At 39.5% G+C, this 144179-nt stretch overlaps 1 protein-coding gene and 1 long non-coding RNA gene across 6 annotated transcripts; one reads left to right on the top strand and one right to left on the bottom strand.

The window, feature by feature from the left end:
* Window positions 1-36244: 36244 nt before the first annotated feature.
* TNIP3 (TNFAIP3 interacting protein 3) lies at window positions 36245-95099 on the bottom strand. Of its 4 annotated transcripts, XM_027971373.3 has the most exons (12): window positions 94982-95099; window positions 75356-75442; window positions 72185-72262; window positions 70439-70504; window positions 68867-68998; window positions 64936-65064; window positions 60273-60392; window positions 57324-57449; window positions 48938-48988; window positions 47958-48056; window positions 44561-44621; window positions 36245-37094 (listed from the first exon to the last, which is right to left on the bottom strand). In XM_027971373.3, exons 1-12 carry the CDS (start codon window positions 95087-95089, stop codon window positions 36901-36903), a joined length of 1251 nt encoding a protein of 416 aa, XP_027827174.2. In that variant the 5' UTR covers window positions 95090-95099; the 3' UTR covers window positions 36245-36900. The 4 variants fall into 4 exon arrangements, with proteins under 4 accessions (XP_027827174.2, XP_042107041.1, XP_042107040.1 ...); XM_042251107.1 differs by lacking the exon at window positions 94982-95099 and having other exon boundaries at window positions 44568-44621; window positions 75356-75620; XM_042251105.1 differs by lacking the exons at window positions 36245-37094; window positions 94982-95099 and adding an exon at window positions 43414-43978 and having other exon boundaries at window positions 75356-75620.
* LOC121819797 (uncharacterized) lies at window positions 94869-119261 on the top strand. Of its 2 annotated transcripts, XR_009601123.1 has the most exons (5): window positions 94869-95138; window positions 102548-102727; window positions 103081-103257; window positions 105712-113351; window positions 113736-119261. It is a non-coding gene; the product is annotated as an uncharacterized LOC121819797 (long non-coding RNA). The 2 variants fall into 2 exon arrangements; XR_009601124.1 differs by having other exon boundaries at window positions 105712-119261.
* Window positions 119262-144179: the final 24918 nt, after the last annotated feature.

The raw sequence follows: 144179 nt of genomic DNA, 5'->3' as shown, positions 1-144179 counted from the left end.
CCCGAGAGCCATCCTTAGTAGGTTTCAACGTGATGCCCGTTTCAGAGAGGAGGCTGCTGAGACTGTCAGAGCTTGTCCTATTTCTTGCCAAGAAAAAATGAGAACCCAGGCAGTACTTTTGGTTATGACACCCCTTTTGGGATGGATTCAAGGTAGTTCCCTCACAAATGTGGAGAATGAACTGAAGAATTTAAGAATAAACCAAGTCCAGCCACATCAACACCCATTTTAACTATTTCTTGGCAACTAAAAAACAAAGTAGTGTGGCTTATTAAAAAACTTTCCTTTGAAAAAATAAAACTTCTCTTGAACAGAATAGCACTATGTCAAAATTCCGTTAGGTTTCTTGCTCTGCATTAACAGACTCAAACATATTAAATTCTTTACTGGATTAGACCACTTAACAAATGAAAATTTTGTCACATTTCTACTTTTAAATACCACATCTAGGAAACACATGTATCAATATTTACTGCATTGTGCCAAATCAGATTCTATCATAAAGCTAAATCAAGTATGAATCATTACCCCCAAAATTCAAAATCTGTATGTGCAAGGTAATGATAAACAGCATTGGTGCTCATGTCCTGAGCATAACTGCTCAGCTCTCATATGTTCAACTGAAGGAAAAATTGTGGTATTTTGAGTCACTTAAAAGGAGTAAAGCCATTTTTCTAGATAATAAATTGTAAATGAACCACTGAAATTACTTTGGGAAAACAACTTTTATTCTGATAGATTCTGATATGACGTTGAATACTCTAGGTGTTATAAAAGAAAAATTTTCACTAATGTAAATTTAGATTATCTAGTCTAAATCAACTTCATTTCTTCAGATTAATCCTTATATGACATATTCTCAGCATAAAATATTACCACTTTACAACCTTGAATTCTTCTCTTTTGCTTTCCAAGCACTTTATCAGTAACCATTTATATTTCCAAGCCCATACATTTCTATTAATATGATAGTCATACTGGTATCATATCACTTCCAATCCCCAAAACCTAAACTTCTCAGTCAAAATCTAAGGGAATTCTCAGAGGGAGGGAATGAAAACTTAGGGGTTGGACATTTTTCTGCAATTTGAAGAGACAAGCATCACGAAAGTTCAAACTGGTTGGAAACTCAGTGGTCATCTGAAACACTAAACTCCAAAGAATTCATTCGTACATCTGTCAAAACATAGAAAAATCATTCTGATTTTGAAAGAACTTTTTGAAGACCTTATCTATATGGGGAATTTCACACCCACCTATAAGGAATATGTAATTTGTGTTGAACACAAAGTCTCATTCAAGAACTAAAGATAATCTTACATCTGATCAATTCTAGACCTAATTTTTGTAATTTATTTTGAGTGAGAATGTTCTTAAGGGAATAGGTGATACAAATCAAGCAGGATCCAAGTGCAAAAAAAAAAAACAACTTTAGTTATGCTAAAAAGTCTGATTCTCTTCATCTTTATATATTTCCAAACTCCCCACTTTTTCTTCCTCTGTGTTTCAAGGCAAGTCTAGCGAAACACATGTCAGGGAAGGAAAAAAATGAGGAGTAAAGGCAATGGGAGATAGGGATAAACAGGAGAGAAAAGAGTGAAGAGAAGAAGAGATAGTAGTTAAGAAATTAAAGGTCGATGGGAAAATAAAGACAGGTAGTAAGATCATCAGGGTTAAGGATAGTCAGAAGTGGGCATGCAGACAGAGGATTTGAGACAAGAATGAGGCAGGAAATAGAGAGGAGCAAGAGTGTCAGTGGAGCTGAGAAGCCCAAAAGATACGGGATGGTGTATGATTAGCCCCCAGTGCAGAGGTAACATCACAAAGTCATATTCACGTAATGAGAAAATAACAAGGTATAACAACATTTACTGGGAGGCAGACTGGGAAACACCTTTCAAGAATTTCCATCTCACTACCAGTGAGAAAAGCTTCCAAGAGTTGCTTGATGTTCATGGACAATTTGAGTGAAAGGAAAGAGGACGGAAACCTGAAGTCAGGAAGACTTTGAAATTAAAGGGGTTGTCTTGGTAAAAGGAGAGAAAGTAAGTTGGATTGTGTATTTACACCAAGTGGAATTTGAGCCAATATGCCTTAAACCAGAATTTCCCAAAAGTTTGCCATATTTTAACACAGTCTTTACTATTACTTACTGGATTTGTTTAAACTGTAGTCCTTTGTGGTTTTTTTGGTTTTTGTTTTTATAAAATAGCTTATTTAAAAAGAACATTAACAACCTAAACAGTAATATCTGTTTCACATTCTAGTTATGTTTTTTTCCTCATACACATTAAAATAAATAAAATAATTGCTATGGAAGCACTTAAAATAATATCTCATGCCATTCCTGCTTTGCGTGCTTGAAAAGTGAGGTAGTCCAAGTCTAGGGGGAAAGCAGCAGTGGGAAGCTCCTGAAAGACCCTAATTCAGTTCAGTTCAGTGACTCAGTCATGTCCAACTCTTTGCAACCCCATGGACTGCAGCACGCCAGGCTTCCCTGTCCATCACCAACTCCCAGAGCTTGTTCAAACTCACATCCATCTAGTTGGTGACGCCATCCAACCATCTCATCCTCTGTTGTCGTCCCCTTCTCCTCCTCCCGCCTTCAATCTTTCCCCAGCATCAGGGTCTTTTCCAATGAGTCAGCTCTTCACATCAGGTGGCCAGAATAATGGAGCTTCAGCTTCAGCATCAGTCCTTCCAGTGAATATTCAGGACTGATTTCCTTTAGGATGGACTGGTTAGATCTCCTTAAGAGACCCTAACAAGGCAGGAAGCATAGGAGAGCAATGGGCAGTGAGCCCCCAAGGCCTGAAAGAAAGGGGGCAGAGAGGAGAGACTAGCCACTTGAGATCTGTCATGGAGGTCACACAGGGCTACTTCTGCCTCATTCTTTTGATCAAAGCCACTCACAAGCTAGCCCAGAGTCAAGAGGCAAATAAGTAGACTCCACTTCTTGATGGAAGAATCTGTAAAGAATTTGTGGCCATTTTTAATCTACCTCAACTCACATAATCACAGGCTTAAAAACTCAACAGAGAATCATCAACATTGGAATGTTATTTTTGTGTTCTTTTGAAGCTATACAATATTTGGGGCTAAGTTTTACCAAATTAGGTCAGGTAGGAGAATAACATAGCCACAGTTTTATTCAACTCTCACTTTTATTTTGGGATGCCAATTCTTGTAGATCGTACACAAACACAGAAACACACACACACCTCCAGGTCTATTATTGGTTTCTTACACTATCTTTGTTCAAGTGAACTAGAAAATCAGTTTAAAATATGAATGGGAAGAACGAAATTAAAGGCCAACTTAATTTATTTAAGCAAAAGTAAACACAAAATGACTTATTTTTGTATGGTATCCCCCAATGGGTGAAACACCTAATTTGGGTATCTCAAGAGACAGATATTCATTTAGGGTAGAGGAAGAGTCTGCTTCAGAGTGGAGATGGAGAGAGGATTTACATTCCACCTAATTAATACTTAACTAAGAGTAATATTATGGTGTTTTATCAGACCCGTTTAATAGATTTTTATCTCAAAAACATAGAAGAGAATAATTTATAAATTCTACTAACCAATGTTTGAGAAGCTGTAGAAAATCCGCAGCTCTTCCTAAAATGATGAGGGACTTTTCATTTGTCACCTCATTCCTAGGGTTTGGGGATGATTCTCTTTTCGGAATCTTAACTTGTATGAGGTTCCCCTTTGAATAGATAAAGGAACACGCCTGCCAATGCAGGAGACCTAAGAGCCGCAGGTCCAACCCCTGGGTCGGGAAGATCCTCTGGAGGAGAGCGTGGCAGCCCACTTCGGTACTCTTGCCTGGAGAATCTCATGGACGGAGGAGCCTAGTGGGGCTACAGTCCATGGGGTCACGAAGAGTCGGACACGACAAAGCAACTAAGCACAGCACAGCATGACTGATACTAAGCTCTTTTCACTCCGTTCCATTGCCCACCTTCTTCCTCTTCCCCACTTTGTGGTGTTGAGGTTGGGTCTGCTACCAGCTTCGGGCTTGGCTCTGCATGGATGACGGCGAGAGTGCAAGGCTGGAGGAGGGACAAGGAGCACCTCAGCACTTCCTGTTTCACTCCCGCAGCAGCTTCCGCTTCAGGAGCCGGTCTTCACCACTTGCCCATGGTGGTATTTTGCAGTAGCAGCAATTGATGCCCCTTCGCGGTTTCCCAGCCTATAGAATCAGCCTCAACACAGCCGGTCAGGGATACCGATACCGGCGTCCTGACCTCACAGGTCCAGGTCACAGGTCACAGGTCTAACACGCCAGCGCGAGTGTGCGTCTCGTGTGCAGGGGGCTGAGCTCCAACTGCACTGGGTCCTTTATGCTGCTGACCCCAGGCTCACAGGTTTTCACAGCGCCACCTCTGTGCTCAACAGGAACCTCTGCCTTCTCAGTTGCTGTCTCTGGGAGACCTCCAGGTTCCCTTTTTTGCTCCTAGCTTGCCCTTTCAGTTCTCTGATTCATGGTTATAGCAAGTCTTCTTGATTTAAAGAGTAGACAGAGTTTCTGTCTTCTGATTGGACCCTGACTAAATAAGTGACCGAAAAGTAACACAAGTGATCAGTTAAAACTTTAATCTTGATAATTTTAAGTGTGATCTTCAAATTTCAGGATGTACCTACCAGAAGACTTTAAACAACACAATGTTTAAGCTTCAGGGTTTACAACCCTCACTTGAAGTAGTTTAATATTAAAGAAGCCTTTGACTGTGTAGATCACAATAAACTGTGGAAAATTCTGAAAGAGATGGGAATACCAGACCACCTGACCTGCCTCTTGAGAAACCTATATACAGGTCAGGAAGCAACTGGACATGGAACAACAGACTGGTTCCAGGAAAAGGAGTACGTCAAGGCTGTATATTGTCACCCTGCTTCTTTAACTTCTATGCAGAGTACATCATGAGAAACGCTGGACTGGAAGAAGCACAAGCTGGAATCATGATTGCCGGGAGAAATATCAATAACCTCAGATATGCAGATGACACCACCCTTATGGCAGAAAGTGAAGAGGAACTAAAAAGCCTCTTGATGAAAGTGAAAGTGGAGAGTGAAAAAATTGGCTTAAAGCTCAATATTCAGAAAACGAAGATCATGGCATCTGGTCCCATCACTTCATGGGAAATAAATGGGGAAACAGTGAAAACAGTGTCAGGCTTTATTTTTCTGGGGCTTCAAAATCACTGCAGATGGTGACTGCAGCCATGAAATTAAAAGATGCTTACTCCTTGGAAGAAAAATTATGACCAACCTAAATAGCATATTCAAAGGCAGAGACATTACTTTGCCAACAAAGGTCCGTCTAGTCAAGGCTATAGCTTTTCCTGTGGTCATGTATGGATGTGAGAGTTGGACTGTGAAGAAGGCTGAGTGCCGAAGAATTGATGCTTTTGAACTGTGGTGTTGGAGAAGACTCTTGAGAGTCCCTTGGACTGCAAGGAGATCCAACCAGACCATTCTGAAGGAGATCAACCCTGGGATTTCTTTGGAAGGAATGATGCTAAAGCTGAAGCTCCAGTACTTTGGCCACCTCATGAGAAAAGTTGAGTCATTGGAAAAGACTCTGATGCTGGGAGAGATTGGGGGCAGGAGGAGAAGGGGACGACAGAGGATGAGATGGCTGGATGGCATCCCTGACTCGATGGACGTGAGTCTGAGTGAACTCCGGGAGATGGTGATGGACAGGGAGGCCTGGCGTGCTGCAATTCATGGGGTCGCAAAGAGTCGGACACGACTGAGTGACTGAACTGAACTGAACTGAATATTAAAGAAGTTGTCCAGTATTAAAGCCACGTACATAAGATAAGCAGTTTTTCACCTAAAAATGTGGAAGAGTTTGATAACAATGACACTTTTCCTTAATCTGCACAGTAATCTTGTGGATGGAAGTCAGTCAAAGATTAAGATTGTTTCAAGTATACAAACAACTACTTCAAGCAAATATAGAAGGAAATGCAAATAAGTCATTTCATATGTATCCAAGTTGAGCAAGGGCATGTAGGAGAAAAAAGGAAAGCAATTGATTCTCAGTAGCTTGGGGCTTCAGGCGGGATGTGTGAAAAGAGCGACCCTTTAGTTACTGTGGTTCTGAGCAGAAGATGGAGCAACTTTGGACTTCACTGCGCCCTCTGTTCCCTGCAGGGGACTGTGTGCTGACAACAATGGCTTTTTCAGGCTTAGACTCATTCTCTCGGTGACTAAGCACCTCTTAATAGTGAATACAGTCAGCAGTGCAAGTTGGTCAACCGTAAGTGTCAGCTCTGGGCGCTGCCAGCTTTAAAAGTGTAAAGTGGAACCTTAAGCTGGAAGAAGGTACGGGGGCTGTTAATAGAAAGTTCATGATATATTGCGTGTGACTACGCTGGAAAGATAAACAAAAATGATAACATCTGCGCTCCCACTGTGGCGAGCTGCATGGCTGGGGGACAGGAGGGGGAGAAAGACTTGCCTTTCACTGTCTACCCATTTGTATTTTTGAAATGGTATACAAAGTTTATATAATAACTATCCAAAAGTTTTCAGAAGGCAATTAAATGTTTAATTCATATTTGTATTTCCCTTGACAGTTTCCAAATAGCTCTCACTTCTGAAATTCTCTATACCTCTCACTGAAAGCCTGTGAGGCAAAATGGCAGGGTTCTTCTCATTGTATGCCTGAAAACCTGAGGGTATACATTTCTGATTTTCTCAGTATCATACAAACAGTTAAAGCTTAGGCTAAAAACAAGGTTTTCTTGCTCCAAGTAGTTTTCTCCATTAGGTTGCATTGCCTTTCACGTGGGCTTCCCTGGTGGCTCAGATGATAAAGACTTAGCCTGCAATGCCCAGATTTGATCCCTGAGTTGGGGTGATCTTGTGGAAAAGGGAATGGCTACCCACTCCAGTATTCTTGCCTATGTGTGCTCAGGACTACAAAACAGATTAGGTAGAAAGACAGTGGGCCTTAACAAGACAGAGTTTACAGGCCAAGTACTGGCCTAGGTATCAACACCTGTAAAGTTTGTAAACCTGGTGGAAAGATTTTCATTGAAGCCTCAGCAACCTGTGGACCAAAGCTCCATGCCATATGAGTTAATTTACATATTCCTCGACTAGTCCAGGGCTGAGGACCCATATTGTATTATATGCTGCTGTTGCTGCTAAGTCGCTTCAGTGGTCGACTCTGTGTGACCCCATAGATGGCAGCCCACCAGACTCCTCTGTCCACGGGATTCTCCAGGCAAGAATACTGGAGTGGGTTGCCATTTCCTTCTCTCTTAATAATATAAGTATTATATGCAGTCTTAACCAAAAGATTATAAATAGGTATTCTCCTCATTTTGCAGATGGGGAAATTGAGATTCATAGAAGTTACCTAACTAACACATTAATTTAAAAAATTATAAGGCAAGGAATTATTTTCAGTTTATCTTTCCCAAAGCCCTTTTAGTTTTTAAAGGCATTGGACTAGTTTGTCTGATGGACACATAGGTAAATGAGAAAGGTGGTGTCTCAGAAACAGAAGTGTGCATTGTGGGGTGTGGAGAGGAGTGGATGACGGGTCAGAGAGGAGACCAGGACTGTGAAAAGTCCAAAAGTGATGAATCTAAGAATCATAAAAGAGGCCTGAGCCCATGCCATAAGGATTTAAGGGAACAAGCAATCTTAATCTTCAGGTGAGTTACACATGTCTTCATTCACGAGAGAGCAAGGGTGAAATAAACATTGAGCAATTACTAGGAGCTGAACTATGGAGTAGGCTAGGAGTTATGAACGGGAAGAAAGCAAAACAAGGCAGATGGAATGTGCGAATGTTGTAAGGATTAGCTGGTGTTTGTAACATAAATTATATTAATAGAAAATCTGTCAGTTGGCTCCGCTAGGACAGGTTTGTAAGTTGCAGGATCTAACTGAGATGCTGGTGACCAAAGCCCCTCCAGGGAAAATAGCACCAAAAATAAATAAATAAACAATTTTTAAATTGTTGAATGCATGCATGTATGATGACAAGGCAAGAAAGCATGAGAACCTCTTACTCTCAATTTTTTATCATTTTGGATGAGCTCTGAATTACAATATTATCTTATTGTAGTAATTATTCAATGCTCGATTGTGGTTAAAAAAATAAACACTACTGAGACACACAGAATGCTGAAGTAATGCATTGAGATGTCAACCAACTCTCTCCAAGTCCAAGGAGAATGGCAGAACCCAGAACTCCTGCTGCAAATAGAAAAGTCTAGAAGGCTTTATGTAGGTAGTTTAGAAGAGAAGTTTAGAAGTTTAGAAGAGAAGTCTAGGCTGGAGATAAAAGAGAAATACAAAAGTCACTAGTCTAAAGACATCTGAAACTGTGGATTAGATGGCCATTCAGGGAAGTGTGTAGAGTTAGAATCTGAGAGGAAGGCCAAGGCCAGAGCACGGATCAAAGTCCACATATTAAGAGATGGTTGAAACTCAGGAAGAAATCCAGGTCACAGAAACTCAAGTGAAGAGGCACTCAGAAGAGTACTGAATGGTCCATAGTATTAGGTGATGTGGAGAACACTCCCCTCCCAGAAGTTCTGAGACGTACCTGTTGGATTTAGCAACCAGAAGGTCATCAGTGTGCCTCGTGATAACAGTCTCACTTGAGTGAAGGGGATGAAAGCCAGATCACATCAGGCTCAGAAATGAGTGGGAACTGTGGACACGGTGACCGCATGTGGAGAGTGTGCTTGGAAAAGTGTGACTGGTGAGCAAGAAGAGAAATAGGGTGCTAGTTGAAACTGAATTGGGTTGAACAGGTTTTGGAAGAGACTTAAGCGTGTTTATATGCAGATGGGAAGAATTCAGTAAAGAAGTTAAAGAGACTAATGAGTGGGTGGGAAGGAGGGGGTGAGGGATGAGATTCTGGTGGAAGCATTGGCCTTCACCAGGAAGAGGCAGGCCCTCTGAAGATCAGGGGCATGCAGTGGCGCTGGTCCAGCCCGTCTCAGGCTGGGTACCGAGAGGCAGTGTGATAGGAGCCTTCAAGATGCCGAGATGACCGTGCCAGGACCCCAGGCCTCCCCTGGTTTGAAAGAGGGAGATAAAACACATGCTAGTAATTCTGCTATTAAGTAGAAAGGGATAGATGACACGAGAGAGTTAGAAATAAAAGGCAAAAAAATGGTAGCTTACTGACTGGAAAGGCTGATGCTGACTTGGGATGGAGTGGACTCTCACAGAGGAGGTAAAATCTGAGATAAACCTGGAAGTTTGTGGGAACTCGGAGGCATAGGCCATTACATTGCAGGAGAGTAGTTTAAGCAAGGGAAGTGAAGGTGATGTTTAGGGAGTGGACACCACATAAGATCTGAGCGAAATGTCAAATAGGTGGAATGGTAGGTGATAAACCCCAAAAGGTGGAGCTGCATTGAGGAAAGCTACCATGTGAGACCAAGGAGTGTGGAGTTGAATTTGTTGTCTGTAGGCAGTGGGAAATTATAGAATTTTTTCTGTTTAAAAAGTAGAACATTTGGGAATCAAATTAGAAAGGCATGACAGTGTATAAAAATAAAGACTTGGGAAACATCAGGTGCTAAAAAGGTATATTAGGAATTTGATAAATATTGATTAATGAGTAGAAGGGTAATTGGATGGCTGAACAAATAAAGACCATGTAACCATTCAAACATTGGAGTCAAGGGCTCACACTGTCTTGAATTTTCCAGTGAAGTTCTGTGCAGGGGCTGACTTCGGTTTGATCTCTGCCATTTATGCCAAACATCAACAGTGTCGTCACTTATCAATATATAACACACTGGCCAGATTAATTTAGTTTAATTTAATTTAGATTAATTAATTTTAGCCTAGTTTTAGAACTGGAAAATGAGTTTCTATTTTATAAGTGAAATACATAGTGTGTGAACTGCTTTTGTATTTGTACATAGAAGATTAAATCAAAACCTAATGTATGATATCCCTGGACTATAAGGATGGTTCAATATATACAAATCAATATAGCACATTAATGGAATGGATGATAAGAATCATACAATAACCTCAATAGATGTAGAAAAAGCTTTTTGACAAAATTCAACACCATTCATGATATAAAGCTATAGTCATGAAAACAATATTATTGGAGTAAAAACAGACAAATATTTTAATGCAACAAAATCAAAAGCCCAGAAATAAATCCATACATAGAAAGGCAATAGTTGACAAGGAAGCCAAGAATATAATAAGTAGTGCTGGGATAATTGTATATTCACATGAAAAAGAATGAAACTAGACCCATACTTATACTCAAAAAAATTGACTCAAAATGTGTTGAGTTAAATCTAAGACTTGAAACCATAAAACTCTTGGAAGATAAAGACATAAAGTTCCTTAACATGGTTCTTGGTAATGGTTTTCTGGATATAACACCTAAAGCACAGGTAATAAAATGTAAAAAAAAAAAATAAACAAGTGGGATTAAATCAAACTAAAAAGCTTCTGCAGAGAAAAAGAAACCATCAGCAAAGTGAAAAGACAATATTAAGAATGAGAAGAAATATTTGCAAACCTTACTACTCAAAATATATAAAAAACTCAATAGCAAAAAGACAAATAATGCAATTGAAAAATGGGCAAAGGGCTGAATAGACATTTCTTCAAAGAATATATATGAAAGGCCAACAGAACCTGGAAAGATGCTCAATATCACTAATCCTTAGAGAAATGCAAATTAAAACCACAGTGAGATATTACCTATTAGAATGCCATTATCAAAAAGATAAGAGGTAGTAAATGCTGGTGTGGGTGTGGAGAAAAAGGAACCTGGGGCACTGTTGCTGGAAGTGCAGATGTTCCCTGAAAAAGTGAAAATAGAGCTGCCATACGACCCAGCAATTCCATTTCAGAGCAAATATGCAAAGGAGCAAAACACTGACTTGAAAAGATGTCTCCACTCCAGTGTTCACAGCCACGTGATTAACAAGAGCCAAGACATGGAAACGACCCACATCCCAAGTGTTCACTGATGGAAGAATGGATAAAGAAGCTATGTTGCATACATATATATGTATATATACACACACATAATGGAATATTTATATATATATAATGGAATATTATTCAGCTGTAAAATACAAAGAGATCCTACCATGTGTAACAACATGGATTGACTTTGCAGGCATTATGCTAACTGAAATAAATCAACAAACAAAGACAGATACTATATGACCTTACTTAGCTGTGGAATATATTTTTTAAAAATCAGAAAAAGAGATCTGACTTGTGGTTACCCAGAGGTGGGAGGGCAGCGTGAGGGGAGGAAGGAAATCAAAAGACACAAACCTCCAGTTATTAGAGATTTAAATACTAAGGATGCAATGTACTATAGGATAACCATGTGATAATCAGCTAATGCTGGTGTGTGATATATAGGAAAGCTGTTAAGAGAGTAAATCTTAAGAGTTTTCATCACAACGAGAATTTTTTTTTCATTTATTTTCTGTTTATCGTATCTATATGAGATAATGGACGTTAGCTGAGTATATAGTGGTCATCATTTCACAATATATGTAAATCAAGCCATCACGCTGTATGCCTTAAACTTATGCAGTGATCTGTGTCAATTATTTCTCTATAAACTGGAAAAACCCTAATATTTACAATCTTATCTTGACAAGTGATTAAGGAGAAGTCTATAAAACCACTTCCCAGGTTGACTCTGTGGTAGAGAACCCGCCTGCCAATGCAGGCATCACAGGAGATGTGGGTTCCATCCTTGTGTTGGGAAGATCCCCTGGAGAAGGAAATGGCAACTCGCTCCTGTGTCCTTGCCTAGAGAATTCCATGGACAGAGGAGGCTGGCACATTGCAGTCCATGGAGTTGCAAAGAGTCGGTGGCAACTGAGCACATGTGCTCCTTGCTATGTAACCGCTGCCAGTTTGTCCTCGATTTATTTGCTAGATTTTACAGTTAGGTAAGTTATATAAGAAAGAACATTTACTCTCAAAACTTTTAAAGTATTTTCTAGTTGTGAGAGATTTGAAGAAATAATAAAGTATTACTATTTCAATTTTAAAAAGTCCGCTTAGGATCGCCTGTATGGGGATGAATGGTAACTGGATATATGATGTTGAGTTGTGATGCTGTACACCTGAAACTTACATAATAATGATAAAAATTCCCCCTCAATTGTAATAGAGAAAAAAAAGGAATCATGGTAGTTTCAATGACATCATGGTGACTCAGATTTTCTTTATGAAATATGCACTTTGATGTCTCCAATCACTTCCTCAAAGAATTTGCCGAGGAGTTGATAGATTTCTCTTTATCAGTTGGTGAAAACTTATACTTGTGGGATAACATGAGAGGAAACTTATCATTATGTTGAAGGTTTGAACTAAAATGCTTTTAAATTACATCATAACTTCCCTTTCTTAGGACTGTACCTCCTGCAAGTAATAAGTTAATAGTTAATTTCAAAGCCATGTTTAATTATAAAACATAATATGCCATAAAACATTAAGAAAATACTTTTAAAATATTACTGATAAACATTACAGTAGGAAAGTGAATAAACTGCTTTATAAGCTTAATCTAACCTAAGGGTGAATCATGATAAACTTCAGTTTACAAAGAGAATTTTTATATTCATGTCAGCAAATGCAAAAAGGAACGGAAAGTAATCTACAATTTTACTATGCTATTTGCATTAGCAAATATTTTAAATACAATTGTGTAAATTAGTCAAGAGTGTGTGGATACACAGTCATATCTTTTTTTGGAAACTTGAGAAACATATAATAATCATTCACATTTAATCTTTCTGTCTGTGTTTACACACTTGAGGCTTTATTATCTTTTTGTTAAGCACTGTAATTTCACAATTTTTTTTACACCTTTATGAATTGTATTTTTAAATTTTTGACTCATTAAGCAAGTTCCCTCTATTTTTAAGGCATATTTACAGCTAAGACACTTCTATTTGTTGCACTAAACTTGGTGAAGTATATAGAAAAAAAAAGTTTTAAAAAGAGAACTCTGTATTGAGAAAGCTTAACTAAAGTCTTAGAGATGCAAAACTTCAAAATATGCCTTCAAGTGGCATGTGCTTTAAATGATAATGTCACTTATTTAAAAAAAGAGAAGAGTTAGTTAAGAAAAGAAAGAAAGAAATGGCATTGTCTACCATCTATCAGTCTTCAGGAGGTGAAGTTCAGTGGGAAAGCTCTAGAGGTGGAACCTTTGCAAGGAATCAGCCTCTTCTTTTGAAGCAATAGTTCCATCTAGTGGACATGAACTTAGAAACAAAGCCTTGATTCCAAAAATTAGGTTTTATTTTCTTGAATGAAATCAGCATTAAAGGAAAATAACAAGGATAATAGCAGAAATAATTTGTACAAAATACTGAATTCAAAAGTAACAACGTAGAAACCAAATAAGCTAGAAAACAAAAATATCTTCTTTTAAATAAAACACTTTTCCTATGCTTAACATACTAGAAATTTGGTTTTTAAAAAAAAGAGATAATTTAATCAGTGCAGAGAGCCAAACTAGGTAACACTGGAATGACTATGATAAGAAACAAACTACAAACTTGAATTTTTAAAAATCTGGTACATGTTTCCAAAAATGCAGAGTAATAGAAATCATTCATTTACTCATTTTCAAAGTGGCTTTCCAGGTGGCTAGTGGTAAAGAATCCGCCTTCCAGTGCAGGAGAGGTAAGAGATGCCGGTTCATTCCCTGGGTTGGGAAGATCCCCTGGAGGAGGGCATGGCATCCCACTCCAGTATTCTTGCCTGGAGAATCTCATGGACAGAGGAGCCTGGCGATGGCATCCCACAAAGTTGGACATGACTGAAGAGACTTGGCACGCACGCATTCATTTCAATAACAATATTTATTGGCCTTCAAGGTCGAATGTTTGTTGTTCAGTTCCTAGCATTTCTGATACTGACATTTGCTTTTGTCCTATAGCATAGGAGGGGCTTCCTATCAGTATCGGAGCCCATCTGAAGTGATCTATTGGCAATGTGCAAAGGTAACCTCTGACAATGGCTCTCATTTGCAATACAGTAGCAGATGGCCTGGAGAATCCCAGGGACGGGGGAGCCTGGTGGTCTGCCATCTCTGGGGTCGCACAGAGTCGGACAAGACTGAAGCGACTCAGCAGCAGCAGCAAGATAGCCAGTCTAATCAGATATTTCATTTAAGTATTAATCATCTGGGTGATTCTAAGACATTAATGTGGCTGGATTTTTTCTTTTCTTTTTTTTTTTTAACTGATTTGGCGGAATCTTACTTCTAATCACAGTATGTCTAAAAGCAAACTAGAGGCCTACAGAGTATACCGCTAACCACTTGGAATAAAGGAGGTCTGAAGTCACAGTTCTTGTTACTGTTAATCCTGTTCTCAAGAACTTGAAACCTAGCCTACAGATTGCTTGGTGTCAGTGGATTTCTTATTTCAAAAGACCAAAATGGTTGACTATTCAGTGTGTACAGTGTGGGGTGAGGAAAAATTCTGGAAATAGATAGTGATGGTAGTTATACAACACAATGAATGTATTTAATGGTACTGAGTTGAACACTTAAATGCTAGCTGGTACATCCGGAAAAGTCAGAGGACAGATCCTGAATGTTTCTGGGACACATTTGGGATTCAGGGGTTCAGCCCAGTCTGGGTACAGAGCATCAAGGGAACGAGGACAGACAAACAGCACATAACCTACCTGAGAAAGTGCATTTCTTTGCCCAAGATCCTGGTGAAAGATGGACTTGCTCCCAAATCGAGCCGGGAACATGAGACATGTTTTGCTTTCCCATATGTTAGAGGCTCAATTATATCCTCCCCCCAAATTATATATTAAGTCAGTAATGCCCAGTACCTTAGAATGTGTCTATATTTAAAGTTAAGACCTTTAAAGAGCTTATTAAGTTAAAATGAGGCCATTCTAGTGGGCTCTAATCCAATCTGAATGGTGTCTTTCTAAGAAGAGGAAATTTGGGCACACAAGAGACTCCAGGATGCTCACCTTTCGGGGAAAGACCACGTGAGGACAGCTTGCCATCTGCAAGCCCAGAAATCAAGTTTGCTGACACATTATCCTGGGCTTCCAGCCTCTGGAACTGTGAGAAAGCAGCTCTCTGATGTTTCAGCCCCCCAGTCTGTGGGGTTTTGCTATGGCAGCCTTAGCAAACCAAAACAAGTACAAAATATGTTTCTTGAGGAATCTTGTTCTATGGTAGAATAGTTTTATAGGCACTAATTTTTCACGCATATGTGCTAAGTTGCTTCAGTCCTGTCTGACCCTTTGTGACCCTCTGGACTGAAACCCACCAGTCTTCTCTGTCCATGGGATTCTCCGGGTAAGAATACTGGAGTGGGTTGCATTTCCTTCTCCAGGGCATCTTCCCAGCCCAGGGACTGAACCCTCCACCCAGGGATCGAACTTTCCGCCCAGGGATTGAACTTGCATCTCTTATGTGTCCTGTATTGGCAGGTGGGTTCTTTACCACTAGCGCCACGTGGGAAGCCTCTAACCCTTCACAGGCTGTGCTGAAGAAGACTAAAGGGGAAGTGAAGGGGGACAATCCTGAAAAGCAGTGCCTTTGGGGTGACTTGAGGAGCAGTTGTCTAGACAGGAAGTTGTGAGGAGCATCTCTACAGTTGTCACACATTGTCTCAGCTGGAGATCCACCCCTGGGAGCCCAGCTCCCCACCCCTGGGAGGCCAGCTCCCCGTGTCCCTGTGCTCCTGCGGCTGATGGGGTGAGCATCGTCAGGGCCCAGCCTTCTTCATTCTCTGACCCTGTTCCCAGGCAGACCTAGAAACAGAGGCAAATGCTGCCCCAGACACAGCGGCTTAAATACCTGACAAAACCAATTTTATTATTGAACTCAAAGTATGCAAAACAACTAAACAAGAAAAAACCGCATATTCGTTTTTCAAAGATTCAAAGACCTTTTTGAACGAGTTTTTAATTGATTGGAATTTTTTTAAAGCCTTTTTGATGAGGACCATTTTAAAAGTCTTTATTGAATTTGTTACAATATTGAATACTGTATCCTTTTGTCTTTTATGTTTTGGCTTTTTGGTCTAAGGCCTGTGGGATCTTGGCTCCCCGACCAGGGATCGAACCTGTACCCCCTGCATTGGAAGGGGATGTTTTAGCCCCTGGACCACCAGGGAAGTCATGACTGGAATTTCATAGAAAGAACGCTTCTAGCCCCTGGTCCTTTGGGGAGTTACCAGTTCCTAGCCTGGTGACTACCTTATTCTCTGCCTGCTGGTTTGTTTGGATCTTCCTCCTTTGCTTGGTTCTATGTGAAATGAGTCCCTACTGCAGACAAAGCTCTATATTGAGTTGCTGCAAAAATGGATTTCAGTAAACACAGTTCCTACCCAATCCTCCTTTTGAAGGAGTTAAGTCATGTGAAGAGCCTAGTGGTCCCGTGATTTCCTGCAGTGTGTTTAATCTCCCTGCAATGCAGGGATGCAGGCTCGGCTGAGAGCAGAGAACGGGTATAGCCAGAGGAGATGGAGGCTCAGCGAGGCTCAGGAGAAAGATGCTTGAGGGAGACATTGTTTCACTCATTCAGCCAACAAACACTTACCAAGTACCTGTTATGTGACTCATTGGAAAAGACTCTGATGCTGGGAGGGACTGGGGGCAGGAGGAAAAGGGGACGACAGAGGATGAGATGGCTGGGTGGCATCACTGACTCAATGGACATGAGTTTGAGTGAACTCTGGGAGTTGATGATGGACAGGGAGGCCTAGCGTGCTGCGATTCATGGGGTCGCAAAGAGTCGGACACGACTGAGCAGCTGAACTGAACTGTTATGTGTCAGGTATTTTTGTAGTGTTTCCAAACTTTAGTGTACATTAGAATCATCCGGAAGGCTTGTTTAAACGCAGATTGCTGCTTGCTAAGGCAGGAGGTCTGCAGCATACATTTCTAGGTGATGATGCTATTGATCCAAGAATTGTACTCTGAGAACCACTGATTAAGGCAGAGCAGTAAGAAATGGGGAAAAGATAAGCAGTGCCGCTTGTCGGGTTTTGCAATGTTAGCATGAAAGAAAGGCAGCAGCATGGGTAGTGGGGTGGCCGTGAGCTTGAAATCCAGCCCCAGTTGCACTTGTTAAGCCCCTAGGGCCATGTAGACAGAAGGGAAGGGCCACCCGTCTGTATTTTGTCCTCCCAGAAGAGCCCTTTGTCAAATGTCTGCCCTGTGGGTGTGTCTGCTCAGGGGGACCACTTTTTTTGTAACTTGCACAAAGGCATGGGTAAATCAAAGGCTGGAAGCAACATGCAAAGCAGGGCATGTGAGAGGGAAGTGGATGTGGCTCAGCGTGCCCAGAATGGAACAGTGAGATGAGGCCATGGTTCCTGACTTCCGTCTATGCTCTACTTCATGCAAAAGTCTCCATCCTTTTCCACACACAGATGGATTCTGGGTTCAGCTATTTCACCCACAAGGAGATTGTCTGCCTCTCAGCCTTTCTTGGGTTCATCCTGTCACTGTGGACAGCCCCTCAGCTTGCCTAGCCTACATTTAGGCCAGGTGATGCTATCAGATGCTAAATAGATGCCAGAGAAAGGCAGAGATGAGGGGCTCAAAGGACTGACCAAAGGAAACTAACAAAATAATGGTTTGGGCTGAAGAGGGTGAATGGATGGACAAGAAGCCTGACGATTACCGAGAACATCAGGGCTCAAGGTATGAACCTGGTGATTAATGAGAAAAGAGGAAGGAGATTACTCACATGTCAAGTCAAGAAACAGCAACAGAAAAGATGATCAGAGTGGCTGTGTTTGGAACTGACCTGAGAGGATTAACAAAATGCTGCCTGAGAAGAAAGCCTATTAAGACAAGGCTAGAGTCCTTGGACAAAACAACATCTTAAGAGATCTAGCTTAGTAAAGAAGAGAGAGAACAGCCACCGAGAAGCCCAAATAACCTACAATCGAGGACTCTTTAAATATTTAAAAGCAGCACAGCCTGCTGGTTACTGTGTGGAAACCATACCCACGTATCTAGAGTGATTCCAATGCCTGGAATTATTCACCTGCTTCTTTTCAACAGGACTTGGATTCAGGGTGAGAGCAAGAAAATATTGAAATGTCAACCTTTCTGTAGTAGAGGCAAAAGACTTCAGAAAGTTGTATTTAAGGTCCTCCACAGCCTGTTCAGACTTCCCTCAGCACGAGAGAGACTTTGCTCTGTGTTGTCTACTTACCATGAAGGTGGAATCTGCTGTCTGCCCAGGATCCCACACGTGAAAGCTCAGCAGGCATCAAGGCCCTGGGATGATTGTTCCAACACCCTCTGGAGCATCTGGTTCACCTTCCTGGATATGACCTGAAAGCTTGCATTCCTAACAAGGTCCCAGCTGATGCTGATGTAGCTAGTCTGGGGGCCACACTTTGAGAGCCACCGTTTGGAAACAGTAGTAATATCACTTCTTACAAGCAAGAAATCAATGTCTAAATGCCTGAAGTCCCAGCTGTTGGATGGTCCATAAAGCATCCTGATAAAACCATTGATTTAACAGCATCCTAGGGGACTTCCCTGGCAGTCCAGCAGTTGACTCTGATATCCAGTGCTGGGGGTGCAGGTTTCATCCCCAGTTGGGGAGCCAAGATCCCACATGCCTTACAGCCAAGAAAACCAGGACATAAAACAGAAACAATATTGTGCCATGTTAAGTCACTTCAGTCGTGTCTGACTCTGTGTGTTGCTATGGACTGTGGTGATGTCCACAAGAAGGTCTGGGAGCCTGGAAATCAAAAGAGCCACCACTGAGATGGGTTATAGCTCACCTGTGCCTTATTTAAGCATGCCTAGATTAAGTGCCTTGTTTGGCCCCAAAGGAATCACTGAAATAATTGGAAGCAGGAAGGGCTTTTGCACACTGTCCTCCTTGATTTGACTCAGGGCTCATCTCTTCGGTAAACAGATTCCACCCAACATAATGATAAATGGTTCAGAACTAGGATGGAATAAGCTCAAACTGGTGAACCAACAGCAATGTTGACTCCAAAATAAAACTCTGTGGGCACTGAATAACTATTGCAGGAAAACATGCCCAAGCCTTATTAGGAATGCTGCTGGAAGTAGCTGTGACGGGAGGGTGGGGTTCCGTTCCTTTAAGAGGAAGGTTGGGACTACTGAGTTCGCTCTCAGCTTCTCTCATTAAAGGAGACTTGAATGAAGACTCCTGACTGTGAAGGGGAGGCCAGCCACTGGGTGAAGGAGGAAGCTTCTGCTAACAAGCCTGGTGTGAGGCCTTACAGAGAAAATAATCTCAATTGGCTTCCTTTGTTGCGTCTACGTGGACTGATGTATAGGAGAGAAGGCCCTGATGGGTTTGTTAAGGACATCCCTTTGGAGGGAGCCCTGGAAAGGGAGCCAGATGGTGAAATAAAGACTGGCTGAGATCAGTGTGACAAAGCCTTCACAGCGCCTTTAGTTATGGCTCTGTTATTCCGGGAAAACATCCCCTCCTAGTTACATGCTTTGCTCGTGTGGTGTGAGTATCTTGAATGTGCCCCTGTAAATGCGAAATGTCAAGACCAATAAAGAGTGTTGTTTTAACTTGTGCACACAGAGGCTCCTCAATTAGACCTCTCCCCATGATTTGATATTATGATGGTTGCCATTCTCTACTCTGCCCGTGGGGTAGAGCTTGTTGTTCATTCGTGTCTAACTCTCTGTGACCCCATGGACAGCAGCATGCCAGGCTTCCCTGTCCTTCACTGTCTCCCAGAACTTGCTCAGACTCATGTCCACTGGGTCGATGATGCCATCCAACCATCTCATCCTCTGTTGCCTCCTACTTCTGCTGTTGCTGCTGCTGAGTCGCTTCAGTCGTGTCTGACTCTGTGCGACCCCATAGACGGCAGCCCACCAGGCTCCCCGTCCCTGGGATTCTCCAGGCAAGAACACTGGAGTGGCTTGCCATTGCCTTCTCCAATGCATGGCAGTGAAAAGTAAAAGTGAAGTCGCTCAGTCGCGTCCGACTCTTTGCGACCCCATGGACTGCAGCCCACTAGGCTCCCCCGCCCCTGGGATTCTCCAGGCAAGAGTACTGGAGTGAGGTGCCACTGCCTTCTCCGTCTCCTGCCACTAGGTAACCATAAATCCCAGATGGGCTGATCAGCAAAAATTCACTCTAACCCACTTCAGTCAAGCATCTCCTGTTCTTTAAAGCACTTATGATGCGCTTAGCAGGCTTCTGTCCTCCGTGCTTGTGAGTCTTTGGGCTTCCCCCATGTGGAGAATGAGCTGGTCCCAACAATATGTTCCTGCTGCGTGGCTTCCAGACAGTGTGCTTGTTATAAATGAGTTCAACTCAGAGGCCGGATTTCAGATCAGACTCAAGGTTAAATGGAATCTGATTTGGTAAGGAAATACATTTACTTCTTAAGTGTTAGCTCTGTCCTGTGTTTTGTTTGTTGTTTATTTGCTAAGTCATGTCCAACTGTCTTGCAACCCCGTGGACCGTATCCCACCAGGCTTCTCTGTCCGTGGGATTTCCCAGGCAAGAACATCGGTGGTTATAGCGCATTAGAACAAATGAAAGTTAACTCTAATATTACTACTATTAATACTAATGGTCAATATTACCACGTTTAATGCCATGGGCGTAATACAGTTTCTGAGGCTTTGCTGAAACATGACTGACTACTGCTAATAACTACTGCTTCGTTAATGCCTACTATATGCCAGGGGATTTACATACATTATTAATCATCTAAAAGCTCTATTAAATGTGTAAACCTTGGAATTAAGAAGTAGGGACTGGCAAAAAAAAAAAAAAAACACAAAAAACAGAAAACAAAAAAAGCCCAAGTTAATTCCTTCCAACTGTCCAAGTAGTAAGCAGAAGAGATGGGCTCAAACTGAGATCTGTCTGACTCCAAATTCCATGAGTTTCCACAACACTGTGTTATTATTTTGGAGTTTTTCTTTAAAATGAAGGAAAATTATTTTAATATATTTGAAAACAATTTTTTTATTTTAAAGATTTGCAAGTCAGAAAAGGAACATAATCTATCGTAAAAGTATGTTCGGTACCCCAAACTCTAGGAAAACAACGGTCGCCTTTCTGAAGGATGCCGCCGTTCTCCTCCATTGACTCTGCACAGCATTCAGCTATAGAATTTTTTTCCTGGACTTCCAGTGGAAAATATCCCGATTTTAAACACAGCTGCTTTCTGTATCTTCTACAGTAATGGCACTAATTTTAAAATGTACTAATTAGCTGATGGACAGTGAACGAAGGTATTTTCACCTTCTAGTAAATTGTGGGAAGTGGCGGCACCTACTGACGACATACGATATTGCAGTCTGGCCTCCGAAATTCTGAAGACTTTAGTACAGGAAGAAACTGTTTCGTCAGGTTCTTTAAATTACAGAATGCATCTTCCTGGAGAAATATAGTATGTCTGGAGTATAAGTAGTTACATAATATGCATGGGACAGCTTTCTGACATCTCAATTTTATATGAAAATAAATACATATTGTGACATAGGATGCACAATTAGCCTATTTAAAAAAAAATCTGTGATGGAAAATTTCTGAAAGTGTCTCTGTTTCAAACAACGTTCATTCTCACCTTGCCATTAGAGGTTCTTCAGTGGAAAACTTTTAGAAATATTGGATCTAGCTCATTCCCTTTGAATGATGAGAAAACCATGTTCCAGCTCTGGGTCTAGACAAGTTCATGAAAGAGAGAGTTCCGGAGTCTTTACTTTTCATTCTTTCCATCTGAACTTACCACAGGTTCCCCATTTGTATTGCATATACCCAATCAAAATAGCAAAAAAAATTCAATTTGGGGAATCACAAACTTGTGATTTTGGGTCAAAAGAATTTGGGAAATACAAGAGTTTCTATAACATTAGAATCACTGAAAATTGGTAGCAGTGTTAGAATAAAAATCTCTCATGGAAAAATTCTGCAAGTCCTTAAAAGGTTGTGAGTGACATCTAGTGATTCCAATAGCAAGCATGTCTTCTTTTTGCTGGAAGATTTAAACTTCAGTTCTTCCTGGAGGAATTTTTGGTTATGAATGTATCTTTAATTTTATTATGTAAGACAGTTAATAAATCACCAGCATGAACATTATAGCATAGTCTGCATTATGAAACACATCTAATCCATAAAATGAAGGACACTCAAATTTAGGTTAAATTTTTAAGTTCAAAAAATAGTTTTAAAATAAGACTACCAATGAATCTATATTACTTGATTTGCAAATCATGATGGTGCGATCACTAATCTAGAGCCAGACATCCTGGAATGTGAAGTCAAGTGGGCCTTAGAAAGCATCACTATGAACAAAGCTAGTGGAGGTGATAGAATTCTAGTGGAGCTATTTCAAATCTTGAAAGATGATGCTGTGAAAGTGCTGCTCTCAATATGCCAGCACATTTGGAAAACTCAGCAGTGGCCACAGGACTGGAAAAGGTCAGTTTTCATTCCAATCCCAAAGAAAGGCAATGCCAAAGAATGCTCAAACTACCACACGATTGCACTCATCTCACATGCTAGTAAAGTAATGCTCAAAATTCTCCAAGCCAGGCTTCAGCAATACGTGAACCGTGAACTTTCTGATGTACAAGCTGGTTTTAGAAAAAGCAGAGGAACCAGAGATCAAATGGCCAACATCTGCTGGATCATCAAAAAAGCAAGAGAGTTCCAGAAAAAACATCTATTTCTGCTTTATTGACTCACAATAAACTGTGGAAGATTCTGAAAGAGATGAGTATACCAGACCACCTGATCTTCTTCTTGAGAAACCTATATGCAGGTCAGGAAGCAACAGTTAGAACTGGACATGGAACAGCAGACTGGTTCCAAATAGGAAAAGGAGTACATCAAGGCTGTATATTGTCATCCTGCTTATTTAACTTACATGTGGAGTACATAATGAGAAATGCTGGGCTGGATGAATCACAAGCTGGAATCAAGATCGCCGGGAGAAATAACCTCAGATATGCAGAAGACACCACCCTTATGGCAGAAAGTGAAGAGGAGCTAAAAAGCCTCTTGATGAAAGAGAAAGAGGTGAGTGAAAAAGTTGGCTTAAAGCTCCACATTCAGAAAACTTAAGATCATGGCATCTGGTCCCATCACTTCATGGCAAATAGATGCGGAAACAGTGGAAACAGTGTCAGACTTTAATTTTTGAGCTCCAAAATCACTGTAGATGGTGACTGCAGCCATGAAATTAAAAGACGCTTACTCCTTGGAAGGAAAGTTATGACGAACCTAGATAGCATATTCAAAAGCAGAGACATTACTTTGCCGACTAAGGCTATGGTTTTTCCAGTGGTCATGTATGGATGTGAGAGTTGGACTGTGAAGAAAGCTGAGCACCAAAGAATTGATGCTTTTGAACTGTGGTGTTGGAGAAGACTCTTGAGAGTCCCTTGGACTGCAAGGAGATCCAATCAGTCCATCCTAAAGGAAATCAGTCCTGAATAGTCATTGGGACGACTGATGCTAAAGCTGAAACTCCAATACTTTGGCCACCTCATGCGAAGAGTTGACTCATTGGAAAAGACCCTGATGCTGGGAGGGATTGAGGGCAGGAGGAGAAGAGGGTGAGATGGCTGGATGGCATCACCAACTTGATGGAAGCAAGTTTGAGTAAACTGTGGGAGTTGGTGATGGACAGCGAGGCCTGTTGTGCTGAGACTCATGGGGTCACAAAGAGTCGGACACGACTGAGCAACTGAACTGACTGACTAATCCAGATTTTGGGGATCACAGATGTGTTCTACTTTGCTTTATCAGAAAGCAAAAGAACTTAGATATGGCCTAACAATAGATCACTTCAAAATTTCCAAATGATCCTTCGAAATGAAATCATAGACTGAGGTTGGCAGAAATAAGAACTGAAAATATGTAAGGATCATTACGATAGCAAATAGCCAAGCCAGGCTCAGAAATGTGCAAATTAGCTGCTACCATATTGCTGAAAAGGCACTGCTTTTCTTTACTTACATTATATTACAAAAAATTTAAAAGTTATTATTATATTTTCTTATCATGTTAAAGTTTTGTAAACCTTTTTGATAGTGACAAAACAGCTTACAAATGAAGAATTTATTAAATAAATATTAAGCATATGAGGCAATTGTTCACCATATTTGATGTGTATGTGTTTTCCTAGTTTAAATTTACATATTTATGTTATTTAAAAATATTTAAATATATTAGACGTATGTTGTGGTGTCTACGTGAGTATGATTGCATTTGTAGACCAAATCTATGGATGGTTTTAGTTGTTCTTTCCTTCTATTATGTTCAATATCACTTTTAAGGTTTTTACCTCTCAATTCATCTAGAATACATTCTTCAGCTGCAAAATGTAACTTGCAAAACATGTTTTAAAGATACGCTGTAGCTATATGGATATTATACAATGGCACCCTACTCCAGTACTCTTGCCTGGAAAATCCCATGGACGGAGGAGCCTGGTGGGCTGCAGTCCATGGGGTCGCTAAGCGTCGGACACGACTGAGCGACCTCACTTTCACTTTTCACTTTCCTGCAATGGAGAAGGAAATGGCAGCCCACCCCAGTGTTCTTGCCTGGAGAATCCCAGGGACGGGGGAGCCTGGTGGGCTGCCGTCTATGGGGTCGCATAGAGTCGGACACGACTGAAGCGACTCAGCAGCAGCAGCAGCAGCAGCAGATGCTGTAGCTGCACACACAGGAGCGTCCGCAGTGGTATAAGATTTCAGCAGGTACATCGGTTCTCACCGTTGTCTCTTCACAACGTGAGGATCCCTTTTGACCGCTGGGAACCAGTCTGGCTCAGAGAGCTGCTCTCAGCCAGGTGGAAGGTTTAGGATTAGAGGCCTGACCCTGTCAGGGAGGACCATGTGGTCCAACACTGCGGGTGCTGGGTCATTATGAGGCAGGTTCTTAGTCAAGAATTATCTTCAAAAAGCCGAAGACAGTAATTTCAAGTGGATGGAAAAGTGAAGAAAGAAGAGAAGCTTTTTCCTTAAGAAAGCGTGTAAAGAGTGGAAAAAGAAAGCCCAGTGATTTCAGGTGAAGAATCAGAGCAGAGGAAGCCCCTTTCTGTGTGGACTTTCAGAGCTAAGATAATGCCAGTAAGGAGCGCAGAGAAGCATCTGAGGCCGTCAAGTGCGCACCAAGGCAGAAACTTCAAAAAAGTACTTGATGAGCCTCATCCCATAAAGAGCCGCAACAGATGGCCTTTCTCAGAAAAGCCTTCCCTGCTGGCTTGGGTGATGCTTATGACGTAGGTATACATGGGCTGCTAATTTATTTATTGATTTTTTTTCTTTCTTTTTTTCTTTTGGGGGGGGGGGCTGCTAATTTAATAAAGAGGACCTGAATGCTTCAGACAGCGACACTTGAGAATAAGGAACTTCTGGTTGTAATGTTCCTGCAGTTCCCAGTGAAGGGAAGGTGGTTGCTTTTGCTCCTGGAGTGTCAGAGGACGGACGTTGTTTGAGGTCATCCTTTCTCCATTTCACTAATAAACCCTCTTTCTGCTAACTGCCTCCTTCCCCTTGTCAAAGTCTAGTAAAATCGGAAGATTGTGAAGAGGTCAATTTAGATAAGAATGGGAGAACAGTGTTTTAAAGCTTACATGTTTCATGTAAGAATTAAAGATATTAAAATTTAAAAATAAAAAATAAAAAATTAAAAAAAAAGAAATAAAGCTTACCACGCTCTGAGTTCTGCTTCTTATTCTAGCAATTCTCAACCCCAGGGTGTGTAAATGCCACACTGGCATGACTGCCGCTAACTTTTACAAGCTGCCATGTAACATCCTTACAATCATTGCTTATGAAGAATTTGCAGTTCGCTCAGGTGGCATGTTTATTGGTGCAAAAGAACATTCAGAAAGTTAGCAGGAGAAAGAAAAAAACACCAAATTCAGTGCTCTTTCTACAGAATTTGCTCACTCATTACATTCTTATTTGATAAAAGTGAATCTCTTACAAGACCTCAGATTAAAAGCTCTTAAACTATCTCAACTCTTCCTATTGGGAAGAAAACTTATGTTTTTTTTTTTTCTTTTCATTTTACTGGAAAGCAATCAGTGGAGGGTGAAGGAAATAGATGCTAAATTATTTGGTAACAAAGCAAGAATTAGTGTCCAAAGGTAAATGAAAAATTTGCTAAATATTGTTAATGATAATTTATTTGGAAAAACATGATAAACCTTGAAAAATTTAATTTATGAATATAAATAAAATTTATATCAGAAACATTGGCCTATCACTTCCTTATAGTTAAAAATTCATTTTAACTTTGTAAATTATCTTAGTGATTAATCCATATCCTGGGGTTAACTTTAAGTGTATCATAGAAAGATACACTTATGCCATACTGTCTGTTAGAGCCTTATTAAACTAAGAATACTGTAAAAATGAATTAAACCTAGTTATCCTTTTGGGGAAAACAGGTCTACATTTGCTAATTGTTGAAATAATACATTTTGATAAAAAAATCTTACAAAATTTTGCTAGCATATTTGAACATCATTATAGTTTTCTCAATTTAAATTGCCAAATTTTGACTGTCTCCTGTGATTTATGGAAGGAAGAGAATATTTATACCTTCTAGAGACATTGAAGGGCCAAGGAATAGGTTGGAAATTAAAAGGAGATTTAGTCTCCCCTGGCTTCCATGTATTCTCCCCACAGCTGCTAGAATATTTTTCCTTAGACCTCAGAAACAACAGGAACTGTCTCTGACTGATATCACCCTCCCATCATGCCACACACAGTACAGTTTTATGCAAACAAAATAAATTTTCAGTAAAATGACACTGATAAATAACAGCATCCAAAATAGATAATTATCAAGATGTGAGTTAGGATATGTATAGAACTGGCCAAATGTCCAAAAACGTATTGACAGAAAATATTGAAGCCATCGGGAATTTTACCTTACCTGCTCATTGAGGAACTGCACTGTTATTTGAATTAATGTTTTGCTACAGAATAACTCAAAGCTTACAATGCTAGAGTTTAACTTTGCTGGAATGTAGCACCATCATCTCACTGATTTTTACAGCAGAACCCATTTGGTATAGCACTTTCACAAAGGAATACTATTTCCTATAATTTATTTATTAACAACCTATTAAAATGTAAATTATCAGTTATATACAAGCAGGTACTTCATCAAAAGAAATAAGAAAATTAGACATGGGCTTTGGTGGTTTTCTTTCATTGGAACTTTTCCCAAAGTTGCTTCATTAAAATATTTTCTTAAGGGACTTTATCAGATTTTGGAGGAAATTCAAGTGAATAATTGTATTTTATTTGTATTACAGTGTTTTCCACTTTAAGATATATTAAAATGGTCCTAGGTAATATTTTGTCAGACTTGGAAGCATAACATTTGAATTAACTCATCTCATTATATTATTTTAAGGCTACCACCAACGCTACTTTTGATTTTCTAAAATATAATAAAGAAAAAGCATTTAAATTGGATATGTACATATATTCCTCACAAGACCATTGACTTAAACTCTGAGCTTCATCTTCCGCATCTGTGGTTAAGATTCTTTTGTTTCAAACTAGAGAAACTAACTCTGGCTGACTTAGAGAACTGATTGGAGAGATACGGGTTGCTGACATGAATAACAGGGAAATTGTAGAGCATGGTCAATCTAAAGGGGCCAATATAGCAGCTACTGCCTCCTCAAGGCACTCTGCTGGCTTCAAGATCAAATTCCAGCAAAGGAGAGTGCAACTGGCCTGGTTTGGATCGCAAGGTTGTTCCTTGCCTAGGAGAGGACAGGACACTTTAGATCAAACTGGGTCTAGTGGAGAAAAAAATAATTTTCCTAAATGATATTAACGTAGTATTCCAAAAACAAAACGGAATAAGTGTTTGGAAATCAAGGACAGAGACTGAATACTAAGTGGAAAAAGGCAGAAGAAAAAGTAAAATAAAAACAATAAGGCAAGAAGCTATAGTAGAGGGCAAGGCAGGGTACCTAAGTACTGGATGGGAACCTGTAGTGGGATGCTATGAACGCAACAAATGTTCAGGACAGACTGCGCAAACCATGAGAAACTCATGGCAGGGGTCAGATTACTCGTGGATCCTTCGAGAGGTTCTAAATTTCATATCCAGGCTTACATACAGAGTGAGGCTTGGAGGTCACCGTGAGCTGGTAAAACGGAGATGGCAAAATAGAGATAGCAAGTCATCGTAGAGGGTTATGAAGTTCATAGACGCTGAGTGTTTTGGTCAAACTCGGAGTCACTATGCTGTGCATCAGAGGTTTAAAAATAACTATGATACCTCTCTCTAGGAGCAAATAGACAAGCAAGGGAAACAGACATATAAATAATAGTTTATAGAAGACTGTTACTAGTCCAATGCATGAAGCAGGTGTGGGTGGGGTCATAGGAGAGGAAATGAGCAAGACCAGAGGCAGACTTCTCTAAGGGAGGCTCTGTGAGAGCGGGAAGGTGGCCACTGATTGTTGGCGGTGGGAGGATGCTCCAAGAAGAATTGTTTGGTTGTGAATTGTCTTGGAAGCCATAAGGGGATATCTGTGTTATACTACAGGCCATTCTTTTTTTTAAAGCATTTTAAAATCAGTTCAGTTCAGTCACTCAGTCATGTTCGCCTCTTTGCGACCCCATGGACTGCAGCACGCCAGGCCTCCCTGTCCATCACCAACTCCTGGAGATCACCCAAACCCATGTCCATTGAGTCAGTGATGCCATGCAGCCATCTCATCCTCTGTTGTCCCCTTCTTTTCCTGCCTTCAATCCTTCCCAGCATCAGGGTCTTTTCACATGAGTCAGCTCTTCGCATCAAGTGTCCAAAGTATTGGAGTTTCAGCTTCAGCATCAATCCTTCCAATGAACATTCAGGATTGATCTCCTTTAGGATGGACTGGTTGGATCTCCTTGTAGTCCAAGGGACTCTCAAAAGTCTCCAACACCACAGTTCAAAAGCATCAAGTCTTAGGCGCTCAGCTTTCTTTATAGTCAAACTCTCACATCCATACACGGCTCCTGGAAAAACCATAGCCTTGACCAGGTGGACCTTTGTCGGCAAAGAAATGTCTCTGCTTTTTAATATGCTGTCTCAGTTGGTCATAACTTTTCTTCCAAGGAGTAAGCGTCTTTTAATTTCATGGCTGCAGTCACCATCTGCAGGGATTTGGGAGCCCCTCAAAATAAAGTCAGCCACTGTTTCCCCATCTATTCGCCATAAAGTGATGGGACCAGATGCCATGATCTTAGTCTTTTGAATGTTGAGCTTTAAGCCAACTTTTTAACTCATCTCTTTCACTTTCATCAAGAGGGTCTTTACTTTCTCTTCACTTTCTGCCATAAGGCTGGTGTCATCTGCATATCTGAGATTACGGATATTTCTCCCCACAATCTTGATTCCAGCTTGTGCTTCTTCCAGCCCAGTGTTTCTCATGATGTACTCTACATATAAGTTACATAAGCAGGGTGACAATATACAGCCTTGATGTACTCCTTTTCCTATTTGGAAAACGTAGCTGTGGCCACAGGACTGGAAAAGATGTTTTTATTCCATGTTGTTCCATGTCCAGTTCTAACTGTTGCTTCCTGACCTGCACACAGATTTCTCAAGAGGCAGGTCAGGTGGTCTGTATTCCCATCTCTTTCAGAATTTTCCACAGTTTATTGAGATCCACACAGTCAAAGGCTTTGGCATAGTCAATGAAGCAGAAATAGATGTTTTTCTGGAACTCTCTTGCTTTTTCTATGATCCAGCAGATGTTGGCCATTTGATCTCTGGTTCCTCTGCCTTTTCTAAAACCAGCTTGAACATCTAGAAGTTCATGGTTCATGTATTGCCGAAGCCTGGCTTGGAGAATTTCGCCCATTACTTTACTAGAGTGTGAGATGAGTACAATTGTGTTGGAGAAGGAAATGGCAACCCACTCCAGTATTCTTGCCTGAAGAATCCCAGGGACAGAGGAGCCTGGTGGGCTGCTGTCCATGGGGTCACACAGAGTGGGACATGACTGAAGCGACTTCGCAGCAGCAGCAGCAGTGTGGTAGTTTGAGCATTCTTTGGCATGGCCTTTCTTTGGAACTGGAATGAAAACTGACCTTTTCCAGTCTTGCGGCCAAAGCGAAGTTTCCCAAATTTGCTGCCATATTCAGTGCAGCACTGTCACAGCAAATAGTGCACGCCTTTTGTCAAATAACAAAAAAATAGAGCTCTTAATTAAAAGATGTGTGTGTTAGGAGCTCAGTCATGTCCGATTCTTTGCGACCGCATGGACTGTAGCCTGCCAGGCTCCTCTGTCCATGGAATTCTCCAGGCAAGAATACTGGAGTGGGTTGCCATTTCCTTCCCCAGGGGATCTTCCTGACCCAGGGATTGAACCTGGGTCTCCTGCATTGCAGGCAGATGCTTTACCATCTCAGCTACTAGGGAAGCTCAATTAAAAGATACAGCAAGCATTAAAAGACACTTGCTCCTTGGAAGAACAGCTAAGAGAAACCTGGATAGAGTGTTAAAAAGTAGAGACATTACTTTGCCGACAAAGGTCCCTGTAGTCAAAGCTATGGTTTTTTCCAGTAGTCATGTATGGGTGTGAGAGTTGGAGTATAAAGAAGGCTGAGCACCAAAGAATTGATGCTTGTGAACTGTGGTGTTGGAGAAGACTCTTGAGAGTCCCTTGAACTGCAAGGAGATCAAACCAGTTAATCCTAAAGGAATTCAGTGCTGAATATTCATTGGAGGACTGATGCTGAAGCTGAAACTCCAATACTTTGGCCCCCTGATGTGAAGAACTGACTCATTTGAAAAGACCCTGATGCTAGGAAAGACTGAAGACAGGAGGAGAAGGGGATTACACGGGATGAGATTATTGGATTGCATCACTGACTCGATGGACATGAGTTTGAGCAAGCCCCAGGAGATGGTGAAGGACAGGGAAGCCGTGGTGTGTTGCAGTTCATGGGATCACAAAGAGTCAGACACAACTGAGCAACTGAACAGCAACAACAGAGCTCTTAAAGAAGGCTCTATTTCCATGTCTATCAGAAGGCTTTGGAAATTCTCTCTGGATCAGATAGAGGATCCCTGGCCCTGAGCACTAACTAGTCTTTCTGTCACTCCTAGTGGTGGCTCTTAGGATTATGCCAGGGGACTTCACGACCACAATTTCAAAATACCAGAGCCCTGCCGCTTTTACAGGGCTGCCAGTCTCAGGGACAGGGGAGCCTGGTGGGCTGCCGTCGCTGGGGTCGTACAGAGTCAGACATGACTGAAGCGATTTAGCAGCAGCAGTAGCAAAGAGTGAAATATAAGCTATCTGATTCATTATTTGAAATCTATTATTTCCATTTTTCCCCTCCCTTTCTGTTCTCTGTGAGTGTATGTGAGCTGTATACAGATTTATCTTTCACCAACAGGAATTATATTCCCTAAGCAATTGCAGAAAATGGTGACAAAAAATAATCTTTAGTACATAACAGGCTTCCCTGGTGGCGCTAGTGGTAAAGAACCCTCGTGCCAGTGTAGGCGATGTAAGAGATGCAGGTTCGATCCCTGGGTCTAGAAGATCCCCTTATCTACTAGTGTCTTCACTGACCTCCCCAAGTCTCTTATTGTGCACCTGTGTGCGTGTGAGGGATGTCAGAGAAAAGAAGTCAGGTGCCCTGGCTGGATGGGGAGGGTAGCTCAGTTTGGAGCAGATTGGGATGATCCACAAAACTGATCTACCTCATTTATCAGAAGCAGAAGCTCAGGGCCCAATGTTGCCAAAAAAAAAAAAAAAAAAAGTAAGCTGCTCCTGGAGAGGTTAGGAGCAATGCAGGGTTAGGTCTCCGGCTGACATTCGAACTGCAGGTGTAACGTAGGTGAGAGCCGATGCAAGAACAGATGTTGAGAGTGAAGGATCTGGAGAGGAGCAGAGAGATTCGAGTGACATGGGGGTGGTGAAACGGGCAGTTAGAGGAGGCAGAGGGGAGAGGCGCTGCTGTTTCAGAGGCCTCTGGGTTGTGGGACCAGATGAATGGCAGAGTGGGTTTAGAAGGGAAGATGTCATTCTTCACAGTTTGCGAAGTGTTAGGCTCTTAATTAGGAGCCAGGAGAGGGATCTGGATTGAGAAATAGGAGTCTAGAGACCCCCATGTAAGAGAGAACTTGAGATCACACTGTTGACATGCATGCTAGCATCCATCTTGCCTCTTTCAAACTTCAGTTAGTTAAAAGGAATGTGAAATGTGTATATAAAAAAAATAGAAGACACTGAAGGGAAAGATATGTTTTTGATTTAAGTCATTCAGAAGCAGTCAGGAAACAGGAAGACATTATGGCCTCCACCCAGGACACAGAGAAAAAACCTATGGTAGTTAAACCAAATCAAAGGAGGAGAGAAGGCATGTCTCATGCTTTACATGCTCGATTCTGTTTAATGCCGTATCCCCTCGCCGAGGCGGACCCTGAGACCTCACACACGTGTTCCCTCAGCCCCCCTTCCAGGGCAGGAGGATAATAAGGACTGAGCATGGCAAATGCACGTGAAGGGACCCACTGAGTAGGTTTCACCAGCAGGAAGCCCGCCCTCCTGCCTGCAGAGGGCTGTCTCAGCGGAGGGGGCCTCGTGCTTGCCAGCTGCCTGTGCGTCTGTGTTGGCCGATGTGGGCTGTCATCCAAGGGCTGCAGAGGGGCACGAAGGGAGCTGAGAGGCTTCCCTGCAGACGTGCAAACAGGCTCCCCAGGCTGCCCCAGCACACTCCCCCCAAGTCAAGGGCAGACTCCAGAAAGTCAGTTCACAGGAGGGATTCTCCCAGCAAATTAATTCTCAGTAATAAATTAAGGGCATTGGGAAGCCCTATGGGTTGGGTTTAGTTTACCCAAGTCATTACCTCATGAACCTCATAAATTGGGCTCTTCTTTTGGATATTGGAATGGAATAAAGTGGAAGAAGAGCAGAGAGAATTTATTTTAACTTCTGAGTGCAAGACACAAATTAGTGAGACTCACACCTTTCCACAAACATTAAATTCCCCTCATATAATTTGCAATTACTGGCAAGTTAATTGGTTTCAGATCTCAATGTTATCACTTCCTGTAGGAAGCATAAGATAGAGTTTGTCAATATTCCTGGCAATATATTATACACATGCAAGCATTTGAGGCAAAATGGAAATAAATAGCTTTATTATGGAAAATTTTCCATTTGAATATATCTACCCAACCACAGACAGAGAAACCGGAGGCCCACAGTGTTGCCTGGAAGGATGGGGAGGCAGAGGTAGGGTGTGTGTGTGTGTGTGTGTGTGTGTGCGCGTGCACACACGTGCCTGTAGAGTATGTGTGTGTGTGTATGGCACGTGTGTATTAGCAGAACTTTCCTTTGTTATGGAATCACAAAGGCTGGAGGTGTAACTGTTTCCTCATAATACCATTCACCCTTGGAGAGGAGACTGACAAAAATGAAGAGGTATATTTACAAAAAAAGAAAGTAGGCAAGGGAAATCATTTCTAAAATTATTGAAAAGTAAAAGTAAGGATTATAGCAAGTATTTTTCTTTTCTTTTGAGCTTGTACTTGAAGCTTAAGCCAGATCACAGTAGAGGTGCAGCAGCAATACACCTGATTTTATACCTTCCCAGGTCGTAATATCATGCAGGTGACCGGGAAGATCAGAAGACATGTGAGAGATGAGACAAGGCAAAGAGGTCCTACACTGGGGATAATAATGGCTGCTAAATGAGTCTGTCCTCTCCTCAGATATGGACTCAATCAAAATTAGTGCAGAGAGAAAGAAGCATGAGATATGTTGAGCTGCCTGGACATTGTTTAAAACAAGTGGGTATTTAAAGAATCATCGTTAAATTTAAAGGTGGAATTGGGAGATATATGTGTTTTAGATTCAATTCTACCAGTGACTGAGGTATGTGAAAAAGTGTCAGTGTGTGAAAGCAACCTACAAGGCCCATACTTGTACCTTTAATGCATTTTAACATTAAATGTTTATTTTTCTTTTTCTATGTAGAAGCTTAAATGAGATAATTCTCTTTACTCAGGGGGTAGCATACATTCTATACAATATATAGTATTTTTATAAAAATATTTTCTCCTAAGAAGTATGCTCTTGTACTGCAACTTGATGAAGACCAAAAGAACCGTAAAACAAGTGGAACTTGCTGGAATAATTCAGAAGCAAGATTATAGCATGCACAGAACCAGGCAGCCCTGGAGAAGATTTGAATCCTGGTCCTGTCATTTTCTTGCCACAACATTTTGATCAATCACCTGTAGCAAGAGGATCATTATGCCTCTTTTGCTTGGTGATGGAGCTCAGTAAATAAACTGAGGAAAACCATCTGGAAGCTAGCCCATGCTTACTAGTATTAGAAATTTAGTCTGAAATCGACTTTTCTGCAGATAAGGAAAGTGAAGTTAAAAAAATCTGTGCCCATGAGTGAGCATTAGAAGCTGGCCCCACTCCCAGACCCAACTAGGCTCCAAGGAAGGTCTTCTGACATCACCCCACAACCACGATAAAGTGAATATGCTTTTCTTTTAATGTGATACTTTCAAGTCAAAGATCAAATTCTCCATGATCATTGAAAATCTAAAATATGCCTGGTTTTACTTTTCCAAAGCAAAGGAGACAGACTGTGAGCTGTGGCTTCCTCCCCTTTCAAAGGGACAAGGCTATTCCTCACAGAGTTTCTAACATCGTGTGTGATAAAGAAGCAAGTGCACGGCCTAAGGGTATGACCCTTACAAGTAGCTGAGGCAGCGAAGTCCCCTAATGATTCGGGGAGACGGACAGGAGGGGCTGGCTGGCTTGCAGATGAGGGGTGTGGAAGTCGGTCTCAGATTTGCAGTAGGACTGAGCAAGGGTCCTCTTTGTACTTTTGCAGTCACCCACTAGACTTCAAAAGAAATTAGGTCTCACCTAAACTGGATTTTCTCCCAATACATTAGCATTTGTACAATCTTGCCAATGTTTGGCAACTTGCTAATTAGTAATAGGATGTCTTCACTAAATTAAATCATGTATTATTGCTGCTGAATTGACCTATAACAAGCCAATCAAGGAGTACTTCTTGTATATAGGTTCAATTTTTATTCTGGTGGGAACACCTCAGTTAGCAAACATAATCCAGTACTAGCAATTGGATTGCAATGACTTTTTTTACTAATTCAAGGAAATGGGAATTTACAAAAATATAGCAAAATGTTAGGAAGCAACTGTTGGTTTTCTGATTCACTTACACTCAAGTATTGGTCAGGAATGATTTGTCTCTTTAACAAGTAGTAGAAAAAACAAAGCTTTAGTAAGGAAAGGATAATTCTTTCTCAAGAATCATTAAGAATTAAGCAACCAAAGACTGAGGTTGAAAGTATTTTACTTCATAAGACCCTTTAAGCTTCCTATTATATGAAGCTTCAAGTATTTTCAGAAGTTGAAGTAGAAAACATTGAGCTGGAATTAAGCAGAATAACATCTGGAAGTTGGAGCTAGATACTCCCAGGTGTATCTCTGGATTATTTATTTGACTGTAGCTTCAACTGATGCTCCTGGTTTTCTTTAGATATTTAGAGAAATACAGATATTCATGAATCTCACACTTTTGCTTTATACCTCCTCACAAAGAGAATCTCCAGTTGGTCCTAACAGAATCATTATTAAATGGATGAACTTAGTATTTTTAAATCTGCTTAGTCTTTAGGCAGGCTTCCCTGGTGGTTCAGATGGTAAAGAATCCTCTTGCAATGCAGGAGACCTGATTTCAATTCCTAGGTTGGGAAGATCTCCTGGAGGAGGGCATGGCAGCCCACTCCAGTTTTCTTACTGGAGAATCTCCATGGACAGAGAAGCCTGGTGGGCTACAGTCCTTGGGGTCGCAAAGAGTCAGACATGACTGAGTCACTAAGCGCAGCACAGCACAGCACACCTGTAAATACTGTTGATCTGTGTTTGCTGAAAAGTTCTCAAAGGATTGAATTCGGGGCTTCCCAGGTGGCGTTAGAGGTAAAGAAACCGCCTGCCAATGCAAGGAGACGTAAGAGATGCGGGTTCAATCCCTGGGTTGGAAAGATCCCCTGGAGGAGGAAACAGCAACCCACTCCAGTATTCTTGCCTGGAGAATCCCATGGACAGAGGAGCCTGGAAGGCTACAGTCCATGGGGTCACAAAGAATCAGACACGACTGAAGCGACTTAGCACAATCTGTAGACATCTGTCACGCAACTGTATACTTTAACTGCAATAAAATTTGGATACATCCGTTTTCCATTTTAATTGGTTTGAGAAGGTAGAGTTATGCTTTTTGTTAGTAATTATGCAAATACACAGGAAGGAAAACAGATTTAACTGCAAATACATGCATTTCTGAACTACTTCTCTAAATACATATGTACACAGCAAAGCCATCACCATCACATTAGGATTTTATCTTTCATAATCTAGTCCACCTAAAAATGAAGTAGGCTCACAATTTCTCATCTTAAATGATTTGTTTATAGTTTCAAGTTTACTATTTTCTTTAGGTTGAATCCATTTAAGAAAGTATATAGGCCTTTTCAATTCTGTTTCTAGGTTCACTGAGGTGAACAATCATGAACACAGCATCTAGATAAGCTGGCTAAAGACCTAAGCCTCTATAAAAATAATGGGAGCAATGGTAAAATTTTATAACTGCAGAAACTTTTTCCCCAGAGAACACATTTAAATCAACACACAATATCTCTGCATCACAAATGGAGCTGCTGAAATCATGAAATCATTCCTGAAAGTCCAACAGCAATATACTGAAAAGAGTTTCGAGGCATCGCCCGTAATTCATCAGTCAAATCTCATTTCCAGGAAACTGGAAGTTGTGTTAGGCTGTAGATTCTGGCTCCTTGGACTCGACCAGGATCTCAGCTGTCTCAGCTTCGCCCTCCGTTCCTGCCGAGGGGAGTGGTTCCTGGGCGTCCGTAGTGAAGGCGGGGGTGTGCGGCGGCGGCAGTCACGAGCCCCGGCAAGCACTGGGCGGGGAGCCGTCCACCAAGCTGGCCCTGGCCCGTGTGCTCCTCCGCCCGTGTGTGCGTCTGCTGACTGGCTTTCTTTTCTGAGGGGAGACCTAGGAAAACCAACGGGAAAATGTTTCAGATTGAAAATTAAAGATTCATTTCTTTTCTTCTGGCTTAGGGCTAACATAAACGTTGAGGCGGCAAGAAAAGAAATCCTTTATTCATGAGCCCCCACAAGTTTACACTGCGAAAGCAAGAGGAGGCAAAGGGAGGGTTATTATTTTCAGCATTGACATATGCGTACTATTTCCTGAAATCACTTGTGGCCACTTCTGATGATGCCGGAGGAGGAATGCTCTGGACTACTCCTCATTCTTGCTGGCATTTTTGTGGCTCTGGCATTTGCTTATGAAAGTGAGTTATATTGTTACTGTTAGGTTCAGTACTCAACCCACAGAGAGATAACTGCCAAATATACTACTTTAAAAATATGAGACTGGGTGCATTATTGCCAAAGTCATAGAAAAGATCAGAGTTGGTAGGATATAAATGTGTATCATGAAAACCAATATAAAAAATTTGGAATTTTAGTAGGAGCAGGAAAAAAATGCCACAAACGAGTGCCATAGGGAAGATAAAATCAAAGAAATTTACTCATGGCAACAGAATTAAAAAATCATATGAATGCCAAAAAATGGAGTTTTCCTGATTAATGATAAGGATTTAGTATGCTAAATGTTTTAGATTGGCTGCCCTGCATTTGGCATTTCAAATATGTGCTAAACTAACATTTTAGTAACAGGAAGATAAGAAGTTACTTTTTCCACGTTTAACAAATATTTTTCTGAGAACTGTGGTCATTACATAAAAAAATATCCACTGGAAACCGCAAATCTTATAGAAGAAAACATAGGCAGAACTTCTTTGACATAAATCACAGCAATATTTATTTTTGATCTGTCTAAGGCAAAGGAACAAAAGCAAAAATAAACAAACGGGACTTAATTAAACTGAAAAGCATTTGTGCAGCAAAGGAAACCATCAACAAAATGAAAAGACAAGCTACTGAATGGGAGGAAAATACTTGCAAATGATTTGAATAACATGGGGTGAAAGCTAACACAGATAAATAGCTCATATAACTCAACATGAACAAAAAACAATTGAAAATGGACGCAAGATCTGAATAGACATTTTTCCAAAGAAGACAGACATTTGACCAATAGGCACATGAAAAGATGCTCATATCATAATCATCAAAGAAATGAAAATCAAAACCACAATGAGAAATCAGCTCACACCTGCCCAAATGACTGTCATCAAAAAGACCACAGACAACCAGTGTTGGCAAGGAAGTGGAGAAATGGTAAACCTTGGACGCTGTTGGTGGGAATGTTAGTTGGTATAGCCACTGTGGAAAACAGCACAGAAGTTCCTCAAAAAAATTAAAAATTGAACTACCATATGATCCAGCAACTCTAATCCTGGGTAGATAGCCAAAGAAAAGAAAAGCACTAGTTCAAAGCGATATAGGTACCCCAAAGTCCATTGCTTATAAAGATTAGTATTTGTCCAGGAATATATCTACTACTTGACTTTTCATATGTTCCTGTACATGTAAATGTACTTTTGCATTCTATTTAGTATTCTTGTAGCCAAATCACTTAGTTTACTGATAGGTTGACCTTTGGAGTATTAAAGGTGAGGTGGCGTTTCTCCTATAACTCTTTTCTAACACTAGAAATAGGCATAAAATTATCTGTCGCTAAATTTCAATTAATTCTTCTCTATTCACTGAGAGAGTAAAATATTTTATAAAAGAAAAATATTGTTTTGTCCATTGGTATTGAACAATGTACAATGCCTAGTCTCTAAGTTTCTGCTGTTTCTTCCATTTCTTGAGTAGTTTTTGCTATTTACACTGGTTCTGTTATCTCTTCATACAACTGGGAACTGTAAAAAGTCCAACTAATCCAAGCCACTTACCAATGTAAAATCATCTGTAATGTTTAAATATGAAAACAGTTATTAAAGACACAAACTGAGAAATATAGATTCTGACCTTCAGGACAGATCATTAGAATTTATTTAAATACAATAAATGCAAAGTATGATACTACTACATTTTACTTAATACGGCTTAGCGGTTACAATGTGGGCTTTGGAGCCCAACTCTGGGGTCGTGTCTGTGTCCCAGCCACGTGGGGTTCGACAGGTTACGTGATCTTTCTGCTCCTCAGTCTCCACATTTGCAAAACAGGACAACGGCGGACCTCATTTCACACAGTTGCTATAAGGTTTTGATGAGATAATGAACATAAAGCACCTGAAATAGTTTCTGGCATATAGTCAGTGTTATAGGGTGAACAGTGTTATAGGGTGTCTCTTTAAAAGACAGGTTTAAGTCCTTGCCCTGTAAACATGTCCTTATTTGGGAATAGGGGCTTTGCAGATTAACATAAGGCTAAAGGAAATGGCAACCCACTCCAGTGTTCTTGCCTGGAGAATCCCAGGGACGGGGGAGCCTGATGGGCTGCTGTTTCTGGGGCCGCACAGAGTCGGACGTGACTGAAGCGACTTAGCAGCAGCAGCAGCAGCATACTGGATTAGACTAATGCAATATGATTGGTGTCCTTATATATATAAGAAGGGGAAAATTGAGACACAGACACAAAGGGAAGATAGCCACATGAAGACAGACACAGATGCTGCCCCAACCAGGGAACATCTGGGATGACTAAAAGCTGAAAGAGGCAAGGAATGACCCTCCCCTCCCTGGAGGCTCTGAAGGGAGCTTGACCCTGTCAACACCTAGATTTTGGACTTCTATTTCTGAGACTAAATTATGTGAGAGCATAAATTTTTGATGTGATAAGACACCTAGTTTGTGGTATTTTGCTATGGTCACCCCAGGAAATGAATTCAGCTGTTATTCTATCAATTACTTAACATTGGTAAAGGCCAGTTAGAATGGTTGGGCTTTGATCTTCTGTATTGTAAAGAAATAATGATGTTTGCTTACAACACAATCTTGCATGCCCACGTTCATGCGGTTCCAAATATGTAAGAACTGAACTCCAGCTTATTAGACAAACTTTAACTCTATACCATATGAAAATTTTGGAAGGTATGGAAGTGATTGGCATACGATACAGTCAAAAACCATAGCCTTGCAACATTTCAGAAAGGAGGCAACAATGTGTTTTCAAGGTTATACTAACTCTACTGTGCCATAATTGTTCTGAAAACATGGAAATCATTTTGCATCCCATTCTGATAACAGATAAAATGAGATTGAAATATTCTTTGTAAAATCACACGTTTAAACAGAAACTGTGACCCATTAACATCTGTGGACTTCAAAGTAGAAAAATGCCATTACTTAATGCTATGCAGAGAGAAAGCCAGGAAACTCTCAAAGATTTGAAAACCTTATTTAAATCTTTAGCTCTAAAAGATTTGCTTTTCAGTGTGTCCCCAGAGCATTTTAAAATAACCACGGATGTAACTGAGAGCAGAGCTGAGCCGACGACTGTCCCATGTGTACTAAATACCTGCTGACCTTACTGTTCAGCCAGGGAGCCCTTTCCTGTGCCTCCTCCCCTCTTCAGAGGACCCAGCTCTGGCCCTCCTCCAGCCAGACTCCCCTTTACTACGTGAGCCTGCCTCCCTTTAGAACAAGCCCCAGCACCTGCAAGTAGGCCCACAGGTTCTCTGCCAGGCGACCCTGGGTCTGCTTCCAGGCCCCATGTGGCCTCTTCTGTTGAGTGAGGGGTGTATGGATGAAGTTGGGATATGCCCGCTGGGCTGTTCTCAAATTCACACTCCAGACCCCTCCCAGGGGGAGGCTGAGAGGGCACGGGTCGGGGCACTGCCCAGATCATTCCATGCCACTGTGTTCTGGCACAGAGCTGAGTGAAATCTGGGTTCTAAAGTTGACACTGGCCTTCCAGCTTCATTTATCAATAGGAAGATCAACATATTTTGGGATTCCCTGGTGGCTCAGATGGTAGAGTCTGCCTGTAATGTGGGCGACCTGGGTTCGATCCCTGGGTCAGGAAGATCCCCTGGAGGAGGGCATGGCAACCCACTCCAGTATTCTAGCCTGGAAAATCCCATGGGCAGAGGAGCTTGGCCGACTACAGTCCATGGGTCACAAAGAGTTGGACATGACAGAGTGACTTCAATTTCACTTTCTTTTGCACCCACCTTTGAAAAATCAGAAGGCTCCATGTGTAAAAATCAGAGTCACTATTTAAGGTTAAATTATAATAAGAGGAATCACAAAGGAAGATGCTAAGATAAAAATATCCTACATATATTGGGGTCAGAAAAATAGATCTGTCATGAGTATAGGAAATTAATAAAAACCAAGAACTAGGACAATCTATAAAGCACATGTACTAATTGACATTAATTTAAATATCCATATTTTTAAAAGGATCTTTTTTATTTAAACAAAATACTTAAAGTATTTATTATATAAGTAAAACTTAGAGCAATTTTCAGAAGTAGTTTCTGTTTATAGATTATCAAAAACAGAATATTATTTTTCTACTCAATTTTCTTCCCACTGCTTGAATTTTTGGTATTTCTGGCCCCAAGCACAGGCCATATTGACTAGCACTATATTCTTGAATAGTGGAGAATAAATATATTAGTCATATAATGAGACAATAGAAATATCTTTATAATAAAAAATTTTTTAACCTATATATTTTAAACGATACCACAAAATTATTTTCAAGAATTCTGAGCAATTTCATTGTCTCTACAAAGCAAAAGGAGCTTTCCAATGAAATGAAACAAAAACTAACAAGAATTACCACTGAAATTAATTAATGGTACAAGCAATGTCTGTGACAGGGTGATTTCAGAGCTTCTTCCAAGTCTCAAGACCTGGCTTGACCTTGGAAATAGCATCAGCTTTGGAAACTAGAAAAGGAGCAGCTGGATTTTTAAGTAAGGAGTTTCTCTCTATGATGGTTCTCTAGTCATGATCAACCCTTTCGCTGCTATAGACAAGCCACAGTTAGCTGCAGAGCTAGCTTGGAAATAGCATCAGCTTTGGAAACTAGAAGAGGAGCAGGTAGATTTTTAAGTAAGGAGTTTCTCTCTATGATGGTTCTGTAGTCATGATCAACCCTTTCCCTGCTATAGACAAGCCACAGTTAGCTGCAGAGCTGTGTTGGTACGGAGGTCAGGTTTCAAATGGTAATATCCCTTCAGTTTCTGCCAGGACTGCTCAAGCAGGATTTATCTTACGACACATTTATTACGCACTTATTCTTATGTGGGCTCTCCTGGTGGCTCAGGCAGGAAAGAATCCGCCTACATTGTGAGAGACCCGGGTTTGATCCCTGGGTTGCAAAGATCCCCCGGAGGAGGGCATGGCAACCCACTCCAGCGTTCTTGCCTGGAGAATCCCATGGACAGAGAAGCCTGGTGGGCTAAAGTCCATGGGATTGCAAAGAGTCGGACACAACTGAGCGACTAAGCGCGTTCTTACACAGCACTATGTCTTTTACCTGTGAGAGTCTAAGTGTCGAATGAGAAGCACAGATAATACATGCTATGACTTCCTAGGAAGAGGAGATTATTGAGGGTTAGGTACTAGTCCCATAACTATCCAAGATAAGACCCCAATTGTCATTTTTCTATCTATCATTTTAGAAAATGTTTAATATAGTGAGAGAGGTAGGTTTTCAAGGGCACTATAGGATGTGATTCAAAGCACAGGTTTTGAAGTCTTAATGTACCTGGAATCTAATTCCAAGGCTAAATTGTCCTAATCAGTTTCCTCATCTGTAAAATGGTCACTTTATAGCATTGCTGTGAAGATTAAAACAATGTTTTAAAAGTACTCAGGTTGCTACATAATGAAGGCTAATTTTTCATGGTAACTTTACATCTGTAGACCATATCACACAACATGTTTTACATCACAAAGCTCTATATTTCTCATCAAATAGACAAAAATCAGTTGGTCTCACACACTGACTATAAAATTATATATTTGCATATTATGTAGTTTCTGAAGGTCATCACGATTCATTCCTGTTTTGTCTAGTTATTAGGTTCTATGATATTGGTCCAAGATGAATACAATAATGATATATAAATGGTTTCATGATATTATTGAATTTTCTACTGTATAATTTTTTGTCTAGTGATTAAACTCCAACTCAGGAGAAAATATGTTTAATATTCACTCCAGATCAATATAGTATAAAATGGGAAATTATAGTTGGGTGGCAACTCAGCTGTTGTATAATAATGGATTTCAAAACCACAGACCTTATGCAACAACCATTGTGGTTAGTAGACGCCTTTCAATTAAAAGCTCTCCATTAAGACTTGAACCCAAGAACCTTATTAAAGCCAATGGTCATATTAGCAGTAGAAAAGAAAAAAGAAAGCACTACAGTCTTCTGGTAAATATACAGACATTTTATTATAGAGTTCTCACTCTCTCTCTTTCTTCTGCATAATGCTACTGTTACTTGTGGCCTTTGCCACTCCCACTGCTTCTATGTACAGCTGTCAAGGTTGTGTACTGCACAAGTGTAGGAAGCTCCGCTTATGCAGGCTACCATGAAAAGCCCCTGGACTTCCGAAGTTCCCAACCGGAGAAACTACATATGGCATCCCTGGCCCCTACTTCCACTCCATACTGGACTCCTTGTACTAGAAACTAGAATTCTGTGGCCTCAGATAGGAACTAAAGGAGAAAACATTTCAAGCATGGCCTGAAACTGGACTATGGCTCGTTTTCAGCTTTTCTAGATAGATTCCAATATCTGGATACTAACAACTTAAAGAGTTACAGGTGTGTGCCATGTTGCAATTTTTAAATATGTAGCAGGCGTTGCTGACTTTTGATGGCAAGTGATGAGAACAGAAGTGGGATTATGATTATAGCCCAGTTTATTCAGCCCACTTCTGGGTGGCCTCACGAGAGCAGAGAAGCAAGCAGCAGACTGTCTAGCAGGTTCTGAAAAGAAAGAGGAGCGTGATAAACCAGAGAAAAATAAGACAAAAGAGTATTCTTATTTGTCAGTACTTTGTCAGTGACTTTTTACTGTTCTCCAGCACACTTAAGAGTGGGTGTTGTGGGCAACTCTGGCCTAAACTTGGAGTCTGACATTTAGTCATTAGGGAACTGAGCTTTTGGTTTTGTCTGTCTGCCAGTGACATTTGAAACATCTGTCTAGCAACCTCAACCTGAAAGAGTGATGTGCATCGGTACTTCGTAGTAGAATCCCAGAACTTTGCTGCTGTTATTGGTATAACAGAGCTCTGCTGGACTCTCTAACCCCAGATGGAATACTGACTCTGAGACAGAATAGGAACAGAAGTTAGAACGCAGATCCATGCATTTCTGCACTCGAGCATTTTCTTTTTCTAAAGAAGTTTGATTTAACTCCAGGCGCATCACATTAGAGCTGTGTTTGCAACACAACTTTATAGTGGGTTCTCCCCAAGTCCAAGTGAATGCATGTCGAGTAAACATCCCCCCCGAAGATCCTATTAAAATGTGAACATGAAAGAATGCTCAATCCAGCTGTGGTCTTACCACTTGCCTTGTGCTGCACATCTGGCGGAAACTGGTCAGGAGCATACCATTGGTAGTCTGGCTGTGTAGAACAATAAAACATTATTATAGCAATATGGGCTGCAAACCAAACACGGTGGCACATTAAAAATATAGCTGTTCTATGTGGCTTTATTACCCAGGCAACACAAAAGTAGTTGCTACCCAAACCTGTTGCTCCCTTATCTTCCTGATCACTGTTACCATCTCCCTACCCACCCCCCTCCTAAATCCACTAAGTGTTCGGTCAGAATTTGGGATTCTGACTTTTTTTTCTGAAGCAGATGTGTTTTGAATATGTGCAGAAGTATAAACACATTTGTAAAAACTTACTATAGCCCATAAATAAAAGAATTTATCATCAACAAATGTTCTCTTTTAAAACCCTCACACAGGAGGTAACAGGAAGACCAAGACAAAAATGTACAAATTGAATGTTTTCCAGGGAATCAAGGAAGAAATCTCAGCCATGAGGGCATGGCTTATGGATGGTAAAGCAGGGAGAAACTTTCCTTTTGTACTGTTCCTCTGCAGAAACTGTTCTAAATTGCTTAGTTTAGACTAGAGAGGCAATGAGAAGACAGGGCACACTGGGATTCTGCTCTTGGAATTTCTCCTAGATGTACGCCAATTAAGAACAGCTAGATATTGAACCTCAGGGAACCTGTCAAATGAATTGCATTGAAATAAATATAAACTATGGGAAGTCCTGGGTGTTCATTGGAAGGACTGATGTTGAAGCTGAAACTCCAACACTTTGGCCACCTGATGCGAAGAGCTGACTCATTTGAAAAAACCCTGATGCCGGGAAAAATTGAGGGCAGGAGGAGAAGGGGACGACAGAGGATGAGATGGCTGGATGGCATCACTGACTCGATGGACGTGAGTCTGAGTGAACTCCGGGAGTTGGTGTTGGACAGGGAGGCCTGGCGTGCTGCAGTCCAGGGGGTCGCAAAGAGTCAGACACGACTGAGCGACTGAACTGAGCTGAAGTGATGGGCTTCCCAGGTGGATCAAATAGTAAAGAATTTGCCTGCCAATTCAGGAGATGAAGGAGATGTGGGTTTGATCCCTGGGTTGGGAAGATCCCCTGGAGGAGGAAATGATAACCCACTCCAGTGTTCTTGCTGGGAAAATCCCATGGACAGAGGAGCCTGGTGGCTATAGCCCATGGGGTTGCAAAGGGTCGGACACAACTGAACACAAACAAAATATAAACTATAGACCCGAATTTCAAAATATAGGTCCAAGGCCAGAATATTGTATTTACCCACTTAGAAAAGAGTAGTCTCAGCTTTACCCAGGAGGTTAGTCTGTCTTCCTGCTCCAGATGCTGGTCCCTGCCTCCTCTACCTCTCTCCCCAAGACACAGTGAATATAAAGCTTTTGTTCTATTATTCAATTACCACCTGAAAATAACTCAGGAACATTTTCTCTAACAACCAGCCAATAGGGAGCATTTTACAGGGCTGCCAGACCACTGAAAGTAGCCTAAAATTTCAATTCCTGACAAGCATCCTGACAAGATGCTAAGAAATACTGGATCTGGGGCCGTCTGACTCCACTTTACCCTCACTCAGACACCTAGGCTCCTGGCTCCTTTTGGTCCATGAAAAAACTAAAGGAGGATATGAGATCATCTCTGTTTTTCATCTCCTCATTTATTTTTAGATGTCTCAAATAACACTGGATAAGTGACATGAGCCTCAGTTTTATATTCCAGCATAGCTGCCAAAAGAAGGTGAATATATAATAATTTTACAAACACTATTGCATGGGCTTTAACTCAGGCTTAGAAATAAGCATGAAACATGAAATATTATTTTAAAATGAACTCTAGGAGTTTCTGTACTTTTTTCCTTATACTGAGATTTTGTTTAACTGAATACTGCTTAAAAATGTAGCCATTACATGACTTGGAATCTGGTTTCAAATACAGACCTTTATTTGGTGATAATTTTATGTGATCTGGACTGCCTTATTGCTGAAAAGACTCATGTGCTTTTGTAGTAGGTGAATTTCTATCTTCTTGAAGATTTGAAGTAAACAGTCATTTTTACTTCCAGGCAAATATGAATGATTCATTGGCTTTCTAGTTAATCTTCCACAAGAGCATTTCCCCTCAATCCCCTAACCTGTAGACAACTAAACTCCTTAGTAAATTTTTATCTCTTTATGTTTCCTACAGTATTAATTTCCTTCTATAGTCTTAAAAATTTTTTTTAATGATAGCTGTGTTTGGAGATTCTCAGAACTGTTTCTAATGAAAAGAAAAAAGTAAGTAAACAGGTAAAGAGAAAAACTGGAGGGGGAGAGCAGACAGAAGCAGCAATCAACAGCAACACAAAAAGCACCAAATTCTCATCTGTGCTCTGTGTCACACCAGGGTCAAGTAAGAGATGCTCATTAAATTCTGACATCCTTCCGCCACCCAAAGAGTAATTATCTCCTCTCTTGGAAAAGGGCTTTTGAGTCAAAAGCCTTAAATACAAAAGTGTGAGAAGTTTCAGGCAACTCTGAACTCCTTGACTGTTCTCCTAGGGAAATCCCAGTTAAAATTTCAGATTCTTTGCATAATCAGAAATATGGTTAATAATAACTAAGGGAAAAGAGATTGTCTGAGCCAATCCAAAATGAAGAAAAACACATGATTTATTTCCTGCATAACGATTCTGTCTGTGTAGGCAAAATAGAGAATAGAGACAAATTTCCAGACCATGGGGGAGGGTGGGTGGAATACTGCCATTGAGAAGGAAAGGGAGGGTGTTTTGGGTCTAACTTATTCAGGTTGACTGTTCAAATCAATTCCACTCACAAATAATTGCTTCAGTATTTAATTCATTTTGCCTGGGTAGACACAGCCATAGAAAGCAACTTAAGTGGGTCACTTTTTCTTGAATCCTTTAAGAATACCCTTTCAACTGGAAAATGTCAAAGACTGTTTTGCACAGATGTAACCATATTCACAGTAGTTGAATATAAGTTTACAACTGAAAAAGGCATCTCCCAGACTGTTTTGTTATGTTCGCCTTGCTTTTCTTTATGCACAGAAATGTCTTCTTTGGGAGAGTCAGGTGTGTCATTAAAAATGACCCATATCAAATGGTATGTTTGTTCATGGAATTTTGGCTCACTTTGATACCTTTCAGTGAATGTATTCATATTTATATGTCCTGTAGTTGCAGGGTTCCAAAGATACTTAGACCGTACACTGACCACCATAACTCTGCAAATCAGAGCCCAAGATGAATAGAGGCTCTTTTTGTAGAAAATAATATGTGCCAGTATTCCAGAGAGAGACACCATTTCTACCAAAAAAGAGTATTAGCACGTATTAGAGGCATGGCACGTGATGGTTGGAATGAAGGCTCTTGCTTACTGGGCGCTTCTGTAGGTCCTGCACAGCCCCAGGGCCCATCAGAAGGTGCGGATCCCTCCGGTAGAAATTCCAGTCACAGTTACAGGTTGGGAAACACATCTGAGGAGAAGAATGCTGTTAGTTCACCGAAAGCAGTGCACCTGGGGAGTCACACTGACCCTTGCTTTATACAACCCCGAGGTTTGGCTGAAATCTTAAGGTTCAGCCTTAATCTGGCATAATCCAAATTCAAGATAGGAGGTCTGTCAATGCAGATCCTGAGACAGATGAAGCCACAGGCCAAATTTTATTCAAAGTGAAACTATAGTTATTTCTCCATGTTGGAGATACTAAAAATACTTGAAAAATGTATATAGAGTTAACTTTATGTTACTGAGTTATCTTCACAGAGTCCTCACTTAAGAAGAACCAATCTTTAAGTCATAAAACAAATTTTCCTAAACTGCAGCCAGAGACTCGAATGATATAACTAATGTCCAGAGAGGAAATGAGGAATTAAGAGAAAGAATATTCATTCCTAAGTCTGCTGGAGAACCAATGGAATGGAACGCTCTAATGGCCAAGAAGATATTCTTTCTCAAAAGAAAGATGAAGTCTTTGCTGTTGTTTTCCACTGTTGGTGGAAGCAATTGTATGAATTATCGAGGAAATATATTTCTCAGGTGTTTGTAGACTATGAAGAAATTTCTGTTTGCATGAACACTCACTAAGGCGTGTGCTCCTGTTGAAACATATTCTGTAAAGCATGTGCTCTTCTGGAGTGTTAGGGTCTAGAGGCCTTGGTACCTAAGTATTATCTCTCCAATGACATTTTAATTGATAATGAAAAGCATGAGTTGTCCTAGGCCCTCTGTAGCAGAACTTGAATCTGCCTTTATTTGGGACCACGAGAAACTGCTGCATTTGGGAATAAATGTGAGTAAAACTCAGAGTCGGCATTTCTAACATGACAAGAAAGTTGTGAGTAAGGATCAACGTACCTGTTTTAATTGCCTCTCTAGTTTTTCTTTTTCCATCTGACAAGCTTTTATCTGTGGACAATACAAAAGCATTTGTGTGTCAGAAAGAGCTTATGTCTTAAAGCAATTCCTGGTCCAGTTGGCAGGGATCTGCTCAGAAATCCAGGGGCTGAAGCCCTGATAGCAATAATGCCAATAAAATCAGTTGAGTTTTGGATTTTCCAGGCATCAATTGGTTCTGTTGTGAAATTTCCAAATGAAGTTTGCAAAGCTGGGTATTTTAAAATTGTTATTCCCACTTATTGGGACCATTGCAATTCTGTTTTAGGTTGATGTATTTAGCTCTAGGTGTGAATGTAGATATAGACATAGATGTGGGCATAGAAATAGCTTCTACTGCTTATTGAATGTAATTGTATAGTCAACTGCTTCCACAATAAATTTCAGAAGTTGCATATGCACTTAATACATGCCAGACACTGATCTAAGTGCTTTACACTTAATAACTCACATTCAAGCCTCCAATACCCCTAAATGACACTTAAAATTATTATTCCTATTTTACAGAAGAGGTCACTGAGGTATGAGATGCTGAGTAACTTGTTCAAAGTCACAGTTATACTTCATCTGGCAGAGTCACCTCCCCTGAGTTCTCCCAACATCTGACACCTCTAAGGAAAGCTGGTTTTTCTTGCACTCCTTAGTCATGCTGTTGTCATCCCTGAAGTGAAAGTGAAAGTGTTAGCCACTCAGTTATGTCCGATTCTTTGCGATTGCATGGACTAAAGCCCACCAGGCTCCTCTATCCCTGGAATTTTCCAGGCAAGAATATTGGAATGGGTAGCCATTCCCTTCTTGAGAGGATCTTCCCAACCCAGGGACTGAACCCAGGTCTCCTGCATTGCAGGGGGATTCTTTACCATCTGAGCCATATGATACCTTTCCAAGTCCCACCTATGGAATGATTCTCTCCTTTCAGTTCAGTTCAATCTCTTAGTCATGTCCGACTCTTTGCAGTCCCATGGACTGCAGCACTCCAGGCCTCCCTGTCCAACACCAACACCTGGAGTCTACTCAAACTCATGTCCATTGAGTTAGTGATGCCATCCAACCATCTCATCCTCTGTCATCCACTTCTCCTCCTGCCTTCAATCTTTCCCAACATCAGGGTCTTTTCAAACGAGTCAGTTCTTCATATCAGGTGGCCAAAGTATTGGAGTCTCAGCTTCAGCATCAGTCCTTCCAATGAACACCCAGGACTGATCTTTAGGATGGACTGGTTGGATCTCTTTGCAGTCCAAGGGACTCAAGAGTTTTCTCCAACACCACAGTACAAAAGCATCAATACTTTGGCGCTCAGCTTTCTTTATAGTCTGACTCTTACGTTCATACATGACTACTGGAAAAACCATAGCTTTGACTAGGTGGACTTTGTTGGCAAGTAATGTCTCTGCTTTTGAATATGCTGTCTAGGTTGGTCATAGCTTTTCTTCCAAGGAGCAAGCGTCTTTTAATTTCATGGCTGCAGTCACTATCTTCGGTAATTTTGGAGCCCCCCAAAATAAAGTCTGTCACTGTTTCCATTGTTTCCCCATCTATTTGACATGAAGTGATGGGACCGAATGCCAAGATTTTAGTTTTCTGAATGTTGAGTTTAAATCCAAATTTTTCACGCTTCTCTTTCACTTTCATCAAGAGACTCTTTAGTTCTTCTTTGCTTTCTGCCATAAGGGTGGTGTCATCTGCATATCTGAGGATATTGATATTTCTCCCAGCAATCTTGATTCCAGCTTGTGCTTCATCCAGCCCAGCATTTTTCATGATATACTTTGCATATCAGTTAAATAAGCATGGTGATAATATATAGCCTTGATGTACTCCTTTTCCTATTTGGAACCAGTTTGTTGTTCCATGTCCAGGTCTAATTGTTGCTTCTTGACCTGCATACAGATTTCTCAGGAGGTCGGTAAGGTGGCCTGGTATTCCTATGTCTTTAAGAATTTTCCACAGTTTGTTGTGATCCACACAAGTCAAAGGCTTTGGCATAGTCAATAAAGCAGAAATAGATGTTTTCTGGAACTCTCTTGCTTTGTCTATGATCCAATGGATGTTGGCAATTTGATCTCTGGTTCCTCTGCCCTTTCTAAATCCAGCTTGAACATCTGGAAGTTCTTGGTTCATGCACTGTTGAAGCCTGGCTTGGAGAATTTTGAGTATTACTTTGCTAGCGTGTGAGATCAGTACAGTTGTGTGGTAGTTTGAATGTTCTTTGGCATTGCCTTTCTTTGGGATTGGAATGAAAACTGACCTTTTCCAGTCCTGTGGCCACTGCTGAGTTTTCCAAATTTGCTGCATATTGAGTGCAGCACTTTCACAGCATCATCTTTTAGGATTTGAAATAGCTCAACTGGAATTCCATCACCTCCACTAGCTTTGTTTGTAGTGATGCTTCCTAAGGCCCACTTGACTTCACATTCCAGGATGTCTGGCTCTAGGTGAGTGATCACACCATCGTGATTATCTGGGTTGTGAAGATCTTTTTTGTATAGTTCTTCTGTGTATTCTTGCTGCCTCTTAATATCTTCTGCTTCTATTAGGTCCATAACATTTCTGCCCTTTATTGTGCCCGTTTTGCATGAAATGTTCCTTTTGTATCTCTAATTTTCTTGAAGAGATCTCTAGTTTTCCCCATTCTATTGTTTTCCTCTATTTCTTTGTGTTGATCACTGAGGAAGCCTTTCTTCACTCTTGTTATTCTTTGGAACTCTACATTCAAATGGATATATCTTTCCTTTTCTCCTTTGCCTTTCACTTCTCTTTTCTCAGCTATTTGTAAGGCCTCCTCAGACAACCTTTTTGCATTTCTTTTTCTTGGGGATGGTCTTGATCCCTGCCTCCTGTACAATGTCACAAACCTCTGTCCATAGTTCATCAGGCACTCTGTCTACAGATCTAGTCCCTTGATTCTATTTGTCACTTCCACTATATAATCATAAGGGATTTGATTTAGGTCATACCTGAATGGTCTAGTGGTCTTCCCTACCCTCTTCAATTTAAGTCTGAATTTGGCAATAAGGAGTACATGATCTGAGCCACAGTCAGCTCTCTCAGTCTTGTTTTTGCTGACTGTATAGAGCTTCTCCATCTTTGGCTGCAAAGAATATAATCAATCTGATTTCAGTATTGACCGTCTGGTGATGTCCATGTGTAGAGTTTTCTCTTGCGTTGTTGGAAGAAGGTATTTGGTATGACCAGTTTGTTCTCTTGGCAAAACTGTATTAGCCTTTGCCCTGCTTCATTCTGTACTCCAAGGCCAAATTTGCCTGTTACTCCAGGTGTTTCTTGACTTCCTACTTTTGCATTGCAGTCCCCTCTAATGAAAAGGACATTTTTTGGGGGTATTAATTCTAGAAGGTCTTGTAGGTATTCATAGAGCTGTTCAACTTCAGCTTCTTCAGCCTTACTGGTCGGGGCATAGACTTGGATTACTGTGATATTGAATGGTTTGCCTTGGAAATGAATAGAGATCATTCTGTCATTTTTGAGATTGCATCCAAGTACTGCATTTTGGACTCTTTTGTTGACTATGATGGCTACTCCATTTCTTCTAAGGGACTCTTGCCCACAGTAGTAGATATAATGGTCATCTGAGTTAAATTCACCCATTCCATTCCATTTTAGTTTGTTGATTTCTAAAATGTCGATGTTCATTCTTGCCATCTCCTGTTTGACCAGTTCTAATTTGCCTTAATTCGTGGACCTAACATTCCAGGTTCCTATGCAATATTGCTTTTTACAGTGTTGGACTTTACTTCCATCACCAGTCACATCCACAGCTGGGTATTGTTTCTGCTTTGGCTCCATCCCTTCATTCTTTCTGGAGTTATTTCTCCACTCATCTCCAGTAGCATACTGGGCACCTACCAACCTGGGGAGTTCATCTTTCAGTGTCCTATCTTTTTGTCTTTCCATACTGTTTATGCAGTTCTCAAGGCAAGAATACTGAAGTGGTGAAGTGGTTTGCCATTCCCTTCTCCAGTGGACCATGTTTTGTCAGAACTCCCCACCATGACCAGTCCATCTTGGGTGGCCCTACATGGCATGGCTCATAGTTTCATTGAATTAGATAAGGCTGTGGTGCATGTGATCAGATTGGTTAGTTTTCTGTGATTGTGGTTTTCAGTCTGTCTGCCCTCTGATGGAGAAGGCTAAGAGGCTTATGGAAGCTTCCTGATGGGAGAGACTGACTGAGGAGGAACCTGGGTCTTGTTCTGATGGGTGGGGCCATGCTTAGTAAGTCTTTAATCCACAGCCCTGCTCATCAACAGAAAATTGAATTAAAGATTCTCTCCTTTGGTCCTCCCATGTAGGGTTTTACATTTATTACATGTATTTTTGGTACTCCAGTGTGTACCATGTTCAGTCAATCCTCATGATTCACAGTAGTTATATTCTATAAAGTAACCATGAACACTGAAGTAGCAAACACTGAATCACTGCTTCCAGGGAAATGCAGGCTTAGGTTCCTACCAGCCTCTGGTCATGCCATTTTTGTTAATCACTCAATACATAATCTTGTTTTATTGTGTGTTTCTGTTAAAGATACCTTATTTGGTGTTCAGTCACTCAGTAGTGTCCGACTCTTTGTGACCCCATGGACGGCAGCACACCAGGCTTCCGTGTCCTTCACCATCTCCCGGAGCTTGCTCAAACTCATATCCATGGAGTCAGTGATGCCATCCAACCATCTCATCCTCTGTCATCCCCTTTTCCTTCTGCCTTCTATCTTTCCCAGCAGCAGAGTCTTTTTCCAATGAGCCAACTCTTCACATCAGGTGGCCGAAGTATTGGGGCTTCAGCCTCAGCATCAGTCCTTTCAATGAATATTTGGGGTTGATTTCCTTCAGTATTGACTACTGTCAATACTTGACGTCCAAGAGATTCTCAAGAGTCTTCCCAGCACCACAGTTCAAAGGCATCAATTCTTTGGCACTCAGACTTTTTTATTGTCCAGTTCTCACATCTGTACATGACTACTGGAAAAACCATAGCTTTGATTATATGGATCTTTGTAGGCAAAGTAATGCCTCTGCTTTTTAACATGGTGTCTAGGTTTGTCATTGCTTTTCTTTCAAGGAGCAAGCGTCTTTTAATTTCATGGCTGCAGTCACCATCCAGAGTGATTTTGGAGGGGAAAAAAATAAAGTCTGTCACTGTTCTCATTGTTTTCCCATCTACTTGCCATGAAGTTTAGTAAGTCCTATAGATCCATAAACAGTAGCGCTACATTCATCCCTGAACGAAGCTTATCTGACACATATCTTTTCTCCAGTAGGCAATTTTCAGCTTTCCGGCACTTAGGAACACTGGATAGCACTTCAGCACTAGCTTGAGGGCCATTAAAACATGAGATCCCCAACAAAAAGCTCAAAAATGTGAAAAATGTGGCACTAAATAGACCATGAAAAGAACACTTTTTACAGTATGAGAGCTGAAAGAAGAAGGCAGCGCCACCGTTTGGACTTCCACTGGGAATCAGTGTGTTAGGAGGCTCAAGGATTATGCTGCTCTGTGCAAGTTCACAAATGAACTTAAAGGTGGTCCAAGAATTGATTTTGGGGTGGCAAATATATTTTAGTGGGTAAGTGAATTCACAAAATTGGAACCTGCAAATGATGAGGATAGACTATATAGGTTCCCCTCACTATACTGTGGGCCTTTTCGTAGCATTGATTATTTTTTAGTTCCTTTGCAGCATATAGCAGAATGCCTTGCAGAAAGAAAGCATCAAAATTAGATATCATGAGGCACTGAATGTGGCAGGCTAATTATAAAACTAAATGAAACTATTATAAATTCTCCCTTCCAATAAACTATTTATGAAATACCAGTGAGCCATGACTTGGGCTGGATGTTATTAAATAGATTTTTTTTCCACTTAATCTTGAGAATAACTTTGTGAAGTCATGAGGCAAGTATCATTATATTTTACAGGTGAGTATGATGGTGGTAAGAACCCACCTGTGAATGCAGGAGACTTAAGAGATGCGGGTTTGATCCTTGGGTTGGGGAGATTCCCTGGAGGAAATCATGGCAACCCACTTTAGTATTCTTGCCTCGGGAAGACACAGACAGAGGAGCCTGGAGGGCTACAGTCCACAGGGTCACAAAGAATCGGACACAACTGAAGTGACTTAGCACGCTTATGGTGAGAGAAGTTAAGCAACTTATTTTAGAGACAGAAGTTTTGGAATTACATGGAACATTTTAGAGACCATCTAATTCAATTTTGTCATTTTATAGATGAAGAAAAGGAAGTGCAGGAAAATGTCCAATATTTACTCAAGGTCCTCCCCAACTGTTAAAGCAGGCATGACCAGCAGATTTATCCTTAGAGTTCTCCTCAGCATCTTTCACTTTGCCACACTGACCATTTTTACCAGTTATTGCCTTAAATGATAGGAGGCAGGCATAGAAGGTGATAGGAGGAATCACCGTCCTCAGTGATAAGAGGAATACACTCTGGTGTGTAAGCAACGAGTACCAGATTGATTTGACCTAAAAATTCCTTTGGTCAGGTGGTGCATTTGGTCCACAGGTAATAAACCACTCAAATAAGTACTCTATTATATTATGGCATTTAACCTGCTGTTAATACATTTAACACAGACTGTTACATCATCTATTACATTCTGTGAATTCTATCATACTTTTAGCTGAGTAAATGAGACTTTTGAAGAATAAATGCTTGTACTATCATTATAAAGAAGATTTTGATAGTTTTAACATATTACTAAGATTCTCCTTTAGTTCATAAGCACAGTTATACAGCACTGTGATTAAACAACATATTCATTTTGTTGATATCAAACAAAAATGACAGATGACACAGAAAATCACTGTGGATTATAGTCTATGACATAAATAGTTGATTGTGTGTTTCTAGCTGTACTAGAGTTTCTATAATGGGAAAAACATTGCCAGTCTAGTAAATACTTATCATCAATCTGATTTAATGTAGTAGAATGAATAAAATTAAAATATGGCAGGAAGTAAAATGATTTGTGCAGTGACAAGTTCAAAGAAATTAAGACAGTTTTGCATGTAATACATAAAAATTGAGAGCAATTTTCTAAGAATAATCAGAACATTTCTCACCCACTGTTGTAAAAGTAGGTTGCATGAATTACTTTTGGAAAAAGCATTTTATTATGTTTTTACCATTATTTTATTCCCTCTAATTTCTTAGAAAGAAATGGTTGTTCCAAATAATTTTCCATGTGAAATTAGGAATTTAAAGTTAATCCTTAAAAAAGATGTCAAAGAAGAAACTGAATTTAATTCACAGTCTACTTTGTATTAGGAAGAAGAGTATGACAAAAAATTTAAAATCTCCTCTGAGACTAAGAATCTTGAACTTACGGAGCTGTCACAGCACGTCTCACAACAATTTCCTATTTATTGAAACACATTGCATAATTTTGCAAATTAAAAATTTGGTGATTCCTTTTCTTTTTTTGTGTTCCCTGGTGGCTCAGAGGATAAAGCATCTGCCTGCCATGCGGGAGACCTGGGTTCGATACCTGGGTTGGGAAGATCCCCTGGAGAAGGAAATGGCACCCCACTCTGGTATTCTTGCCTGGAGAATCCCATGGACAGAGGAGCCTGGTGGACTACAGTCCATGGGGTCACAAAGAGTCAGACACGACTGATTGAGTTCACTTTTTTGTTTTTTTCACTTTTCTTTTCTTAAGCCTAAATTGTGTTAGCTATATTTCCCTTATTAACATCAATATTTACCCGTTATGGCAACTTCTTGAGTCTATGTTTAATAAATTCTATTGTACTTAATTTTAGCATGCTTACAGTTAATATTCTGTTCTAATAAAGTGGCTTATATTATCTGGCTTCCTTGAGAGTGCTCCAGTTACGTTAAATCTGGGAATCCACTGAACAAAATTCCTGGTCTCATTAGCTATATAAATGACATTCATTATGCATGTTTTTGGAAGACAGGAACATTCCAATGTAGTCCTTCAAAGAAAAATGGTAAGAATTTAGAAACAACTTCAATGTATTGGAGTGTTTCGTCTTTGAATATAAGTGCTATTTAGTTCCAACTCTCATTCTACCAAGATAAATATTATGAGAAAAAAGATCAAAAGAATTGGATTTTGTAAAAGACTTTGGAATCCAATTTCTTGGATAACTCTTTAATATACTTAAGTTAAAAGGAATCGCCAGTCATTTTCATCTCTTTATAAAATTGTTTACAAATGATTTCATCCCAGATGTTAATCTCTCAAAAAAAAAATGGCCATTAACAGAAGCCAAAATATCTTGATTTTTTAATGAGAAAATAAATATAAAATACATATGTGCTGGCAAAGGTTATTTGAACTTATACCTGAGAATTCAGCTTGTTCAACTGGGATTGAGAAGTCTGAATAATTCGCTGTAGCTCTTCTTTTTCTTGATTAAGTCTTTCTCGGTCTAATCGCTCCTTTTTGAAGTCTTCTTCATATATTTGCACCTAGGAAATGTTAACATGCTGTTACTGCTAGCTTCCTTTTCTCTTAAGCCATTTAAATGAGTTCAGAAGAGATGCTGTCTGGGTTTGTCCAATCTGAGACATGGATGTCCTCTTTTCATGAATATTTCTTTATGGTGGGACTCCATCTTGATACCTGTGACTATAATTTCATCTTTTAGTTTGTTTAGAATGGCACTTTCTCTACTTTTTTCTCATTGAGCAGTAATTCATAAGTAAATTCATGGATATTTTGAAAAAAAATTCCCTTCACCAATATTTCTATTGCATATTACATGACTGTGAGGACACCTTGACCCCCCTGACTCCATCAATGTTAAGAGTCACTGTTTTGGAACAAATCACTCATCTCTAAAACAAGGCTTTGACATAAATATTGCTTGAAGTTCTTCAGTCAGTTTACTGACAATAGCTAAGCGAAGCCACTGACTACTGACATGTCAAAGTTTCTAAACAGAAATTATAAGTTGAGTACAAGTTAAAAATGAAAGGCTCATGTACGTGGGAAACCAAGGGATGTTTGTTAAAGGACATTCATGAGAGTTGCCCTTTATAAGTAACTGTGGGCATATATCATAAAAAGAGGAACGTTTTAGTGGAATGCCTCTTGAGATGTACTCCAAATATTGTAGAAAAGTAATCAAAACAACCTTGCCCCAGAACAGATTTAATTATTGTTTGTTTTAATTGGCACAGTGTTGATTGGTGGCTTGGAGACTAGAATGTGGAGTTATGAAAACAAATGAAGCTTAAGGAATGAAGCAAAGGAATTCCTCTAAAACTAGATTTAAATCATAACATACATGAGAACCTAACATTAAACTACATTGCACCATCATCACCAACAGTGCAACAAATTTTAACTAAAGGATTATCAATTTTAAGTTAATAATAACAGAACAAAGTGTAATAGGCAAGAGAGGAAAAAATGAAACATTTTATATAGCTCTATATGCAGATATACATATTTAATTTCAAGCCTTTTTTCATCAGAAGGATTGCAAAGGAACTATATGCAGCCAAGCTGACATTTTGTTTTCTGGTGTTGGGTTTTTGTTTTTGTTTTTTTTTTGGTTGAGAGTAGCAGTCCAAAGGCACAGATACAGTTTAATCAATGTATAATTAATAAACAATTACCAGAGGCAACTAAAGTGGGAGAAGCCCATTGATCAGAACAGAACACACTTATAGTGATGTCATCACTTAGGTGGCCAATTCAAGCTCAGTTTCTTTGTGAATTTAAATTCTCTAGAGTTTCACGTAGCACTTGGTGGTGTAATTATTGTAGGTACCCATTTAGAAATGTGCACAGTTAAAATGTGAATGTAGAAAGCTAGCAAAAGGGCCATACAAAAATGAAGGAGATTAATCCTGGTCTACTCTTGGGGGTTATGAAAAAAAGAATACTTGCCACTATCTCTGTCAAATACAAACTAAACCATTACTGTAAACACTGCATGTAAGAGCAACTCTCCTGCATGAAATTTACATTATGTGAGAACAATGAAGATGACTCGAGTGTCTGAACATAAGCAGTCCGTTTTTCAAAGGAATCCTGGTTTGTGCCAGTGTTACTTCAGGGGTTGAGAATCTGGCAGTTTTAACACTCTGACTATACCCTTAATCTCAACATGGGTTTATTTCTAAGCTGTATATTTGATCCTGAATGTAATGAAGCAGATTGTTCAAATGGAGTTGATAGAAGAAAAAGATCCAATTTTACGTCAAATGCTCTGGATATTTTAGATTTATAAATAGTTACATTCTATGAAGTAATAAGAGTAATGTAAATAACAATATCACAGTTGCTCAATTCTTCTGTGTATTGCATCAAGATTCCTTGTAATTGGCACTTGCTCGGAGCAAAACAGCCAACAAGCTACTCCCAGGGACATCAGAAAATCCTACATATACATTCTTTGTTCTGTGACATCCTGCCCTGCAACCTGCCATTGTTAACATATCACCAACCATGTGTGCTTCGAGGATTGGAATTCCTGTATTTCTCAATATCACCTTGAACTGTTCCAGCCCTTTACCTATGCTAGTTCATTTCACTTCTCATAGGAAAAGAGATGTGATATGCTCGAGTGGCCCTGTGGCTAAGCCAGTTCCAGCTATATGAATGGAATTTAGGCTCCGGTAGTTTAGGCAGTGCTATGTCCCATAGCCCCGTGCCGCTGATGCATGCAAGAGCTTATTAGAGCATCCTTGACTCTTGCTGTGTACTTGGCAACAGTGAGTGAAGCAGGCTGGGTGGGAAGGAGGAAGCCATAACTCGTCAGTAAATTCCTAGGCAGTGCCATCCATACGTGGGAGTAGATAAACAGATGTGCCTCCTCTGATCAGCGCAGAGTATTCCCTTTAAAACTGCCCTCATTGTTGCAAAGCCTGGAAGGTCTGAAGCTACAGAGAAGCAGCCCAGCTGCTACCATTTTCTGAAAAGGTCCAGAGTTTAGGTTAATAGTGTCTTCGAAATAAATTGTGTCTGTGTGAAAATCTCTGGAACCAGTGCTAATAGAATTTCACTAAAAGGTTAATTAGCATGCCCTTCTTTTAAGTTGTGTGCTCTTGGGCAAGCCACTCGACCCATCTGAAATTCAATTTTCTCTTTTATAAAGTGTCAGAGTTGGACTAGTTGATCTAAATTTCCCCATAAAGCTTTAAAATTAGGTAATTATAATTAGATACATGCAAAACCCTTTGACACAAAGTGAAAAGCAGGACTTCTAGAAATGTCTAAAGCAGCACATGAACAACAGGCCCTAAGTTCTCCTCAAGATTGCTCCACTTTCAACTTCTCACCTGCTGTTTGAGAACTTCCATTTCTGTTCGCATCTCCTCATGGCTGCACTCCATTTCAGACTTCCCCAAAGGGTCCTCAGGAGATGAAGAACACTCCAGTTTCAAGGCATCCTGCAGAGCCTGTATTATAAGATAAGCACACTGTTGACCTAAGAGTTGCCACATATGTATTTCTCTGCAATTATTACAATCGTTTCAAATGCACTCACAAGGTAGAAGTTCATTTTTAAAGGCCTCACTAAATAATGTTATTCTGATTTTCTAGCATATATGCATTTTTTTCCAGAATCTCTGTCTTTTCTCCATGATGGTGCTTATGTTATTCAACTCTCATTGTGACTTAAGAAGGTTTTTAATATTACAGACCCTCCCTCCCACCTGACTAATCATAGTTGGAAAACAGATACATAGTCTTTCTCTAGAGTCTCTGCTTCAGTCAAATATATGCTCCATCAATAAAGCTCAAACTTTAGGAAGCATCAGAATCACCTGGAGAGGCAGCAAATATGCCCATCCCTGGGCATTGTCCCCAAGCATCCTGAATCAGTACATGTGGGGGTAGGAACTGAAAGTCTGCACTCCTCAAAAGCTGCAGCTGATGGTCTCGGATGGCATTCTGAGTAATGTGTTTCTGCTATATAACCATGTCTCCTACAGGAGAGGCGGGAATTCATGCAGATTTGTTACCATTAGATCCGGCACTGTTCTGCTCTGCTCTCCTTCAGCATACCGTGCCCTGGCCTAGCTACAGTTATATTTATTCTCCAATAAAACATCCATTAACCCACCACAGGGTAGAGAGTTGTTTAGTCGCTAAGACGTGTCTGACTCTTTGTGACCCCATGCACTGTGGCCTGCCAAGTTTCTCACTCATGGGATTTCCTGGGCAAGAATACTGGGGTTGGTTGCCATTTGCTTCTCCAGAGGATCTCCCTGACCCAGGGATCAAACCACGTCTCCTGCACTGGCCAGATGGATTCTTTGCCACTGAGCCACCAGGGCAGCCCACAAGGTGGAGAGAGTGCTCTGCCTTCTTGACATTCAGTACAATTCGGTGTTTTCACCATGGAGTGAAGGAGTGGAAGAAATAAGAGACTCTTAGATTTGCCACCCAGATCATCATCCTTAATCATAAATCCATGTACTCTGACATATACTACACTTGGTCAGATTATATAAAAGATACTGTCTCTCTTCTGAAGACCTTTGGCTTGTGACAAGTTAAATAAAATGGCTGCCAAAAATGGTGACAGAACATACCTCATCTTGTGGTATCCAAGCCCGCACACAATACAACTACTTGCTCCTTATTGAATGAGTCCTCTATGCAAATAGGAAAAGTTCACTTCCAAAGCTACAAGACTTTAATTCCTCGGTATCTCATTAGTTGCTTCAGTGATGTTCATTTGATGACTCTACTAGTAACTCACTTCCCTGCATTACTATGTAATATGGCTGTAAGGTTAGAAAAGTAAAGTAAGTTTATGGTGTTAAATGTGTGTATAGTTAAGACTAGACTATGGATGCTGTCTAGCCTGATATAAATACCATTTTTTCAGGAGGTTGTGAGAAAAACAAGAACTTATTCCTTCCTCCAGGAATTCTTAAAACAACAGAAGTTTTTTAATAATTTGTATTTTGTTAGAATGTATTGCTAATCTATATAGTTCTAGGAATTATCATGATAGGTATATTTAAAAAAAAAACATGTTAGTAGCATCAGAATCTAGGTGGGGTGAATGAAGTGAGTCAAGGCAATCAAATATGCTGGCTCCATATCCTACAGCTATAAATAGACTTTTTGTGGGTCTTGTAATATTTGAATTTCCTGATCTACCTATTCAGACTTCTAGAAATTTTGCAAATGAATCATAAATGAAAGGTGAGTTTAGCAGATATTTATTTCATCTTGGGGTTTTCCAACTTCCCTGAACAAACACCTGTAACCTATTCTAGAACAGCAGTTTACTATCAGCACAGATAAGATATACGAGACACACTGATGGTGAGATGCAGACACGTCACTTCTGCCCATGGGTGGCACTGGTTGACCAGCCCCAGGTAATTTTTCTCGCTTAGATTAAACATCTGGATTCTCTTGCCCAGAACTTTATGAAAACAATACCCTTAGGTATCTCCTTCAAAGCAAAAAAGTAGAACTGAGTACATGTAATTGTGTGAACTTCTGAAAACCATCTGCTAATTGCTAAGCTGATATGCTGTGAATTTCTGCTGAGAGACTGGGTCAGCAGGCAGTAAGTTTGAGCAAGCAGGGTGGCCCCCAAATTTCATCCTGTGATGAATGGTGTGTACAATTAGCTACCCAAATCATCATTTTTGAGTAACTTCTATTTATTACAGTGGTAAAAGAGAAAAGAAAAATCTACAGTATAAAAGAATAATTTCTTACATTTCATTAGACACTAAATGAGAAAAAAAATCTCTTTGTACTAAATGAAAAAAAAGAGAAAAAAATCTTTTTATAGCTCATTACTTTTTATCTGTGTTTTAAAAGTGACAGTTGAAGGTATAGATGTGGGGGATGAAATCTCTTCTTGTTTGAAGTACACTTTCATTTTTTCTTACTGCTCATATGTAAGAGTAAAGCATTATGCCTATTAAAGCATAAATGTCACGATCACAATTGGCTATTGAATGTATTACATTATCAGTAAATTACATTAGTTAATTCATCCAGTCAACAAATATTTAAGAACATATTATGAGCAAGGCCCTGTTCCAGGCACTTCGAATACAGCAGTGAACAAAAGAGAGACACTCAGGGCCCTGTTATGAATATTGTCCTGTGCGTCTCCTCCTTCAAACAAATATGTACTGATAGTAAATGTATATAATTGCATTCTTACAAAGATGAATATGTTAATATTCATATGAAATGTTTTTTTTGACCTAAAACTTTCAGTTTATTTCCTCTCACCTTAAGAGAAATTAAGCATCTCAATGGGCCACTAAAAGTATTGTGAGTACTCAACACTGGGTCTACCATGCCTAGCAGAGATGTCTGCCCTGCAAAAATCCTGCCCACATGGAGCTTATAATCAAGACTGGGAGATAGAAAGCAAAAATGGTAATAAACATGGCACATTTTGCATGTATTAAATAGCAGTGAATACCAAGGAAAAATTAAAACAGGAAATTTTAGAGGTGTAGTATGTAATTTTAGTGAGGATAACCAGAAAAATCCACTTTGAGAAGATGACATTTGTACCAAGCTCTGAATTTTACTCAAATTAATTTTTCTCATTGAGATTTCAGGATTATAATCATGAGCTATTAAGTTTTTACTTATTAAAAGTTTTTTTTCTGTTGACTATAAAAGCAGATACACATAAATTAAGGTTATATATGAGCTTCTTGAGTTAAAAACAGAGTTTTTGACTGTTATAATTTATACAGGCTTTATATCCTTATGTCCGCATTTAGAGAAACAGAGAAGAGAACTAATAAGCAACGACATAACAAAAGTGGGAGAAATTTCAAGTATAATCTCAATTAATGTCAGTTCCTCTCATTCATTTGCAGAGAATTTCCAGCAGAGAATAAGAGATAAAATCCATTCGCCCTTAATCTGTGTCTCTGAACATTGATTTTCTCTCTTAAAGGATAGAGAAGTACAGTGTTTATGAAATCAACCTCCAATTTCTTACTTTATCCTGAATAATAGCTTGCCTCATAAATAGATCAAATACAGCATCGCATTTGTAAAGCATCCTATCCACTGTACAGGCACATCATTAACACTCTGGGAATCTTTAAGTTCTACCTCTGGAAACTAGTTAACTACAGGATGGCACACAGTCCAAAATGCAAGCACTGAGCACGTGTTTAAGGCCAATCACCTACTCACTTTAGAAGACAATTTCTGTTACTTTGGCCAAGAAATACCTAGCTTGAGAGATGAATATTTCAACTCCTACAGGTGTTTCTATGGCCCATGTATGAAAAAGTCAACAGCAAAGGGTTTAATTTTTTTTTCTTCTGAATAAGTCAGCAATCCCTTCCCACAGAAAATTAAGGTTCAGTTCATGAAACAACACACAGACACACTCATTCACAAGTCATTCTTTCGCAGCAATTCAAAGGTGGCCCCTCTGAATAGTTAAGTTGGAGCGAAGGCATTAAAATCACCAGCATTTTTTTAATAGATCTATCCCCACTCTCCCCGCTAAAAGGCTTTTTCTCGGAAAGGCCACCGTTCTTGGATTTGGCATTTAGCCTGTTTCCATATAGCCTGCTTCACATCCAGCAGCTCCACAGTGATGATTTTTGAGTGCAGTCTGTTTCCTCAGGAAACTTTTGTGGTTGACCAAGACATACACTACTCTTCACAAACACCCACTTGCTTTATGTGGTTCTTTGAACTACCAAAAAAGAAAGTCTTACTCTCTTTTATAATATCTCCTTATCTTTTTCATGACAGTCTTTGCAGAGACACGAATTCCCCCAAAAATCCTTAGCCAAGTACAGCTGAATGAGGAATATAGGAGAGATGTATAAAATTACAGAGACCTTTTGTGCGAGCCCCCCAAGCCTGTGAGCTGCATTGCAGTGTGAGTGGATTCTGCTGTGAGTTTCAGCTCAGAATGTACTCTTTATACAGAAACCTCACATTTGACCTCTCCAGCTTCATCTGGCGTGATACCTTATTGAGGCGTTTTATTTCACATTCATAATGTTGCTTCTTGTGGTTTATGAGAGCATTTTTCTCCTTCAAAAGGTTATTCTCTATCTTCAATTCATGTAATTCTCCATTTAGGCTCTCCTTTTCCTTCTGGAATAGAAAGCAAGAAAACAAATTCCAAATCAAAAAAATTCAGATGAGATGATTTTGTAGGACTACTACTGAAATTAAAACAAAACAAAACAAGACCTACTAGATTTTTCACTTAACATCCCACTTGAGTAATAGTCTCTGGGTGGGCTTCCCTCATGGTTCATCTGTAAGAACCTGCCTGTGAATGCAGGGGCTGCGGGTTTGATCCCTGGATCAGGAATGTTGACTAGAGAAGGAAATGGCAACCCACTTCAGTATTCTTGCCTGGGAAATCCCATGGACAGAGGAGCCTGGCAGGATACAGTCCATGGGATCCTAAAAGGGTCAAATGTGACTTAGCAACTAAACAACAACAACTCTGAGTGGAAGTCAGGATTAGGATAGAAGAAATCTTTATGTTATCCTTACTGCTACTGAGTTTTGTGACCCCAGAACAAGATGTCAAAATCCCCACTCCTCACTTTTAAGGATCAAATGAGTCTGCAGAATAAGCTATTTCCTATGCACTGTTTTAAGGTGGTGACGAAAGCCTGATTCACTAAAAAATAATTGGAAGTTCTAAAATGCAAAAAGTGTCACTGCAACAAAAAATACCAATGTCTCAAAGCCCTGCTTCATTCTGGCCTGGAGAGAGACAGAAGAGGATAAAGGATAAAACCTCAGGCAATAAGACCCTACACCACAGATAATTACTCAGAGCGCTGTATTTTTGTGATGATTACTTTTAAAATGTAGAGATGGGCTGGTCCAATGGCCACCACTCCTCCACTTTTCAGATCACCTTCAAGCGATCCAGTGTTTTAAGTACCTGAAGCAAGACTGGTGGCTTAGACACAGGTTCTGGATTCAAACAACAGCTGTCTCCTATCTCTTAATTTTATATTCTGGGCAGTAAACATTTTGTTGAGTGAATTGGATTCTCAATGAGAAGAAAATTTTAACCTAGTAAAATAAATATTCTAGAGTTTAGGTAAATCTATATGTTAAAGTATATTGTTTTAATAGCTATTATTTCCCCAAATAATGATTTAAGAAATCAACTTTAGGTGAGTTGTTTTCTTTAAAAAGTGAAAATATTTCTTCTATTTGCCTTTGTTTAACCAGAATAGACCTATATGTACACCTAGAAAATTCACCAATCTTTTTCTAATTTAGCATAGCTTAAGAGAAAATTATTTCAACTAGAAAATGATCCAAATGGCATAGGGAAAAAACCAACCATGATTCCTCAGCTAGGTATAGACGGAACAGAAAGGAACTTTTACATGGCAGAAAGGGAACTGCTAAACTTTGCTTTCTTTGGACACTGCCAAAGATATCCTTAGCAAGGTGGGAAATCTGAACAGATGTTGTCATGTACTAATTTGTGAAACTGCTTTAAGACTGGTACATGTTGTAAAACACAACCACTTCATCACAATATCAGTCACAAGACTTCACCTGAGAAAATTAGCATTCTTCTTCTTTTTCCTGTCTGAAAAAATGAGAGGCCATTAGAGCTCAAGGACCTCTGCCCTTTTCCTACAATATCCATGAAGTCCCATCAGTTCAGTGAAATTTAGTCGCTCAGTCATGTCTGACTGTTTGCGACCCCATGGACTGCAGCACATCAGGCCTCCCTGTCCATCATCAACTCCCAGAGCTTGCCCAAACTCATGTCCATTGAGTCGGTGATAGTCCATCCAACCATCTTATCCTCTGTTGTCCCCTTCTCCTTCTGCCTTCAATTTTTCCCAGCATCAGGGAGTATTCAAATGAGTCAGTTCTTCACATCAGGTGGCCAAAGTATTGGAGTTTCAGCTTCAGCATCAGTCCTTCCAATGAAGATTCAGGACTAATTTCCTTTAGGATTGACTGGTTGGATCTCCTTGCAGTCCAAGGGACTCTCAAGAGTCTTCTCCAACACTACAGTTCAAAAGCATCAATTCTTTGATGCTCAGCTTTCTTTATAGTCCTACTCTCACATCCATACATTATTACTGGAAAAACTCTGAGTGGACTGACCTTTGTCAGCAAAGTAATATCTCTGCTTTTTAAAAAATTTAATTTATTTTTTATTGAAGGATAATTGCTTTACAGAATTTTGCTGTTTTCTGTCAAACCTCAACATTAATCAGAGGGGTGGGATGGGGAGGGAGATGGGAGGGAGCTTCAAAAGGGAGGATATGTGTCTGCTCTTTAATATGCTGTCTAGGTTGGTCATAGCTTTTCTTCCAAGGAGCAAGTGTCTTTTAATTTCATGGTTGCAGTCACCATCTGCAGTGATTTCAGAGTCCCCCAAAATAAAGTCTCTCACTGTTTCCTTTGTTTCCCCCATCTATTTGCCCTGAAGCGATAGACTGGATGCCATGATCTTACAGTTCTGAATGTTGAGTTTGAATCCAAATTTTTCACTCTCCTCTTTTACTTTCATCAAGAGGCTCTTTAGTTCTTCTTTGCTTTCTGTCATAAGGGTGGTGTCATCTGTGTATTTGAAGTTATTGATATTTCTCCTGGCAATCCTGATTCCAGCTTGTGCTTCATCCAGCCTGGCATGTTGTATGATGTACTCTGTGTGTAAGTTAAATAAGCAGCCTGACAGCCTTGAAGTACTCCTTTCTCAATTTGGAACCAGTCTGTTGTTCCATGTCCAGTTCTAACTGATGCTCCTTGACCTGCACACAGGTTTCTCAGGAGGCAGATCAGGTGGTCTGGTGTTTCCATCTCTTGAAGAATTTTCCACAGTTTGTTGTGATCCACACAGTCAAAAGCTTCAGCATAGTCAATAAAGCAGAAATAGATGTTTTTCTGAGACTCTCTTGCTTTCTTGATGACCCAGCGGATGTTGGCAATTTGATCTCTGGTTCCCTGGCCTTTTCTAAAACCAGCTTGGACATCTGAAAATTCACAGTTCACGTATTGCTGAAGCCTGGCTTGGAGAATTTTGAGTGTTACTTTACTAGCGTGTGAGATGAGTGCAATTGTGCGGAAGTTTGAGCATTCTTTGGCATTGCCTTTCTTTGGGATTGGAATGAAAACTGACCTTTTCCAGTCCTGTGGCCACTGCTGCACTTTCCAAATTTGCTGGCTTATTGAGTGCAGCACTTTCACAGCATCATCTTTCAGATTTGAAACAGCTCAACTGGAATTCCATCATCTTTACTAGCTTTGTTCATAGTCCCATAACTGTAAAGTCCCATAACTAAAAGTAAAACCAGGAGTCCACATTAAGAAAAGGCATCATCTCAATGCCACTTTCTAGTTCTCAGGAGGATTAAAGGACCCTTCCAATCTGGAGACTGGGTTCAAGTCCCATTTTCCCATGTGCTACTTACAGACATTGACAAGCCGTCTAAACTCTACACCTCAGCCTTCTCATCTCTAAAATGACAAAGGTAAGATTTTCCTCACAAATGGGCAGAGAATGTTAAATGAGATAAGGAGGATGAGATACTTTTCAAAAATGTTATCTTTTTAGGGTGACAAAAGTCATACTTATTTGTAAAGCTTCTTGTAAGCTGAAAAGCAGCTGTACAAAGATTTGTCATATTATCAACAATAGCAGTAAAAATAAATCAGTATGAGTAAAAGCAAAAAAGCAAAATGAATTTTTTCCTAGGCTGCAATGCCCTAGAAAAACACCCCCAAATCTGTGGCTTGGTTCTCCCTGCGGATGGAGCCCGCTGAACGGCAAAGGAGGAAGCGAATAGGCAGCCTCCTGCCTTCTGATTCTAGAGACCTGGCCCCTGGTTTGGGCCCTCGGGTAACCTGTACAGCCTGGCCCATCGCGGGCGGGGATTCGCTCCCGAGCCCCTCCCACCTCCGCAAGCCGCAGCGGCTCACTGGTCCAGCGGCGCGTTGGGCAGCTCTCCCTCGGGCTCTGCAGCCGCTCCTTCTCCAGTGTTCCCAGGAATCTTTCTGCGGAATCCAGTTTCGATTTCAGCTCTGCGACCTGCAGGAGTGGTTCACAGACAGCTGCAGACACCAAGTCCGAAGCCCACCAACCCCTGTATTTTTCCCAACCCAACACCCGGGGACAGAACTGGCTCACTCCTGGGCATCCCCTAGGGAGGGGCTCTTCTTCCCACTGTCCCAAACCAAGATCAGGTCTTTTGCTTTTTAAAAAATACTTCCTCTGCAAGAGAAAAAAGCAAACACCAAAACAGCTTGTAGGCTCCTTTCTCCAGACCGCACCCCTTTGGAGGGAATAAACCCTTAGACTTTACGGGAGCCATCCAGGCTTGTCATTCTATTTTCAACTGGCAAGGTGTGCCTTGCCTGATCTGAAGAGGGCAGCGAAGGATGGAGATCAGTGAATATGCTTACATTGCAGGAAAACAGATAAGGCCTTTACTCCTCAATAACCTGCAGCACTTGACCTGCTGTGCAGTGCGTGCTAAGCCTCTTGACCTGCTATTAAATTCCAAATTAGGTGTCTGGGTGACAGGGGCCCAGGGAGAGAAGCCTTAGGAACAAGCACTTCATCAAAGATGGGCAGTGTGACCATTTTTAACCCTGGGTCTTCACGCAGCTGCAAGCCCTTTGGGAAGATAACTAAACGTTTTCTCTGGGATCATGTGATTTAAAATTTGGAGACTCAAAAGATGCCCCTCTGAATTTTAATATATAAAGTGGCTTGGCCATGGCCTGATGTAGTGAAAACTATCCTACTTTTTCTAAATGTAATATTTTGAGTATCAAAATGGGGAAGAAAAGAGCAATTCTGCTGTATTTCTCACTCATGGTCAAATTTCTTAATTTTGAATTATTTAGGGAGTTTGCTTTTTCTTCTCTCTCTTTTGAAACATGAAATGATTTTGAACAATAAATTGACTTTTCCTCTTTAAATATTTCCCCCCCCCCAAAAAAAAAGATTATTTCTCACCAAAACAAAAGTTTCTTGTCGAACATGCTTTAGAGAGAAGAGGGTTTGCCCCATTTTCCCTCATTCACTGTTAGCATTCTTTCCTTATCTGTGGGCAACAGCTTATGCTATAAAGAATTAGAGAACCAGCCTTGTATAAAACAGTATGAACTTTAAGCCATCTCTCACCTCACATATAACTTTGTGCTTTTATGGCTGCTAGTAACAGAGCCAGGATGCTTTGTGAGCTATGATAAATGTGCATAAGAACTTAGAGATATTGCTGGAGGCTATTTTTAGTATCTTTATTTTTACATTCTCAAGACAATTCACTGACACCTTCGCTTCCTTCATTAATCTTCAGTACCATGAGGCCAGTAATACACTCAGCACCCTCCCCCTTATCATTTTTCAACAGATGGCTGGCTATTCACAAATTTCCTGTAGTTGAAATCAATGAAAATCTTCACATACTTGGCTCACTCAGATTATTGATTTAAAGCAAATACCAAACAAAGAGGTGTTTACCTTTCTTTCATATAACTCTTTCATGCTTCTAAATTGCTGATCCCATTGCTGGTTAACTTCCAGGAGCTGAAATTATTAGAATTTGGTAAATCAACAAAGGATTCTGCCCAGTTGGAAATTTAGTCAAAATGAAATCACTTTTTGAGGTAAGATTTTGGAAGTCATTGGTGAAGACACTATTCTTTCCACCAAGTTCTGGTAGATCTGGGATGAGTTAACACATTCACCTTTCATAATTGGCTCACATAGGAAAAACTAGTACATCTTAGGTATATCTTGACTAGTCAGCCGAACAATTTATTAGAAACTTTTAACTTTGGATACTTATCTGAATTTTCATCTTCTTTGTTCAATCCAACTAGAACCTGATACAGATTGCATTAGTGGTTTTCTGTAATATTTATTCATATTTGAAGTATTTTTTCAAATCTTTCCATATTTTTCTATGTGCTTATCTTGACTATTATAATGTAATATTTCTTATAGCTTTTAAAGGCAGAATTTGTATTAAAAATTCCAAGTCTCATTAGCTGATAATCATTTGCTTGCAATAATGTGTTTTTTAAAAAAAATCAGTACATGATTTGTATAATATACTCAACTAATAGATAATATCACTTTTTTGAAAGCTTAGATTATTTGAGGAATAATAGTTTTGTCATAAGACAATTTTAGATGCAATTTAGGCTGCAAACAATTTGAAACTTTTGTTTCAAACTTCAAAACTATGTGCTAAATAGATGAAAAGAAAAACACTATGACCTCTTTTTAGTTTTCTAGTCAAGAAGTCTACAGCTTTCCACATTAAAAGAAATTCCAACAGCTATAAATATAGGACAGACATGGAGAAGATAGATATAATGACTAAAAAGGTAACAAAATTTTCTTAGTTACAAAACAAAATACCTAATACAGAGTGGCAGTAGCTAGGTAACTCTGATGCTAGAAATAGCTGTGACTTTTTAGAATAAGACTATATAGTATTATTTTATAAAGATCCCTGAGTTGCTGTCATTTTAGGGACTAACATTTCTGTGCTCTGGTACCATCACTTTGCTGAAGTTCAGTACTTGCCCAGAAGAGCACACTATTTTACGCAGTATCAAAGAAGGGTGGAGGACACGGAAGAAGACAGAAAGGCTGTAATGTAGAAAGTGACTTAGAAAAGGAAGTACCAGATTGACAATGTGGTGCCAGAAGGGTTAGTTTTGTACCTCTTCCTCTGGCAAGGAGAATAAAGAAGTTCTAATATTCATTAACTCAGAAAAACAGAACTCAAAAGAATATCCATTACATACCCAATGACGTTTTAAAACAAACTTCTTTTGTGATAGTGCTCCTTAACCCCTGTGGGTCGGATGCCAACTCATGATGTCACAGTACCCAAGTCAACTATACAATAAAGCCTTTGACAATTTGAGTTTCAAGGTGTGTCAGATTGCAGAGCATTAACAGCCCAGATGATAAACTCACCTGGCCCATGTGGAAGAAACATCTAATTAAAAAATTAAATTATAATGATTGAATTCATGGGTTTGTCATTTTTACTCATTTGCGCAAGCATTGAGAGACTGAGTGAGAGATGTGTAGGTGAGTAAGAAAGAAGCATTTGCTCTCAGTACAATGCAGTCGGTTACCCTGAAGGTACGCACTGCAACCAGCAACAAAAAGAAGAGGCTCTAGGTGCCTCTCATTCTCAGCATTAATTCATGGCCCATGTTGCTCCAACTAATATTGCAAAATTACCTCTTTTCTCTGCTTTTCCAGACATCTTATCTTTTGTTCAAGAGAATTTAAGTTCTTTCTTCTTGACGATTGAGCACACTTAAAAAAAAAAAAAGAGCAAAGCAGAATAGTCTATCAAATAAACAGGAGAAATGCTGCCTTTCACAAGCTCTCATGTTGTAATTTATAAAAATTTTGCTAAAATATTATCATCTCCATAGAGAACTGTTGATGAAAAAGCTTTATATTTTAGAAACTCTTTTATATGAATTAACGACCTTGACAATTATTGAATAAATTACAAATGTATCTATATAAGAGGTAAGCAAGAATTTAGAATTTTATGAATTTGGATTTTAATCATTTTCCCCCCAAAATGAAAATACAGAATATAATGTATATAGAAATCAGGTAAGTTTCATAGATACATGTCAGGTATGTACCTGGTAAAATTTTAAAAAAGAATTCATTTATATAGACATGCCCATGATTTGGAGTGGCCCTAAAAGTCAAAGGAATGATAGAACCAAGAAAAGGAGACTAACACAGTATGTTACATGGAGACAAACTGATTCTGAAGCAATAATAATACATTAACTACTTCAGTGACCATCATATGATTATCTTAGAGAGGTGAGCATAGGTCATCTCATGTTGTGTAATTTTAACCAGCCCTATGTATAAAGCCGCTAGGTGACAGATCTAGGTTAATAATAAATCATTGGCATGGTGAAAAATTAATCACTTTTTAATTTCTAAGAATAAAGCAAGCACAAAAATTCTGGAAACTGCCTACCATCTGTCTAAAGCGATCACCAGCAAAGTTCACTATGGTACTGTTTTCTCTTTTCTAACTCAATAGTCTTAAAACCATTGCATGGCTGAATCATAAAGTAATACAATGAATTGGATGATGAGGGTAACCTGGAAATCTGCCATTTGTGGACCAAGAAATTGCTTAAGGGTATTCATGAACAATAAGAAACATTTTCAAAACATGATGGCCTTTGCCAGAAATGTTACAAGAAATGTTGTTTTATAGTCTCCATGGAAGTTCCAGGACTTTTTTCATTAGAAATGATTTATAAAATTATTTTTCTATCTTTGCTAGCTTTGGTCTCAGTGTTTTAGGGTTCCATGGATTTTTACACCTCTGTAGACTCTGTTCTTAGTTTTCTTAGTTACTTCCTATTCAGACACATGTGTAAGTAAGACTGCATTTAAAAAGAGGCATTCTTCTTAGGTTGACAAAAATCAGGATGATTATACCTGCTTCTTGACCTCAAACTGGTTTGACCCAGTGCCAGAAGTGATATCAGTTTCCAGGGGAGAAGTATGTTGGGTCCTGCAATTGAGATTTCTGGTTTTTAGGAAGACTTCTAAGGGACAGAACTTATCCTGGATCAGAACAGACTAAAAATTAGTCATAGCTGATTTGGAAAATGCTGTGAAGCAACCCTACTTAGTATGTGCTGGGCTTGGCAAAGCCGAGATGCAGAAAAGCTGGATTCTAGACTAGCGGTTCTCTCACCACTAGGGTGCATTCACCTGGGGGCTTGCTATACATACAGCACCCAGAACACTGATCAGATTTTCTGAAAGGGAGCTATAGCACTCTATCTTCTTTTTAATCGACTTCACTTTTTACAGCAGTTTTAGGCTCACAGCAAAACTGAGTGGGGAGTAGAGAGATTTCCCATATAGCTATTGCCCCAACACATGGGTAGCTTTCCCCATTGTCAGCATCCTCTACCGGAGTGGTATGTCTGTTAACAGATGAGCCTGCATTGACACAGCATTATCACCCAAACCCACAGTTTACATTACGATCCCCTCTTGCTGTTGTGCATTCTGTGGCTGTAGATGAATTTGTAATGACATGTATCTATCACTGTAAGATCCTGTAGAATGTCTTGTAGAATTGTCTTAAAATTCTCTCTGCTCCACCTATTCATCCCACCTCTATTTTTAATAAATGCCACTGATTTTCATGATTCGTATTAAAGTTCAAGGTTCCTCCATTTCACACCATGGTTTAGAACTTGAATTTGGGGTCCTCAAGAAGTCTTTTTTCTATTTATGACAAAGACAAAAAAAATTCTGTGACTAACAGATATTTGTATGACCCTGCCTTCTGAGAATTTAGATTGAGAGTAATCAGATTGCATTTTTTCCATATATAATTTTCTCTGAAAAATTATGAACTATTTTGACACTTGATTTTCTTTTAAAAGTAATTTTTAAATAATTCTTTATCAAATTTTTATAAAATGATTTAGTAAATATATTAAATCTGCAAGATAGATAAAGCACAGCAATAGGTATGACTTACAAGTCATAAATATATCACTAAGAATTTTTGTGGAGATTAATCAACATTTTACCACCACGCATCTGACATAGATGTGTATTAAAATGAAACAAAACAGTCAAATACAAAGTTTTGGAGAAACTTTTCACTTGTTTTTGCTGCGCTGCTTATTTGCTAATGAAGGCATAGAAAGATTTTTAGGTCACTGGTCCTTCTAAGGGCTCATTTAAAGAAAAATTACTCCCAATAAAATGTAATCTATGTGCAAATTATTCAGACCTTGCTTTCTCATTTACCCTAATGCCCAGATCAGCTTTTAAGAGAGTCAAGTTCTGGGACTGCTAAATTAAAACCTGAATGGCTGAAAGAGTCTGTTTCCTATTATATCTTAGTTATCATTAAAAAATACTTCAAGAAAACACTTTCAATTAGTATCTGTTGCAGTAAACAGTAACAGAGCAAAGAATGTGATATTAATTGCATGTATATAAGTATTTTATGACAGGTACTCTATTGCTGTAATAGATTTTATTTCTAAGCACACCAATATAATATTCTCTTAAATTTTACATTAAACCAATTTTTTTTTAAGTCAAGAGCAAAATGTGAAACATAGAATTGAAAAGCTGAAAGGATAGGCTTTTATTTCTCACTTTGTTAAAAAAAAAAAAGAAATGTAGCTCAGAGGGGTCAAAGAAAATGCAGCTAGTCACCTAGATATTTTTTCTTTATTGAATAGCATTGTTGAAATATGTAGAGCGTATCTTAGCTAAAGAAAGCAAACTAGACATTGCTATTCTTATAGTCATTGCATAATTAGCCATTAGCGACACTGTTGATGCCACATATGGTGAATTCATCTCCCAGAAATGTGTTCTTACCTCTGCATGATCCGTAGGACTTTCTGCACCACTCATTCTAGCTGAGCTCTGTAAGAAATGTGCCACAGAAACTGTTTTTCCTGGAGGCTTGGAGAGCAGAAAGAAAAAAAAAAAAGAAGAAAATGTGTTTTAAAGTGAGAGCAAAATATACGTAATTTAAAAAATACTACAAAAATAGTTTACTCGTGGCAGAAAACAACAGTAACAATTTTTCGCTGAAAATGTACAGAAGTGACTCTGTATGTGAATTACACAGAATAACGCTAACAGCGACTGTGACGATAACTTTTCTTCTCTTCCAGCTAGGGGCTTCCCAGGATGTCTCAAGCTGGCAAGCTGTGAGTAACACACAAGGCAGATCGCCTTGCTATGGTATGTAAATTGCCTTTCTTCCTTTACTGGCAGTTTCTCTCACTAGAGGAGGAAGTTACCACAGACTAGCCTAGGCACACCAAATCTTTCCTCAGTAGCCCAACTGCCATAACTTCACTGTATTTCCCAGATCAATTAAGTAACTGTTGACTTTTTGACAACTCGGGGTACTTATTTTCCTAAGGGCCGGATTTTCTGGCAATGTCTTATGTGTATCAGCTTAACTGTGTGAAATTTAATGTCATGTATAATTCTGTAAGAGCTACTAATTCTTAGGGAACTAGAAAAGAAAATAATTCATGACAAAGTTATTGGGTGTCTCAAGACTGTTTTTTCTGTAGTTGGTCCGCATTGTCTTCATAACTCCAGGGAAGTAAAATCTTCTTTTTCACTAACATTCAGCTTTAATGAGTTGGCTTGTAGTTCTACGGGGCACTGAGGTAATGGAGCACTTGATAGGTAGTGCAGATAAAAGCAGGGAAAGCAGGTGCTCTGAGCCACACACAGGGGCCCTGACGGAGCAGAAGATGTCATTCTTGACTTGGAGGAAAGGGAACAAAGAGAGAGGCAGGAATAGAAAGGAAAGGGAAAAGAATTTAGTTACTTAGTTAACAGTTTTCTTTAGACCTCTCTATTCAATATCATGGAGAAGGCAATGGCACCCCACTCCAGTACTCTTGCCTGGAAAATCCCATGGATGGAGGAGAGTGGGAGGCTGGAGTCCATGGGGTCGCGAGGAGTCGGACACGACTGAGCAACTTCACTTTCACTTTTCACTTTCATGCACTGGAGAAGGAAATGGCAACCCACCCCAGTGTTCTTGCCTGGAGAATCCCAGGGACGGGGGAGCCTGGTGGGCTGCCGTCTATGGGGTCGCACAGAGTCGGTCACGACTGAAGCGACTTAGCAGCAGCAGCATTCAATATCAACATATATGTAGGATAAACCCTAAAACTCCTGAAATTCAAACTCTTTAAAAGGGAATGAATGGGTGGCTAGGATTTGACTCTCCTTTGTCTGCTTTGGCTCTTCATCTTTAGCTCTCCATCTCTGCTTCTTGTGTTCCTGCCACACTGAATTAATTCACTCTGCTTCCTGAACTGGCCACACCCCTGATATCTGTGGCTCTCTCCATCCGGAATGCACGCGCGTGTGTGTGTGTGTGTGTGTGTGTGTGTGTGTGTGTGTGTGTACTTTCTGCTGGTTTCTTGGTCTGTTTAGGGGGTACACTTGAGTGAAACAGAATGATATTCCTTAAGGCAATATCCAAAAGTACAAGTGGGAAACAAATTGTTCAGAGTTCTGAAGGTAAAACGAGTCACGTGTGATTTGATTTTAGGGAATATAAGCAGGGGTTTCCTGGAGACTGACACTTCATTAACTGTCAAATCCACTCATCAGGAAAAAAAAAAACCAAACATAAAAATGTATTATTTTCTCTCCCAACCCCTCCTCCCAAATACACTCATACTCAAAGCATAGTTATATACGGCCAAAGTTCCCTTCAGCCTTATCTGCATTTTTAGTAAGAATAACCCAGTGGATCTGGTGGCACTGACCTAAAGAAGTGGTTAGAAAGAACACTTGCTTGCCAGGCATTGCTGTCTGTAGGTCCTGGCTGTATGGGTATCCTGTTGAACATTCGTTGTTGTAGTCCATCAGGGTGTAAGTGATTCTACTGAATGGAAATCCTGTATTTTTGCATTTTTCATTATTTTATTTTTTGCCTCTCCTGCCATGCCAGTTTAACAACAAATGGATGTTCTATTCGATTCAGAGAGCCATGTGGTGATTTATGAATAAATAATAACTCTTCTGGAGTGCCCCAAGTTTGGTGGGAGAAACAAAAGAATGTGCATTAGTACAGTCCTAGGAATACCCTGGATATTTTCTGTTATACACGCTCTCTTCGCCTCACCTCCACTGCCTCACATATGCTGTATACTTGCAGTGTCTGACTTTTAGCCAAACTTTGTTCCCTGAGAAGCCTTAGTAGCTGCAATAACTTTCAGAGAAATGGACATGTCACTCCATGTTTCTAAAGCAAGTCTGAGGAGTTCTCATTTCTCAAGTGACTAAAATAATATTAATATCTAGAGGAAAATAACAAACATACAGAAATATGGTGAAATGAAGGACCAAGGAGTCAGTGGTCAGGAACAGTCATTCCAGTTGATGATAACTCCCTCAAAATTAGTCTGAGAGAAATCACATTTCTATAAATGCTTGGAGAGATTCTTTGGTAGGTGAAATAAACATGGATTTTTCTTCAATATCCTTTTAGAATGGGGGTGGAAAAACTTCCTTTGCTTTCTGGATCTATTTGCATGGATTTTAAGTGAATGTGCTATCTAAGTGGGCTTCCCGGATAGTATAGTTGGTAAAGAATCCACCTGCAAGGCAAGACACCCCAGTTCTATTCCTGGGTTGGGAAGATCCACTGGAGAAGGGATAGGCCACCCACTCTAAGCAGCAGTACTTACCTATTCTAAGCTGTCTAACTAGGAGACAGAGTATCTGGTGGTGACTAAAACATCTGCCCTTAGAAAGCAGCCATCTGGATTCATATTTCAGCTCTACCAGTCACTGCTTATAAATTTGCGAATGATGCTTAAGGCCCTTAAGTCTCAAATCCCACATAGTAAACTAGGGATAGTAAAGGTGTCTTCTTCCTAGGGTTGCTGTTCATAATAACATATATAAGAGCTTAGATATTAATAATAATATGGCCTTAAGGATAGGGCTCATCAGTCATTTACATATCACTTACAATGCACATGGCACTAAGTGGGTTCCAAAGGAAAAATAAAAGTTCCTACTTCCAATGAAACATATATATATATATATATATATATATATATAAGCATGCTTGTAAAATTTCAGAGAGAGCTCATTCTGAGCTTTCATAGTTATTGCAGGAGTTGGAATTTTTGCTGGGCCTTGAAGGATGGATTGGATGTTCATAGATGGTGAGAACTGAGCTATGCTACCATTAAGGGGAGCAACTTAAAGGAAACAGAGATGGACAAGCCTAAGTATGAAGGATTCTCATAAGCGCAGTGTAACTAGAGAGGGGCTCATGTGCTCTGCCTAAAGTTGATTTGGATCAAATTGGAAAAAGCTTTTAATTTTAGACTAAGAAATTTTAACTTTATTACATAGACCATGGGGCACTACTGAAGACCTCTGAGCAAAGGAATTACATGAGCAAAGGAATTACATAATCAAAGTGGCTTTTTAGTAAAAATAAACCTGGATATGCACATTATGTATTAAATGGGTTAGATTGACAACTCTAATACCACTTAATAGATATTATCAAAAATAATATCCTAAATATTACCAATTCATGGTAATCAAACTACTTATAATCAGTTCATCTGGGGCATGTAGAATGAACCGTAACTCTGAACTCCAAACACCTATATTAATTGGCCTGCTCATCATCCTTTTTTGGATGCCTAATAGATACCTCCTTCACCACTTGTATGAAAGCTATTTCCTTATCTTCTCCCACAAAACTTGTCTTCCCCATCACAATCAGTGACAACTTTCATGCCCTTGACTAAGAATCTTGGAGTCATCCTTGAGGTATCTTTTTCCTCACAGCTTTACCCAATTCATCTGGATATTTTTTCAGATCTCTGAAAATACATCCAGAAAGGAAAGCAACACGTTGCCACAAAAGCCGAGAGTTTTCCCAGTGTAAGGAAAGAATGAAATAAACATGCCTTTTTATACATTTTCAAAATGGAAATGTCAATAATTGCTTCCTGATTTTGTTCACATGAAAATTCTTAGAAGAGCATCAAGTAGTGACTGATACCTGTCCCTGCATCAATCCTAGTCCACCCTGTACTAGCTACATGACCTGCATTACTGCAGTAACCTAACAGCTTCCTTGCTTCCACTCTTGCTCCTTTCCCATCTTTTCTCAGTCCAGTAGCCACTGCAAGTCTTTAAAATATGTCCTTTCATGTCACTCCTCTGCTGAGAAACTTTCAGTGGCTTCCTGTTTCACTCAGAGTGAAAGCAGAACGCTCTATCGTTACAGTGGCCCGCAACGTCCTCGCTGCTCTTGCCTGTGCTCCCTTGACCTCTTTCTCAGTATCCTCCTGTTTGTTTACTCCATCCTGTCCTGGCCAGGCCGCTGGTCCGTGAACCTGTCATGTACACATCCTGTTCTGTCTGCTCAGAACTGTCTTTCTCTTAGATAACTGCATGGCTCATCCCCTCCCCTTCAATGGGTAATTACTTCAATGTCATCTCTTCATTGAGATCTTGCCTGGCCTCCTATTTAAAATTGCTCTCCATCTCAGCCCTTTCTTGCTATCTTTTTTCTATAGCACTGTATGTCATACCCTATATGTTGTTATTTTCTGCTGTGTTTATTCCATATTTCTTAAACCTAACATAGTGCCAACTATTTTAGTACCTGTGCAAGTCCAAGCAGTGCTCAGACACATGTAAAGCCTTCTCCCCATCCCAAACTAAATCTGCAATGTTGATGAAGTAGGTACCTACTCAAGAGTTTAAAAAAGATCTCAGGATCAGGAACGTCAACTTCTTGGCATCCAAACTAGTAAATGACCTCTGTTTCATCCCCCAGACATGGGCTTGGACTAGATGTGTCCCCTGAGAGGCATGTCCCAAATTCCACATCCTCTTGGGGGATACAGGCTTGTTTCTCTCCAGCTTGGAGTCTAAAGCCCTTCTTCCATGCAGTACATATATGTCTATTTCCACTGCACACTTCTAGCTTTTAGTGCATCTCAGTTACATCATCGGGCAAATTGGACTTTGCCAACTATTCTCCTGTCTTTATGAAACTGAAGACTTTATGAAGCTTCCAGTCTAAAGGTTTCTCAACACTGCCCAAAGCAGTAACCCATCTGATCCAGTCTGACCACCAGCCCCTTTGAAGGCTTCTCTGGTTTGCCAGAGGAGTTAGTTACCTCCTCCTTTGTGATCCCAGGTTGCTGTGTGAGGCATCAATATCTACACTTATCATAAACCGTCATTTTGTGTATCTTTCTCTCTCAAGGCTGTAAGCTTCTTGAAGGTAGAGTCAATATCATTTTAGCCTTGGGAACTAACAGTATCTTTAGAGCACAGGCTAGTGACATACACATTTTTAAAATATCTGTTTATGTATAAATCTTTATTTAGTAGGAAATCATAGAACATTGCTACTTCCTAAAACACAGTCCAGAGGAGAAAGACCACAGGGATAAACAAAGATATATATTTTGTCTCCAAATAAGAAATGATCAAGGAGGAGTATCTACCCATTTTTAAAAAGCTGTTCTGTTTGAATACATTTTATTTTTATTCATTTTATAGGTAAATATTTCACCTTTATTTTGTTTAAATGATCAATATTAACTTTTCTCCATACAAACCCCTTTAATTTTTTTCTCCTAATCATAGTTAATATTTAATAGATACATAATATCAATGATTATACATGCTATGAGGGATTTTTTAAAAGGTATAAGTGTGGTTTTCACTAATATTTCCTACATTTGTATAGTGCTTTATTATATAAGTTAATGTCCTGAAATATTAACTGGTGATTCCCCCAAAACGTACATGGTTCTTTGTTTCACATAACTAATCCTTTTTTGCTCAGTGAGAAATACCTTTTGTCTCAGGGCTGAACAAGTTTGTCACTGAATGCAAAAGGAAAAACAGTCCCTATTCAGCCTTTGGATTTCAAAACAGACTCTTCAACAGAGGCTATCCTGAAAACTGAAGCTTTGAATTGCAAGGCTAGTATTTCTAGCAATAAACTTTACAAAATTTAAGATTAATTCCTTTTGTGTAATTTATTTTGAAATGTCTCAAAAAGCAACATGGATTGATGGACAAAATGAGCAGTAGGTAGATGGATAGATACATGATATACAAGTAGAGTGAGATTTTTAATGGTGAAATCTACAGGTTACATCACAAAATCTTTTCAAGTTGGCTATATATTTGAAGTTTTCATAACAAAATGTTTGAGAAAACAGAATCAAGGCATAAAATCATAGCATAAATGATAAAGAGGGAAGATGAAAAGATGGTATAACCTAGTCCTTTACCTCTTCCCCACTCCCACACCCACGCAGGGAATGGTAGATAAAGGTAGATCATAGTAGATAAAGGCCCTGAGGAAGAATGGGGAAAGGATCAGGGAAAACCTGAATGTTGAGCCTCCTCTTGGGGAAACTGAGCCCAACTCTTCTAGGAACTCACCCATCATCTATCGAACGGCCCAGACTGAACATCATAGGGCCGAGAGGCCTTACCCCCTGAGTTAAACCTGGGGAAGGGGCAAGTCTTGAAGAGAATTTCTGCAGAGCCTCAAGGAGCACAGCTGGGACTTTGTCTAGGTAGGGGGGTTCCTTAGACAGACACCTCAACCCCAGAGTGTTGTGAAAACACAGTCAGAAATTTCCTGCATTCCTGAGAATGATATAAAAATGGTTAACTCGGGTTCTGTGGATTTAAGCATGCTTTGCTGTCAGATTGAGAAAAACGCAGTATTTATCACATGAATCTGGGGACAAGAGATGAGAAGAGGGACCTAGCAGCATCAGTGATTGCCAGTGAAGATGTAAGCCAATGAAAAGACCATAAGGATTAGATTATACTGGTGCTAATGGCCGTGTAAGATGATGGATTATTGCAACTTGATGCTTTCCTCCTAAAGTTGCCAAAACAGCATAAGACAGCCAGATAAATTTTAGTTTTAGGTGCAGAGTAGTTTTTTAAAAAGTATTTCCCATGAAATATTTTGTTGTTTTTACGAAATTTAAACTTAACTAGATGTGCTGCGATTCATGGGCTCACAAAGAGTCGCACACGACTGAGTGACTGAACTGAACTGAGATATCGTATGGGCTTCCCAGGTGGCGCTAGTGATAAAGAACCCACCTGTCAATGAAGGAGACGTAAGAGACCTGGGTTTGATGCCTGGGTTGGGAAGATCCCCTGGAGGAGGGCATGGCAACCCACTTCAGTGTCCTTGTCTAGAGAACCCCAGGGACAGAGGAGACTCCCAGGTGAGCTACAGTCCATGGGGCCGCAGAGAGTTGGACATGACTGACACGACTTAGCACGCATGCTGACATTCTATATTTTTATTTACCACATCTGGCAACTCTGCTCCAGCCGGATTTCTTCACAAATCTGCTTCACAGATTGTAGGTGCTGCTAAGGCAAGAAGATGGAGGAGAGAATTCCTGTGTAGGACTGCACAGAAAATAGAAACTGTCTGAGCAAACACCAAAGTGGCTGAGATTTCCTGCAGCCAACTGGATTAAATTATTTTCCAAAAGGAGGGATGTGGGGTCCCAGATTGAAACAAAACAGTTTAAAAAATAAAGAAAATTACAATTTTGCACATGTGAGTTCCATGGATTGCAATATTTTATCTGCTTCAATTTGAACTGCATAATAGAGCTATAAAGTTGTCAGAAGAGGCATCTTTGATGTTCAGTTCAGTTCAGTTGCTCAGTCGTTCCAACTCTTTGCGACCCCATGAATCGCAGCACGCCAGGCCTCCCTGTCCATCACCAACTCCCAGAGTTCACTCAGACTCACGTCCATCGAGTCAGGGATGCCATCCAGCCATCTCATCCTGGGTCGTCCCCTTCTCCTCCTGCCCCCAATCTCTCCCAGCATCAGAGTCTTTTCCAATCAGTCAACTCTTCGCATGAGGTGGCCAAAGTATTGGAGTTTCAGCTTTAGCATCATTCCCTCCAAAGAATACCCAGGACCGATCTCCTTCAGAATGGACTGGTTGGATCTCCTTGCAGTCCAAGGGACTCTCAAGAGTCTTCTCCAACACCACAGGTCAAAAGCATCAATTCTTCAGTGCTAAGCTTGCTTCACAGTCCAACTCTCACATCCATACATGACCACAGGAAAAACCATAGCCTTGACTAGACGGACCTTTGATGGCAAAGTAATGTCTCTGCTTTTGAATATGCTATCTAGGTTGGTCATAACTTTCCTTCCAAGGAGTAAGCGTCTTTTAATTTCATGGCTGCAATCACCATCTGTCTGTCGTTCCAGGTCCAGTTCTAACTGTTGCTTCCTGACCTGCATATAGGTTTCTCAAGAGGCAGGGCAGGTGGTCTGGTATTCCCATCTCTTTCAGAATCTTCCACAGTTTATTGTGATCCACGCAGTCAAAGGCTTTGGCATAGTCAATAAAGCAGAAATAGATGTTTTTCTGGAATTCTCTTGCTTTTTCCATGATCCAGCGGACGTTGGCAATTTGATCTCTGGTTCCTCTGCCTTTTCTAAAACCAGCTTGAACATCAGGGAGTTTACGGTTCACATATTGCTGAAGCCTGGCTTGGAAAATTTTGAGCATTACTTTACTAGCATGTGAGATGAGTGCAATTGTGCGGTAGTTTGAGCATTCTTAGGCATTGGCTTTCTTTGGAGTTGGAATGAAAACTGACATTTTCCAGTCCTGTGGCCACTGCTGAGTTTTCCAAATTTACTGGCATATTGAGTGCAGCACTTTCACAGCATCATCTTTCAGGATTTGAAACAGCTCTACTGGAATCCCATCACCTCCACTAGCTTCGTTTGTAGTGATGCTTTCTAAGGCCCACTTGACTTCACATTCCAAGATGTCTGGCTCTAGATGAGTGATCACATCATCATGATTATCTGGGTCATGAAGATCTTTTTCGTACAGTTCTTCCGTGTATTCTTGCCACCTCTTCTTAATATCTTCTGCTTCTGTTAGGTCCAGACCATTTCTGTCCTTTATCGAGCCCATCTTTGCAGGAAATGTTCCCTTGATATCTCTAATTTTCTTGAAGAGATCTCTAGTCTTTCCCATTCTGTTGTTTTCCTCTATTTCTTTGCATTGATTGCTGAAGAAGGCTTTCCTATCTCTCCTTGCTATTCTTTGGAACTCTGCATTCAGATGCTTATATCCTCCCTTTTCTCCTTTGCTTTTCACCTCTCTTCTTTTCACAGCTATTTGTAAGGCCTCCCTAGACAGCCATTTTGCTTTTTTGCATTTCTTTCCCATGGGTATGGTCTTGATCCCTGTCTCCTGTACAATGTCACGAACCTCATTCCATAGTTCATCAGGCACTCTATCTGTCAGATCGAGGCCCTTAACTCTATTTCTCACTTCCACTGTATAATCATAAGGGATTTGATTTAGGTCATACCTGAATGGTCTAGCGGTTTTCCCTACTTTCTTCAATTTGAGTCTGAATTTGGCAATAAGGAGTTCATGATCTGAGCCACAGTCAGCTCCCAGTCTTGTTTTTGTTGACTGTATAGAGCTTCTCCATCTTTGGCTGCAAAGAATATAATCAATCTGATTTCGGTGTTGACCACCTGGTGATGTCCATGTGTAGAGTCTTCTCTTGTGTTGTTGGAAGAGGGTGTTTGTTATGACCAGTGCATTTTCTTGGCAAAACTCTATTAGTCTCCCCTGCCTCATTCCGCATTCCAAGGCCAAATTTGCCTGTTACTCCAGGTGTTTCTTGACTTCCTACTTTTGCATTCCAGTCCCCTATAACGAAAAGGACATCTTTTTTGGGCGTTAGTTCTAAAAGATCTTGTAGGTCTTCATAAAACTGTTCAACTTCAGTTTCTTCAGCGTTACTGGTTGGGGCATAGACTTGGATAACTGTGATATTGAATGGTTTGCCTTGGAGACGAACAGAGATCATTCTGTCATTTTTGAGATTGCATCCAAGTACTGCATTTCGGACTCTTTTGTTGACCATGATAGCTACTCTTTGATGTTAGTGAAGTGAAGTATTACTTGCTCAGTCATGTCTGACTCTTTGCGATACCATGGACTAAAGCTCGTCAAGCTCCACTTCCATGGAATTCTCCAGGCAAGAATACTGGAGTGGGTTGCCTTTCCCTTCTCCAGGGGATCTTCTCGACCCAGGGATCGAACTTGGGTCTCCTGCACTGCAGGCAGATTCTTTACCATCTGAGACACCAGGGAAGCCTGAGCTTCTCTGATGTTAAGAAGGATTAAATTGAAGTTCAGAGATATGATGAGAGGGTGGCTGAACCCATACCAGAACTCAGCCCTACTGGCTTATTCCCAACAAAGAGCATTTTACCTATGTGAGGAGACATGAATAACATGGCTAAAAAAAAATCACTGGACAAAACATAATTTACTTTGTTTGATGCAGGAGCTTGAGCCAATAAGAAATACAATTCAGAAAACTTTTGAGGGAATTGAGCTTTATTGTGGGGTATATATAAACCAGATTGACCTTTAAGATCATATCCAAACAAAGTCTTACTAGTTTCTACCACTACTTGCTTAGAAAGTAATTTCTATTGCCAATGAATGGTAGTCAGAAAAGAGAAATTTAGCCTTAGAATATTATAAGCCTGCAATTGAATTTTTAAAAAATGTTCTCTGTTCTGCAGGGACTTTAATCCATGATCACTCAGCATATTTGCAAATCACTTTTTTCTTGTACTTAACATACATGTGTTGACTTCACATGTACTTCATTCATATACTCAAATATTTACAGGTTATAGACTGTGAATTGGGTATGTGTTTAGTACTAGATAATCAAAACAGACATGTCTTTCATGTATTTTCTGGTTTTTGAACATAAAATCTGAAGATTAGAGGGACCGCTCCATTAATGATAAAATCCTTTCTGTGTCGCTTTATAATCACCAAGTGATTAGCCTGGAGACCTCAGGTGAAAGATATCACTTTCTTCCTGAGACAATACATTTCAATAAGTCATGGATTTTGATACTAGTTTTAAATAACAAAAACCATAGTTACATATAATAATTAAGAAAGGGGATGTACATATGAAGATGATGTAGGAATAATGGGAGACTATGGTGATGACTTCTGGACACATAAGTGATCAGGACTGTTTTGTCTGAAAATGAGCCTGACTCAAAGACAGTCTTTCAATATGATAGCCTGAAAAAATTGCAGATATTTGCTAACTGATCTTTAGTGATTTAAGGAAAATTTACTGTAAAAAGTAAATCTTCCTCACTGGGGGGGGAAAAAAGGAACACATGATTCTACTTTTTGCTGCTTATCCCAGAATCCCAAGATATTTATACACTTTGTGGGTCAAGTCTCACTCTCCTCACAAGTACAAAAATGGTAAAAGAGTCTTAAGATGCATTTTACCTAGAAGGTAGATATTAGAATGCTATGAGCCTTTTTCAGTGAGAGCTGAAAATGCCCATTTTGCTGGTACTTTCCCCACACCCATGAAAGAAATTGTTTCTAATCAAAGTAGAAATGGGAAAGCTTGCTTGAGGGGGGAAAAAAAAGGACTTTTGAGGCATTGGATTTCCAAACCCAGGTTAGGTTTGGAAGTCCCTATGAGAGACCCACATTCTGTCAGAAAGCTGTTGCGTTGGCCAAAATGTTAGTTTCGATAAGGTCTTGTTAAAAAAAAAAAAAAAAAAACAACAACAACAAAGAAAACCCACACAACATTTTTGGCCAACCCAATGAACAGATCTAGAACATGAAGAACACGTAATCTGCTAAACAACTCTTAAACAAGTGTGTTTGTTCATGGTAATCTTCCAAGCCAAGAATTCTGCTTCCTTTAGCAGTGTCACAGATTTACACATTTCTGAATCAAGAGGCTGATGTTATTCTTCCTTTTGCATAACAAGAGAGACATCTTTTTTTTTCCAAATGTGATTGCTGAAGTTATTTAAATCTAGGAGAAGACAATGATTCCAAAGATGAAGATAATACCTTTAGCTTCGGAAGTCTGTTCAGTGGAAACCCTGAGACTCTGAATTCTTTTTCTTCTCTTTGCAGGCTCCTGGATACCTTATGTTTTTTTTAATGTTGAAGTGATAACGTCTATTCTAATTTCCACCCAGATGTCTCCCTTCCCTTCCAGGCTTGGTGCCCTCCTTTACCAACACGCCCTGGGGCTGTTGCACTCCTCCTGGGGCTGCCAAAGTGGCCTGGATTGGAGCTTCTAGGATTATTATTTTCACGGAGGCAGAAGGAATCCTTTTGCACTCATCACTCACAGCTTCCAAAGGACACCCTGCATCTTCCAGTGCTCTCTAAGCCCATCTCTTGAGGAACCTTGGGCAGATCCTCCCAGAGATGGAAGAGAAAACTTTTGAGTAAGAAAGTGTCCTACTCAAAAGTATCTCTTACTTATCAAACAAGAGGAGCCCGAGTTTACTGCCCCATTTCTCCTCTCCTGTAGATAGCCATCTGTGCAACAAATGGATGCCTCTCAAATGGGAGGAGAGCTTTGTCCCTCTTCTTTTAAAAAAGTTTTAATTCTTGTGTCTTAGAATTTGATCTTAGCTTACAGACTTGTGTCTCTGTTTTCCTGCAGTGTCTGGTGTTGTACCTTATTACAAAAATAGAGTTCAAGGTGAACATACACAGGAAGATCTTCTTATCTGGACATATACCTGATATTTATGTATAGTGGAAGCTTTTAAAATCTTCAAAATGAATGGAAGGAGTCATATGTCATATATCAGGCCTGGTGATAGCTTGGGAAACACAGCTTGGTCTCTCTGTCCACCAACCTGTTTAGTTTCAAGATTATACCTTTAGAATTATAAAGCTAAAAACTACTAGCTGAACTTGGAGCTAAGAGAAAGATACATAGCTCGTTTAAATGACTTCACCCAGCTTGCCTACTGTGAGCTTCAAACACCGCAAAGTGCAGCAGCTGAGTTGAGACAGGCCTTCTTGCTGCCTAAGAACTTGCTGTTTCCCTAGCCAGCTATTCAGACATTCCCCAGGGAATAGTAAACAGCTGCTCATACAACAATGCAACTTAGTTTTCCTAACAGAAAAAAAGAGATCAAAACATTCCACAGTTACCATGACTCAAAATTAAATAATGGGATTCAAAGAGGAAGCTAGTAATTCTATGAGAAAAAATAAGACTTTGAGGCTCAAGCTAATCTTACTATCATCATCATCACAAGAATTGTGTTTTATCCCTTTGGTTTCCCAGGTGGCTCAGTGGTAAAGAATCTGCCTGCAAACATAGGAGATGCAGGAGATGTGGGTTTGATCCCTGAGTCAGGAAGATGCCCTGGAGGAGGAGATGGCAACCCACTCCAGTATTCTTGACTATAAAATTCCATGGACAGAGGAGCTTGGTGGACCACAGTCCTTCAGGTCACAAACAGCTGGACACTAAGCATGCATGTGTGCGAGCAATTTAGCCCTCTACATTTACAAAATGCTTTCACATTTTCACTCACTTTATTCTTATCTCATCCCAGTTTAGAAATGAGAAAAAAAGATTTTGATAATGAAATAGCTTAACTTTTGAAAAAAGGAAACAAGGAAAGGGAAATTAATGTTTTTTCCTAACAAATGTGGTTACAGAAAACATTTGTCAACTTACTGTAGTTTCCAAGAAGTTTTTCTCTCATAATCTTTTAAAGTATCATAAGTTCATATTGGGACACTTTAAAAGATTATACTCTCTGAGCCATTCAAAGCATTTTACCAGACTTTTAGCCTTAGGAAGAATGTCCAGAGCTAGAATTTGTCTCCGATTACTGGGAAATCGCTCCTCAACTGGTACCAAAGTTACTAAAAGCCAATTTTTAGTGCTGTGTCTTAGTTAAAATAAGAAAAGAAAAATAGAATCTAAACACATGACAACACTCTTAAGCAAATTCGGTTTTGGTAGATCTTAAAATTCAAACACTTTTCCTTCCCATCCCAGGTTGAACTCTTGTTTCCAAGCATTACTGGAATATATTTGTTTGTTCAAGGAAACACCTCAAGTCTTCTATCATTTCCTTTTGTATTTGAAGACACACAATTACAGGGTAATAAATTAAGTTTCATATATTAATTTTGTCACTGTATTAAGACCACGTCTTAGTTTAGTGTAAGTTCCATTTAATGTCCACTTTGGAACTGAGTATTATTCTCACTTAGAAAATGATTTGTTCTTTGCCTACAAGATTTTCAATGCCTTCTGTTCACCAACTTTCTACTTTCAACTGTCTCAGAATATTAAAACCCGCTTTCATATTAATAGAGTTCCTCATGTTCATCAATAATGTTTTTCTGTTTCCTCAAAGCAATGAGTTAGTCTTCTCATTTCTATGGGCTTCCCTGGTGGCTCAGACGATAAAGCGTCTGCCTACAATGCGGGAGACCTGGGTTCGATCCCTGAGTTGGAAAGATCCCCTGGAGAAGGAAATGGCAACCCACTCCAGTACTCTTACCTGGAAAATCCCATGGACAGAGGAGCCTGGTAGGCTATAGTCCATGGGGTCGCAAAGAGTCGGACACAACTGAGAGACTTCACTTCACTTCTCATTTTCTCTGTAGTAATTCTCCCTCTTATTTTTGGCCAAGGTAGACCACAAAGGGAACATGACATATATCTCAGGACTTCTAATTAAATCATATTTCTTTATGATTAGAAACTTACTTAATCTTTTAAAAGATTATGCTCTCTGAACCATTTGAAGCATTTTACCCATCTCATAAAGTCATAATGAAATACATTTCTTCCTGGAAAGGGAGTCTCCCTTACTGTTCTTACGCTTGCTCCATCCAGTGGGAAAATGAGAGATGCCTTCCACAGTTTGTCATTGACCCACCCTCATCTTACTCCAAAAGAATTTTTCTTATACTTTTTTCAGTTCCATCAATATGTAAGTGAGAATGGAAACATTTTTGTTTATTTTGAATGTAGGATTTCCTTCTGTGGAGTGCTGTTGTCAACAGTAATTCAGCAGAGATTTCAGCTGGAAATTAAGTGTGTTTACTTAAGGAATCAAATATTTGAAGATACTTCAGATGACAATTGAGAAGGAGATGCCAGAAGTCTGGGAGATGAAGAGGATTGTTCCTGGGAGACTTATCCTCAGAGAGAGAGTAAATGCCCTGCAGCCTGATGCAAGGGTGATGCCGCACACAGGAAAGCAGGGGTTGCTCTGACAGCAGCATCGTTCCTGGTAACAGCTTGAGCTCAGGCCCAGCCACTTCAAATGATTCTTATTTGAGGAAGAGGTAATTAAAAGCAGGATGTATAGAGCAACCCAGACAGATCTGGGTTTAGGTCCAGAATGCAATTCTTACTAGCTATAGCAGAAACCACGAGAAATGTACTTAGCTTCACTGAACCTCAGTTTCCCCATTTGCAAAAGGATGAAAATAAAAAAGACAGTCACACATATTATCTGGCAAACACTGGATGTGTAAAGTAGTACTGCGGGCTTGTGTAGCTAAAGTTGGGAAAGATAGGTGTCTCCAATGGAGAGACCCATAGTGTTTAGCTCTGTCTGGGCTCTGGAGAGCACATCCACATATTAGGCTTACTTGTCACCATGAGTGGTACCACAAAGTGCCCTGGGAGTGGTATAGCTAACATCTCGAAGCAGCAGTGATAGGTGGGCATCTGACAATCACTGCCAGTCAAAAGCTTTAGGATGAGAAGCTGAGCTTTTAAGTGTGTATTCAATATTCCTCCTGTAGACTTTGAGATTATTTGTGAAGGATTCTTAGAGATAAGGTGATTATAAGTCTACTTTTCTCATAGTTCATGAAACCAAATGTGTTGTATAACATGGGTACCTTCTAGAAAAACCTGTGTTATGAGACTTTAGACACATTCATGTGACACTTCATACTCTATCCTCAGGAAGTCTGTGACTAGTAGGGAAGACTATGCATAAATGATTACCAAACCAAGGTGATAAAGCCTATGAATGAGGTTTAAAGAAGGTATTTATTTAGGACAGTGCAAAAGGCGACCAGAGAACTCTATGAGACTAAAGAGGGAGGTACTATGATTTCATAGTAATTCACATGAAAACACAGTTGGAGACACAGTTCCTGCAAGGGGTAAGGAGGCAAGGGTTTCCGTGAAGGATAAACAGCATGTGAAAAAGCACAGCACGCGAAACTGGTAAAGGAGGGTGGGGTGGTGGGACATGGGTGCGTCTTGGGAAGTGGGAAATGGAGAGTGGAGAAACAACAGTTTTAACAGGAAAGATACTGAGTGCATCTTTGAAAATGCTGAGTGAAGTCAATATGAATCTAGAAAAGAACTACATGTTTAGTAAGTGTATGTGTCGGAAGCCAGCAGCACGTGTTTTGAAGTTTGGTGAGCCACCCACTACGTACCGATCCCTGGGTGACATTAGTGTAACACAGGCAGTGACACAAGGGAGACCGGTGACGGCGAGTGAAACGGAAAGAGCGGAGGGGAAGGGAGGGTGTGAAGGGTGCTTTTACAGATGTCAATGGAGGAAGACGTTTTAAGAAAGTTAGTGGATAGTATCAAATGCAAATGAAAGGACAAGTGAAAAGTCAGATGTGAAATGGCCATGGATTTATCAAGGTAGAGCTTGTGAGTGGTATGGCAAGTGGTTGGAAAAACTTGGATGTCATGATCGACGTTGGCTAGGATGTGAAAGAGTGAATTAGAACATTGCTCGTAATGTGAGGGGAGGGAGGAAGGGATTAATTAGGAGTTTGGGATTAATAGATACACAATGCTATATATAAAATAGATAAATAAGAAGGGCCTACAATATAGCACATGGAACTATATTCAATATCTTGTAATAACCTATAATGGAAAAGAACCTGAAAAGAATATAGACATGTAACTTTGCTGTATACCTGAAACTAACACAAGATTGTAAATCAAGTACACTTCAATAAAAGTTAATAAGTAAAATAAAATCACACTTAATGGTGAACAAAGAACATTACCCATAAAATAGTATGAAGTCTCAATATTTAAAAGTTGAAGATAATTAAGCTGGTAAGAAGTGATGGAGAGACTGAACATTTAGGAGCCCAAACACTCGTTAGTGACTGGTCTTATACAGCGGTCCTCACTGCTCCCCAGGAACTCACTTTAGCTTTGCCCCTCTCTCCCATCTCTGCCTCTCAGTGGCCATTTCCTGTGGGTGTGCTCAGGCACTCAGTTGTGTCTGACTCTCTGTCACCCCATGGACTGTAGCCTGCCAGGCTCCTCTGCTCATAGAATTTTTCCAGGCAAGAATACTGGAGTGGGTTGCCATTTCCTTCTCCAGTGGATCTTCCCATCTGAGGGATCGAACCCCCGTCTCCTGAATTGCAGGCAGATTCTCTACCGCTAGAGCCACCTGGGTATCTTCCCCTGTTTTAACCACTGGACTCCACCTTTACTCTCTCATTCTCTGTAGATGTCTTTACCTTACATTTCACAAAGCAAACAAAACAAAACAAGAACCAGCCAGATGCCTGCTCTCCTTTGCTTGGAACTGTATAGGAAGATGAGAAATTTTTATCAAGGAAGAGATAGGGAAAACAATATCTTAAAGAGACAGAGAAGTTCCAGTCAAGTCCCCAGAAGACAGGGAACTAGTTACCAAGAGGGTGGCAACAGGGCTGTGAGGTTTTCATCATACAAGGAAGGATCCAGAAAACAAGTGAGCAGAACAGGCAGGGAATTCAGTCATGAGCAAATGAGTCTTAGGGGCTGATAAACAGAGAATACGAGGATCAGGCTTCTGGAGGGGATTCAAATTCTCATCATTAAATTTCTTTTTGGGGTTAAAGTAGATGGCCACTACAAAAAAGCACACATTTCCATGAAGGAAGCAAGTCTTAACTGGGAGTTAGAGGTATGTGTACGAGAGTGGGGGTGGGGATGAAAAGAGAAGGAAGGAAGTGGAGAGAAAAGCCTTTTTGGCCCCTCATCATTAGCAGAGAGGCATTTCTCACTTTGAAAACAATGCTTCTTTTTCATGAAGAAGTGGAAAGAACGGACACAATACTATTTGTTCATTAAAGTGAATGAAAGAGGTACAGGAGGATCCACAACGAGTTACTAAGTGAAAACAGTATTTGACAGAACAGTGTGCGTGTGTATGTGTGTCAGAGAGAGAGAGTGGGACTCTGTGTGTGTGTGAGAGTATGCGTGTCAGTGTGTGTGTGTGAGAGTATGTGTGTTAGTGTGAATGTGAGTGTGTGTGAGAGTATGTGTGTCAGTGTGAATGTGAGTGTGTGTGTGTGAGAGAGTATGTCAGTGTGAATGTGTGTGTATGTGTGTCAGAGAGAGAGTGTGTAAATGTGAGTGTGTGTGAGTATGTGTGTCAGTGTGAATGTGTGTGTGGGTATGTGTGTCAGAGAGACAGCATGAATGTGAGTGTGTTTGTATGTGTGTCAGAGAAAGAGTGTGAAAGTGAGTGTGTGTGTATGAGATAGAGAATGTGTGTCAGTGTAAATGTGTGTGTGTGAGAGTATGTGTCTCAGTGTGAATGTGAGTGTGTTTGTGTGTATGTGTGTCAGAGAGAGAGAAAGGCCCAGAAGGAGACACACAGATCTCAATGCTAAGCGAGGCTCTCTAGGAGCAGTAGGCATGGAGGGGATTTCAGAGGCTGATCCATGTTTGGTGAGGCCTGAGGCTTATACAATTCTAGAACCTTGCAAATTAGTTATGAAAGACAGTATTTGTTTGGGGGACTGCAAACTCCATTAGCTCTGCAATAAATCTCTCTGTACATGATTTCTATAGTTTTCTCTATGCTTACTGTAGCTTTTCCACAATGAGCCTGGATCATTTTAGAACTAAGAAACCAAAGCAGAAGTTATGTAAATATTTTTAAGGTCAGCCACATTTTCTAATTTACTTACATTAGATTTATTTTGAAATGATCATTAGAGACGGTTTCTAATTAGAAGGACTGCTGAGCTTAAGAGCTTGTGATGTCATTCATGACGTATTTCTAGAAAGGTATCTGCAAAGTTCCTAGCTTGAGCTTACCCTTGAATTCTATTTGTTACATAAAGCACCATAGATAAACATCCTGAAACAAGAGAAAATTCAAAGAACTTATCAGGAAAATCTTGGTTTTTTTTTTTTTTCCTTTAAAAAATGGGCATGAATTGTGTGGATTTTAGTAACCCAGTGTAAGTGAGTTAGCATATATTAGGTTAGCTCCTCCCAATAAAAGAGTTGTTGCTGCATTAAGCACTCTTTCTAATAGCTTGAGCTCCACCTCCCTTTCCTGTAATGACGGTTCCCTGATATCACACTTTAAACTGGAAGGAGCTTCTGTGGAGGGTTTTTTTTTAGTAACAGGAAGTGACTGTGTAAGAGAAGTTTGCACGGGCTCACTTCGTCCTCTCAGTCGTCAAGGAAGCGCCTTACTGGAAACGATTCAGGGACTCTCCCCTTGCGTTCTTCTCAGTGACCGTGCCGCTGAAGGGTGTATTGAGAAAAAGCAGAAAGTTTTCCTTACCTTCACAGAACAGGGACTTCTGTGACTCGACGTGGCCCCCAGGCTGACCCCTCTGGGATTAGAAGTATTCCTCTCAATCAGACCGAGGATTTTATTATCCAGCTCCATGCTTTCACACCTGCCCCCGGGGGACATGGGAAAGCCACATTTTACAAAGGTAATCAAAAATTATTATATTCGTGAATGACATGGAGGTGTTATTTATGTATAATACCCCCCACCCCTAGAATTTCCAGGTCTCTAATCGCATATTCATTAGTTGCTGCCATTAGAGAGCTTTAAGGAGTACTGAAGTTCAAGTTTCACTTACCCGCACATTTATTCTAAGTAATCTAGTAAGATATAAACAAGTTGCGGGATTTTCACAGGCTGATAACAATGACCAGAACTAAACACTCCCAGTAAGCCAGGTGCTTTACATTCATTTTCTTATTCAGTGGGTACAATTCATTACAGTAGTCAGCATTTACCTGCATTTTACGGATGAACAAACTTGGATTTAGTAACTAACTTACTGATTTATGCAAAGTCAAACTCCAAAACAGTGACAGGGCCAAGATCACACTCAGATGTGTAGGATTCTATAGCTTGTCTCTTGGCCATTTTTGCTCTATGTCTTCAACGAACTGACAACAAATCCCTAGGATTATTTGCCACCAAATGGAAATATCATATCAGAGCCAAAGGGTATCTGGAAGTTACCTTAAAAAGAAGCTAGTCCAACCTGCATTATTTATCTGAGAACCAGAATGAATTGCTTACATTCCCATGAGTATTAACTGATAATGTAAAAATTTAAATCAGATTTTCTGACTCTAGTCCATTTTTCTTTCCATTGTATCATGCTGACATGATGGAGAAATCTTCTCATTAAAAACATAATTCAAGAGAAAAAGGTATTCATTATGTTATTTTTCTTTACATTTGTTTTGTCTTCCTCCTCATTTTTCATCTCCTGAAAACAACCCCTTGAATTGGGGTAGGAATTTGTTTCAGGAATACTTCTCAAAGTTGTCTCCAAGTAAAATAAATAGGGGGATGATCTAATCGCATGATGTGGCAGAGGTTACTTGGGCTGTCTGTCCAACCCTCTGCATTCTTTGAGAGTGGCTCCCAGGCAGAGGCTCTGGCAGCCATGCTTGCTGATACTACTTGACCTCACTTCCTTGGTTACAGCTGATTGGACCAAGAGTAAATAACCGATTCCAGCTTGGCCCGTGAGATTCTCTTCTGTGTGCAGAGGGCGCTAAGAATGAAGCAGCTGGGTAGGGAAATGCAGAGCTGTGAGATGGAAAGCCTTCGCAATTTTCTAGTCTTGAATCAACCCTAAGGCATGGCTGCCTTCCTACCCTTATACTCTGCTAATTACCCCATTTCTTTTATAATGAATTATCTGTCTTTTCTTAAGCTAGCCTTTTGGTGTCTCTGAATAACACACCTCAACTCTCATGTTTCTATTTATACTTTCCTCAGGCTGTGGAATATCTGTGCCTCATGGCCCACAGGCAGTGTCACCATATGCAGCTACTGGGTGTACAGGAATCTCTTCATGGCCCCAAAGCTTATATATGTATAGTATCAAGTTTGTTAGCCTATGCCCAGCGTTTCCTGCAGTCCTCTGAGAAGAGTCTCAAAATTCCTTTAATAAGTGCCCCAAATCCTTCAGGTTAATTAGATTACCAATTAATTAATTAGTCCAATGGAATCGGACTAGACTGAATATTAAGCCTCTGAGGCAGCTTTCCTGACCTATTCTGAACCAGACTTGCCTGCCAAGAGGTCACAGTACTTTCTGGTGTTACATTCCTTTGTGACAAACATGTTGTTGAGCCCAAACCCCAGAGGGGATCATTTTGATACGACCCTCTGTGACCTCCAAGGCCCCAAATGACCAGCTCCTGTGCTGTTTCTGAGCTCGTATCACCCACTCCCCTCCGCCTTGCCTTTCCAGGCACACTTAGCCCATCACAGAACACACCAGTGTGCTTCTCACACAGGAGCTTGGTGTCTGCACTTTCTTCCACATGTCTTGCTTCCCCCATGTCCTTCAGAGTCTGTCTCAAATGTTACTTTATTAAGAAAACCTTTGCTGATGAACTTATTTAAAATGGCTTTCTCATACCCATCACTACTGGCCTTTAATTCTAATTTTCTCCTTAGAATTTTTTATGATCTTGATTTCTTATTTGCTTACTGTTCTCCCCAGCCCCCATACAGGCTTAATATATGTCCCATGAAAGAAGGGCATTTGTCTGCTTTTATTCGTTGCCCTGTTTCTTGGCACATAGTATGACCTCTCTCCATAAATATTTGTTGTTGAATAAATATCAATGAAGTTTAATTCAAAACATTAACTCAAATCTAACAGTAAATTAGATGCTTATTTAAAATTTATGCAAATAACCTCAATAACCTCAGATATGCAGATGATACCACCCTTATGGCAGAAAGTGAAGAGGAACTAAAGAGCCTCTTGATGAAAGTGAAAGAGGAGAGTGAAAAAGTTGGCTTAAAGCTCAACATTCAGAAAACGAAGTTCATGGCATCTGGTCCCATCACTGCATGGTAAATAGATGGGGAAACAGTGGAAACAGTGCCAGACTTTATTTTGGGGGCTCCAAAATCACTGCAGATGGTGATTGCAGCCATGAAATTAAAAGACGCTTACTCCTTGGAAGGAAAGTTATGACCAACCTAGATAGCATATTCAAAAGCAGAGACATTACTTTGCCATCAAAGGTCCGTCTAGTCAAGGCTATGGTTTTTCCTGTGGTCATGTATGGATGTGAGAGTTGGACTGTGAAGCAAGCTTAGCACTGAAGAATTGATGCTTTTGAACTGTGGTGTTGGAGAAGACTCTTGAGAGTCCCTTGGACTGCAAGGAGATCCAACCAGTCCATTCTGAAGGAGATCGGTCCTGGGTATTCTTTGGAGGGAATGATGCTAAAGCTGAAACTCCAATACTTTGGCCACCTCATGCGAAGAGTTGACTGATTGGAAAAGACTCTGATGCTGGGAGGGATTGGGGGCAGGAGGAGAAGGGGACGGCAGAGGATGAGATGGCTGGATGGCATCACCGACTTGATGGACATGAGTCTGAGTGAACTCCGGGAGTTGGTGATGGATGGGGAGGCCTGGTGTGCTGCAATTCATGGGGTTGCAAAGAGTCGGACACGACTGAGCGACTGAACTGAACTGAACTGAACCTCAAAGAACTGATAAAGTTGGGACACAAAGGAAGCATTAGCAGAGGCTTTAAAACTCTGCTTTCCTCTATGCAGGTGCATGTTTTGTCGCTCAGCCGTGTCCGATTCTTTGCAACCCCATGAACTGTGACCCTCCAGGCTCCTCTGTCCATGCAATTCTCCAGGCAAGAGTACTGGAGTGGGTTGCCATTTCCTTCTCCAGGGGATCTTCCCCACCCAGGGATTGAAGCCAGGTCTCCTGCATTGCAGGCAGATGCTTTACCATCTAAGCTGCTAGGGAAGGCTTTCCTCTATAGATCACTAAATAATTGCATGCAACAAAATTATAGTCTTAATATGACATTATGACCCAAGGTTTGGAGTAGAGTAAAAAGAAAATCACGCTACCAAACTTTTAAACACAAACAGAACAAAGCCTTCAAACCCTCGCATTAGTTTCACTGGGTATGTATTATCCTCACCGGGATCTGTTCATTGATTCTGTAATACTTAGCTGATTAGGTCAGGCTCCAGATGTCTTTGCTCAGGGCCCTACCCCTAATCATCCTGATTTTTCAATTAAACTTGAGCCTTAGTGAAGTTAAACACCTTTTCTTAAGGTCACTTGCCTTATAAGGGGCAGGATAAGAATGTGTTCTGAGACCTATAACTTTTTAATCTACTTTTGAGTTGCTAGTGAATTGTCACTACAGCAGGACTATAGAGGACTGTGTTATTCCCAAATAATTGGGCTCAGGTTTTCCACTGTGAGGGGTATTTCTGCTTCAGTTCCAAAGAAAACAACCTATCATTGCCCGCACTGAAAGTTAGCTGACTTACAGAGTCAGATATCAAGAGAGGCTTGGGAGACAAGCTATGAAGACCACTTGCTTCACCGATGGCCTTTTAGGTGGCTCCTTGTTTTTCTCAGTTGGGAATTATAGATCAGGATCCAGGATGAGATGCAGGGGGTCTATGAGTCACTCCAAGTCAAATTAAGTACAAAAGTATATTATATCTGTTATATGTTCAATGTATATTTCTGAAGAGAGGGTCAAAATCTTTTTGACCTTCCTAAAAAGGTCAAAGAATGCTCAAACTACTGCACAATTGCACTCATCTCACACGCTAGTAAAGTAATGCTCAAAATTCTCCAAGCCAGGCATCAGCAATATGTGAACCGTGAACTCCCTGATGTTCAAGCTGGTTTTAGAAAAGGCAGAGGAACCAGAGATCAAATTGCCAACATCCACTGGATCATGGAAAAAGCAAGAGAGTTCCAGAAAAACATGTATTTCTGCTTTATTGACTATGCCAAAGCCTTTGATTGTGTAGATCACAATAAATTGTGGAAATTTCTTCAAGAAACAGGGATACCAGACCACCTGACTTGCTTCCTGAGAAATCTGTATTTAGGTCAAGAAGCAACAGTTAGAACTGGACATGGAACAACAGACTGGTTTCAAATAGGAAAAGGAGTACGTCAAGGCTATATATGATCACCCTGCTTATTTAATTTATATGCAGAGTACATCATGAGAAATGCTGGGCTGGAGGAAACACAAGCTGGAATCAAGATTGCGGGGAGAAATATAAATAATGTTTGATATGCAGATAATATCACTCTTAAGGCAGAAAGTGAAGAACCAAAGAACATCTTGATGAACATGAAAGAGGAGAGTGAAAAAGTTGGCTTAAAGCTCAACATTCATAAAACTAAGATCATGGCATCCAGTCCCATCACTTCATGGCAAATAGTTGGGAAACAGTGGAAACAGAGAGAGCCTTCACTTTTTTGGGCTCCAAAATCACTGCAGATAGTGACTACAGCCATGAAATTAAAAGACACTTGCTCCTTGAAAGAAAACTTACGACCAACCTAGACGTCATATTAAAAAGCAGAGACATCACTTTGTCAACAAAGGTCCATCTAGTCAAGCCTATGGTTTTTCCAGTGGTCATGTATGGATGTCAGAGTTGGACTATAAAGAAAGCTGAGCACCGAAGAACTGATGCTTTTGAACTGTGCTGTTGGAGAAGACTCTTGAGAGTCCCTTGGACTGCAAGGAGACTCAACTAGTCCATCCTAAATGAGATCAGTCCTGGGTGTTCATTGGAGGGACTGATGTTGAAGCTGAAACTCCAATACTTTGGCCACCTGATGTGAAGAAGTGACTCATTTGAAAGGCCCCTGATGCTGGAAAAGATTGAGGGCAGGGGGAGAAGGGGACAACAGAGGATGAGATAGTTGGATGGCATCACTGACTCAATGGACATGGGTTTGGGCAAACTCCGGGAGTTTGTGATGGACAGGGAGGCCTGGCATGCTGCAGTTCATGGGGTCGCAGAGTCGGACACGACTGAGTGACTGAACTGAACTGAACTGAAAAAGGTAATAATCATTGACCCATTTTAAGTTATCGCCATGAGCGGCCACCTTAAATTCAAATCTTACTGTGGCTTTCTTTGTCTAAGAGTACACTTTGATTTAAATAATGTATTTTTTTTACCATGGAAAAACTATGAAAAATTTAAAAAATGACTCTTTGAATTAAATACTATTAAGTAAATCTTTATTTGAGGTGGCCTCCTTGTGACATTTCAAGTGAACAGAGAATTATAGAGGCAGTATTCTTGGGCTAAGAGTTTTCCAAGTTGATGTTGACAAAGAAGTCTAGTAAATCCCTGTTAGACCCTTTGCTTACTCATTGCTTGCTTTAAACTTACATGGATATAAACTTCCTGTGCCACTATTGCTCCTTCTTAGCTGTCATTCAAAGAATAAATCAGCCTAGAAAGTTAATAGAAATGATATTAATATGAATTATTTTTTACCAATAGGATAGTAGGTTAGGCCAATGTGACTATGAAGCTTATTTTACAAATAGTTTTCCCTAATTTATGCATGATTTCTGAACTGTTTTTCCTCTAGACTACCATTGAGAGTTAACAATCTGCCCAGTAACCCAGCAATCGGAGGAATCAGAGAAAGAGGTGTATCAGAGAAAGTATATTTGGAGCCCTCAGACTTTTATTACACATTCAAGGGTCTTCAGTGCCAACGTCTCCCCCCAAAATTATCCGATAAAGTCTTTTTATGCCATTGTCTAATAGGCTCATTCAAGGATTACTTAATTATTTAAATTCTACTATTTGATTACAGTCAAGACATTGTTAGTTTGTAGAATCCTCTCTGGTAGAAAAGAATCTCAAGTTTATGGCTTACTGCCTCTTAGGGCATTACCATTTTTGTATCTAGTCTAGTATCTTACTCTAACATTCCTTTATTAAATTGCCTGTAAATACCCAACTCTTCAAATGTTCTTTGAATGGAAACCTCATCAATGGGCTGAATTAAAACTGTGGACATATGTTCATTATGTATTTGTAGAAGAGTTGTGGTTTTAACTCTTTGTGCCTTGTACATTAGCAGCGCTGGGTATCTATACTTTAAACCATGGAATGTCCACTCACCAAAAGTGACTGCTGGTGGGCACACAAGCCCAAAGCCCCAGACTTGGTTTTTATGGTTACATGCTATAGTTGCCTCATTAGTACACGCAAGAAGTATAAACTCCTAAGGAAAACAATTACACTCAACAGAGAAAACAGAAGCCACAATCTTGGGAATAACCCAAAGATCACTTAATTTCTCTCTTGCATTTGGAAGACAGAGAAATGAGACTCAGAGGGGTCAAGTGGCAGATAGCAACACCAAGGCAAGAATTAAGGACACTAGTGTTCTTTTTCCCTCAAATGTCCACATCTCCTCCCAGCCTGCCACCAAGGTTGCATGTTATGCTTTGATCTTAAATCATAAGCCAAGTCTTTTTAGGGAAGATTCTGGAGAACAAAGCGTATTTTCAAATATAAGACAAGGATAAATCAATAGCATGTTCTTCTATAATGGAAAAGTTTCCAGATGTTCAAAGACCAGGACTGCAACCTCTGGAGACACAGAATGAGCAGTGTTGTCTGAAATACTACGATCAAGCAATGACTTTTAGGTTTTACTTTTTGTTACTGTGATTAGTAGTCTGAGTGTGCTCCTGGCTATTGGTGGGAGAAAGAAATTACTCAATAAAGAAATTACTCTGTGTAAATGTGTTTTAGATCCATAAGGCATGGTATCTGAATTATTTTAGTAATTGCGAGCTCTAACAGTTGTGGCTTAAGGAAGTAATAGAAGAGAAAACTCTGCTCACAAAATTTTCAGAGTAGCATTGCCCTTGGGCAAGAATGAATATTTCAAGAGTTTAACCCAAGGCTATGTAGCTTAATAATTTTAACAAGTGTCTAAATGTGGTCTTTGCATGTCTGAAAAGAGAGCCTAGAGAATGGCAATATTGCTTATACACGTGAACTCTGTGACTGCCCTCAGCCTGCATACCTGTCTATTGCACCGCTGCTTTTGTGATGTGCCAAGTCGCTGAGCTGATGCCACAGCCCTCTGCCAAAACTCTCGCGGCGGTGCTCTGGGGAAGCGTGCGGGCAGGGGAGCCAGATTGGACCAGAGATAAAGCGCGGCTGCAGGTGCTGTTCAGACCGCGAAAGGTTACAGGTGAGCACAGTTCTGGAGAAACCACATCCTCTTACAACTATTCTGCAGCGATGAGGTTTGGCCTCCTTACTGGGACTGCTCTGAGCTAGTGAAACGTTCTCGTTGACAAGGGCAGAGTGACAGGTTGAGACAGGATACAGCATCGATGAATATACACTGTTTCGATAAGAGATACCGTGATACATGCAAGCCTTGGCATTTTTTTCTGGCTAAATGTTAGCCATCGTGCAGTTCTCGCCTTAAGTATGGGAGGGTGACACAAAACGTTCCAGCTATGTATTTCCATAGCAACCTGCATTTGCTAATTAGGCTGCTAATTACCCTTGATGTTAATTGCGCGTTTGCTCTTTTAGATTAGAAACCCTGAAGGCAGGCACGCCTTTAGCTTGCTGATATCACTGCGCCTCCAGAGCCTCACAATGATCATTAAATGTTTGACGAGAGAACAAGTAGTCAGGAACAACGAGGACTGAGGTCAACAAGGATACCAGGGAATCCTGAAGGTGGGATGCCTGGACTACAACGTCATGGTAGGTTGCTCATCGTTTCTCTAGATGCCTTCTCTCCACCAAGTCCATGTGATTTCTTCCATCTCAGCACTTCTCATCTCAGTACTTCTGCCTGTGGGAGAAGGAGCTGAGGAAGTCCTAACAGCTAAGAAGACTGTAAGAGGAGACCTTCCTGCTGCAAGCCATAGAGCTTCGGGCATCAGCAAGCAGGGTGCATGCGTGCTAACACGCTGTTTCCCACCCTATGGACTGTAGCCCGCCAGGCTCCTCTGTCCATGGGATGCTCCAGGCAAGAATACTGGAGTGGGCTGCCGTTCCCTTCTCCAGGGGATCTTCCCGACCCGGGTCTCACACCTCCTGCACTGGCAGGCAGGTTCTTTTTGGCTTCCCTGGTGGCTCAGATGGTAAAGGCACCTGCAAAGAGGGAGACTCTGGCTTAATCCCTGGGTTGAGAAGACAGCAGCCCACTCCAGTATTCTTGCCTGGAGAATCCCATGGACAGAGGAGTCTGGAGGGCTACAGTCTGTGGGGTTGCAGAGTGGGGCATGGCCGAGTGACTAATACACACAGTGCCACCTGGGAAGCCCCCAGCAAGCAGGGTCCTGGAGGGATTTCAGAATTGAGGGGTCCTTCCCAATTCCCTGGAATCAAACCTGCAGTCAGGTAGATGCTTGAGAAGTATAAATAAGGATAAAATCCTGTCTAAGAGCAAGTAGTAAGCATGATTCTCTCCTCTCCTAACAAGCTCTGTGTTTTTAAGAGAAATGACCTCGTTTTTAGATCTTAGATCTGCTGGATAGCCTGACATTGGAATATCAGAGTTTGTTACGATGTGAGTTTCTCTATAGGGACAGCAGAAGAGCAAAGAAGTCATCCAAACGTTGCTACGCTACCATTTATTACAGGGTTGAAAATACACAAAATAACAGCCTCTAACAGGGCTATAGGAAGGACATAGCTTGAGAATATTATGGTTCAATAGGAGTAGATTCCTTGGTGTTTCTGTTATTATTGTTGTTTTAATATGGCATACTACCATCAAGGTTGTTTTTTATTTACATAAAATTCCATTCTTTTGAAGAAGCAGAGAGTATAAAAAGTGAATACTGTTAAAGATTCAGGTGATAGGAAACGTAATTCTCAACCAGCATTGTAAATAAGTTAAACCTGTTTTTATGTCAAGAAAACCTTGGCACTTACTCTAACGTTTGTATCATGTGGTTAATGCTTTTGCACATTGTCTGCAGAGGAAATATGCTCATATTGATTTATTGAAAACAAAATTGAACATGCAGAGCAAAATTATAAATTTTATTGTGAATGTGGAACAATGGCAGAATATGCCACCCCAAAATATATCACTTCAGCAGAAGGATTATTTTGAACAAAAGATACTTGAAAAACAGCAGATACAAAAATTCATTCTGATCTCCCCTCTTTCTTCCTGCAAACAGGAGATAAAATTAGCTTGTGAAAGATGCCCTCCCTATACTAGGAAGAAAGAAGCATTTATATTATCAAGGATAGGAAATTAAGAAGAGGAATCCATATGAACGGACCTCATTAAAATAATTCTTATCTTCCTTTAGCCTCATCATATGTTATAGTTACTTTTCCACAATTGTCTTTCTCTGATCAGTTTAGTACAAAAGTATTTAGATTTTGCCACTTCTTCAGGTCTTCATTTCCTAAGAGGGTTCCCATGTCACAGAAAATCTGTGAGCTTGTCTCTTATTAAGCTGTTTTTTCTTACAGAGCCCAGACAAAAATTTTCCTCCTCTACACTGTTCTTGGAAATAAGCATTTCAGCAGGAACATTATATATTTTATAATTGTGTCTATATCAAAAAAGCAAAGTAGAAAATTAGATCAGGTTATATTCATATAAATATAACCACATTTTGGTGTCAACTATAATTTTCCTTTAATTTATCAAAATGTATTGCTCAGACCTGTACATAATACCAAGTTATGACATTCTCTAGGAGGATTGGAGGACTAAATTTTAAGTCATGTCCAATAATCATAATATTTTTCTCAGTATCTCATCGCTATTTAATATTGACTGTGTGGATTTAGGTAAAAATATCATCAAATAAAACAATATGATCTTAAAATTATTCTCTTAAATCTATATTGTTAAAGTTGAATTTCATTGGGACAAATATTTGAAACGACTTTTTTCTTAAGGAACAGACATTGGCCAAAAAATTTTATTCAAATTATTTTAAATTATTACAAAGGAGGTGAGAAAGTGATACTTCTAATAACTATATCTGAAGTATTGAATAATTTAGACACCATATTCTTGAGAGCTATATAAAATGTTTATGATAAGAGAAATAGTTTACCTTTCTATTTGATTGTTCATTAAGTAATATTTATTTAAACTCTATTGGTTTAAATGTGGATTTTTTACACCTGTGTTGTAGTTTCAAGATGTGACTACAGTTCTTGATTTTAATTCACCAGCAGTTTTGAAATTTGCAGCAGCACATATGAAGGTTCAGAGCCAAGTGAAGACCTCCCAGTGAGGCAGTTTCCAAGCTGAACCCACACTGGATTCATCTACAGATGGTGAAGAAATAATGGAATAAATTATGGAGACATTTCTCCTGCATGAAATTTTGGGGAGATTTTGAGTTTGCTAACAGCTTTACCAAAAGTCACAAACTAGCATATGACAGTTTGATGTCTTATCTTGTGATCACATTTTTTTGTCTAGCTGATAAAATGGAAGCCACTTTTTTTTGTTGTTGGATTGTTTGCATTAGTTTTGTTAGAGGTGGCACACAATACGTGGAAATCATGATGAGTTATTAGTATGTGTACAGTTGTTTAGTGGCTAAGTTGTGTCTGATTCCTTTGCGACTCTATGAATTCCAGTCTGCCAGGGTCCTCTGTCCATGAGATTTCCCAGGCAAGATTCCTGGAGTGGGTTGCCATTTCCTTCTCCAGGGGATCTTCCCGACACACGGATTAAACCCACATCTCCTGTATTGGCAGGTGAGTTTTTTACCACTGAGCCACCAGGGAAGCTCATGTGTAGAGTAAAGCCTACATATTTAAAGAGAACTGCTTCTGAAACCTTGACACGGAGATACAAATAGGTTCGCTTGCAGCTGGCAACATTGGACTGTATTGATTAAATGGTGCCTCTAGAGGGCAGTCTGCATTCAGTTCAGGTAGAAACTATAGTTTTCTGATGTTGCCCACATTTTCTGTTGATACGGACTTTGAATTTTGAGTTCAGGAGAGAGAAATGTGTGGTGTGCACACTGTAATTTGCTTCCTTTTTTTTTTTTTACTGAATTTAAAATTTAAAAATAATTTTAATTATTTTTTAATATGTTTTTAAACTTTGCAGTCATTGTTTAACATTTATATAATAGACTTACGCCAAATAGCTTTCCTCCTATAGTGGTACATAAATTTTGTTAAAGAGTGCAATGATCTGTATTCCTTTCTTCCTTCCTGTATTTCTTTCTTTCTTCCACAATGTTCATATGCAGGTGAAAATGATGAGCCTAGAATTTCTTTTTGTGCCAGAATTAGGAAATATTACAGAACTGGTTAGATATGGGACAATTCCAGCATCAAAGTGAGCGATAATAAAATGTATTGTAACTCATTAAATAAAATAGGATTGGTTAATGTATACTGATAAAAATTTAGAAATAGACCTAACTAGGGACAGAAGAAACCTTTTCTTTACATTAGAATAGTGACTAATAAATGCAGAAGAAATTATGGTATTAGAAAATCACTATTTGGCAGCCAGCACAGTATAATTGAAATAGAAATCTCAATGGATGCTAAAACTCGTGCCTGAAATTTTGATGAGGAATGGGATCTTTACATAATTTCACAGGATCTCCCTCCCCCTGTACTTAGTGAATACTAAAAGAAATACTGAGGAATAACTTTACACTGGAGAATCTTGGCAGATTCCACTTTAATGAACTGATCAAGTTTAAAATCACCTGTAGTGAGAAAAATCCAGACATCTGATAAGATGCCTTCAGAAACACAACTTCACATTGTGGTATTTCTGCTAAAAATGTGTCAACTGTCAGGTCAAGAAAATTAAGCAAAGACTGGGGAGCTGTTCCAGATTGAAAGAGGCTAAAAATCATGAAAGACTACGTGCAGTCTCTGATCCTGGGTTCTATCCTTTTTTCTAGGAAGGACATGAACAGAATAATTGGCAAAAAATTATTGGATGGATCCAAAAAAAAATTGGATGACCGAGTATTAGATGGTAGTATTTTAGCAGTGTTCATTTTCTGATTTTGATGTGAAGGGGATCAGAATACACCACCCTAAAAAGATGCTACTTTGATACGAGGATTGTTATGATCTCCCTGAAAGCAGGGTATCAATTTCCTTTTGTGAAGGTAGCATAAATTTGGTCCTTTTTCTGTACCAGGATGAGAAAAACAGCTCGTCTCTGGAGATGAAGCACCAGCAGGCACAATGAGCCTGCATAAATAAACCTTATATAAAACACTCCATTCAGCTCCTAATTACTGCCCTACAATTTATTGCCCTCTGAAGCCAAACCTTATGTTATTTGCTAAGAAGGGTACAAAACTTCCTGAGTCTGTTTCTTTGAATTTCATTTCTTTTCTGTGAACTCCCATGCAAATAAAAATATTAATGTGTATATTCCTCTTATTCCGTGAATCAGTCTTTGTCAGCTAAATCAGTAGGCCCCCTGACACTGACCCTGAGAGGGTAAAGACAGTTTTTTCTTTCTTGCGCTTACATGGGAGAATGTCCTTGGTTGTAGGAGATGCACACTGAACAGTCTAGTAGTAATTTATTTCTGAGTAATTCAGTAAAAATATAAAATGTTGTTATACTTAGAAATTCTTGAGAGTTTGAAATTAAAGTAAAAATACATAAATATTAAACCTAAAAAAATCTGATTTGACACATTATCTTATATTCAATATAGAAATCATCTTATGAAAATGAAATTAGCCTTTCATTATGGTACAGAAACTAAGACACAGGCCAATAAATCTTCTCTGAGATTTGTGAAATTAGTGCGAACCAGAACAGAGCAAAGATGATTTAATGTTTTGCTTTGCTTTCCTAAAAGAATGTGGAAAAGATTTTGTGTGAATCAAATGATTTTGATATTCTCTTCTAGCCCAAGGATTCCAAAAATTAAATGAGCTATTTTCACCATAATATTTAAAGCCCAGTTAGGAAAATACACAGTGTAAACTAACAGAACCCCCAAATCTTGAATGTCTTCATCTTTACTCTGTAATATCTGACATTTCATATCCCTGTGGACTTCTCATAAGTAAACTTATTGAAAATTGTTCCAATACTCAGATTGTAGAAGACTATTTTTGGAGATGTAGGTTAGTGCCAAAATTGATTACCAGGTGACTCAGTGATAAAGAATTCGCCTGCCAGTGCAGGGGATGCAGTTCAGCCCCTGGGTTGGGGAGATCCCCTAGAAGAGGAAATGCCAACCTCCTCCAGTATTCTTGCCTGGGAAATCCCACGGACAGAGGAGTTCATAGGCTGCAAAGAGTTGGACATGACTGAACATGCACTCATACTATGCACAATAGAACAAAAACTCAAACTCAGAAAGGCTTTTCTTCTCATTTAGGTCAACAATTATTTCTTTAAAATTTCTTTATGTAGTAAAGTCCATTAACTTTCAAAAGCCTATGACCTCATGATTTTGAATGAGATTCCAAAAGAAAGAAATGTGCATAAAAGATTTTTATTCTTTTATTAACTACCTTTTTAAAACACAATGATATGACTTTGAGCATTGAAGAATATCACAGGGATTTAAAATGGATTTTTATCACAGAATTATTTTTAGATACAAAACCTATAAAATAATACTAGTGTTGACCTTGTCTATTTTTGATTATAGAGAATGGATCATCTATCCTTGAGTGAAATGGGAAAAAGAAACACGGGCTTCTCTTTGTTACAAAACATCAAACCACTGTATTCAGCGGAAATTATCAAGGGTCATGATAATGTGAGAAACCAGTAAAGTGAAACAGTTATTTGGTATAAAATTGTTTTTTGTTCTTCAAAAGTCTTTACAAGGTTGACATAAAAATAACTCAGGTGCTTGTATAAATGCAACCATACAAAAACCAGAGGAGGAATTCCTAAAACTGGGTAAGTTAGAATATCTGACAGAAGAGGCAAATCTCACATTTAACTGGCATTTCCAAGATCAAGTGAAAAACAAAAAAATCATCTCTAAAGGCCAGGTAGCATTTTTTAGTGAAAATAAGACCAGCAGGTGGGTGAGGTGACATTGTTCTTAGGAGTGACGACAGAATAGATGGGAACAGTGGCATGCTACTAAAAAATGACATTCACTCTTGCTCAGCTGACTTGTCGAAATCTGCGCAAGCACGCAGTCCCCGACAGTGATGGCAGTATCTGCTGAGCCCGGCGCTGGGCTAAGCACGGCAGGTGCTTGATTCCATTCACCTCATAGAAAGCCTCCTTGAGTTAGGAACTGCTGCTGCTGTCTTTCAGGTGAGAAAACAGGTTCACAGAGATGAGGTAACTTGCTCAAGGAAGGTTCTTCTCATTGCATTTCTTTGAGCAGAGCTTTTGTGTAGATTGCCACAAGTAAAGAATTAGAACATATCAACTGTTCTAAGACTGGAAGAGACAGATCTTTTTAATAAGTACTTCTTTTTTCTTTAATAAGGACTTTTGTAAAAAGTAAGAGAAACAGGACCATGAACAATGTTCAGTTTTTAAAAGCTAAAAATTAGGAACCAGCTCAGGAAGTAATTGTGTTTGCTTGACAGTGTAATGGAGATCATAACACAATTAAATTTAGAATGCCACTGAAATTTGAAAAACCAAAGCATTGGTCAGACTTAATTTTTAAAAATGGGATTATAAATAGCCAGTATTTAGTTCTGAAGATGGAAAAATTAATACTTAATAGTATTAAAATTAGTAATTAATAATGCTTAAATATTCATTCATATCAAATATAAGTATGCATATCTAGGAAATTTTTCTGTAATAAGTATTTTTATAATTATTATAATACTAACAGCTTTAATATAGAAAATTTAGCATAAAATCTTGGTAGATTTACCCTTTTCCTTTATATGCACATATATATTTTTGTAAATTGGGACTAGGGGTATATAAAGTACTTTATTTTTTCTAGTCAGAATATTAAAGGCCTTTCCTTTAGTAAGAGATCCATGAGTAGAATAGAAATCCAGTGTAAAACATTCAAGAACAAACATGAACAGACTTGGCTCAAAGTATTAGGTTTAATGAACTTTAATAAAATACTATGGATTTAAAGGACATCAAAGACTGGGAAAAAAACAGAAAGCAGTGAGGCTATCAGGACATTGTACTGATGGGTGATAAAAGTAAAAGTTGTACTCATCAAGTAGATGGCTGTTCAGAGTTAAGAAACTTGATTTTTGACTTAACTGTTAAAGATTTTGAGTCTTCCTTAACATCTAGGTCCAAGCTTAAGTACACATAGGGTCTATTTTAAGCCTAGTTATGATAGTGGGACTCACCCAAGAATTCTGAAGGAATATGGCACAAATTTAGGATTTTCCCTCAATATACGTTAGCCACCAGAGACGCAAGGATTGCTAATACTCTTTTAATTAATAAGAATTTCAAAGACCTGTCAGTGAGTAGTATAATTTATAATACAGTTTTAATAACATGAAAGTTACAAGCTGTGGGAAGAAAAGTTTCTCTAAGGACAGATCTTGCTTGATTGATTAAATACACACATATAATCTCTTCATTAAGATTATATGCAAAGGCAATTTAAAAAATTGAGTACATGTAAAAATGTTTTGTCATTTTTTAAAAAATAGATTCTAGAACGGAACTACAGGATGTAAGATTATAGACATTCTGGGTGAGCATAGGGATCTGGTTCCTCTTAGGATCTGGGCTAGGAAAGATTTCATTTTGGTTTTCCTGTAAACTACGGGAAAGAAAAGATTAACGATAACAATGACAGTACAGGAGCCTTTTCAAACCAAAATGCTAAAACGAAAGGAACGGACTATGGGGAAAGATACGTAGATTTAAGGGAATAGGCTGAAAAGTAGTGTATCACCTTCATTGTAGAGAATCACATTCAGAGAAACTATAACCCAAAACATAGGAATTTGATGTGTGTGTGTGTTAGTTGCTCAGTCATGTCCAAATCTTTGTGACCCCACGGACTGTAGCCCACCAGGCTCCTCTGTCCATGGAATTTTCCAGGCAAGAATACTGAAGTGGGTAAGCATTCCCTTCTCCAGGGTATCTTCCCAACCCAGGGATACAACCTGGGTCTCCTGCATTACAGAAAGATTCTTTACCATCTGAGCCTCCAGGGAAGCCCTGAGAATGTGATATCTGTGGCCTAAATTTTTAGTTACAAAGAGGTTTACATGGCATCAAAAGCACTGAAGATTTTTTGCCTATGAAATCATCCTCACAGTTCTACAGAGGTAAAAAAGTGAAATAAAAAATGACCCAATTTTATCATTTATCCATTCAACAAATAACTATTGAATACCTGTTATATGCCAGACATTCTTTCTAGTGGTTGGCACAGGATATAAAGGAGCAGAAGAGAAAAAAAAAAAAAAAATGCCCACACTTGTGGAGCTTACATTCTAGGATTTCTTTAAAATAGCAACTTTTCCTGCCTCCAAACAAACTGTAGAGAATTTGCTGTTAAGTTCAGTAATAAAGATGGCTTAGAAGACCCAGTGAGGGCCAAATATGCTGATCAAGAAGATTAATTGCCTTAAGATTATCAAGAGTCCAGTATACCTGCTTAAAAAATGTGAGTTTTTAGGGTTTCCCTGATGCCTCAGTTGGTAAAGAATCTGCTTGCAGTGAAGGAGACTGAGGTTGGATCCCTGGATTTGGAGGATCCCCTGGAGAAGGAAATGGCAACCCACTCCAGGATTCTGGCCTGGAAAATCCCATGGACAGAGGAGTCTGGTGGGCTGCAGTCCATGGGCTCGAAAGAGTCAGACACGACTTAGTGACTAAACCACTACCATCATATCTGCTTAAAAAATATGAGCAGGTCCAGAGAGAGTGTTAACAAAATCATGGAATATGTTATGAGAAGAACCCATCCTCTCAAAAGTGACATCAGCTCTGTGATCCTAGAGTTTTTCCTCATAAAAGAACTCTTACACATCTGAGGTATTGAAATGAAAAAAAAAAAAAAAGAATTATGGAGTATACTAAGAGATTATCTCTAACATGTAACATTTTTAAAGAGGTCTTTTGAAAAGGGTGTAGATCTTCTGTGATGGCTAGAGATACAAGTTGGAAAAAGTTGGAAAAAAATTAGAAAGTTCAGTGAAACTGGAAAACAAATAAAAAACTTGAGGGAATCCAGATGCCACACAACAGGCCCAGCTGAGAGCACTGTGCAAGGACCAGGGAGAGGAGATAGTTCAAATTCAAAACAACCAAAAAGGAGAAGAAAATCTAGAGGCAATCCAGAGAAAAGGAAACCCGAGACGCAATCAGGGAGACAGACATTGGCACAAACTTAAGGACTCAGTAAGTGATGAACACAAAAGCCAGGAAAAGTTTAATAAAATATTTGTAACATTGGTAGGATACTGAGCTCAAAGATACACAGATAAAGCTCATTGTTACTTCGACAGCAGTTTCCACTGAAAAAGAAAAGAAGTCAGGCATGGGGCCTACAAGAAAGGAGTCGTGCTATCTGTGTAGCTTGGAAATACCCCTGCCTGGTAGAAGTAAGTGGGCAAGGAAAACAAGGACTCCAGGTGCCCTGACCACAAGTCAAGGTCAATGGATTAGAAAAGGAAGTGGCAACTGGGAACCACTGATTGAAGATTTCAACCATGACAAGCTGAGAGATGTGAGACTACACTAATAACTGAACTGATGTTTATCTTCCAAATTCCCCCTCGCTGAACTGGAACTCCTTGTGTGTACCACGCTGCAGCGGCTGGGGAAGAGGAATGGATCACGTCAACCCAAGTCACAGCGTCTGGAGTGGAAACATCCTCCTGCCACCCTCAGATAAGACAGGAAGCTTGCTTCATTCTTTTGAGGTGATACAGCAGGTACCTTGCAGGGCAGCTCAGTGACAGAAGCTGCATGGGTGGCTGTTTCAGGGCACCTGGGAGGCCCTGGGAGGGCTGGGGTGAGGACCCGTGCTCCTCTTGCCAAGCTGGGCACCCCTGCGTGGGGCTGCACACATCCAGAAGAATGAGCCCCTGTTTCTCAATCACACACAGGCAGTCTCTGGGCTAGCGGTGCCCTGCTAACCCTGTCTCCTCTTAAACCATCGTCACAGGCCAAGCCCTCAACCTGGCAACTGGGGTGGCATTTGGCATTTCTTTTGTGTGTTAAGACATGGCAACCACTTGGAATCAGTTCCTTTACTGCCCCAAAATGGACAGGCACACTAAAGGAGACTCCTCTTGCCTTTATTCTCACCCAAATAGGTGACACCTTGGACAGCAAGGCGATCATACCAGCCCATCCTAAAGGAAATCAACCCTGAATATTCATTGGAAGGACTGATGCTGAAGCTGAAACTCCAGTCTTTTGGCTTCCTGATGTGAAGAGCCAACTCATTGGAAAAGGCCGTGATGCTGGGAAAGAGTGAAGGCGGGAGAAGGGAACGACAGAGGATGAAATGGTTGGATGGCATCACCGACTCAATGGACATGAGTTTGCGCAAGCTCTGGGAGATAGTGGAGGACAGGGAGGCCTGGCGTGCTGCAGTCCACGGGCCGGCAAAGAATTGAACACAGCTGAGCGACTGAACAATAACAAAAACCGCACCTGAGAGTATTAAAGAATTGGTTTACTGGGACAACAGCAGAAAAGGGTTTTGATGAAGGGGATACTATCCCAATTATGAATTCCCTTTGCATAATCTCAGATTAAGAAGAGGACACTTCAGAGTCCAAGATTTCTCAAAAACCTCACAGTAGGGGCCTCAAGTGTCTTTATTTAGACCCAATTTCTCAAAACTGTACCTAGTTAGAACTTGCTAGGCTCAGGGGGGTTTCCAGACTTCTGAGCAACGTTTTTCATCTTTACACAAAGTTCTGGCAGTTGGCAGCTACTGGATCACCGGCAGTGTCTGGATGCCAAAGGGGATCCCTGAACACACATGCCCTGACCAGCAGGCTCCCAGCTCCTGTGGTGCTGTAGTAACCACCACCAACTGCTGATTAAAAAACATCCTTTTCCTATGACTGAACAATCCAGTTCAAAGAGAGCTGTGGCTGACACTGACTGTGTGGTTGATTTAATGATCAGGGAATTATTGCCAGTGAACAAGCTGTTGTCTATCTTTTTTTTCCTCTCAACAGATTTGTATTTGTTTGTTTTTGCTTTTATTCCCTCGGAGAGCCTTCTGTTCCTTTTCATCCAGAAGATTTCTGGAACACCCTGCCCAGCTGGCCATTTTAAGATTTCTGCTCAGACTCCATTTAGACAAACAAAACAAAACAAAACTGTACTGGAAAATAACGTACCTTTAGATGGAACTAAACCCAGAGGGAAATAATACAAAGTGAAACTAGTTCTTTGGATCTGCTAGGTGAGAGTGAAAGTAAAGGTCACTTTTTGGTAAGAGGCTCTGAATGTTAGTAAAAGCAGAACTATGTGTTGGGGGAAAGAGTAGGAGTTGAAGGTCAAGGGGGAAATTTGGTGGCTGCATTAACTAGGGTTAATTTATGAATGGACTCTAAGCTACGTCAGTGGACACTTCTGACAAGCTTGAATGAATAGAGGGCAAGACAGGAAGTTTTGGGGTGGGAGGAAAGTCCAGAAAACACGCTAATCGAATGTTCCACAAAAGGGAACAACTGGGTAGCCACACTGATGCTTTATTTAGTGCTTGGAGGGATCAGAGGAGGACTCAACACAGAAACCACTAGGCTGTTCTGCTGGCCTGCTTCTCACAGAGCAGCAGGCCCCAGAGCACGGCATCTGGCTATCAGGCGTTGTTTTGCGTCTCCTGTGTTTAAATGAGTTTCCAAGGCATTGTTCATATGCTTCAAAGAGCAAAACACAAAAGTAGAAACAAAAAGCCTGAAACAAAGAGTAATAAGCTTTCTAAGAGGAAAAGATAGTCATGGACCTGTACTATGTGTACCGTGATTTTTGCCTTAGGCAAATTTGGAGCCAGAGTTTATCACTGCCTTAGGCAATACACACAGCTTTCTCAAGATGCTTTCCCAAGTCTATGTCCCAAGGGAAAGAGCCCTGCAACTCGAATCTGAAGATCTGTATTCTAGATGACCTCTGCCATTAACTAGCTGGGGTTTAGGCAAGTACTTAGTTTGTGCTTTGTCTCAGTGGCCTTCTACTGGGAACCTACCTTGTGCGTGATAATCTCATTTTCTTCATACGTAAATTAAAGGAACTACGCGGGATCAACTCAGCATTGGGATCATAGAGTTAATTTTAAATGTTGCCTTTTTTGGAGAACTGTGATAAAAATCTAGGTCCTCTGATATGGTACATATACTTATTCTGCATTTATCAAAGGATTAGCCTATGTATTTTCAAATAATAGCCCATTTTATTTTTTCGTTATTGGATATTTTCACACTGTAAAAGTTTATTCACTTTAACAAGGCAACAACAGAGAAGATTAAAAAATAATAATCTTACTCTTCCCTCAGTTCAACTGTACTGTGATAATTAGTATTAGCACCAATATTTCACATTTTTCTCTATGCTCATGTAAATATGTGTATGCTACTAATATGAATTATATTTAATTATATTTGATTAATTTAATTATTTACTAATTATAGGTATCCATAATGATATTTCTTTCTCTTTTTTTAAAAAATAGAAATATGGTTAGACATTACTCTGTCAATTGTTTGGTTATTTTGTATTTTTTCTGAGCATTTCTCCAGGTTCATACATATTTTTATAGCCAAATAATATTGAAAATTATAAATGGGCCAAATTTATTTATTTCTCTATGATGGACTATCAAGTTGTTTCTAATGGTTTTTTTCTTTTAAATAATAATAGAAATAATATTCACAATATTCACAATAATCAGCGCAGTAAAAGAAATACTTGTCTAGATATATTCTTATACACTGGTACTTTATTTACACAGGATAGACTTATCAAAGTTGGGTTGTTGAGTCAAAGGGTATAAAAGTATAAACTGCTAATAATGCTTCTAGATTACTTTCCAAATTGGTTACAGCAATTTTCATTTCTATCAGCTGTATATAAGAATTCTTATTTTCCTACTACTGACGTTGGCTCTAGATATATTATATCTTTGCTAACAATGAGTGTTTCATTGGTATTTTAACTTGTATTTTCCTAATTACCAATGATGTTGATCATATTTCAGTATATTTATTTTTATTTGCTTGTTCTCTTCTTAATTGTTAGTTTTGGTTCTTGACTGACTTTTCCTTGTGGGTATCTTTTCACTTTCCCATTTGCAGTATTTCTTGGTCTAGTCATCATTTTAACAGCAAGAAGTGTTATCGAAAATGATACAAATCAAGGTAAGTGGGGTCAGAACTATGGAGTGTTGGACTGGGGAGGCAGGAATTGCAGCTTTATATAGAGTGATCAAAGGCAGGACTTATTGAGGAGGTGACATTTGAGCAAGCCTTGCAGGAAGTAAGAGTGAGCCATGATGTAGTTTACTTGGAAAGCAATATTTCATTCTCTATTGAGGTAACTAGTACCAAAACTCTGAGGCGAGAGCTTGCCTGGGTGGGCAATGAACACCAAGGAGGAAGGCATGCCTGGAGTAGAGGGAGCTTGAAGGGGGAGTGGCAGTCAATAATACTAGTGGTAAAAGAGAGCCAGCTCGTGGAGCTCTGTGGGTATGAACAAAACCTCGACTTTTACTCCGAGGATATGAGGATTTTGAGCAAAGGAGTAATAGGATGTGACTTATATTTTGGAAAGATCATTGGTTGCTGGGCTTAGCGTTGCCTGCAGGGAGGCAAGGATAAATGCATAGAGACTAAGAAAGCTAGCCAGGAATCTAGCAGGGATGGTATTAACAGTTCCTCTTTACTGAGACAGGAGACTGACAGAGGAGCAAATTTGGGTAGCTTGAGAAATGAGAAGTCTACAAATTATTCATTTTTGCCAGAGGCACTATATCATACTCACATTACTTAGTGTTCTGAGTGTTCAAATACAAATTTACTTAAAGGTGTTGAAATGTTAGACTTGGATATGATCTGGATTTTTTTCTTGTACTAAGCCCCTGAGTTGGACTATAAAGAAAGCTGAGCACCAAAGAACTGATGCTTTTGAACTGTGGTGCTGGAGAAGACTCTTGAGAGTCCCTTGGACTGCAAGGAAATCCGACCAGTCTATCCTAAAGGAAATCATTCCTGAATATTCACTTGAAGAACAGATGTTGAAGCTGAAACTCCAATACTTTGGCCACCTGATGCTAAGAACTGACTCACTAGAAAAGACCCTGATGCTGGGAAAGATTGAAGGTGAAAGGAGGAGAAGGGGACGATAGAGGATGAGATGATTGGATGGCATCACTGACTCGAGGGACATGAGTTTGAGTAGGTTCCACGAGTTGGTGATGGATAGTGAGGCCTGGTGTGCTGCAGTCCATGGGGTCACAAAGAGTTGGACACCACTGAGTGACTGAACTGAACTGAAGCCCCTTAATGTACAGAGCTAACTAATTTTATATATATGTGGGTTGCTTCTTAACATTTTACTTCAAAATAGAAATAAATTTAAGCATTGACTTCAAAGGTCAAAGAGCTAAGAGCAGAAAACAGTGGTTAGGTAGAGGAAAATCTTCTCACTGGAAAAATGGAGAGCCACATTAGTGAGAATAGAGGTGTTTTTTTTTTTTTTAATGTTTTTGCTGTTTGCTTGTTGGTGTTATTAAATACCCATAACTGAAAAAAATGAAGAGATCATGGAGTTTCAGACAATTATTCATAAGAGCAGAGTAAAACATCCTTAAGATCAGTAAAAAAAAAAAAAATCAATGGTATATGACAGAGAATATGAAGAAGACATTCATCTTTGACAGCAGGAACTTCTAAATCACAAAGATAAATTAATTTACAAGTCTTAGGAAAATAAAAGATTTTATTAACATTAAATCTATTCACATTTGTAGAAACCAATTAGTGTATACTAATACAGACCTGCCTCAATTTACAGTGGGCTGCATAAAAAAGCGTTGAAAATACATTTAATATACCGAACCACCTACCTAAAAGGTGCTTAGAACACATATATTACTCTACAGTTGAATCGAATCATCTAGCATCTAACACAAAGTTTATTTTAATGAATACTTAAAGTGAAACACAGAATGGTTGTATGGGGATGGAATGGTTATAGGTGTATTGGTTGTTTATCCTGATGATCACATTGCTGACTGGGAGCTGCCACTTAATGCCACTACCCAGCCTCACAAGACGATGTGGTATCACATATTGTTCGGCAGCCCACCAGGCTCCCCAGTCCCTGGGATTCTCCAGGCAAGAACACTGGAGTGGGTTCCCATTCCCTTCTCCAATGCATGAAAGTGACAGTGAAAGTGAAGTCACTCAGTCATGTCTGACTCTTCCTGACCCCAAGGACTGTGGCCTACCAGGCTCCACCGTCCCTGGGATTCTCCAGGCAAGAACACTGGAGTGGGCTGCCATTGCCTTCTCCAATGCATGGAAGTGAAAAGTGAAAGTGAAGTCGCTCAGTTGTGTCCGACTCTTGGCGACCCCATGGACTGCAGCCCACCAGGCTCCTCCATCCATGGGATTTTCCAGGTAAGAGTACTGGAGTGGGGTGCCATTGCCTTCTCCACCACATATTGTTAGGCAAGGAAAAGATCAAAACTCAAAATTCAATGTATAGTTTCTACTGAATGCATATTGCTTTTGCTTCTTCATAAATGAAATAAATTCTAAATTAAATCATCATAAGTTGGAGACCTCTGTACATGAATTAATAAATGTCAATTAATTAAGCAACTAATTGTATGTAGATGCTATATTTCTTTAAATCTCTCTACCTTATTTCAAAAGCCCAGTTATTTTTAAATGTTCTATTCAACTGCTCTAACACTGAGTTAAAATTCTAGCAAATTGAGGAGCCTGAGGAGAGGGTTATGGGACACCCCCAACTCCCTCCAACCCCTCCACCCACCCCAGTCCCCAGCCCCAAATTGAAAACCAGTCAGTCAGAAGTACAGCTGGCCTCTGTGACTGGATTCAAAGTGAGAGCAGCCTTGCGGGACTGAGCCTTTAACCCGCGGGGTCAGTTCCACCTCCAGGTGTCCAGGGTCAGATTGATTTGATTTGTTGGACACTCAGTTGGTGCTGGAGATTTGGTTATAGGAAAAGTCACTCATTTGGTGTCAGAAGAAAGTGTTACTACACGCGCATAAGTGATACTAGTATGAACACAAGCAGTGTTACACACGGAAGGAATACGGAGCCCAGAGGAAATAGCAAAGCTCCAAATCGGCCTTGTGAGTTCAGATCTGGAAAGTTACCGAACGGGCTCGTGCTGTTGCGTTTGACTCTGCGACCCTTTGGACGGTAGCCCGCTAAGCTGCTCTGTCCCTGCGATTTTTCAGGCAAGAATATGGGAGTGGTCCCCATTTCCTCCTCCAGGGGATCCTCCTGACCCAGCGTTCGAACTCGTGTCTCCTTCGTCTCCTGTATTGCAGGCAGATTCTTTACCCAGTGAGCTGCTGGCGAAAGGAAAGTATGAAAGTCTTACCTGTACTCATGTGTGGCTCTGAAGCTCTATAAAATGATTGTAGGAGAATCAAGGTCCTCTGTACTTTCATCCCAAGTGGGGTGACATAAAGATCACTTACATAATTTATTATGTGATTTTAATTCACTCACTCAACAAATACTTATTGAAACTTATGATAGGCCAAGTACTATATTTCTTATTAGAAGAAAAAAGTCAGTGACACATTTGGGAGTATTAGATAGACTATACGGAATTTTACATGACTGCTTCTAAGAATAGAGAAAATTATTGACATTTAAAATATTTTTAAGGCAAAACATGTAACATACCTAAGTTGGTTGTTTAAATACATCTGAAGTATGACTGAATGCTTACTATGTGTCAGAAGCTCTACATGTATTATCTTATTTAATCCCCACAACAGTTATTATCCCCATCGGAAAGATGAGAAAATGAAGATTTTTAGAGAGATAAGTAACTTATCTAAAAAATGTGATTTGAACTCAAGCAGTCTAACTCAAGAAACCACACTCTTAACCACAAACCTGTCTTTAAAAGGTGTCAGTGAGATAATGGATGCTCTTTACTTGTCAGTAAATAAGAATTTCTACCAGCTGAGCTCAAAAGGATAGATAGGAGTTTCCCTGAGCCATTGATGAGGTGTCTCATCATCCTCTAATAAATTACACCATATAATAAAGAAGGATTACTACTGTATGCAGAGTGTGGGGTAAGTTGAGCCAGTCGTATGGACACATACACAGTACCATATGTGAAACAGATAGCTAATGGGAATCTGCTGGGTAGCATAGGGAGCTCAATTGGGTGCTCTGTGATGGCCTAGAGAGGTGAGATGGCGGGGGTGGGGGGGTAAGAGGGAGGGTGAAGAGATAGGGGATATATGTATACTTATATCTTATTTATGTTGTTATACAGCAGAAACTAAACAACAGTGTAAGGCAATTATACTCCAATTAAAAAATAAATTTAAAAAGTTCTCCACTATATAGAGATTAACTAAATCCTTGTACTCTAGAATATTTTTAATAGTCTTAAATTGAACCAGGTTTGGTAATTATATGTTTGATGATAAAAGTCCATGTGTTTCTTTAGGGCAATATTTGTTAATACATTGCCTGTAATTCTAGCTTCCTGTTATATTTTAGCTGTTGCCCAATCCAAATTCGTTCATGCATCCTCCAAAGTTCTCACCGATCAACAAGAAGGGCAAATAAAACCCAAAATAGGTATCTGTAGCATAAGCAAGTGTCTCAGCCCGCCCGAACTTTCCTAAGAAAATGCCACAGACGAGGTGGCTTCAACAACAATGTATTTCTCACAGTTCTGGAGGTTGGAAAGTTCAAAATCAAGGTGCCAGTGAAGTAAGTTTAATTCTGAGGCCTCTTCACTTGACTTGCAGATTGTGCCCTGTTGCTGAGCGCTCACTCGATCTCTTCTCTGTGTGTGTGTGTGTGGAGAGAAAGAGAGAGCTCAAGCCGGCTTTTCTCTTCCTGTAAGGACACTGATCCTATTGCACTAGTACCCCACCCTTATGACTTTGTGTGTGCTGTGTGCTAAGTTGCTTTTGTTGTGTCTGACTCTTTGTGCCCCATGGACTGAAGCCCACCAGCCTCCTCTGTCCATGGCATTCTCCAGGCAAGAATACTGGAGTGGGTTGCCGTGCCCTCCTCCAGGAGGTCTTCCCCACCCAGGGGTCCAACCTGCACCTTTTATGTCTCCTGCATCAGCAGGCAGGCACGCTACCACTCGTGCCACCTGGGAAGCCCCTATGACTTCACTGAACTGTAGCTATTCCCCAAGGGCCCTATCTCCAGATATAGTCACACTGCTTTAGGGATTCAACATAGGAACTGGGAGAAAACACAGTTCAGTCCATAGCAATAGAGGTCAGAGAATACTACAAATTTTAACCTCAAACAAAGAGCTAGGTTTGGGAACCATGCCAGATCAGGATCTGGTGAAGGATGTGTTGAAAACAGGAGCACTGGGGTCTAGTGGTGATGAATGTCAATAAAATCTTCCCGAGGAAAAAAGTCCTCATTATTTAAAAAACAAGTACATGACAGATTCAACTTGTTTATATTGCCTCTCCTATATGATCTGTATTTCAGAACAGTCATATAGTTTTGGGGAAAACTTTTAGATAGAATTATTCTACAAAATAAAGAAGAAATGGTAGAATGTTCTATGGCTATTTTAAAATCATAATGATAAATGAATGGATCTAGACAAGTATCAGAGGTTGATAGTAATCCAAACAAGAGATGAGCAAGCAACTATTTTCTGGTAGAAGTGTATAATGTCACCTATAAAGTAAAGAAATTTTGCCAAATGGAATTGTTAGTTGCTCACTCATGTCCGACTCTTTGCAGCCTCATGGACTGTAACCCACCAGGCCCCTCTGTCAATGGGATTTTTCAGGCAAGAATATTGAAGTGCGCTGCCATTCCCTTCTCCAGGAGATCTTCCAGTTCAGGGATTGAACCCAGGTCTCCAGGCAGTTTCTTTACCATCTGAGTCAAATGAATAAATAAAATCTGATTCTGACCAAGCCTTTAGATCTAAGGAGCAATTTGTAGTAAACACAGTGGACAGAGGAACATTTATTATATGATCAACATGATTGCCACTGGCAAGCTGTACAAATTACCCAGTTCCTTCAAGAGACAACAACAGTAAAACAAAACAACAAAACTGGAAGAAAAATTAAAGAAGAGGAAGATAGAGGAAGCTATAGACCAAAAGATAATTAAAAGCTATAAAAATCAAATTAAATATTTGATCCTAGTTCAATAAACTGTAAATAGAAACAAGTTATTTGGGAAAAATCTTACCACTGGATATTTTGTGATGTTGAGGAGTTGTTAATATTGTTAAATACCCATTTGAATGCAGAGTTCCAAAGAATAGCAAGGAGAGATAAGAAAGCCTTCCTCAGTGATCAATGCAAAGAAATAGAGGAAAACAATAGAATGGGAAAGACTAGAGATCTCTTCAAGAAAATTAGAGATACCAAGGGAACATTTCATGCAAAGATGGGCTCAATAAAGGACAGAAACGGTATGTACCTAACAGAAGCAGAAGATATTAAGAAGAGGTGGCAAGAATACATAGAAGAACTGCACACAAAAAAAAGATCTTAATGACCCAGATTAACACGATGGTGTGATCACTCACCTAGAGGCAGACATCCTGGAATGTGAAGTCAAGTGGGCCTTAGGAAGCATCACTACGAACAAAGCTAGTGGAGGTGATGGAATTCCAGCTGAGCTATTTCAAATCCTGAAAGATGATGCTGTGAAAGTGCTGCACTCAATATGCCAGCAAAGTTGGAAACCTCAGCAGTGGCCACAGGACTGGAAAAGGTCAGTTTTCATTCCAATCCCAAAGAAAGGCAATGCCAAGGAATGCTCAAACCACTGCACAATTGCACTCATCTCACACGCTAGCAAAGTAATGCTCAAAATTCTCTCTCCCTCTCTCTGAAGCCAGGCTTCAGCAATACGTAAATCGTGAACTTCCAGATGTTCGAGCTGAATTTAGAAAAGGCAGAGGAACCAGAGGTCAAGTTGCCAACATCCGTTGGATCATCGAAAAATAAGAGAGTTCCAGAAAAACATCTATTTCTCCTTTATTGACTATGCCAAAGCCTTTGGCTGTATGGATCACAACAAACTGTGGAAAATTCTGAAAGATGGGAATACCAGACCACCTCACCTGCCTCCTAGGAAATCTGTATGCAGGTCAGGAAGTAACAGTTAGAACTGGACATGGAACAACAGATTGGTTCCAAACTGGGAAAGGAGTATGTCAAGGCTGTATATTGTCACCCTACTTATTTAACTTACATGCAGAGTACATCATGAGAAACACTGGGCTGGAAGAAGCACAAGCTGGAATCAAGATTGCTTGGAGAAATATCAATAACCTCGGATTTGCAGATGACACCACCCTTATGGCAGAAAGTGAAAAACTAAAGAGCCTCTTGATGAAAGTGAAAGAGGAGAGTGGCAACAGTTGGCTTAAAGCTCAACATTCAGAAAACGAAGATCATGGCGTCTGGTTCCATCACGTCTTGGCAAATAGATGGGAAACATGGGAAACAGTGACAGACTTTATTTTCTGTCTCCAAAATCACTGCAGATGGTAACTTCAGCCATGAAATTAAAAGATGCTTGCTCCTTGGGAGAAAAGCAATGACCAACCTAGACAGCATATTCAAAAGCAGAGACATTACTTTGCCAACTAAGGTCTGTCTAGTTAAGGCTATGGTTTTTCCTGTGGTCATGTATGGATGTGAGAGTTGGACTATAAAGAAAGCTGAGCACTGAAGAGTTGATGCTTCTGAACTGTGGTGCTGGAGAAGACTCTTGAGCATCTTTTGGACTGCAAGGAAAATCAAACCACTCAATCCTAAAGGCAATCAGTCCTGAATATTCATTGGAAGGACTGATGCTGAAGCTGAAGCCCCAGTACTTTGGCTTCCTGATGCAAGCAACTGACCCATTAGAAAATACCCTGATGCTGGGAAAGACTGAAGGTGGGAGGAGAAGGGGATGACAGAGGATGAGATGGTTGCCTGGCATCACCGACTCGATGAACATGAGTTTGAGCAAGCTCTGAGATTGCTGATGGACAGGGAAGCCTGGTGCTACAGTACGTGGGGTTGCAAAGAGTCAGACATGACTGAGTGACTGAACTGAATAAAGATATTTTGGGTGTCTTTTTAAAAAAGAAGTTTTACCTTTCAGAAATTCACAGATGACATGAAATGACATCTTCAATTTTCTTCAAAATAATCCAAAGTTGGGGGTTAGGTGTGGATAGAGTTTGAAATAAGATTTCCCATGTATTGAATATTATAAAAACTGCTATGATGATTAAGGGCTTCAATATAATGCTTTCTCTTCTTTTGTATATATTAGGAAATATTCATAATATATTTTAGAATGGAATATATCAGAATTTTGAGGAAAAAAAGGAGGCAAAAGTCCCATTCCAAATGGGAAAATACTCAGAATGTGTCTGAGAACTGGTTCTGGGCACCCAGAGATCAAAAGGCCACCATCAAGAAGTGTGAAGGCTGATGCTTTCTACCTGCAGGCTATTTTAGCCCATCAGTGTTTCATGGATATAGCAGCAACGAGACTTCTATTTCAGAAACAAAAGACTTGAGTGTTCACAGAAACATCAGCTCCCAGAGTATCAGTGTTTTTGATAAATCAGGCTAGTCCCTCAAGCCCAGTTCTCAGAGTGAGATGCAAAGCTGGACTTGTGAGCAAGTTTATTGCAGTACAGAGGAGCAGCCCTGATGCTAGAAAAGTGACTAGTTTATATTGGACTGTATGCCTGCCCTACTATTAAGAGAGACCCTATAATCCAAAACTGTAAGCAATTGGGCCCTTTAGTTCAGAGAAGACATTATTGTGGTCTTCTACAAATTTTTTTAAACGAAAAGCTTGGAAAGGTAGCCCAGAACAAAGGTAGTCAGTGCCTCTGCTTGTAAGACATGCATGAATGTGGGGGCCTCATACAGAATTGTCTCCTGGCAGTGAGGGCCTTGAGAAGGCACCATTGTGAAGAAGAGGATGAGACTTGGAAGAAGGAAGCATTCTGTAGAGTCTAGTGGTGAAGAGATATAAGAAAGAAGGCTGTGGAGTTCAACCCTATAAAAGCAAAACCAGAAGATACATCAACTTTGATGACATAAACTAGTAAAAAAAAAACAAAAAAAAAAAAACCCAAAGTATTTATCTTATCAGCAAAGGGTCCTCTTGAGCTAAGAAACCTAGTAAGACATTCTCAGCAAGTCTATATATAGACAACTATTATTCCCAGTCCATGAGATGATTATAAAATGGACAGCTGCCAGCCTAGAAACTACAAGAAGAAAAACAGAAAGTAAGAATCAACAGATTTTAGCTGATCAAAATATTCTCTAAAATGCCAAACATGAAGTTCAGGAAAACTGTAATAAAACAGCTATCCCAACAAACATTAAACATCTTGAAATAAGCATTTTTAGATATAAAATGGACCTTAAATCATGAATTCAAGAAAACCCAGAATAGAAGTGAGCAAAATAACAGTGTAAGGTGAGCTATGATCAAACTCAGGAAAAAAAATTGGTAAAAAAAAAGATAAAAATTATCTCATAGGTAAAGGCCAAATTACATGGTATCCAAGGAGGGATAGATCTGACTACAAGTTTCATAAGAGATTTTGAGTAAAGAGACAAAAATATAATGAAATAAGTAGTAACCAAAAGAAAGCTCGATAGAGAACAGTGAAAAAAAATTCAGTACATATTTGATTTTTCTGAACAAGAAAAATAAAGCAATGAAATAAAACTAGCATTAAAAGCATAATCAAAGTAAAAAAATGAAGTCTTAATCTTATTGTTAAAAGGTCCCCCCCCCCCACCCCCGCCACCATATACCTTCAAAATTACAAGATAGAGTCTAGTCAGACTATTCAGTTTTTAAGAATCAGTCCTCTGGGGGAAAAAGGAAATACCAAGAAACTAGTTTCTTGACTGAAACAAAAGAAGAAAGACAAAAATGACACAGCATTTAAAAAACAATGAGGAAAATATGAGTAAAGAATCTTATATCCAACTAAGCTGTTTTACATGTATCAAAACTAAAGGAAAATTTGGCAAAAGGACTGACGTTGAATGTTAAAATGTTAGATCTAAGAATATACTCAAGACTAAAACAAAAGTGAGAACAAGTGTGGAAAAGTATTATCTAAATACGGGTTCTGACAAAATAAAAGTAATTTTAAAAGTTATAGGAGAAGGAAAAAAGTAAAAATTAGAATAAGTTCATTGCTTATAGTTCATAGACTATAGATAGGAGTCAAAGAATATTATTTAAATCTAACAAATCAGGGAGGAGAAACGTAACTAAGGGGGAAAAGAGATCAAGGGAATTTTAAGAGTTATTAGCAAAGAGTTAGGTACCTACTAGTCCGTTTAGTCAAGGCGATGGTTTTTCCTGTGGTCATGTATGGATGTGAGAGTTGGGCTGTGACTAAGGCTGAGTGCCAAAGAATTGATGCTTTTAAAGTGTGGTGTTGGAGAAGACTCTTGAGAGTCCCTTGGATTTCAAGGAGATCCAACCAGTCCATTCTGAAGGAGATCAGCCCTGGGATTTCTTTGGAGGGAATGATGCTAAAGCTGAAACTCCAGTACTTTGGCCACCTCATGCGAAGAGTTGACTCATTGGAAAAGACTCTGATGCTGGGAGGGTTTGGGGGCAGGAGGAGAAGGGGACGACAGAGGATGAGATGGCTGGATGGCATCACCGACTTGATGGACACGAGTCTGAGTGAACTCCGGGAGTTGGTGATGGACAGGGAGGCCTGGCGTGCTGCGATTCATGGGGTCGCAAAGAGTCGGACACGACTGAGCGACTGAACTGAACTGAACTGAACTGAGAATCAAAATACAAGCTTTTCTAAGTGCAAAAGTAAGTAGCAAAAATAAGCAAAAAAGTCAGATCAAGTGAGGAAAGAAACAGTAAATCTGAAGTTAATATTTATATTAAGTAATAAGACAGAACTGAGAACAAACATTCTGATCATATTGACAAATGTAAATGGGTTTAACTTGGCTGTTTCATGAACAAGACATTGATCATGGCTTGCAAAGCAAAATCCATCTCTGTGCTGAGTAGAAAAGACACTCCCAAACCAAATGGTCCTGGGAGGCTCACAGTAAGGGTTTGGGCTAAGAGACAAATTAAAAACAACAGTAGGAGTGCTGGGGTTGATTTTAGCAAGGTAGAATTCAGGTGCCAATCATTAGAGGAGACAAGTTAACTGAAGTTAACTGGGTATAAATACACTTGATGACATACCAAGTCTCTGGCCATTGAATTGAAAATGTCAGAAAACATTAAGCCTCAGAATCTAAACACCAAGTCTCACTTATGAAATTATTCTCAAAATTGATCTTGACTTATTGTTTCAGTAATGGGCAGATATTCCATCAGGTATATAGCACATATGAATTTCACTTTTTTTCTTAAATCCCTGTTAAAATACCAAGAAACAAACTCTTTAAACCATCATTAATCCACAAGAACGCAGAGAATTGGGAGAGAAGACAACTTAGATAAAATTTTTTTCCAATCAGTTTTTGGAAAAAGAAAAGCAGAAGTTGTAACTGAACGACTGGAGCAGAGGAAGTTAAAACCCACGTCTTTAAACAGAGACGCTGCCAAGAAGTGAGACCAATTTGCGGCCATAGAATTTCTGAGAGGCTGAGCATTTGAAAGGTGTGAAAAAAGTGTTGAAACAGGGAACTGATTTGCTCTCTGATTTTGGAGCATCTGAATTCCTGAGGTCTGTTTTCAGGAGAACCTGGGCAGCCAGGCAACTATCTTAATACCCACACATGGCCAGAGGCTGATTCTTTTGGGAAGATGAAACCCAAAGTCTCTGGATTCAGGGACAAGAGGCACAGAAGTCTGGGATGGAGGCGAAGGGTTGCATGAAAATCTACATAGTAAATAAGCTGTAACTAGCCTGAGAGCTGTTCTCTCCCTTTTGCTCTAAATAGTACAGCCATTTGTATATCTCAAGACTGCTAGTTGGAAAAACCCTTACTAGAAAAACTGAACAGCCAGAAAAGACCAATGATTAGAAGTTCTGAGGTACTAAAGAAGGTTCTAGGAAAAAGACTGTATGGTTGGCCCTTTGGCCAACAATCCAGATTGGAGAGAAGGACAGAGAACTCAAGAAGAGAGGATGTTAGGTAAGAAGTAACTCATGGCGTCGACTGTAGAGCAAAATGCCTACTATGGGTAGGTGTTCTCAGTTTGTGAGAAGGGCTTCTAGAAAGATGAGCAACTGAAGTGGCAGAGCAACTTTAACTTCAGTAAGGGATAGTATTCTTAGGAAAGACATTTGGCTGGAGTGAATTACTTGGTTCAACAGTGAATAATATCTGGAGCAATAATAACAATGTAGAAAAAATATTTCTGGAGGGAAAGTGTTATTTTGCTGAGGTGCATATCAAAAGTTTTAAGTTTTTCTGTACTGTCACTCAATATTCCACTTTTAAGAATTTACCCTAAGAATATAAAAGTGAATGTGTACAAAGATTTAAATATAAGCCTATCTGTTACAGCGCTGTTCCCAACAGTAAAAAATTAAATACAACCAGCATGTCTCCAATAGGAAATCAGTTAAATCAGTAGTGATATGACTTAATAATTGGATACTGTAGAGATGAATATTTACTCAGGAAGATATACCTACTCAAAATTTTTCATAAGCAACTTTTTCTCTATAGTCTCATTTTTATGGAAAAAGGATAAAAAAAGAAGTAGAGAGAGATCTGAAAACTTCAATTAGTAGACATTTCGAGAGTTAGTACTAAACTTGAGTTTTCTTTTCTTTCTTTTCATCTGTATTTGCAAACACTAAAGCGGTCTGCATAATTGCAGCAACCGTTAAAGTTGACACACACAGAAAGAACTGACTTATAACTCATGTTTTAATGCTATAATTAGAAACGAGAAACTATTTTCAAAAAGAAAGAGACAAGACAAGAAGAATAAGAAGATGGCATGGCAGCAGGTTAATTTCTAATGGTCAGAGAAATTTTCCGCTTAGCAGGGGTGTGATCTTTCAGGCTAAATGCGTCTCTACTCACTCAGTCATTCAATAAATATTTGAGAGCACTTACCACGTTTACTCACTATGATCAGCTCTTTTGCTATAAAGAGCAATTAACCTTTAGGCAGGTAAGACAGAAGCTATTGGAAATAACCAAGAATCATATGCTGAAGTTAATATTTCCGTGTAGTTTGTAATCTACTTTAAATTTAGATATGAGAGTGAAAGGACTATCCAAGCTGCATAAAATACTAAGTAGTATAAATCTGACTATGAATAAGGGCACCCCAAGAGTGTCATATTTAAATATTGATAACAAGGACAGTGTAGAGTGGGAAACTCATCTAAGTTTTGTTGCTATTATTTACATTTCCTTTCCTGTTTATATTCTAAAATTAAGTGTACAGAATGAAATAAAAATTTTTTTAAAGACAAATCATCCAAATGATTGGAGTCTTAAATTTTATTTCACTTTAATATTTTCTGCAATAATTGAAAACACTGAGCTGGTAATATAAGGGAAATAATGGAACTTACATGGTTAGAACAATGTAAGTAATTGAGTTTGGAAAGCAGGTATCTCCAGCTTAGAAATATATCCTAGATATAAAACGGAAAATTGATTGATTGATTGATTTTTAAAAAATTGATTGATTTAAAAAAAAAGAAGAAAAAAGAAACGTGTGCAAACTAGTTTCAAAAAAATGATCTAGTTTGACTTCTACAACTGTAAAGAGTTCTATCCTAATTGTTCACTAAAGGGAATGCTCATCAATTCACCCTCTCTATCGGAGACAGTCACTGTCTGCTCCATTAAGTTATCATCTCAAAGCAGGAAATCTATCATTTATTCTAGGATATTCTAAATTTACCCTGTTGAGAAAGTGAGGTGATGCAACTGAAGTAATTACAATCCTTCCTTAACAAAGCAATGTATTCAGAATATAAAGTGAGCACAGCATTTCAATATAAAAATTAGCAAATGACATAAATGACTAAGAGCAGGGAAAAAAATTTTATTTCAAACAAATTCTGAACATAACTTCCCTACTTTCTAAAGTAAACCGAGGTTTGAACAGAGATGTTGTAGCATTTGAAATATTAATAGAAGCCTACCAGCAATGAAAAAACCCAATTCACTAAGGGTATTAAACTTAATGGACAGAGGAACCTGGTGGGTTCCAGTCCCTGGGATTGCAAAGAGTCGGACACGACTGAACGACTTTCATTTCATTAAACTTAAAATTTCATTTATATGAAGGAATAAAAGAGAAAGACCCAAACCAAAACCAAATCAAAATTTCCAAACTCAAGTCTCTTCATTTTTCTGTCTTCTTTCCTCAGTGTTTTGATACAACTTCCTGTCAGGGCAGCATAAAGAGAGTTGTCAATTCGTTACTTCTAAATTGCCCTGAAAACTGGAATTTTGCTAACATATATCTTCCATCCTGTTGCTTGCCTTTGAACTGCGTCAAATTCAAGCCATGAAAACTAAATGTACTGCCTTAGAAGGGTCCATGTATTTAATAAATCACATCGGAGGACAAGCCATTAGCTTAAACTCTGAAGCCTTCTGCAAAAAAATAAAAAGGCAACTCTTAAGAGCTGCCACACACAGAAAGTAGATTTGTAACTCATTCAGCTGGCTGTATGTTTTTTGTGGCCTGCCACCTCCAAGAGAGCTCTGTGCCTCAACAATTAACACCAAAAATGTTTCCACTGAGGTAAATTCTGGCATATTCAGTCTCCAGAGACAAAATTTCATGCTGAGAGGTAGTATTGGTTCTTCCTAGATAACTGACAAGTAGTTCCTTTGGAGAATTCTAGCTTGCTATTTTTTCCAACAGTATTTCCCCAAACACCTCCTAGCATATAGTAGGAACTTTAGGAATGATTGTTGCATTGAATCAAACAAAAAGTTATGTAGGCATAAAGTATTAAAAACATTCAGAACAAAAGATATACTGTGGATGTCTTCTTGGGCATTTTGTTTAAGCTAGGCCTTAGTAAATGGAAAGTCTATGTTCATCCCATGGGTGCTGTTTGCACGGAAAAAAAAAAAAAAAACCTTTTCCGAAATGTGCTTAATGGAATCTGGCTGAGAACACAAGTTTTCTAAAAACCCCCTGTCTTAAGTCTCTGTGAATGTATCCATCCGATAAAAGTTAATTTTATGCAATATATTATACATAAACACATGCTGAAGATGCTACTTTCTTATTTTGGAAAGAGAAGAGATTTAATTAGACTGTTGTCTAGGAGCCCAATGTAACTTTGATGTTTATTAGTTTGAAGAACTATAATTTCTGAAAAACTGACAGATTTGTCTCGTGAATTTAATACTGAAACTATTTAAATTAAAGCATGAGTAAGAGTTAGCAAAATTTATGAGAAAAAAATAGATGGTGATCTGTGAGGTTCAGTGAGTCTTTAAAATACTTATTCAGCACTTCAAAATTAATTTCCTCTTTTATCTAACAAACCAATTTGAATGGATAGAAAATATGTCTTCCTGAGCAAGTAGATGATACCATTAACTTCTCACTTTACCATGTGGATAGCAGCTGTATAACTGGGCTTTTATTCTGCCCTTCCAGAACAGTTTAACTTAGAGTCAGGTAAGAAGTAGGTTAAAAACAGAGGCCAAAGAATTGTAAAAATGCTGATAATATCATAAAAATGATCATGTTAGCTCTTGCTTACCGCATAGTCTTGCTTCAACCAAAACATCTGCCTATCACCCCATAAACGTCCCTACACTACTCTTCCCTTTATAAGCAAAAAATGAAGCTTTTTAGGGACCTTTAATAGTCAGCAGCTGTTTGGCTGCCAAATACTACATCTGGAGGGGAGTGTACTATTCATGTGGCGAAAAAGCTTATTGTTTAGTTTTCTTTAAGCCCACCAGTGTTTTACATAAAGACATTTAAATGCTTCGAACATGAGGAAAGACACAGGAGGTCCTTAACCAGTATATTGTTCAAAACCGGTATATTGTTCCCAGAAGACAATGAACAACAGATTGTAGTCGACCATGTTCAATACATAGGATGAACACGTGCTAACGTAAATGGGTTTGATGCCAGTTAAAGGGCGTATGTCATGGTAATTTAACATTCATTTTACTCTACTGAGATTACCTCTACTTGAGTCTATGATGAATCATAACAGTTTTTCTTGCTAGGTAATAATTATAATTTTCTGAATACATTATTTAAAAAAAAATACTTACATTTCTTAAAATGAACATTAGAACAAGGGGGAAAAAAATCTGCTTTAGAAAAATTCAAACAGGAGCTGGTCTTGGAAGAGAACATCAAAGCCAGGATGACCCAGGATCATCATACGTAGAGTGGGATTTTTTTTTTTTTTTGATGTGGACCATTTCTTTCCAAGTTTTTATTGAATTTGTTACAGTATTGTTTCTGATTTATATTCTAGTTTTTCAGCCTGGAGGCATGTGGGACCTTAGTTCTCTGACCAGGGATCAAACCTGTACTCCTTGGATAGGAAGATGAAGTCTTAACCACTGGACCACCAGGGAAGTCCCTGGGTTGCTTTTTAAATAATGTGACTTGAGGTTCTGTTAACAGGAAACATAAAAACCATACAATATTAGTTTACTGTGATAGTGTCTCCCTGGGATCAGAGTTGTTCCCTCCGCTCCTTTACTTTAAAAAGAAGTTTGGTATGACCACCATAAAACTAGTGTATCACCTTCAAGAGGTGGCAAATTTTACCCTCTCAGAACCTAAAATGGTTCAAGGAGATGCGGGTTGGTTTAGGAGAGACGTAGGGGAAGATCGCCAGCACTCGCCATTCAGTTCCCACCCTGCGGCCTCTCACAGCCCTCCTTTCTTCCTGTCTCTCTCACTCCCCTGAGATGAAGGCATGGGCCGCAGCCTTCATCCACCTATCCTTCTGGACCCCAAGTCATATACACTAAAAACATTAACCTGAAAACCATCTCCTGAGCATTTTAAATTACTGTCAAAGGACCTATCTCTCTCTTTCTCTTAGAAAAACAAAAATTTTACTACTGTACAAAAAGCTATGTTAACTACTAAATTCTGAGTAATTTTCAGCATAGGTAAATGGAGAGACTCTAAACATTAATTTGGGTTGCTGAGGAGAGGAGGCAATAGAATGGGACTCAGGAGCTTACAGTCTTTATAATTCTCCACATGGGAGAAAATGGTGTGTGTGTGGAAGAGGGGGAGAGGGGATCCCCAAAAAGGAGATCCCTACCTTTTTGCATCATGGTTATACAGAAGGAAAAGCTTCGTAGAGTATATAAAGATACGTAGGGTATATGTATTTTCAGAACACAGAAATAATACATTTGTCTGCCTTCTCTTTTTCCTCTCTTCTTTTTTCCTTTCCTTTCTTTTACTCATTTCATTTTAAACTGGTAAAATTTGTCAAATATTGACCTTTGCTATCAAAGGAGAATGGGGTATCATCTTTCCTAGAAATCATTCAATGTCATATTTTGTCTTCTATGCTTCTATAATATCTACAATATCTTAGAGGTTGTCAATAAAATCAGTTAATCTTCAAACTACTCCTGGGAAGTGAATTCCTATTTTACTTACACATTTTATAACAATTTATATGAAATTGATCAATGCTTATTGTAGACCTACTGCTAAAGTAGGTTATATGCCAATTTCTTTTCTTGAGGTAGATAAAATCTTATTAAGAAGACAAGACTTATACATATAGCACCAATTATAGAATAATAAAGAGTAGCACATAGTAAAATGTTTGTTATATAATTAAAGGCTAAAATGCTTGTTATTGATACTGAATACAACTGGTAGAGAGGAATGGGAGAAATCAGCATTTCTACATATATTCAAACTTCTGGTCACCACCACCCCCCCACACCCCCCCACCAATTTCAGACACTGTGACCAGATTAGCTGATTGTGAACCCTTGTTCAGAAATCGTAATGGCTTCCTTTGTGCACAGTTGTGATTTTCACAGTGGAAGTACACGTGAGCTTCTTTTAATGAAAAAATTTCATAATCTAAGAATCCTGAGACTATGTCTCCAGATCCACAGGTTATGAGAATCCAAGTTTGAGTACTCCTGGGTTGAGAACCTCAGGGTAATTATTTCTTTAAATCACCCTCACTTGAAAGAAGTTGTCTTCATAGCCAGAGAAACATTGGCCTGTATAATTAACCCTCAGCTATTTAGTCTCTCACTCAAGACGTAGGTTGTATTCCATACGGGATGTGGAAGTCAAACTGAACTGCTCACTGGTCCAGCGCAAGTCCTCAATTTACCTGTGTGACTGCTTTGTATACTTTGTGCCTTCGGCCTGGAATATTCTTTCATTTTTCTCTTTTTCCATCTATCCCCCTATTTTGTTTATTTATTTTTTTGCCAGAAATTAAGTCAAATAAATCCCTCAGACACATCTTAATGCTCATGAATAGGATTCTTACCTTCCTCTCATATCTCAGGGCAGACTATCTGTATCTCTATTATGAGACAAAACATTCAACATACATTATACTTAGGGGGGTGTGTGTATGCATGGTTTTTTACTTCTAAACTGCAAACAGCTAGAGGAAAAGGACTGGATCCAATTCATCATCTAGAAGCGACTGGCACAACATCTTGTTCTAAATAAGAAGTCGAAGAAATAACTATATGAGTCAATGAAGAGAGTGAAGCTTGAGAAAAGCCCGAGAAAAGCCAGAAATGATCATAGCACAGAGCAAGTGACTGAAAAAGGAGTGTTTTGATAAGGGGCTTGGTAAATTTCTCACCCTCCCTACACCTGAGCTAAGGATTTAATAACTCAGGAGAAAAGATATAGCTACTCTTCATCTTATTAATGAAATAGGTTGCTTCCTAGGAGAAAGTGTGTGCTCAAGAGAAATTATCTTAAGATCCAAACTTGTCAAGGGAAATTTACCAAGCATGTTAAAAAATATCAAATGCTCCATGCTGTTATCCACAATGTCAGCTTTCTTATCAAATAAAGAGTTGATACCTGTATCTGGATATCTGTACCCAGATAAGTTCCAGGGCTTCCTTGGTAGCTCAGATGGTAAAGAATCCGCCTGCAATACAGGAGACCCCAGTTCGATAACTGGGTTGGGAAAATCTGGAGAAGGGAATGGCAACCCACTCCAGTGTTCTTGCTTGGGAAATTCCATGGACAGAGGAGCCTGGCAGTCTAAAGTCCATGGGGGTCGCAAAGAGTCGGACACGACTGAGTGACTAGCATCAAAAAGTTCTCATCTACTCTTAGTAGACTCTAACCTTCTGTCTGAAAGCTGAAGTGCTCCAATGAGAATATTTCTTTTAGAGGCATACTTTCTGTAAATAAAGCATCTGCAATTACCTTTCAGAATCTTCTGACTGATTGGTGAACATGACCAGTTTCTGTTCGTGTTTCTTGTTTTTATTTAAGAGTGGTCCACAGGGAATCTAAAAGAAAAAAAAAAAATGAAGGACTTGAGACTTGGCCATCTCTCAAGGGAAGATAAATATATCCGTCAGTGGAGGAGAAACCACCTATTAAACACATATTTCCCAAAAGCCATGTTTTTATTCTCATGTCTTGTTTTCAGCACTGCCAGTTATGAGCAGACAGACTGTGAACTTGCCTTCTGTCTAGTTTCCATCAGAGGTAAAATACTGGGTGTAAACATAAGGACCCAGTCTTCCAGTTAAGGAAGAATCTCATGACAGGGAGAAATTGTCCAGGAGCAAGCGAAGAAAGCTAGACATTCCAATGAACGAGTCATAAACTGTTAATGTTGTCAGACTGACATGTTTGTAGTTCAGTTAGCCACAGTCTATGAATGAGTTTTCCAGGAGAGCCTAATGACCCAGTGACACCAAGAGCTTTCTTCTCAGAGCCACATTCATTCCAACTTTTTCTCCCGTAGGAGTTAGTGATTATTTCCATGATTTTCAGGGTACAAAGAACTAGTAATGTGATTATTAAAAAAGAAGTAGGAAATTTAGAGATGTATGTAAGACACAAAGTTTTTTCCATTTTCCACTTTTTTTCTTATTTAATATTAATTGTAACTTAAGCACCAAACTGTGGCCACACATTATACAGACATCATAGTCCCTTGTGGGGATTAAAGTAGATTCTTGAGACTGAAGCACTGGAAGACTTGTGTATGTTTTAAAAGCCAATTCCTGCAGGCATTTAACACATTTGAAATGCATCTGGAAACCACTATTGCTGAGATCCCATTAGAAATGTTAGGCAGTTCAGGTCTCTGGGAAACATGAAGCCCCTTTGTTTGAGTTTTATGAGTTTCTATTTAAGTGTAACAACAACCAAAAAAAAGTTTGTTTGTTAAAATGCTCCAAGAAGGATTTGTTTTAGGTATTGGCAAGCTGTCTTTACATAGTGTGGGAGGGTGGCTTTGAATTTTGTTTTGTTTTCAGCTTATGACAGCTGTTTAAAAGTCATCCATTACCACCATGGTCGGACAAGACTGAAGTGACTTAGCAGCAGCAGCCAGTTACTAGATGAAAGCAAATGCCTTTCAGGACTGCTATAGGAATCAGGCCACCAACTAGTACAGCTATCTTTTATCTATCTAAAATTGCGAAATTGCCCCGTTTCTTCTTGTGGCATTTTGGAAATACCATACAATTCTGTAAATGCTTGAAAAGGCATGCAAGTGATATGCTACCTGACAAAGCATGACTTGCAATAAGGGTGCACTCTGAAATTTCCGGAAGGTGGAGTTTTTAAAAGTTAATTCGTTAATAAATTACAATTGATCAATGTATGGCAAAACCAATATAGTATTGTAAAGTAATATAAAGTAAAACTAAACTAAACTAAACTAAAATACTTTTCTAATTAAAAAAAATTACAATTGAACTAAGATTTAAAAAATATCCTCAATGGTTTCATTATTCCTAAAATTACTTAAAAAAAATTTTAATTTCCCAGCAGACCTGAAATGGCACATGGAGTCCAAGTTTTAGAGAATCATAGAATTTGAGACATTGGAGAATACTGAGAATTATGACACTATCATTTTTACAGAGGAAACAGAAGCTCAAAGAGGACAAATGATTTGGCTAATTAATGACCGACCTAGGATTAGATGTTAAACCATTCAACCCCTAGTCCATGAATTTATATTGCTGTCCCACAAGTGAACACTATACAGGTATAAGCCACATGTAATTTAAACTTGGAATAGGTGAGATCTTGTGTTAATGTTAAAATACTTAAAAAGTAATCTATAAATGAAACCTTGTTCAAAAAACATTTCGTAGGCAAAGACATTGCATTATTTGAAGTCTGGTAGTGAAAAAAGAAAACCCCAAAACAGCCTACCGAGAGGCAATTTCCAGACTTAAAAATGTTATAGTTTAAAACTCACAGATAATACCTCCAAGGCACTAGAAACAGATGAAATAGATAGTCTCAAATGTGTAATTTACTGAACACTGTATTTTCTTCTAAAGAGCCTTTCATAGGCTGGAATTTTACACTTCTTATGCTTCTACCCAGGAAGTCAAAATATCAAAGAGTGATAATCAGAAAAGTCACTATTACGGGAATAATCATAATTTCCAATAGTTTATCCATTTCTCCCATGGCGGGTATTTTTCCACTGGAACAAAAACAGACAATCAGAGAAAGACGCTCAGCAATTAAACGGATTCTCTTTCAAGTGGAAACAAATTAACCAGTCAACCCTGAAGACACAGGGTCTTTCTCAGTATCAATGCCTCACTTTTTTTCAGTTGTAGAGAAGATGAGACTTGAGAAGTCTCATAAGACTTAGCAAATATGTGTATGCCTCTCTGCACTTTACTAATTACAAGTTACAGTGGCGTTAAACCATAAGATAAGGAATTCTACTGAAGTTCTTGCTCCTTTAATTTTTCACAAAATCAGCCTGGAAGGGAGGGCATGGACTTCCTGGATTTGAACTGGCTAATGTGGAGACCTGAGAACAGGCAGGAACAAGGCGTCTGTTACATGGAACTAGGAGACACTGCCTTCAGAACTGCCTATTCTAGAGTAGCACACCTCATCCTACTGCAGCTCAGCTGAGCTTCATTCATTCCTTGTAAAAGGTGTAACTCAAACTTTTTGCTTTGCTAAACATGTTCAATATTTGAGGCAGATCCTAACTGGGAAAACTAAATCAGACATAGAGCATGGTGAGCTTTCATTAAAGAGAATTGTACCTATCAAATAGTGAAAAGATAAAGATAGGATACCTCTTAACCTTGGTCTTGGCCCATTCAAGGTGAATTTCTCAGATAGCTTGTCCCGAAGTACTTAAAATGTAAGCCAGTCAAGTTTACACTGCTGATTTTGATGTCTGCTTGCTATACTCTTATTTCTGTTAACTTTCGTGTAGAAATTACCAGATCTTTCCTTTCTTTCATACTGTGACATTTGTCTCTACCCTGCAGGGACATCTGAGAAGCCATGGTTTCTCCCAGATATGTTGACATATGTGGTCCATGAGACACAGAACCTTACACTATCATTCTTGATGAGAAGTGTAGCTATAATACAAAGCTGCAAACAAATAATAACAAACAAAGCTGCTGCAAACAAAGCTACCATGCATTAAATACTAAGACCTCTCTTCTGAAATTACTTCTAGAATCCATGGCACATTCTTTTGGAAATTTTTGGAAAAGGCCTAAATTATTTTGGCCTTTAAAAGTTTGGTAAATAAAGTGAAGACTGTAAAGCTAAGTAATATTAGTGGTTTAAATATATAGGGTGAAAACTATTAGTTTGTAAGCTTTTTTTTTTTTTAACTTTTAAAATTTTACAAACTTTTTTCTTTTTGCATCTACAGGAGCATAATGATTAAGAGCAGACTTGGAAACAAGACTGCCCAAGTGCAGTCTTTCCCCTCTGATGACTGGTTGACCGAGGTGTTACAACCTTTGTATATCTCTGTTTCCTCTTAGGTAAGGTGGGGATAATAATAGTATTTGCCTCATTAGGGCTGCAATGAGGCTAAAATATGTTGATACATGTAATATTTATACAGTAGGGCCTGGTGTGTAGCTAGCATACTATACTTGTTTATGGGTGTCATTGTAATGGAGTCTTAGGAGGAAGGAGGCAAATAATTGTGATCATCTCACCACCTTGACTCATGGTAGGTGAAAGGATCTCATATTGGGAGAGCTTGGGGTATGGGGATCAGTATAGACGATATCTTCTAAGGTTCATTTTGACTCTAAGCTTCTCTCTTCTAAGATTCCAAGTAAATAGGTGTTTGCTTTCAAAGAATTCATCATCCGGTTGAGAAAATAGGATGCTTAATCTTAGAGGCCCAAATCTAGGTGTTTCTTATTTTCATATACTCAGGATCCCACCTGGTACTTATATCACAGTGAGGATCAAATATTTTAACAGTAGTATTAAGAAGGATATCTAATTGTATAAAAGATGTGTGAAATGTGAAAATGTGAGAGATGTGAAAATAAAAAATAACTGATATTGACAAGTAAAAGTTTGAGGGTAATAGGTTTTACTATGGCCAATAGCAGTTGCTCAGATATTTTTGGTGGATTATTTGTATTTGTTTTTACCATTTGCATGAAAGAAATTTGAAAACAAAATAACTTAAATTTTTACTTAAAGTTGTTTTATACTTTTGTTTTCCTGAGGGGAAATTAGTATAAGGCACGTGTAATTTCTGGAAACCAAAAGATTTACAATTAAAGAGCACAGAAGTTAGAGTACCTAACTGGTTTACAGCATCCTCTTGGCTAAAACTGAAAACATTTGTTTACATCATTTGGTTAATTTTTTTTCCTCTTCTCTTCCCCTACCAGTTTTTCCTCTTTTCAAGGAGTTTCTTACTGCTCAAGAAACAGCTGTTGCTCTCTGTTTAACTAAACCAAAAGATGTCTTGGATTCTTGGATGGGTTTCAGTACCTCAGTGAAGATCATAAACTGATCGTTTGAGCAGAAGTTTACAGAATTCACAGTTCCAAAATAACCCAACTTTAGAGGATAAACTTACTTTTGGAAGTAAGCCAAGTTTTCTGAATGTTTTGCCATTTGTGGTGACAGCTTTTAATACACTTGGCTTTTTTAAAGTCGGGTTCAAGGACTAGGGTGTGAGCGTTACTAGTCGTAGTCAACAATGCAGAAACGGGTTTTACAGACCTTGAAAATATCACATTAAAATATTGCCAAAGAATTCTTCTACCACTGTATAAGTTTGTTTTGTTGATTAAGACTATGCTATAGCATTGAAATGTGTCAAAATAAATGTGCAATTAAAGGCATGAAAGTTTTACTTAAAACAGAATCTGAAGCTGACACGTGATTTTTATCAACATAAAATGCTCTGCCCTCTGGGGTATACAGTTTAGAACTCATAATACTTATCCAGAAAATCTGTGTCATTCCAGAGGCCACCGTGACTAAATTCAAAATTAAATGTTAACCAGGTTCAATACATTTAGGATGAAATGTCCTAGGCAAGTACTAAACCATCATGAAAATTATTATCCTTATATCTATATGTGATAAATAATATTTTATTAGATAGTATGCTGAAAAACATACTCATACTTACATATTTTAAATCAGTTATATTGATTTTAAAAGAAATGATATGTTTTAGTTTAATATATATAAATGCTTTCTCATCATCACATAAGAGACTTACAGGTACTCAGTGGATCAAAAACTTGGTTAAAACTGAGACTCATGAAGAATAATACATTAATCCCATATTCATTCATTGTCACTTAAGATACACAAGTGTATATGAGTTGCCAAGCCTTCTTTTCTCAAAAGGGGTCTACTGATGGTATTTCATATAGACATTCAGGCCCACAACAAACCCTCCGTGAATTCTAGTTTTAGTTTCTTTACAAGGGAACTCGAATTGTAAGCCATTTCAATGCTGTCTGAAAATAGAATGCTTTTAGAACTCTATGATCTTTTTCCAATCTTTTAAATTTGCCTCACCCACATTTAATTTCAATTTGGCAAGTTACCTTCATTGGATGTTTCTAAGGTACTCAAATTAGCTTGCACTGCCCAATTCTTTTATCTTTTTTTGTACTCATGAATCATTAGCTTGTATAAATTTTATTTAAATTATTTAATTACAAAAAATTAAACTAGTCACACATCACTTGGGGGGACAAATAAGAGCTACTCTTGGTAAATGTGCCACTCAACTTTTAGAGGCAGAAATAAGTGAATGTCCTTAGCTACGAGCATGCAGTATGCCTTGAGTGCCAGTCTACATTTTAGAGACAGAATAGACAGCATGCTTAGTCCGCGCTGAGCTGGTTAAGTAGAATCTGGAAAAAGAGCAATGGTTTCAGCCAGGAGTGGGAAAATGCCTGCAGGGTCAGGAAGCTAAGATAAATTGGTGACATTAGGTGGCGGAAGGGCCAGTGGAGAACAAGCAAATAAACGTCCTGCCTAAAGGCGTTAAAATTCATTAAAACACACACACACACACAAAAGCAAAGTGAACAAACAAAAAACAATGCTCTTAAAAAATATTTCTGTTGACTTTCCACAACTATTAGGTCTATTTTTCATAGCCATTTATAATTTTCAAATCATCAGTTTATTTGCTCCCAATATGCAAATAATCATGCATACCTTTTTAGATACTTGCAATTATTAGTAAGAAAGAAACATAAGAAAAAGATTAGATTAGAAAGCAGAATTTGATGGAACTTTTAGTATTTTTTTCTGGCCCCAATTCCTAAGTTAACTAGATGTAAAAATTTAAGCATTTTAATTATTTTGTCTAGATTTCAGCCCTCTTCTACAGAATCAGGACCAATAAGATTACCTTTAATGTCCCTTGAATTCTAAAATTCTGTGATAATCACTGCCAAATACATGTGGCCAGCCCTGGGGACAACGACCAGAATCACTGCTGGGTTAGCCTCTGTGGCAGGAAGGGGACGGGGGGCTGCTTTTCTGTTTGTGTGTGTGTGTGCTGTCACTTAGCCGTGTCAACTCTTTGTGACCCCGTGGACTGTAGCCTGCCAGGTTCCTCTGTCCTTGGGATTTCTCAGGCAAGAATACTGGAGTGGGTTGCCATTTTCTGCTCCAGGGCATCTCCCCAGCCCAGGGACTGAACCTGTATCTCTTTTGTCTCCTGCATTGACAGGTAGATTCTTTACCACTGCAGCACCTTGGAAGCCAGTCTTCTGTGTCTGGTTCTCCTTAAAATCAAGTGACTTATACAAAACTCAAGAACAAATTGGGGAAAGAAGGGGCCAAATAAACTTCTCTTTATGCTTACTATTCTATTACATTGGCTGGTAAGAAATTATTTCAAGTATTTTATAGCTTCTTACCAAATGCTTGCAAACCACTGATGATAGTTCACCTAGACCACTAAAGTTGCATCCTAACTAGTTTGGTTCATCCCAGTTTTGGTTCCCTTCAGTCTGCTCTCTAAACTGTAGACCTAGTGACCTTTCCAAAATACATATTTGAGCTTGTCATCTCCCTTCTCTCCACCCCTAAAATAAACCACCTTCATGGCTTTCCATTACAGTGACCAAAGTCCTTTTCATCATTAAAAGGCTCTGCTTGTCTCAGACTGGTCACTATTGGATGTAGGAAGAGATGGTCCTTTCTTGTGGGGCAAATCTCCCAGTTCTGCAAGATGCTTGACACCACCGGCACCCAGTCATGATAACTGAAAATGCTCCCCTCTCCCCTGTTGACCCAGAAGCACCTTCCAACCAGTTTTCTTATCACCCACTAGACTTTCTGTCACTTCCTTGAAGGTGCCGTTCTCCCTTCTGCTGTAAACTTTGAAGCTGCTGTTGCTTCCTTTTGGATGGCTCTTCCCCTCAAAGTAAATCTTTCCTGACTTCTATTGCACAGATTCCTTTAGCATGATTCTTACAGCTGTATACATTGCTCCTTTGGAGCATTTATCATAATTGTAATTTGACTATTTTGGTGTGTGAGCGAGTATCTGTTTAAGGCCATTCTTCCCCACTAGACTATAAATTCTGTATTTTTTCATGTGCTTTGCATACCTTGAATTCCCAGTGTCTGGTACAGTGCCTGTAATATGCTAAATGCACCACACTATTGAATGAATTGAAGAATATTAATTATGCCAGCAATTAGTTGTGCATGGAACTGTAACATTTTTAATACAAAATATCGAATAAGATTTCCTAATAATACCTTGTGTGTGTGTGTGTGCGTCAGTCACTCAGTCATGTCCTACTCTGTGACCCCATGGACTGTAGCCCACCAGGCTCCTCTGTCCAAGGGATTCTCCAGGTAAGAATACAACCTTAGTTTAGTCTAAAGCACTCTTGAAACCTTTTTCTGTTCAAGAAGTGTTACCCCCAGAGCTCCCTATTAAAACCATTTTATATTGAAAAAGGAATTCCGTTAGCCTGGAAAAGGGACTATAAAGCATACCAGGTGTTTAAAAGAACAACCTAAATTTATAAGCAAACAGCTAAGATTTCACTGAAATATTTCACAAAATTTCTACAAATTATAAATAAATAAGACATATGCTCA

This window comes from Ovis aries, chromosome 6, assembly GCF_016772045.2.
Source record: "Ovis aries strain OAR_USU_Benz2616 breed Rambouillet chromosome 6, ARS-UI_Ramb_v3.0, whole genome shotgun sequence".
NCBI classification, from domain to species: Eukaryota; Metazoa; Chordata; class Mammalia; order Artiodactyla; family Bovidae; genus Ovis; species Ovis aries.
Note: the sequence above shows the minus strand (reverse complement) of the source record. Positions and strands in the feature narration are given on the sequence as shown.

Coding starts and splice junctions, on each gene's coding strand:
- TNIP3 (XM_027971373.3), bottom strand. CDS start 95,089: ATGGAGCTGGATAATAAAATCCTCGGTCTGATTGAGAGGAATACTTCT. Junction 60,393..64,935: donor AAATAAAACGCCTCAATAAG/GTATCACGCCAG, acceptor CTTATAATACAG/GCTCTGCAGGATGCCTTGAA. Junction 57,450..60,272: donor TGGAAGTTCTCAAACAGCAG/GTGAGAAGTTGA, acceptor AACATTTCCTAG/GTGCAAATATATGAAGAAGA.